The sequence below is a fragment of the Eumetopias jubatus genome, unplaced genomic scaffold, assembly GCF_037043125.1.
Source record: "Eumetopias jubatus isolate StellerSeaLion01/CBP00866 unplaced genomic scaffold, mEumJub1_p1.0 scaffold_1, whole genome shotgun sequence".
Lineage (NCBI taxonomy): Eukaryota > Metazoa > Chordata > Mammalia > Carnivora > Otariidae > Eumetopias > Eumetopias jubatus.
Window position 1 is genome coordinate 95,849,839 of NW_028274807.1, and position 144,179 is coordinate 95,994,017.

General features: G+C 37.4%; 2 protein-coding genes and 1 non-coding gene across 3 annotated transcripts; 2 read left to right on the forward strand and 1 right to left on the reverse strand.

The window, feature by feature from the left end:
• The first annotated feature begins 331 nt into the window (after positions 1-331).
• On the forward strand, positions 332-56,544 carry LOC114209014 (homeobox and leucine zipper protein Homez-like). The gene is given in 8 exon segments (XM_088023007.1): positions 332-889; positions 7,638-7,850; positions 45,996-46,054; positions 54,100-54,222; positions 54,826-54,854; positions 54,951-55,909; positions 55,911-56,051; positions 56,053-56,544. Coding segments are annotated over 8 exon segments (2,574 nt in total).
• Positions 34,740-34,843, forward strand: LOC114209175 (U6 spliceosomal RNA). The gene has a single exon (XR_003609273.2). It is a non-coding gene; the product is annotated as a U6 spliceosomal RNA (small nuclear RNA).
• A 12,217-nt stretch (positions 56,545-68,761) lies between the features above and the next one.
• On the reverse strand, positions 68,762-93,109 carry LOC148165035 (uncharacterized). Its single transcript, XM_088023012.1, has 7 exons — positions 93,099-93,109; positions 85,858-86,068; positions 82,799-82,892; positions 78,338-78,456; positions 75,420-75,562; positions 72,299-72,496; positions 68,762-68,873 (listed from the first exon to the last, which is right to left on the reverse strand). Exons 1-7 carry the CDS (start codon positions 93,107-93,109, stop codon positions 68,762-68,764), a joined length of 888 nt encoding a protein of 295 aa, XP_087879138.1.
• Between the last annotated feature and the right edge of the window lie 51,070 nt (positions 93,110-144,179).

Consider the following 144,179-nt stretch of genomic DNA (forward strand, 5'->3'; position numbering starts at 1 on the left):
TTTCAATCTCTAAGCTGGCTTTTAGATCGCAAAAGCTATGGGAAAGGCTGCTGACCCTGAGAGAAAAAGCAGGTGTTGGTTCACGACCTCAGGAGTGCCCCAGTGAACTCTGTAATTGGCCCCTGCATGCAGGGAGGGCCGGAAGAAAAAGGCAGGCCGTGTTGGTCGGTGGCCGGTTTAATAAGCAAGGGAACTTCCACGGGAGGCTTGTGTTAGGCGCTGCAAGCAGAGGAAAGCTCCACACCTGCCCGCCAAGTCCTAAACGTGTATATAGAGGCCCTCACTGACTCCGGTCACGCACACGGTCCAGGTGATCCCAACAATACATCACATGTCCCCGCGGCGTCCTCTCCAACGGCTTGGGGCGGTGGGAACCGCAGGCAGAAGGAACATTTCCAGGGCAGCGGCGGGGCGAGGAACCTCCGCCTGCCTGGGTCCAGCTCGAGGGTCAACCGTGGTCACCTCCTCTCGACGACTTCCTCCAACAGCAGGTGAAATATGTTATTTGAAGTGCAACAAAATCACTGAGGTGGCTAAAGAGCACAATACATGTTTAATAAGAAACTGGACTGAGAGGAAAATCGGCTATTACCGTACATTTGGAAAGGGAAGAAACCTGCAACCCGTAGGTTTAATCTGCTTGGAGGCATGCAGGAGAGGACTGCAAAATGAAATCTTGGCTTCTCACTTTGAAAATGCATTTGAATTTCATGTGCACCTATACATTAAAGTTTGGACTTGCTCATACTGCCAGTTGGTTACACGGCAAGATAGCCCATGGTCAGGAGCATCTCCGTGTGAATGCCCTGGGAAGCTTTTCCTGGCCTCTCGGAGCCTCACCTGTACATTATCTTCCCAGGGTTGCTGTAACATCAGTGAACCACACCAGGTACTCCCCTGTTGTCTTTTTCCTTCTCGTGGTTGTTTTTCTTCTTCTTTTTGTGCTAATCAGCTTACTAATATTTGAAATGCCTTAACGCTAAGACTTGAAGTTCTCAAGGAGGGTTGAACAATTTGGCCCACGGTTCTGGATGAAGTAGGTTCTCTACCTGCAGAGAATCTCAGGTAACTAAAATGTGTATCACATGTGTATGTGAATCTTGGTGGTGTGGGGTTGGGATGCTGCTGGGGAATGAGCCAAGAGTCTGCTGGCTGCCTCAGGGCTGGGGAAAGAGAAAAGGCACTGCAGACCCATTTGCCTAGAGCCTGCCCGCCTTGTTTGTATTTAGTGGTGATGAAAGTAATGAAAATATTTTTCAAAGATTATGACCCTTTGCAAACTCTAGGAGCAGTTACTTTCACCCAATGGATTGCTGACTTTGATTCCTTCAGTGGTTTAGTAATTCTGTTCTGTACCTCTCTTTGGAATGAGTTTTCAGAGCCCGTGGGAGCCTCTTCTGTGTTCCCTTTTCATAATATCTTGGCTTCCATTAGCTCAGAGCTGTAGGAAGACACACAGGTACCATCAAGGCTAATGGAGTGGAGACCATGATTCCAATTCCTTTTCTCTGCTGTTTCTTCCTTTAGCTTCACGTCTATAAATATTCTTGGTTTTTGAGGACCGACAGCTGAATTAATAAACAGTGCACCTATGCAAATAGCACAACAAGGACGTATCTGGGCTTTAATCCTTCTAGCATTTCCCTGTGCCCTGGTCTCAGCTCTTGAATTCACGTGTGCTCCCCGTTTACAGGCAGGCTTGGCTGTGGGCGCCCACCCGCTCTGTCCCGCTCTCCATTCTCCATTCCCTAGCAGTCTGGTAACGTCAAGATTTTGTGAGTCGGCATTCACTGCAAAAGACCAGCTGGCCACTGGCCAACATCCCGTGGCTTGCTGGCTTATTTTTTGTTTTATTTGATATCATAAGAGTAATAAGTAAGACAAAGTTTACACTAAGCCAAAGAACTGGCTTCTGGAAGGAATCTTAATGTTATACTTTTCTTTTTAGATAGCTTAGAAAAGCAAATATTCTATGGCTGGATATCAGTACTAATTTTTTTTAAAGATTTGTTTGAGAGAGAGTGTGTGCCTTCACACAAATGCATGTGGGGTGTTGGCGGGGTTGGGGGGGGAGAGGAAAAGAAGCAGGCTCCCGGCTGAGCAGGGAGGCAGAAGAAACAGAAGAAGCAGCAGGTCTCCATCAGAGGACCCTGACTGGGATCATGACCTGAGCCGAAATCGAGAGCCAGACACTTAACGAACTGAGCACCGAGGCACTCCTCAGTACTAATTTTTATATAATGTCTATGTTCTAGAGAGTGTCTTCATTTAATATAAAATGCTTCAGCCATTTAAGATAGCCATAGACATTAAATATATTCTATGAAAACTTCAAAATATAGCATTAATTTTATGTATATCCGAGAGCCTGATATAAGCATATGATCTGTTTTAATGAAGAGGTAACTCACTCAACAACCTCATCCATATGTAGAATTGTTGAATTAAGAGGGACTATAATATTGTGTATCTTCCCTAGCCCACAATTTGAGGAGAAATCATTCAATTATTAAACTCCCTCTCTAATACATTTTTTCCACTTCAGAAATTATAATTATGCCTTTACCTTACATATGAAAAATTAATGAACTGTCATTTATATTTTGATGGCTAGGATAAAAAACTAGTCAGCACCTTCATCTCATATTCTTCTCTTGTAGCTTTCTGTTATTTCCCCAGGGATACAGTGCCAGTATATCTTTAAATCTATAGGTGATGCCAACAGCAAGTAAGCTTTTCTGGTGATTCAAACACTCTTAAGTCCCAAATGTAAAATTTGAAAAAAATATCCAACTGTAAATATTTTGTGCCCGCTGAAAATCCTATATGTCTCCCTGTTGCTTAGAAATGTACTTAGCCTCTTAGGTGATGTTTCTTAGAAAGCGAAGAAATTGCTAAAATTAAAAAAAAAATAGTAGTTCTAGGTTCCAATTAATATTATTACTTTTAAGTATATTTGAGTTGTGTTTTCAGAATTTAATGTACTTGCCAAGTGATATCAGAAGCAAAGTCTAAATGAATAATTTTTCTTTGTCCTTATTTCAAACTGAAAATATTCTTAGGATAAAAAGGGAGGGACATGAGTGAGAAAATAAAAGGTTCATGTGTTTTTGTTTAATCACAAATGGCTTCATATATTTAGAACTGACTTTAGCAATTTTTTTCTTTTGTGAACTTAGTAAAATAATTGCCAAATTTATTATTCAACAATTTAACAATGAATGGATTAACTGTAGCTTTTGAAATTATTTCCAAAGCTATTGTATATTTTTATGAACAACCAAGAAGGAAAGGTCATCATTTAGAAAAGATAATGGGAGAAGGTCTGACTTGTCTTTTACTAAAGGTTCTATCAAATTAATTGCACAATATGAGAAACCTAAAGCATCATCTGTCAGGCAGGAATGAAATGGTCTATTGTTAATGGAGAAAATATAGTATTAGTTTCACATCACCATATAGCAACAAATAATTAACTGGCAGAGGTAGGTTATTCAAAAGCTTAAATAAGATACTTACATACTGCTTTGAAAAGTGATCATTTTAGATAAATGAAGATCATGTATGTTTACAAGAGAAAAGAGTGATAGCATAAAAAAACAATAGTTTTCCTGGTTAATGTCAAAACAATTAAGGCATCAGCAAATTTCTACCTAACAATGAACCGTACCCAAATTTGACATTAGTGTCTCCATTTGCTTCCTAGAGCTGCCAATAGCAAATTAGCACAAACTGGGTGCCTTAGAACAACAGAAATGTATTCTCTCACAGTTGTGGAGGCTAGAGGTCCAAAGCCAAGTTGTCCGCAAGCTTTGTTCTTTCTGTTCTGAGGGAGGTTCTGAGGGAGAATGTGTTCCAGGCCTCTCTCAGCTTCTGGTGGTTGCCAGAAATCCTTGGTTTTTCTTAGCTTGTAGGTGCATCACCTTCACATCTGTCTCTGTCATCACGTGGTGTTTTCCCTGTAAGTCTCTGTTGTCACATGACCTTCTTATAAGGGCATGCACTGTTGGGGCCCAGTGTGTTCTAGTATGATTTTGTCTTCACTAATTACTTCTGCAAAGACCCTATTTCCAAATAAGGTCATATTCTGAGGATCTGGGTAGACAGGAATTTTGGAGGGACAATCCAGTAGAGAATCTTAACCATTGGAAAGAAAAAATGAACAGTTTAAAAAAGTGGCTCAGAGTGTTTTTGGTATTCATGGGCTTAAACTGACAGTCAAACAATTTTATTTTGGGAAGTACGTTATTAAATTTTTATTCAATTTTATTAGACTAAAGAACTAGGAAATAATACTATTTGTAGGAAATGTTGGCATAGTCTCTATCCACATTATCAGAAAGAATCAGTAAATATTTATTGAACATTTACTATGCCCCAGGCACATCTTTGTAGAACATTGGTCTTTCATCTATCTGAAACATAACTACTATTGATTAAAATATTTATTATATCCATTCTTGATTGCTTGTAATACATAAAGTAGGGCATGAATTGTTGGAAAAAGGAAAATAAGAAAGACCTAGTACTTGTCCTCAAAAGTTTTCAAATAAAGACCTACTCTATTGTAAAGAAAGGTGCAGTTTGGTAAATGAGGGCATGACAGGCTATTACCTACTAGCCAGATAATCACAGGCAGGTTAGTAAACTTCTCTGCATCACACTTTCTTTATCTGTTAATAGGGATGGTGATATTTGTGTCTCAGAAGATTGTTAGGAGGATTGAATAAATACATGCATCAAAAGTGTTCAGAACCATGCATGGACACAGGAAGCTCTGTATAGGTGTTAGCTACTATTACAAAAGAAAAAAAAAGGCTGGTGCATATCAACATTTAAGGATGATGTGGGACAATATTGTAAAGTCTTTTTGGGACCCAAATATTCTCCAGAAAATGGTTTCCAGAGAACACTGAGTAACTTGGGAGCTATAAATAATTTATTTGAGGCAGCAGTTGACTTTCTTATTGGCAGGAGTCATTTGTCTGTTTTAATGCAATGAGTGGGTTTTCCTTGGATAATGATTTATTCTGGAGGTGAGCTTGCTGTTAAAAGTGAATCAGGTGGAAAACTTAAAGTACTTGAAGAATTTGAGTTCTATTGGTGTGTTTTTGATATCTGTGGGTTTGAATGTTTCCTGCTGTGATGTCCTGGGACAATGGTTGTGACAGAAATCTGTACTCGCCCTCATTCACCCCATCAAAAGAAACACTGGCCCAAGCAAAATAGGACAGTTGCCTTGAGTGCACCCTAGTCATGGGTTCCTGTCTCCAAAGCTGCTATTCCCCTCTCAGACCGACTACACTTCCTGGGACATGTATTGCCACGTACAAAAACATGCCACCCTAGAGCAGATAAATTACTCTGGTTCTGCTGTTTTCTTCCGCCAGCCCGGCTAAGGCTGGTAGGGGAATTGAATGGAGATTCGGTGACCACAAAACTTGTATGAGTGCAGTCCTACCATTGACTACGAGGCAGTGTTTTTTTGTTTTTTGTTTTGTTTTGTTTTGGCATCGACCAGCAACATTCAAGGGGGTTTGTAGGTGGTAAGTAGTGCGAGGAAGTGAATTTAGGTGCTTAAGATAGCGGCAAGCAAAATCTAAGGATTGCAGCTCTAAACCCCGCAGTGCATTCATTAACGTGCAGCTGAGTTGAGAAAGCTATGGTAGACTTGGTCCCACGGCGCCCTGGAGGATGGCAGACTAGATGATCCATAGCTATGGTTCCACAACGTCCATAACCCGGAAAAGAGGCTGTGCAGTGCGTCCTCCTCCCATAGGTTTAAATGTGTCTGCAGTTTCTTCTATTATGCCTACTTCCTGCACGTGATTTTTTATGGTTCCTACGAAGAAAAGGATAAGAATAAATTTTCGCAAAATTAAACTGTCGGATACTGTTTTAAGTATTAATTAGGAAAGCTGTAAAATATCATTTCCTAGGGGGTTGATACATGTTCTGGGTTAAACGGATTTCACGGTAAAGTAAGTTTGGGAAACAGGTTAAACTGTGTTAAACTAAAATTCTTAGGGTGCCCATATAATTTGTCGTCCAGACTAAGATACTTTTGAGAGAGAAGGGGAACGCTGTTGATAATTATGCAGGAACAAAGGCATAAACCAGGACTGTCCCAGGCAAAAATTGATGTATGGTCACCCAACTTATTGTACATCATATTAGAACCTTTAGAGTAATAGTAAACATTTGCTTAGGAAGAAAATAATACAGGATATTTCCCCCAAAATATGTACAGAACATGTTGATGGTCTGGGTGGAATAGTATTTGTGAAATGTCAGTTTTAAATATGTACTTAGAAACAGTGGATTCTGCATCCCATCCTCATTTCAAATTTAAAAAGAAACTACATAAAAACCAAAGGGAATTACCATCTCTATATAAATTTAAATGTCTATGGATGATAAATTCTTTAATGAGGACTTTAATTGTGTAATATAAATCCTTGGGATTAAAGGTTTCTAAGGATGGCTGATATCCTATTAACTTTTTAATAATGTTATAATGCCCCAGGAGGAAGTTAGGTTTGTCCCTAAAGAGCATTAGAACAGTCTGCCTATTTTGCCAACATTTTTATCATGGTGACTTTTGATTCTAAGAGTCTTTTATGGTTGTTTCAGGAAAATGCTTTATTGTAAGTCCCTTTCATTTATGGGCATAAGATCATTTAAGTGCAGATTTTCTTGTTGCTGGAGCTATCCCTCTTATGGTCCTAGCAAATGCTTCCAACTTTATAAAATGATAATGAGAGTTTAATGGCTTTCTTCACCCTCCAGGAAAAATGGTTTCTAGCACATTAGAGATAGAGGACTTTGCTTTCTCTGGGAGGACAAAAAACAAAATTGACCCCAGTTCTCAAGTTTTAATTCTCCAATGGTTATTTGGATACTATTCTTTGCATGTTTCAATCTGTTTTCAAGGAGCCCCAAACTCGCTGATTAAAAACTAGCAAGCGGAAAGGAAGAGCAGAGATTCATGGCCTGATGCATGACGAAAGTAGGACACTGTAGTTCAAAAGAGAATGAACAGTCTTTCAGACATTGGAACAGCATGAGGAGACTTGTGCTATTAGCTATACCTAGAACACTGGCTTAAACCAAGGTAGGCAAAGGAAGGCCACCAGGGTGGTGAGAGGCAGGAGCGTGGGAAAAGTTAGAGGGTACTGGGGCAGAGTAAAATTTACAGGGAAAACTCAGCCTGCCTTAGATTAGCAGCGGGAACATTGCAGGCACTCCACAAACAGGTCAATATTCAGTGAGTGTTGAATGAATGAACGGCTCACAGTAATCAGATCTTCCCTCAGTGTTTTCCTAATGTTAACACGTTGATTAGGAAATGCTGTTTGAATATAGAGATAAAATGATAGTTTCAAACAGTTATTCTGACTTTCTTAAGATCCTGAAATAGAGAAGATAAAACGTGCATACCCTTCTTTTTCTCTTGAGCAAATTACTGAGATTCAGATTCTTTGCAATTTTAGAGATGATAATATTTGCTATATCTTCCTTACCTGTGTGTTTGAGGATCAAATGAGATAGTTGTAAGAACGTGTTATGAAAGCATATTGGATTTTCACTCTGAGGGAATATCAGTGATTTATTTTAAAAAGCCTTTTCTCATCCAGCAAGTGATCAAATCTCTGCGCACACAGGAGAGGCAAGGCAGAGCTTCCTGGTTGGCGCGTGTGTATATGCTGTTAATGGAGCGGCATGAACCAGTGGTTCTGAATTTTCCAGCATGCATTAGATTCACCTGGACAGCTTTTACAGCATACCTGTGTTTGCGTCTTGCTCCAAGAAATTCTGATTTAATTAGTCTGAATAGGGCCCAGGAACGGGTATGTTTCTAAAGCTCCCTAGATAATTCTGTACGTAAGCAGAGTTGAGAACTACTGTTTTAGACTTTTTTTTTTTTTTTGAAGGTAGTGATGAATCTATTTTGACATTTTACTTAAGGGAGAGGGGCTCAAGAGGTAAACAGAAGATCAAAAGGAAGTACAGAGAAGTTGATTACATTCTTAAAATAGTGGATGGTAGCTGGTTTTTAGAGTATGTGTTTCTTAGGTTAACTGCCAACCTTGAGCTGGGTTCTTGCAAAAGGGAGATTGAGAACTACTTCACATTGTTACTGAAGAGTAGGCATGGCTTTCTGAAGCAGTTGAACCATTATGGGATAGACTGGTACAAATTCTTTGCCTTCTCTACTTCTCACTAGAGAAAGGAGAGGGAAATAGAACCGGTTGTTTTTTCCTATATTCAGCAAAAATTTACTGACTATCTGTTATGTGCCAGACATTGTTCTAGGCATTGGGCACATATTAATGATTAACATAGAATCCCTACCTTCCTCTTGAGTTTATATTCTAGCTGGGGAAGGCAGACAATAAATACATATTTCATTCATTTTAAGACACATCTATTTCCCATAATTTAAAATCTCTAAAATAATTACACAGTTCACAGTGGATATGGTGATAAAGCATTGCAACGTATAGTTATAGATCATTTTTTTCTTCGTGGTAAATAGAATAATGGCACCTTTTTTCATTTTTGAGATCTTAGTTCCAATGGAATATAATTATATAATAAAATTTTAGAGTCAAGGAGACAGACCTCTCTATAATCAACAAAACATCATCATATAATCCAAAAGTTGAAAATCTTAATTAACATAAATAAATAATCTTAATTATTAACAAGGCAATCATTAATAAATTATTAACCTAAAAAAAACACTGCGATCTCTTCAACAAGGTTTTACTTCTCCAGATCAGCATTATAATGCTTTCATAAATCTTACAAATTTTACTGAACAAATATTGTGAACCTTTTCAACGTATGTAATCAGTTTTGGGACACAATTATCCATGAGTTTCTCATGTTCTCCACATCTTGAGAAGTGAGGCATTGACTACCTCTTGTTTCAATTATCTTTTAAAGGATGTTTGTATAGCAAACAGCCTTGGAAGATAGAGGTAGTGTTCCTCTCCAAAGCAAAGGGCAGGCATCCTTACTGTCTAGTGTAATAAAGATAATGTCTCTCTAAAACAAGGAATAATTCTCTTATTTTTCACTGTAAAATATTCAAGTTCCCTAAGCTCAGGGTTCCTCTCCTATAGCACATCCTGCTGCATGGTCAGGCTTCATCTTACCTCTTTTGCATTCCCTTTTGGGAGACGGGGCTTAAGGAACCAGCACAAAAGATGCTTATATTCTGGGGCGCCTGGGTGGCTCAGTTGGTTAAGCACCTGCCTTTGGCTCAGGCCATGATCCTGGAGTCCCAAGATCAAGTCCCGCATCGGGCTCCCTGCTCAGCGGGGAGTCTGCTTCTCCCTCTGACCCTCCCCCATCTCATGCTCTCTCTCAAGTAAATGAATAAAATCTTTAAAAAAAAAGATGCTTATATTCTGGCTACTACTACTGTTGCTATGAATAACAAACCATTCTGTGTCTCTGACCAAGAAGTCTTACATCTTCAATAGACACTCTTGAAATTGTGGTTGGCTGATTTGTTAGCATGCAAGGAATAAAAAATTGTAGATTTTCCTAGCTCTTGTCAAGTAGTATCCCTTTTAAATAGCCTTTTTGAATTTTGCTGTTTTAGGATATGGAGATGATTAATAGAATACAGTATCCTATAGGGCAAGATAGAAGGCAGCCAACATAGATACTACAAAATGTACACAGTCAAAAGTAGTCAAAGATAGGAGACTGAGGGCAGTCTCCCCAGTAAAAAGTCATAATATCTTGCCTGATTTCCAGAAATGAGCCAGTTTTCAAACCCAGAGCCCATTTAGTGAAATGAAGGTTGAGTTCCCAGGAGAAAGGGCATTGAAGGGCACGTGGTAACAATGCCCCAGTATTGCCCCAAAGGGACGCACAAAGTGGCAACATATAATTTCCCTGTTACAGTTGAGCTAGTTGGGAGTCAGACAATAAATGGAATCTTGGCCCAGGTCCTACTCATAATAAGTCCCTAGAACCACACGTGGTCATTTTCCCATTCCCAGATGAGTAATTATAAAAGGCGTACTCAGCAGTTGGAAGAACCTCCATATTGATTGCTTGGTCTGTGGAATAAGAGTTGTCAAGGGGAGAAGGCCAGTTGGAACTCTCCTATCCCCTGCCAAAATAGTAAGTCACAATTATTTTAAGTTTCATGGGGGAACAGCTGGGATTATTGCTGCCTTTCAACTAGATGCAGAATTGATGGTCCCCATCATATTCTATTTAAACCAGAAAAATCCTGAAGAATGAGAGTACGTTGTGCCAGATGTGTGATATATTTGCCAAAGCAGGATCCTTGGCATAATGTAGATAATGTGCGGCTTTTGATACGGTGAATTCATCCTTTTTCAATCCTTTAGGAAGAGGGTCAGAAATAGTTTGCATTCACTTGGGATGGATAAGAGTAGACAATTAATGATTTTGTTCCAGATCTATGTTAAATTTTCTCTTCTGTCATAATATAGTCAAAAGGACCTGGGCTGTTGAGATGATCTGCAGAACATCACATTGGTTCATTATATCACTTATTTGTTATTTTGACCAGATATGCAAGAATCAGCAAATGCAGCCAATACCAGAAAGGGAGGAAATAAAACCCTTTAGGGTCTTGTCCTCAACAGTGTAGGATATAAGACTTGTATATTCTGGGGCATGTTGGGATGTCCCCTCAGAAATAAAGAACACATTTTTGTACCTCCCACCATTTAGAAGGAATCACAGTGCCTGGTAGGCCATTTCAGGTCTAAGGACAGAATATTCCAGGGTTGGAAAATAGTTCTAACTTAGCTACCAAGTGACATAAAGGCTGGGAGCATTGAGACTGGCAGAGGAAATACTTCAAGAAAGGAAGGGAAAGGAGGGAAGAGAGGGGAGGAGAGCAGGGGAGAGGGAAGGGAGAGGAGCAGGAGAAAGAGAAAGACCCTGAGGAGGGTAGGATTTTACCCTTAGAAGTTTCTCACAATGTATTTTTTTTCTCTCAAAGTGTCCACTCTCCTCCTCACCACAGCTTTGCCAAGGCTATCCCTTACAAATTAGAACAGGAAAGGTCAGTCTAATATGGGCACATGACAGCATTTCCAGAGAAGTGAAGTGCTTGGCCCTCAGGCATAAATAGTACGTTCAATTTAAATATGGTTGAGAGGAGGAAAGATGAGTTAGAGTAGTTTTATTAAGTAGATTTTTATTTTATTTTAAGTAGATTTTATGAGCTGTATCACAGAATTGTTTCTCACAATATTATTTTTATTATAAAAAATTTAAACTAGCTTAAATGCCAAGGAAAGGAAAAGTGGCTAAGCTGATTGCTTTGACATACCATGTAGTAATTAACAATAGTGTTTAAGAAAAATGCTCATGTTTTAATCTCTCCCTATATACATATATATACACACACATATATGTCACACCATGTATATAGAAGGTACATAATAAATCATCAGCAGTAGCAGCCTCAACATATTCATAACAGTAAAAAAGAAAGATATCAACCATTCACTTATTCTACAAATAGTTTATTGAGAGTACTAATTGTCAGTATAATGCCCATGAAAGCAGAGATTTCTCTTTTTCATTTCCATATTCCCAAACCCTAGAATAGTGCTTGGTCCATTTTTAGGAGCTCAATACTATTTATTAAGTGATTTTTTTGAAAATTTATGGTGGTATATGACATAGTTTCAGTTGTTCATAATCTCTAAAATACTTCGTCATGGGGCTCCTGGATGGCTCAGCCAGTTAAGCTAGTTAAGTAAGCGTCAGACTCTTGACTTTGGCTCAGGTCATGATCTCAGGGTTGTGGGATGGAGTCCTGTGTCTGCTCTGTATTGGGCTTGGAGCCTGCTTGAGATTCTCTCTCTCCATCTGCCCCTCCCTGCTCTCTCTCTCACGCGCTCTCTCTCTCAAAAAACAACAAACAAAAAACTTTGTTGTGGACAATGTGATATAAATGTGTGTATATCAGTTTTTATTTATAACCCATAGACATTTGGTCAACAATTCAAGGATTCTAATACATATTCCAGAGGTGATTGGTAATATTTGAAAGACATTGACCCATACTCCAGGAATATCTACACTGGTGTTTCAGATATCATTTTGTGATTTTTTTATTAGAATTCATTATTTAACATAAGGAATGCTGGAGGTATTTTCTCACTGGTGGAATGAATGATGTTCCAACTATGTTGATCAGATAGAAATACTTTATAGACATATGCAAATTTGCCTGAATGGTGTATTGAATCTTTCTTCAAATTTTTATTTAAATTTTAGTTAACATAAAGTGCAATATTGGTTTCAGGAGTAGAATTCAGTGATTCATCACTTACATACAATACCCAGTGCTCATCATCACAAGTGCCTTCCTTAATACCCATCACCCATTTAACCCATCCCACCACCCGCCTCTGCTTCAGCAACCCTCAGTTTGTTCTCTGCCTTAAAGAGTCTCTTACAGCTTGTTTCCCTCTCTCTTTTTCCCCCCTTCCCCTTTGTTCATCTGTTTTGTTTCTTAAATTCCACATGTGAGTGAGATCATATGGTATTTGTCTTTCTGTGACTTATTTCGTTCAGCATAATACACTCTAGCTCCATCTACATTGTGAAAGGCACGATTTCATTCCTTTTGATGGCTGAGTAATATTGCATTGTGTGTGTGTGTGTGTGTGTGTGTGTGTGTGTGTGTGTGTGTATACCACCTCTTCTTTATCTATTCATCAGTTGATGGACATTTGGGCTCTTTCCATAGTTTGGCTATTGTTGATAATGCTGCTATAAACATTGGAAATCATGTACCCCTTCGAATCTGCATTTTTGTATTCTTTGAGTAAATACCTAGTAGTGCAATTGCTGGGTCCTACGGTGTTTCTATTTTTGACTTTTTGGGGAACCTCCATACTGTTTTCCAGCGTGTCTGCACCAGTTTGCATTCCCTGAATGGTGTATTAAATCTTGAGAGCCCATCAGCCTGATACTTCTGAGGTATCAGAGGGTACAGATCATGAAGGACTTTAGACTTCATGACCTGTTCTAATTAGATCACTGCTCCCCACCTTAGCATAGGGTGGCTATCTCTGCCTTAGAGTGACACTTCCATGAAGATTGCTGTGAGGTTTCCTGGAGATAGAGAACTGATGGTCCTGAAAGTTGTGGAATGTTTTCGTGTCTGGGAGAAATCACTGAGACTTGCTCTCATCGTTACAGATCCCGACAGCAAGGTAGCCTGAGAAGAGTCCTGGTTACTGTAGGTCACCAGTATTCACCAACAAGAACCTGACTGTAGTGAAGACACACACTCACTTGGGTTAGATCATGACAGACAAACATCAGCATCATCCCAATTTTGTAGACAAGCTAACGCTTCGAGAGATAAGTGATTTGTCAAAATGATATAAACTTGTCAGCAGGAGAGGTGGATGGGAATTTGGGTATCATTCTAATATCCTTTTCCTTTTACTTAAAGCCGGTGGGGAAAAGATACCAAATTGTGTTCTTACCATGGGAGAAAAATAACACCAAACCAAAAATTATGCATTAAAAAAAACTAAGAGAAATTATAGCAAAATATTACTAACAGTAGGATGATGGGCAATTGTTTTTCTTTCTACTTTTCTTAATTATACAAAATTTCTGTAGCATTTTTGCATTTATAAAGAGAAAGGAAACCTAAACTTTATCTGATTTCTCTTGAAAACATTTTTGGCTGAAGCAAACTGTTCTATCAATGTTCCTCAAAATAGAATATGTAGAGATAAAAATATATTTATAGGCTAAATAAAGTTCTTGTGTCACAGCCCTAAAATATATTTATGCTGTTGACAGAATTTTTGAAATACACAGAATCCCAGCCAATGTATTACTTTTTCTATGAGTAGAGTATTTTTTGATTTTTCTATAATTCATTTCTTAAAAGAATATTGGTTTTATTGACTAAAATATAGTGTTACTCATTATTTTAGAGTCACATCAGAAGAAATCTTGAAAAGGAATAGAAATAAATCAAACCTCTCTGTTTTGCTTTAAATTTTCTTCTGCATTGTTTATGTGAATATAATAATAAAATGCATTGCAAATGTTGCTAAGGATACCCTGGATGAAAGGAGGTTATATTTATGTTTCCTGTTGTTAATAATGGGAGAACTGTAGTATGTTTCACTCATATGCTGGCTGGGTTTTTTAAGCTGATAAATTGCGACATTGCAAATGTGTATATGCCTGACACCACCGATGAATAACTCCAGTGTAGTGACAATCATTATCCAAAATTTTCATTAGAGCAATCGATTGCTCACTAAGTTTTGTGTTGTTACTTTTCAATGTGCAAGGTATTTTGAAATGCAGGTTTTAAATATGTGAAGAACAAAAATGGAAGCCAATATGATAGTGGGATTTTGTCTGTGAAGGAAGGGGGGATGGGATGACAGCCTTTGATTCTCTGACCCCTCTCTCTCCTTGTCTGTGTTCATCATCATTTTGGTTTATACATGTGTGCTTGAACCACACTTTTGTCTTATTTTGATTAATTTCAGTAAACTTACTGCCTCATGTTTGAGACATGTTCTGATTCTGGTAACAAAAATCAACAACAAAAATGTCATAACCTCAGTTGCTAAGGTTGCATTATGTTCTCACATAGTGGACTATTTCTATTTCTTTTATACAAAAGTAAATTAATACATTGATTATGTTATTAATGTCATATATTGATAGGTGTATGAAGACCTATGTTTTTGGAGGTGATGGTTAGAAGATATGAAAGAGCCCATTTGAGACTGACAGAGATGTAAATAAAATTGCCATTTAGCACTGCTAGGGAAGGAGACTTTAGCTTCAGTAGTGGTCTGGCTGACTGATGAGAAGTGCAGAACTAGCCAAGTGGGCCACTAATACGCCAGGGAAAGGCAGTCGTTTGGCTTGTTAGGGTCAAAAATGTGTACAATGGAATATTATGCAGCCATCAAAAGGAATGAAATCTTGCCATTTGCAACGATGTGGATGGAACTGGAGGGTATTATGCTGAGCGAAATAAGTCAATCAGAGAAAGACATGTATCATATGACCTCACTGATATGAGGAATTCCTAATCTCAGGAAAGAAACTGAGGGTTGCTGGAGTGGTGGGGGGTGGGAGGGATGGGGTGGCTGGGTGAGAGACATTGGGGAAGGTATGTGCTATGGTGAGCACTGTGAATTGTGTTAAGACTGTTGAATCACAGACCTGTACCTCTGAAACAAATAATACGTTATACGTTAAAAAAAAAAAAAAGATAGCAGGAGAGGAAGAATGAAGGGGGGGAAATCAGAGGGGGAGATGAACCATGAGAGAGGATGGACTCTGAGAAACAAACTGAGGGTTCTAGAGGGGAGGGGGGTGGGGGGATGGGTTAGCCTGGTGATGGGTATTAAAGAGGGCACGTACTGCATGGAGCACTGGGTGTTATACGCAAACAATGAATCATGGAACACTACATCAAAAACTAATGTAATGTATGGTGACTAACATAACATAATCAAAAAAAAGATATCCAAAAAAAAATGTGTACTGGACCACTACGTATGCTAGATAACTTCTCGCCATCTCACTGTAGTGTTCCCTTTTCAAATCTCTTCCATATAAGGCAAACATCACCTTATAAATATTGTCATAGAGCACTTGGGGTCTATTAAAATGCTGCATAATACCTATCCAACTTGAAAAAGCAAACCAAAAAAAAAATGAAATTTTATGCTATAAATGAAAGTTAGGTTAATTTTTGCTTAAATAACTATGGAAGAAAGTCACTTTATCTTTTCCATATAAATGTAACTGATTAGTTTTTGAACTGACAATAACAATGGACTTGGTTTTCTATTTCATGAAAGTTGGAAGAACTTTCCATAAATTATAACTCATTTGTATCTTGGGTTCTCTGTTAGTAAAACTAATAATATTTTTTAAATGTTATGTTTCTTTTTTTTTTTTAAGATTTTGTTTATTTATTTGAGAGAGAGACAAGAGAGAGTGAGAGAAAGAGAGAACACGAGCCGGGTTAGGGGCAGAGGGAGAAGCAGACTCCCTGCTGAACAGGGAGCCCGATGTGGGGCTTGATCCCAGGACTCTGGGATCATGACCTGAGTGAGCCCTGGGCAGGCGATTAACTGATTAACCGACTGAGCCACCCAGGTGCCCCAAAATGTTACAAGTTTCTTTAGTTTGTTTTTAAGATAGCTTTTGTGTGTGTGTATTGCATTATTTGTTTCAAGTGAGGATTAATCTCCAGTTCCCCAGGCATATCTTAGTCTGCATTGTGTCATCATTAGTTTTTGCAGATTTCTTTCTGAGTAGATTGCCAATTCCTTGAGGGGAGAGATTGTTCTTAATTTTTTTTTTTTTTAATCCTCTCTCTCTTTTTTAGGATTTTATTTATTTATTTATTTTTGGGAGAGCGAGAGAGACAGCGAGCACAAGCGGGGCAGCTGGGTAGAGGGAGTAGTAGACTCCCCGCTGAGCAGGGAGCCGATGCAGGAGTCCATGCGGGACTCCATCCCAGGCCCATGGGATCATGACGGGAGCTGAAGGTAGACACGTAAACGACTGAGCCACCCAGGCGCTCTTTGTTTTTTTTATCCTCTCTAATGCCAATGTCAAAGTTCTATAGATAGCTGGACTTCAACACAGGGCTAAATTAAACTGAAATTACACATTTAAAAAGAAAGGAAGAGGGAAGAAGAAGAGGAGGAGGAGAGGAAGGAAGTGGAAGAGAAGGAAGAGGGAGAGCAAAAGAAATTGAGCGGGAAAGAAAAGTTGGAGAGAGGCAGAGAAAAACAACCAAGCTATTTAATGGGGGGGTGGGGGGGCGGCGGGAGAAATGCCCTTTTAGGAAAGCTCAAAGGAACCAGGGATTATTTTGCCTGTTAAAGAAATAAACTCATTATAGGCGTCATAAAAAAAGTCAGCTTCCAGTGTAGCAGGCAAAACTGACCTGAGATCTTGAAAAATCTCCTGGCCGGAAAAATAGAAGGATAGCACAAAGTAAATGAAATGGCAGTGATCTCTGTGCTCTCGACTTCCTTTAGCATTTAGGGAAAGAATTAAACAAGACACAGGAAAGAACACGTCCAATAGGGAAGAGGAGAGAACAAGGGAGGAGTCCTAGAGGGGAGGCAATTTAAGTGGGACCTGAAAAATAGTATAGCTTTGGGCTCTCAAAGTAGAAAGGGAAGGAGGACATACTGAAGGCAGAAGGTTCCACATGAGCGAAGGCACAAAGACCGAGGCAGCCGTGGCGGCGGGGTCCACGATGGAACTGATACGAAAGTAGGGCAGCCGGGGGCTGAACCCAGGTCTGGATTTGAACCAGGTCTGGGTTTGAACCTCAGTGAGACAAATGTTCGCTCTCTTCTGGAACTTCAACTCTTGCTCTTAAATGCTCAGAACTCCTTCTCAGTTGTGAGCTATTTTCCCTGAGTCTTGTAGCATCAGAATATAAGGGGGTGAATAGAGATTTCCCCGGATGGAATTTCTAAACCGAGAGAAGGAACGGAGAGGGGCAGTTGGGTGGTAGAAACTCCCAGGGTTGTCAGTGTGTTTAGAGACCATCTGGTTTTCCTCTTTTCTTTACAGGCGTTGCCATGAAAGCTCAGAGAGGTTAGACAATTTGGACAAGACAAACAGCCGGCTAGTGCCAGAGCTGATCCCAGGCCCTGGTGGTCTGCCCTGTGCTTCCAGGGGTCATTCTTTGGGGAGGGGCGCAGTGGTGTCGTGGGAAGGGCCCAGGTTGTAGAAGGCAGATGGGGCTGGATTCAAGCCCTATCTCCATTACTCCTTACTTTGTGAACCAGGGAATTTTTTTTTATTTTTTTTATAAATTTTTTATTATGTTAATCACCATACATTACAAAATTAGTTTGTGATGTAGTGTTCCACGATCCATTGTTTGTGCATAACACCCAGTGCTCCACGCAGAACGTGCCCTCTTTAATACCCATCACCAGGCTAACCCATCCCCCGACCCCCCTCCCCTCTGGAACCCTCAGTTTGTTTCTCAGAGTCCATCCTCTCTCATGGTTCGTTTCCCCCTCCGATTTACCCCCCTTCATTCTTCCCCTCCAATTTCACTGAGCTACTGTCAGCTCTTTAAAGATGGGGATAGGGATGCCTGCGTGGCTGAGTCAGTTAATTATCTGCCTTCCGCTCAGGTCATGATCCCAGGGTCCTGGGAGCAAGCCCTGCATTGGGCTCCCGGCTCAGTGGGAAATAAATGTTGTTAAAGTCACCCAGAATAGGGTATTCTGTTACAGCATCTGGAACTAGGAAAAATACCCTTCTATCTAATGGGGGTATAATAGTACCTACTCATAGAATTTTTGTAAGGATTAAACTGGTCAGTGCCTCAAAAATTAGTTAATCTATGGAAGTGTTTAGGACAGTGCCTGACACATAATTACTGTTCAATAGATATTAGTTAACATCATCATTATTGGAGCAGAATCTAGGGTATGAATCTTCTTTCCATCACTTCTTATGTACATGACTTTGGTGAACTCCTCTGTGCCTCAATTTCCTCACCTGTAAAATGATAATAATAGTACTTGCTTAATAGAATCATTGTGATGATTAAACAACCAACCAAACAATAGCAAAGAGCTTAGAGCAGGTTTCGCATATGGTGAGCACTCCACAAAACTGCTAGAGGCTTTCAGTTGTCTGAGGACCACCAAAAGATTGCTTTGTGCTTGTCATTTTATGTCCAAGTGATATAATTTTATGGAATCTACAAAAACGAATGATAGTTTAGAATGAGTCTTTACAAAAAAAGATTTTATTTGTCAGAAAGAGAGCACAGAAGCGGGGCAAGCAGCAGACAGAGGGAGAAGCAGTCTCCCCACTGAGCAAGGAGCCCGATGCGGGGCTCAATCCCAGGACCCTGGGATCAGGACCTGAGCCGAAGGCAGATGCTTAACTGACTGAGCCACCCAGGTGCCCCTAGAATGAGCCTTAATGCAAATATTGAAATAAGCCAAGGAGAAACACTTAACACACAGAGTTCTGAGTAAAAGATGCTGCACATCCCAACTATTGACCTTATGTAGAGAGATGGCATTTTTAAAACTTTAAACTGATATAGTTAAATGCTAGTTACCAGTAATTGCTTATTCTGAGGAACTACTAATAATTGCTTCTCTGTGCCCTGAGGCTCTTCTTTCATTAAAACTGAAGCAATTGTAGCTTCTGTGGAGGGAAGGCATTTCAAAGAACAAATAAGTAATTGCTCAACTTGGAGCAATTTCTAAAATATAATTATATAGTTTTTTCCGCATACATATTTTTAGGGGAAAAGGTATATTTAAAAAATGAAAGTTTTTTTTTAGTTAAAATGTGTTTATAGGTATTTACAGATTTTACAGTCACATGGTTCAGAATCTAAGAAGTACAAAAGAATTTCTGGTGAAAATTCTCCCTTCCTCTTCTGAAATTTACCCACTGCTTTTCTGCATAATCCATATTACTGATTTTTAGTTTGACACTCCAGATACATCTTAGATATCTTACAGATCAGCACATAAAGAGCCACTTCATTATATTTGGTGTCTTCATAATAGTCCACCGTATGAATTTACCATGATATTTATTTAACCAGTTTCATATTGATGGATATGCAGGTTTCTGATTTTTCACTATTACAAATTATCCCACATGAATAACCTCATTAAAAGGCCATTCTGTGAGAGCGTGATCATACCTGCAGGATAAATTCCTAAAGGCAGAATTGCTATTCAAGGCCATGTGTATTTAAAAGTTGCTAAATATTGCCAAATTATCCTCCATAGCGATGGTACTAAATTACACTCCAACTGGAAACATATGAGAAGTCTTCAAGCTAGATGTCTTAAAGTCTGTACCAAACATCAGATTTTTGGCTTCCCCAGCTTGAGTTGAAATTCTGGAAAGGGACGGGGTGGAGACAATGGAATTATCACTCAACCTGAATATCTAGTTTGATGTGATTATTCACCAGAAAGTTCCTGTTTGACATGGCTCTGCATTCCACATGCCATGGTGGCCATACTTAGCAAGGGCAGGAAGAGGCTCCAGGGCTGTGGGACTGACAGCAGCTTTGAAAGGCCCCCCTCATACCAGTGAATCATGGAAGAACTACCTGAGAGTTTCTGGGTACACACAAGGCATGGACCATGCCATTTGTGGACTCTTTTATGCTTCAGTCTAGAAATGACACAGAGTTGCTCACAGCTAATTGGTCAGATCAAGTCATAGGGCTCCACCTTAGTGCAAAAGGGCTGGGATGCATGGAAGGATATTTGGGGAGTAGCACGATTTCTGCCCAGGATCATGTCAGACGCGAGGGAGGAAATAGCCTTCCTGGTAATGTCTTTCCGTCCCATCCTCCTTCCTTTCACACACCCGTACGAGCGTAGAATCAGAGACCCATACCTTATGAGATTCAGACAGCTCCTCAATTTACAGATGGGGAAATTGAAGCCGGGAGAGGATTGGTGACGGGCTCAGGTTGCACAAGCAGCCCCCTGCGAGGCTGTCTCTGCCAGCCACTTGCCCGCATAGCAGTGACCCTGGAGCACGATTCCTCTTGGTCCCTGCTCATTTGTTCACTTGCTCTTTCTCCTTTGTAATTTTTATTTCATTATTCTGCTTCACCACATGGTTTGGCTGTGACCTTTATGTTGAAGAGTTCCAAATATATATATGTGTATCTGAGTCTCGGATTTGCATTTTCGACTTCCTGCTTCTGAACTTCTCTTGGTGGTTCAGCTGCTCCAGACTAGTTTTTTAAAATACATTTTTATATGTAGAAAGCAGGAAGTGAACACACATTGCAATAAAAGGAATCTTGTGAAATACACTTGTATAGGGAGCTTTGCCCATGGAGCTGGACCATAGATATCTAGTCAGTGTGCCTATGAGCATGATTAGGAGAACCAGCAACGAGGGTATTAATTTAAACAAACATGGAAGTGCCTTCAGATGGGAGTAATGCAGCAGCTTCTATTAGTGGATGCTATGCATAGCTTTGTCTCCTTTTTCATTTTCATTTTTTTTTTCTCTTTTCCCCCTTTTTCATTGTAACAGATACACACTTCCAAGCCACCACATATGGTTAAACTAGAGGCTTGAGGGACACAACCTAAAGGCTAGTGGTGGTTAGGAGATGTTGACTTTCTCCTCTTTGCATTTCATCTTATTTCCATTTAAAGAAAATTTTGTGTATCTTTTCCTGGTTTCCTGCCTGTAGCTTTTGAAAAGCTTATTCTAACAACTCCATTGGCATTTTGCCTGCTTAAGGTCTTCGAGAGAAATAAGACTTTATGAAATGCAGTCCTGTCTCTTGCTTTTATTTTTCTTGGCTAACATCTACTTCAGTCTTGACTATTTAGTAAACTTTGTGAAGAATTGTTCAAGGCTTTGGGCATTAGGAATGGCACATTAATTATTTCATTTTCAAGAAACAAGTGCTTTGAAAAAGTGGAACATGAGTAATTTTAACCTCTCATTATTCTTTTAAAGCTTCTCTAGAAAATGCCCTTTTCTTCCTTAGGCCCAGAAACTCGTTGTTTAAAGCTATAAGGATGAATGATTTTATTTTCACTATGGGATTGCTCCTGCAAAACCCAGATATTGATTCTTTTGTTAGATGTACAGTAAAGTCATTCTTAAAAACTTGTTCCTTCTTTTTCTTTAAAGATGAGCATTTTAAATGCATGTTCCTGCTCTTTCTGATAAATCACTGCCTAACTTAAGTTCTCTACATCATTTCATCCTTTTTTCTGTGGCAATAATGAGATAGAAAAGGAATTTGGAGAAGTAAATACATAAAAGATTTCTCTTGTGTCAAATCCTACGAATTTTTTTCTCTAAGGGTGTGAGGGAAGCCATTTTGCACAAAGCACTCCTAGTGAGAATAAAGAATTCACAGAAGAGATTTTTAGTCAAAGGAGGCTTTTCACTTAATGAAACAATAGCATCCTGTCTCTGTCCTGTATTTATTGAGGAATGATAGAAAACAGTATTTCTCTCAGAGAACAACTTTAGATTGACTATATGATAAGGTGGTTATGCATTTAATTATAAATGTTTACTTCATTTGCCACTGATAGAAGTACAAATAGTAATGTTTATGGAACACGATTTGGCATTCTCCATCAAAATTTAAAATACACATGCCTTTAGATGCAACAATTCTACTTTTAGGAATTTATTTAGCAGATACATTTGCATGTGTGGGAAATGACCAATGCGTAGGTTGACCACTGAACATCCTTCCCAACTTGAAAAACCATGTACCCGCTCATATGTTGGATTAAATAAAAATTGTAGCACATCCATACAGTGGATTACCTTGCATAAAAAATGAATGAGGAAGAAACATCATATGCACCACCACAAAATGATCTCCAAGGTAGTTTGTTAAGTGAACAATCAAAGGGCAGAACAGGGTGTATGAAATGTTACTATTTGTCTCCCAAAGGGAGAAATTAGTAGATATACATTTTTGTTACATTTAATGTGCTGCTGACACATGCCAAAACTATATTTGGAAAGTCATTCCAATAATCCTAAATAATGTTAGTGCAAGTAGGGAGCAAAATTAGGCTGGGCAGAAGAGTGAGGGTGGGGGGCGAATGTTCTCAGTGGTGTTCTGGTGAATGTTCAACAACTCAGTAGGGGTGGCGGGGGGGGACTTGATTTGTAGTATTTGCGAATTTCCATGGTGTCAATACTCCCAACATGTCCTCTTTCAAGATACCAGTGTGGTGTCAGTGGACACAAAGTTGGGAAGAGATGTGTACAATGGCCCTTGTGGGCCAGGGAGAGCCATCTCCAGCACAACCCTGCCTTTCACTATTTACCATGTTGCAGCTTTTGAGTTTTGAACTATATGAATTTATTCAAAAAATAATAGTTTAAAAAATAAGTAAAATTAAAAATCTAAGAGTTCTTGCTGAACCATTTGTTATCTAGTAGCCAGATATTTTTAAACACCAAAACTAAGGCTTTGTAATAGCAAGAACAAGAATAAATTGACCTAAGAAAACATTATGTATCTTTTCACCAAATTTCAAATATCACTATTTGTGCTGGAAAAAAAAAGTAAATCTTATCGTAACTTCAGAAAGGTTGTGAGATTTCTGGTTTTAAAATACTTAACATTATTAAGTTACTTTAGTTTTCATCAGTGTTTTGATGTGAACAATCTCTGCTCAAATGGAAAGAATTATCTTAGTGGGTAGACCACTAAGGAACTCTTTCCTGTGCATTTCCTATTCCATTTCTAGGCCTGAAGATTGACACTTCCTGATACTTGATCATAGTTTCCCCTTTCCAAAGTTATTAATTCTCAGCCCCACAAGCAGGGGAGAAACAGATTTAGAAGACATCTCCTGCACCTCACCCGTAACCAACTCCTCTCCAACCCATATGTTGTAAGCGCTCTTCACTAGCTTAAGGGTACAAGTGTGATCATGGCTCTTTTTTTTTTTTTTTTTAATGAAATTATCTGAATCACTCCTATGATTGACTTTCAAAGGTTTTATTATCCCTTTCTGTTCCCCAAATGAATCCAGAGCACCAAAGGCTTTCTTGATCCAAGGAAGCTAGCCTTGCTTCCAAATGTCTCAAGGAGAGACAACATAGAAACTGATTAATCTAGTTGGCCCCAGTCTGAGGATACCATTGTTTCTGTTCTTGGCCCACTGTGTTAAAAGAAGTTAAAAGTAATTCTGCACAATATAATATATCCTTATTCACTCCTGCAGCAATACTTATGTTAATGAGACCCTTGTCTATACCCAGAGTTGTATCATTTTGGGGCTTCCAAGATTACAACTCTTTGATTTACACCTTGTAGTAGATGCTGTTGGTGTCTCACATAGCCTTTTCAAGGCTGTTGTACCCATCTTACAGATGTTATAAGTTTTGATGGCTAAGAGCTCACAATTGCCACTTCCTCTAAATACTGACTGACCTTGGAGATTTGGAGCATCCTGTCTGGGAGGTGACACTTGTGCCTTCCAACCCTGGGGTAACCCACAGCTAATCACCAACTAATGCTAGAATAAGAAGGCCAGCCCCTTGCCTCAAAATGGATTGACACTGGAGCTAGCACAAAGCCTAGAATGCAGCAGGGATTCAATAAATATGTGTTGATGAATGAATGAATAAGGAGATACTTGAATATATATATTGGATTATATACAAAGCAAGTATTTAATGAACACAAGGTATGAACATTTTTCCTTGGTTTCTAAGTTGCAAATCATGGTAAGAAAGATCTTCCCATTGAAAGCCTAACAAAAGATTGTGTTCATGTTTTTTTCAAGTACTTTTTTAAGATTTCTTTTTTTTTTTTTTATGATCAATGCACACTTGAGTTTTTCACTGTTGTGGCTAACTTGGGTCATTATACTAACATAACTTTACATTTAAGCTGTTGTGTCCTCCAAATTTGAAGCCAGTTTGAGCACAACTTAAACTGAGAGTGCTTTTTCTTTCCTGGAGGCAGAGTGGGGCAGTGGTGGGTGAGTGGGAGTTGACCTATGTTGCCTTGTATGTGGAACTCCTATAGAAGAAGATAGAATTTAAGCAAAAATCAACTTAAACCTAATGCTATCCCACATTTGAAAGGTGGAGAAGGCCAAAATTGGAATTTTTCAGGTAGCAGGAATAGCATTATATAAAGTCTGATTTGGGGAAAAGCCATGAATATTTAAGAAGCCAAAAGAAGGCCAGAGCTGTGATAAGAAGAGATGCTAAGAGGCTACAGAGGAAACTTATGACACAAGCAGGGGTCAAATCATCCAAGGCCATAGCATGGAAGGCTAAATTCCAAAAGTGACATGGCAGCATTATTTACAATAGCCAAGACACAGAAATAACCTAAGTGTCCATCAGTGGATGAATGGATAAAGGAGAGGTGGTATATAGAAATGGTGGAATATTATTTAGCCATTAAAAGAAGGAAATCCTGCCATTTTTGCCAACATGGATGGACCTGGAGGGCATTATGCTAAGTGAAGTAAGTCAGACAGAGAAAGACAAATACTGTATAATACCACTTATATGTGGAATCTAAAAATACCAAACTTACACAGACAACAGATTGGTGGCTGCAAGGGGGTGAGGGGTGGGGGAATGGGTGAAGGTGGTTGAAGGGTACAAACATCTCTTGAAGGGATGTACCCTTCTTTTGGCTTCTCAAATTGGAAAGTGGATTAAGTAGATGTTGAAAGTTCTCAAGACACACACTGTTGTAACCATGTGTAGTGGTAGATGTGTTAACTAACCTTATTGTGGTAATCATTTTGCAATGTATGCATATATCAAATCATGACTGTATATCTCAAACTTACACAGTATTATATGTGAACTATATCTCAATAAAGCTGGCAGGGGGAAGCAACATGGGCCTATTTGAATTTAGCAAATGATCTAGCTGCTTTGTAAGGAATGAACTGGAGTAAGAAGAAAGAAAAGCCGGGACCAGTGAAGGTGCAGGGGGAATAGAGGATGAAGAGAAGATGAACAGCTAGAAAGACGAGTAAAAGGTAACTAAATCTGGAGACTGAGCTGGTTGTAAAAGAATGAGGAAGGAAGAGCAGTATGAGAGGAAAGTGGGTGAGTACATTTGGGGCACATGATGTTTCGGAGGCCTGGGGAATATCTAGGTAACTTGGAATGCGTGGCTGAAATTCAGAAATAAGATAAAGGAGGAGATAGGAATGTGGGAGCCATCTACATAGATCTTATGCTGCCATAGCACTGAGATGGGAGGAATTCTCCCAGACAGAATGAATATAGAGAAAAGAAAGAAAAGGCTTCCAACAGGTTCTTGGGGATCTTCACTATGCAATTATAAATGGGAATGTCTGTGCCTTCCTTTTAATATGAGTAACTGATAAAGTCTGAATATTTCCCAGCTTTCCAGTTTAAACTGGAGAAAATGAAATAATTATTTTAGGGTGCTTGCAAGTTGCAACGTGATTGAAACTGAAATAGTATGTTTATGAGATATGGAGATATGTTTGGAGAAATGCAGAAAGCAGGTCAGACAGAATAAACATTGCTGTAAATAAGCACATACAGTGGGCAGCCCCAAAGCATACTGATTTTGGAAATCGGGCCATCAGCTATCTAATACGTTTGGCAAGAAGATAGGAAGCTGAGGCCAGTTGAGAATTGGAAAGAACAGATTGCTGTCCTCAGGTGACAAATTTTTAACATGAGCTATAAGAGGTATTTTTCAATAGGTTGAAAAGATCTTAATAACCTCAAATGTATTTTAACTTTCCCTGCCTTTAAGGACAAGAACACCCATCTCCACAGGCTCCTCGGACAGTTTATTGTGATAGATAAGCATTTGAAAGATAAAATATCGGCCTGAGCTAAATTGAGAGGGTGGAAGTGGGCTGTGGGCAGAGGTTGCCAGACTTTCTCTGTTCATGGGGCCTCAGTGTCTCTGGGTTTTGTTTTTTCTTTTTTTCTTTATCCTTTTCCACAGCATTCTTAGGACAGAAGAAATACCTGACAGTTCAGTGTATTAAGTAGTTAGATCCAAACCATTTCATAAGTGTTTATGTCCTCACAACTCAGTAGCCCTCTGAAAAAATAATACATGTAAATTAAAATAAAAAATATCCTATATCATTCTTGAAAGTGGACACCACTACCCTTATAGCCTGTTCCCTATAAATTTTTGTGTGGTGCTTGCTTTTTTAAAAATTTTTATTTTATTTTATTATGTTATGTTAATCACCATACATTACATCATTAGTTTTTGATGTAGTGTTCCACGATCCATTGTTTGCATGTAACACCCAGTGCTCCATGCAGAACGTGCCCTCTTTAATACCCATCACCAGGCTAACCCATCCCCCCACCACCCTCCCCTCTAGAACCCTCAGTTTGTTTCTCAGAGTCCATAGTCTCTCCTGGTTCGTCTCCCCTTTTTATCACAGCAACTGCAGAAAACCCAGCTTCTAAAAGATACGTCATTTGAAGGAATGTTACTGGGTCTGAAAATTAACTCAGACTTGTAATTCAGGAGCCATCTGATAGACCCTAAGTATCAGGGTGTTTCCCTTAAAAAATATAGAATATCCATAGCTCCCCTGTGAATTTTCAGCCTTCCCTTGAGGTGACTTGGAACACAGTTGGGGAGCGGCAGCTTTAGGGAATTTGGAGGTAATCAGACATCAGAACGGGATCAGAGAACAGAAGAACATTTAGCAGATCATCTCTGGATGACCAAGTGATTTCTTCACTGTGCAAAACTAAGATTCATTGAGTTGGTAAGACGCCTCATAATTTGTTCGTAGTTACACATCAACATGAGTTTGCCTAACTCTCTTTCTAAATGGAATTAGTTTTCAAGATAAAACAATAACCTCTTATCTTAAGATCCCACCAGGATTCTTGAGTAAAATAAGGTCAAGCTACGTTACTACTTTGGTGGGCAGAATCCAGGAACCATGTAGGTCTGACAGGGTGTGATTTGTTTTCCTCTTGGAGTATACGAAGCTGTTTCTCTGGCACTTTGTTAAAAGGACACTGAGAACTATTATCTATTAGAGGGGCCAGGAAATGACTCTGTGTCTAATCACTACCAAGCCCTGGCGATATTTTATTAGATGAATGAAATATTAGTCTCCTCCATCACCTTAATTGTGTTCCAAATTGGATCCCAAGATTAAATCCTTATTTCTTGTCTCTTATTGCTTAACTTGCTTTTTTAAATTTTATTTTTTTTACTGCTATAACAACATATTCAATGTGTGTTATAATTTATCAACTGTCTAATGTAATCATTAAGTAGAACAAGATTACCTCTAGCTCCTAGGACAATTATGAAAAAAAAAACCAAAAACCTCATTGCCCTTCCCCCATTTTCCTCAGAATTTACCTGATTCTAGAATGTGTCATCTGTGAAAGGAAGAAGAGAAGGAAAAGATTATTTTTTTTTCCTAGTGCCTATTTTGTCCTATTCACTTTATATACCTTGAATAATTTAGAACTCACAAAAAAGTCTTGAAGTATATAGAACAGTCTCTTTTTTACGGGTGAGGAAAACCTTCCTCAGAATTAATAAGGGCTTAAGTGGGAATGCAAACACCAACATCCATGAGGTTTTTCTTTTTGTTTGTTGTGTGTTTGTTTTTTACTGTATACTGTCTCTTTCTCTAGGACACTTGGACAATGCAACTGGATAATTAGAATCTTACATCTGATCTATGTCTCTCCCTTCTAGTATCACAAGTCAAGTTTGAGCCAAGTTAGGGTTAGGGCCACAAGTTGGGAATGTCCCAACAGCCCATGTGCAGAAATCATTCCTGTTGTGTCCCCTCAGGTTCTGGAGTTGAGATCATGAGGGTATCAACATTTAGAACCCCTGCCAAAGAATCCAAAGAGACATGAACCCAAGGAATATTGGCTATGGTGTGGGAGAGCCCTTAAAAAGCAGTTATTTTAGTTCCACGATATTATAGATGAGAAAATGAGGACCAGGGTAGTTAAGCTACTGTCTCAAATTAGTGAGGAGTTGAGTTTAGAACCCAGGTCACCAAACACCAAATCTAGAGTTCTTTCTACTATGTCACCAAGCCTTTTGTCCAGCATGGCTTTCCTTCCCTTTCCTCTCCTTCCTTCCTTCCTTTCTACAACACAATATTATATGTTCATTATAGAAAAATTTAAAAATATAGGTATGTAGTAAGTAATAAAAATAGAATCATCCAAAATCCTGCCACTCAAGATAAACACTTCTGTTAAGACTTTTTCCTATGCATGTATATTTACATATATTTTAAAAATGTAATTCCATTTTGTATGGTGCCTAGTAATTTTTTTTGCCTAGTAATCATTTTTAACTTAATATTTGGTAAGTGCCTTTTTATCTAAATAGATGTATCCATATCATTTTTTTATTGTGGCATAATGTACAGAAACTTTTTTGTGATGTTTAGGCTCTTGCAATTTGTTGCTATTGTAGTAGTCCTATAAACCTCTCATTATAGAAAAAATATAGGCCTATACACCTATCTATCTGTCTATCTATCTATCTATCTATCTGTTGCTGATTAGTTTATCAAGATATATTCCTAGAAGTACAATTCCATTGACAGAGCCTGTGTATTAGAATTCTCCAGAGAAACAGAACCATTAGGATACACATATAGAGAGAAATAAATTGATTCTAAGAAATTGGCTCACAGGATTATGGAGACTGGGAGGTCTCAAGATATGTAGGGTGGCTCAGCAAGCTGGAGACCCAGGAGAGCTAATGGTGTAGTTCCAGTCAGAGAGCCTAAAGGCTTGAGACCCAGGAAGAGTCAATATTTCAGTTAGAGTCCAAAGGCAAGAAAAAAAACGGATACTTTACTTTAAAGACAGTGAGACAGGAGGAATTCTGTCCTACTCAGGGGAGGGTCAGCCTCTCCGTTCTATTCAGGGCTTCAACTGATTGGATGAGCACCATCTTCACACCCAGCCCCCGTTAGAACAATCGGCTTTACTCCGTGTACCAATTTAAATGTTCATCTCCTCCAAAAACACCTTCATAGATACATCCAGAATAATGTTTGACCAAACATTGGGATACCCTGTGGCCCAATTAGGTTGACACATGAAATTGATCATCACATGTGAACAATTTAAAAATGTTTGATTCCTCTTTCCAAGTTGACCTCTGAAAATTCTTTCCCAATTCAGAAGGCACACGCCAGTGGAGTACAGCCCTGTCCTCTGTTCTGGCCACACTGGTCTTGTCCTTCTTTTGAAATCTTGGTCAATATACAGTCAATCCTTATTACTCATGAATTCTGCACTTGTGAATTTGCTTACTCATTAGACTTTATTTGTAACCTCAAAGTCAAACAGCACTTTCCTGGTCATTTGTGGACATGTGCCGAGTAGTGAAAAACCATACCCAGTTGAGGTCAAGCAAGGCAACACCCTGCATTCTTGGTTCAACTCTCAAGTGTTTTTTTCATGGTCAATTTAGTGCCACAAGTTTTGCATTTTGGGGCTTGTTTTGGTAAGTTTGTTGTTCAAAATGGTCCCCAAGCACTGTGCTAAAGTGCTATCTCCTTTTTGTTGTTGTTTTGTTTTTTGGTTTTTTATGTGTATGGAAAGAAATTGTGGTGTGTCTTCTGGAGAAAATATCTGTATTAGATTAATTTCATATAGGCGTGAGTTATAGTGCTACAGGCTGTGAGTTCAATGGTCTATCCAGAGAAAGGGAGAGCCAATTCTCTGATCTGTACATGAGGCTGCAGTGGAAAGTGCTAAAGTAACATCTACAGCTTATGATGAAGTTATGGAAAGGACAGAAGGGCGGCTAAATACGGGGATTCATGAGATGATGACTGGTTAAAAACAAAACAAAACAACAGCAACCCATGGTTGACAGCATTGTTGTGAGGCTGAAAACCAAAGAAACTTATGTTCATGTTACCAGGGTGAGGATCATGGTAAACCCTTCTCAGCTAGTGTTTTATTCTACAGAAATACTGCATATAATTAAACAAATGTTGCATATAATTAAACATTATAAATTTCTCAGTTGAAGAAAAGTTGTAACCAAAAGCTTTCCAAAACATAATCTTATATTTCCCCTTGGAGCAATGGCTCAGTATTCACTAATTCAGTGTTCACAGTTCTTTATGTAGTGTAACTACTGCTGGGGTGTCTGGGGGGCTCAGTCAGTTGAGCATCTGCCTTTGGCTCAGGTCATGAAACCAGGGTCCTGGGATCGAGCCCCATGTCAGGCTCCCTGCTCAGTGGAGAGTCTGCTTCTCCCTCTCCCTCTGCCCCTCGCCCTGCTTGTGCTTGCTTGTCTCTCTCAAATAAATAAAGAAAGAAAATCTTTTTTAAAAATGTAACTACTGGGGCACCTGGGTGGCTCAGTACGTTAAGTGTCTGCCTTCGGCTCAGGTCATGGTCCCAGGGTCCTGGGATCAAGCCCCATGTCAGGCTCCCTGCTCAGGGGGGAGCCTGCTTCTCCCTCTCCCTCTGCCTGCCACTCTCCCTGCTTGTGCTCTCTCTCATTGTCAAATAAATAAATAAAATCTTTAAAAAAATGTAACTACCGCACATAACAAGAATCAACTGAGAACCATAATTTCCTCTTATTTTAATTTACATATCTTTTATTATACTTGCAATTGGACTTCTGATATTTAATAACCACACTTCTCCTTTGTCAAGAGGCAGTATAGGGTAGCAGTTAAGGACATGTATACTCTATGAAATGATATTCTGGCTCAATGTTCAACACCAAGACATCTGTGTTCTAAAATGTTTTCTTCCATTCATATGTGAATTTCTTCATATTGCTTTTACTTTCTGAACTTTTCACTTATAAAAATGAGGGCATACATTTTCCAATTCTAAGATTTTTGGTTTTATAATCTGTAAAATGAGGATGTTATATCCTATATCACCTCTAACTTCATTACCATAATGTACATTTTGGGAATCAATGACTACCGTAATCTTGACTGGAGGCAGAGTGTAACCGGATGGGATGGTCTCTTGAGATGTCTATGTTCTGTGATTCTGTCTTGAAGGGCTAATATATCCCAAGAATTTTAAAGTGATAATATTCTTGGGAGTTGCTACATATATAATTTTGGATTGTTGGGCTAGTCTAAATTCCTGGTATTATGTTGACTTAGTAAATGGAACCTGGACTCTTATTTCATCAAATAACAATTCCAATTCTTATTCTGTATTATTATAACATTATCTATCTCGTTCTTAATGTCTTCACCTGTCTCCAATTGTGCCTAAGTTACCCTGGAGACAAATCAACAGGTTTACTTCCTAATATACTTGACTATCACATAATTGCTGCTAATAAGTGAAGAAATTTATGATAATTTCAGCTAAAGAAAACTATAATCACCAAAACATATACTTGAGATGCTCAAATTCCAACTGCAATAAAAATAAACTTCAGTGCGTAGTATGTAGAAGAGGAAAAGTTAACAGTAGAAAGCCATTCTTGTGACAGAATTTGTAACTCTTCTCCAAGATGTTGAGTTTTTCACTCGGTCTTCTACACCTTTCCATTTAACCAAATGTTTTTCAGATGCTTGTTCACACTTGCTTTCTTATAATCAGGCCGAGAATATATTCACATATTTGTATAAATTGTGCTCTGATATATCTAGCTCCCCACAGTAATGGATAATTAATAAATTCCCAGAAGTTTCCAATCCAGAATTATAACATCTTCTTAGAAATTTTTTTTGTAATTACCAATGATGCTGGTATTTAAATGGTTAGTTATTGATGACAGAAAGCATACATTCTGGAAAGGAATTGATTTATCTATGGGTAGCAAACATTTGTCATTTTTAGCTATCTGGTATCTTTTTTTATAACTTCTCTATATCTTGATAATTTCCCATACTTTTTTTTGCCTCTTTAAAGGAGAATCCAGAAAACTCACTTTTCTAGACTCCTTTGGCCATAGGCTGAAAACAGGGAATCCATATTCTGTCACTCACAATCTGTAAGACTGATCCAAAAGTCAGCAACCTGAGTAGGTAACATCCATTCTTCTGGAATGGGTGGTAGCTGGGATTTGTAGCATTTGGCTTTAGGAGGAATGTCTTTAATGGACCAAATCTTTGTGTGTTGCTGGATACATAGCCTCTCCCCTGTTTTCATTAACCCGTTTAATGAAACTATGATTTCCCTTGTATTCCTTAACAAATTGTTTCTCTACTTAGATTAGGCAGAATGCATTCTGTTGTTTGCAAATTTAAAATATTAAAATATTAATTTAAAATATTCAAAGATTTGGGGGTGCCTGAGTGGCTCAGTCAAATGTCCAAATCTTGGTTTTTGGGTCAGGTCATGATCTTAGGGTTGTGACATAGATCCCCATAGGGGCTCCATTCTGGTTGGAGAGCCTGCTTAAGATTCTCCCTCTGCCCCTCCCCCCTTAGCTTGTGTGTGTGTGTGTGTGTGTGTGTGTGTGTGTGTGTGCGCGCGCGCGTGCACTCTCTTTCTTTAAAAAAAATTCAAAGATTTTTATCAAAATGCTATACACAAAGGTTTTAAAAGTGAAAGAGTTATAATAAATATCAGACACCTCTCTACCTTTGTTCCTTTCTAGTCCATTACCCAGACACATTCACTTTCAACAACTTTAGTTGATTTGTCTGATATTTCCCCCTCCTCCATATACAAATTATACATACATATAACTTTTTCTTTATCACATGTAGATATTACTTATTGATTATATATTTCTCTTTTATATTCACCTCTCTTCCCTTCCTCTATCTTCCCAATATCTTTGTAAAATATTTGCTTAAATCATTGGTCAGTTTTACTGTGTAGATATTGTCTATTAACAAATGAGGTAGATATTATATTTTATCTTTTTTCAGTCTTTTGCTTACTTAGAGTTAATTGCTTTGCTCCCATCTTGTTTTGTTTGATTTTCAATATACCTTTTCAATCTACCTCTGTCGGATCACTCAAATACTCATTACTATCTTTTCAAATGTTCAAATAAATCTGATCATTTGGAGATTTTACCCCTCTGCCTGTTTCAGTCTGTACTAGCTGCTTTCTAGACTAAGCTTAGCATGGCTGTCCTGGTGGGTCTCTACTTTTTGGCTTTCTTGTTTTGGATCCCCTATTTTAGGTACCAGTCTACCTCTTTCTTGTTTTACCACGCACATCCTACAGTGGCTTCCTGAAAATGGACACATGGGATTCAGAGTCCCTGCACTTTTGTACATTTTGTATTCACTCCTCATGCATCAACATTTGAGTATAATATTGAATGTTTTTCCCATAGCATTTTTCTATGAGCAGCACTTCTCTTTTTAATAAGAAATAATTTTTTCTTGTGTTTTAATTCATTTGATGCAAATTAACTATTAACTCATGGCCATTACTAAGTGAATATAACTGGCATATGCATTTTTAGGTGGGCATTTTCATATCTGAATATATTTTGCCACCACTGAAAGAAACTAAATACCTTACAGTGTGAAATTTGTGAAATATCTTATATATCATCAAAATAATGTGAACAATGTGCATATATCACTTTTTGGTTATCTTCTTCAAGACCCAAGAATATTTGGCGAACTGTAAAGAATAATTGGACTTATGACTTGATATCTGTTGCCAGTTGGAAGAATTAGAACTCTGCTTTACATATTATCATTTCTAACACAGTCTACCAGATAAATGCTAAGATTCACAGGTGTATGATGACTTTTTTGTGCTGTTGTTTACTGCCAGAAATCCTGGCTTCTACCATTAATACAAAGACCTTCTGAAACGAAAGTCCAAAAATATGAACTTTAAGATTTTAACATTAAGATAAAAAATGATGTAAAAAGTGTTAACTACAATATAAAAGGTAGTTTCTATGACAGTCAGCTTAGGCCCTCTAGAAAATTCTGGGCCAAGCTATAAAAGCATCTCTATGAAAAATAGCAATCCTGAAGTGTCTAAATATTTTGTTTTTAGATAATACATCACTTCTGTATTCTGACATAACCTTATGCAGTATTGTACACACAGGAGGTGTTCAATAAATAATGGTATGTGGAATAAATGAGAGATGTAGTAAATGTTTAAATAAGAAAATTCAGAGTTTTTTGCAGTGGAACCCATGTAATTATGTAAATTCTGCCTTAATGTCAAATTAGGAAGTTTCAATATCTAAAAATTTCACTTTCCTGCTCTCTCTGGCAGCACATATACTAAATTGGACCCATACAGAGCAGACTAGCATGACCTGCACAAGGATGACACTTAAAAATTTCACTTTCTCCTCTTCCATTTTCTTCTCAATGTTTTACTCGGGCACCAAATTATATGTCTTGTCACCATCTCTGCCACTTGATTGTTAACTTTAGGAGAATTAGGTCTGTGATTAATTTACTTTTGTCTTTACCTCAGCAGCTACTGTTTTACTTTGTACACAGAAGGTGTTCAATCAGTATCTGTAGGATTAACTTATTAAGTGAATCTTTGATTGACTATCTACCAAGTTCAACAGTATGATAGTACCTTCCCAGTAAAGGAATGAGACATTGAATTTGCATGGAAAAAACATATTAAAGTAAACAATGGGACAATAATATACAGGCAACCTGGATAAATAGGAGGACACACCTTTCAAGAAATTCATCTAAAAATTTCACAATAAATTAATGCCTTTGAGATCCTTGGCAGACATCTTTAAGTAATAAAAGGAGAATATTGACTTTAACCAACAAGGGGCTTAATTAGGGCCCTGATCTTGTTAGGATTAAAATAATACTTTGATAATAGCTATTCAAAGAATTTAATTTCACAAAAGCCTTTTTAAAGAAACAGGCCTTTTGAATCCTATCCATGCAAATACTTGAAGTTTAAGAAGCATTAGAAAGTTGGAAAGAGGGGCGACTGGGTAGCTCAGTTGGTTAAGCATCTGCCTACGGCTCAGGTCATGATCCCAGGGTCCTGGGTTTGAGACCCACGTCAGGCTTTCTGCTCAGTGGGGAGTCTGCTTCTCCCTCTCCCTCTGCCCCTGCCACTCTCTCTCTCATATAAGTAAATAAAATCTTAAAAAAAAGAAAGATAACTTTTTCTTCATAACTAGAGAAAAGATGAAAAAATGAATAAAGGAAACTGAGTAAACATAAATATGTTAATTTAAGGGAAAAGTTAAAAACCAGAATGCTGAAGGATGACTTAGGTCTTGAATCCCTATCGGAATTTAATTAATGGGAAACCCCCTTGAAATTTTCCAGTTCTTTCATGATCGCATTGTGTTCGCTCATCTAACGAGTAGTAGCTGTTTATAATTTCTTACAGTAACACTGAAATGAAGGATCACAAAGTTCACCTCTAGATAGAATGCCGACTCAAATTGCCATGTTTTCTTGCTTACCTCTTTCTCTGAATCTCCTTGGCTACTAGGTGATATGCAGATTCCTTGAGGGCAGGGCTTGCTTACTTTGCAGAAGTCTAAAATCATGCCACCGCACCCATGGCATTTAGAAGTATTCTTCAATGTTGATTAAAGTGGGACTTTTTTCTATTCATTACAGATTTTCTATTTCATTACTTACAACTTGCTTTTATATAAATCAGAAGTCCACTGGTTATGAAATTTTATTAGCTTTTGAACTGTTTGGGAGACAATGAATGTTTTCCCTGGATAAGTTAGTCAGAAGACATGAGTCCTCCATCAATGATGGAGGGTCCAGTCCCATTACAGTTACCATTTGCTTTCCCTTCACAAAGGGAATCCTTGTACCCTGACACAAACTCCTCCCTGTGTCTATTTCTATTTAGATGAGATGCAGATATATATGACTGGTTCAGTGCAATTCATCAGAAGGTCTGAATAAGCAGCTCTAGTATCATGACTCCGGGTTAACAGTATAAGTTTTGTAGGACAACACTTTAGCAAAGCCATGGTCACACTTATTGACAATAAGGTCAAATTTAAAAATGTATAACTCCTTTTTTAGTCTACTGGCTGCTTAGAAACATTCCAAACCTGGAAGCTAATATATACTTCATGTACTCTGAAAATTTTAATTTGTTTCTTTCCTCCCTGGACTTTTAACTAAAAGGGCTGAGAGGCAAATACATTTATTTATTAATAACTCATCATTAGTCAAAAATCATTTATTATTAAAAGCATTTCTCTTCATGCTACTCTGCAAATTATAAGGCAACATCAACTTTAGAAAATTAGTTATATCTTTCTAATTTTTCTGCTCCAGTAAGCATGTTGTAAGGCTTACTTTTGATAAGTAAATTGGTAGTAAATTGTTGATAGACATTGAAATAACAATTTTTTAAAATTAAGTACTGGAATAACTTAAATCAGTGAAAAAAGACTACAATAGTCCAAATGATATCTGTTATGTTCAAGCTTTAGACTGTTAAATTAAGTTTCTAGGACGATCAAGAAAATAAAAACTAATTTTTTTTAATCATGGCTCTTCTTCTGATTAAGATAATTAATGTCGGTTATAGGAAATTGGAAAAGCAGAAAGTTATAAGGAATAAAACTAAATGTCTGACTCATATCTTGTATTAAGAATTTAATTTGGTATAACATTTTTGGAGGACAGTTTAGCAATACTATTTTTAAAAGTATATAATCTATAACCTAGGAGTTACCTTCCAGGAATTTAAGAAATAACTGCCTCAGTAAGGGAAGATCGATCCATAGAGACAGTCTTGAAATATTTCTCTTAATAGCAAAGAACACAATCAAAATAAGTTCATTAATAAAAGTATAGCAAAACATGTTATGGGTTTACATTAGTTAAAACTTGATTCATTCAACAATTATTTGTTGAGAACCTGCTATATGGTAGGACTAACCTAAGCACTTGGATATGGCAGTAAATGAAGAACTCTTTATCCAATGAAGCTTATCTGTGGAAGGAAATAGACAATAAACATAATGAAGGACTAAATTATGTAACATGTTTGGAGGCGAGCAGTGTTATACAACCAATAAAAAGAATGATGTAGATATATTCAGATCTGAAAATATGTCCACAGTGTATTTGTAATTAAAAAATAAAAATAAGTTTTGTACATATATATCAGGACTCATTTTTATAAAAAAATACGTATGTGAATGTAATGTAAATATTCATAAATATGTCTGCATAAACTTGGGATAACATGTACAAAGACCATTTCAAATTGTTAATATAACATAACAAGTCCAGTGTGAGATGTGGGAGGGGAGAATACACATCAGTGTATATGCTCATTGTGGTAGATTTACAGGTGATTTCTTTTTATATATTTTTAAAGTATTTTTCAAATTAAATAAAAATAATAAAATTATTTTTATCACTAAGATAAAATAATTTTAACCCTTTGATAGGCATCTACTCAATATTTATTTAAATCTCTGATAACAATGAAATAATCCATGGTTCTTATAATTTTGAGAACTCAGCATCATTTAGTATTGAAGTAAAACTATGGACCCTCTTGCAAAAAGCCTGCACACACCAAAAGGGGATTACAGTGATTGATTATCCAAAGCATATCTGGTTTAGAAATGCTGCTATGAAGTAAAGGGACTAATTTTCTTTTGAAAAACAGACAAACCCCCTAACATTTTTCTTTATGTTCTAGTAATATCATTAAAAGAATGATATTTAATAACTAAAGATGTAGCTCGAACTTATATTATTTTTCTATATTTGGAATTACAGTCTCAAATATCTATTTATGCCTCATAAATTACTAAGTCTTAACTAAACATATTAAAATAGTTCTCAAATAATTTGGGGTACTTTAATGTGGGAAGTTACCTGCCCTCCCCTCCCCCGCGGCCCCGTATATGAAGATGTGCCATACATCATCATTCTGGTATCAGGATTAAGTCTGCCTTTGATTTATTGATATGCCACTCTGTTCAACTAGTGAAGTATTTTGAATGTGATGTGCTAATAAACAAGATACAAATTATATGTATATAAAACATACAACTTTTAAGTCAGCATTCTTTTTAATGATAAGCTAAGGTGTTTTGTAAAAATAATGGATAAACCTTCATTTCAAAAATTAGTAGTGTTTCAAGAATGATTAAAATAAGAATGTTGCTAGGATTCAAAATTTAAAGGGCAACATGAAATGACTCCAGTTAGAATAGATTTATGTGTAAGGTAAGAGTTGAATGAGACTTTAAATAAATTTTAAACTTAATTTTCTTAGCTAGGAATCTCAGCTATCAAAAGTTGTTTATCATAGTCAGGTATTTAATAACTGTTGATTAATGATTTTCTCAAGATTATGTCTTAATTTCAGAAAGTCATATAGCTTAGTGACATTTTCACTTTGCTGAGAAGGTATATTCCAATTTCATTTCTCCATCATTTTTATGTTTTGAAGACGTTTATTGCAGACCATGGATCTATTTGACATTCTCGACTGCTCTGATCATTCAATGGTGCATTCCTTTGAATTCTAGAGATCTTAAAATACTGGTACAGTTTTAAATTTGATGGGAAGGGAGGATATAGGAATGAGTGCCGCCCTTACTCAGTAGCAAGGAGAATGAATCCATGGCAATCTTGGTGATATCATGAAACATAAATGGAAATTATGAAGTGTTTGAGGTAAAGCTAGCTTAATGCCATATGGGTTAGCAATTTTTCTGCTTCACTACTTCACTTATTTATCTTTAGATAAATACCACCTGGGAATAAGTGGTGTTTTGCTTCACATGTGCACAGGTACACATTACGATCAGTCGATTTTAGAGTCTGGCTATCAGCCATGCTGAGTATTAGCCCATAGCAGGGATTAGGTGCCACAAAACTATTCAGTCCATTTTACAAGTGTGATTTTATTCAGGTGGTTTGGCTTGTTTGTTTCATGAGTACCATCTTGGCTCTGTTAGTTGGCAGGAGTATTTCAGTTTTACAGTTAATGGATAAAATTTTAAATGCCATATTCAGGGAACATTTATAAGAATGTTCCCTGCTATCTCCATCATTTTCCACCCATCATCAAAACTTGACAGGTAGCTGTGTGATGAATACTTTAAAGGACTGAGAAAGTTATCTTTCACTAAGATATGCTACCATTGGGATAAATCAGATCTTGAATAAAAGCCAAAGCCTTAATTGTGAATGATATTAGTAATATTACTCATATCCTGGGTGTGACAAAATATCTTGGATAGCATATTAATGAATAAGTTTATTATGGGTTATTGGAGAAGATTCTGATTTTTTTTGAGATTTTGCTTTACCTGATCTCAATAACAAGAGTATAAGTAATGATAATGAGAGCTAACCTAAATTAGGTACGTACTACATGAAAGACTGCTAAATATTTTATATGATTCTTTTATCTGGTAAGGATTCACCTTGCTACGAGGCAGATAGTGCTATTATTCTCATTTTATTTTTTTAAAGATTTTATTTGCTTGAGAGAAAGCAAGCGAGAGAGAGCATGAGTTGGTGGGGGAGGGACAAAGGCAGAGGGAGAAGTAGACTCTTGGCTGAGCAGGGAGCCCAATGCAGGGCTCAATCCCAGGACTCTGGGATCATGACCTGAGCCGAAGGCAGACGCTTAACCGACTGAGTCACCCAGGCATCCTATTCTAATTTTATATGTGAGGAAATGGATACTCTGTGTATCATTTTCTTTTGCTTTGTAATATATCATCACAAACTTCCCAGTTTAAAACAACACATTTATTAGCTCACAGTTCTCTAGGGCAGAAGTCCCAGCACTGCATGACTTGGTTCTCTGCTCAGGATCTCACAATGCCAAAATCAAGGTATCAACGCAGCTGCTTTCCCATCTAGAGCCTATGAAGAAGAATCAACTTCCAACCTCATTCAGACCATTGGCAGAATCGCATTCCTTGAGGCTATAGAACGGAGGTTCCAGTCTCCTTGCTGGGGCTGTCAGTTGGGGGTTGCTCTCAGCTCCCAGAGGCTGCCTACATTTTTGGCCATGTGGCCCCCTATATCTTTAAAGCAGACAATGTGAACATCTCCTGTCAAATCTCTGGCTCCTTTGTCTAATGTCAAGACCCAGATTTAAAAGGGTCATGCGTTTAGATCAGGTCTATTCTTTCTTAAAGTCAACTCTGCCATAAAACATAATCCAGTCATGGGAGGGACTGTACTGTCACCTTCACAGTTCCCGCTCACACTCGAGGAGAGCATTATACTAGGGTTGAGTCATTGCAGGTGATCTTAGAATTCTGCCTACTATACCCTGATAGCATAAATAAGTTACCTACACAGCAGAGCTAAAAACTGGCCAACTCTAGAGGTTTGCCAGATAAGCCCCATACATTGAATTTAAAGCTACAGATTAGTGGGGAATGTCTGGCCATTATATTATTGGATGGTGCCTCTTGGAGTTCTGGAGTCATCCTGACTAGACCATGTTATCTCTTACTTCATTCTAAACCCATATCTGTTCCATAATCTTTAAAATTTTATCACTATGATACATGCATTTTGTTAAAAAGTCAGGGGACACCTGACTTTTTAATTTTTTATTTTGAAATAAATTTAACTTACAGAAAAGCTGCAAAATTTAGAAATTCCATGTACCTACCACCCAGGTACCCTATTTGTTAATATCTTATCACATTTACCTTATTGGCCTCTCTCTGTCTGTGTATATTTTTTATTAACAACTTCATAGAAATGCAATATATCATAAAGGTTGGCTGTTAAAAGTGTACAATTCAAGAAGGGGAAAGGTAGGGGGAAAATATGCAATTCAGTCATTTTTAGAGTTGTGCAACCATCACTCTAATTTTAGAATGCTTCCATTATCCCCCAGAGAAACTTTGTATCCATTATCAATCATTCTCATCCTCCTCGCACTTAGTCCCAGCCAACCACTAATCTACTTTTCGTCTCTAGGGAGTTGCCCGTTCTGGCCATTTCCCAGAGATGGAATGTGTTGCTGCTGACTAATTCATCATGGTATAGGTTCAGGGGTGAAATTATATCCAAAGTTGCCAAAGTCCCAGTTTAACAAGAATGTAATATTTTATAAAGCATATCCTTGGAAATATAATTTCTGGGACATCTAGGTTCCTATTGTTGATATATGAAGAATTTATCTATTGTCCTGACTTCAATAAGTTGTTAAATATCCTTAAAGTTTTTTTTTTTTTTAAAGATTTTATTTATTTATTTGACAGAGAGAGACACAGCGAGAGAGGGAACACAAGCAGGGGGAGTGGGAGAGGGAGAAGCAGGCTTCCCGCCGAGCAGGGAGCCCTATGTGGGGCTCGATCCTGGGACCCTGGGATCATGACCTGAGCCGAAGGCAGATGCTTAACAACTGAGCCACCCAGGCGCCCCATAAATATCCTTAAAGTTTTAATAAATGTATTTGCTTATTCATTTTTAAAAACTTTGTTCTCCTTGGGATTCAAAAGCCTCTATTATTCTTAGGTGTAACTTGATGACAATTTCCTTTTTTTACTGTCTCTTTAAATATACAACATGTAACAATTCTGTATTTTAAATATTTAATCAAAACAAGCTCAAAACAAAATATGTGGTCTTTGGTGACTGGCTTCTTTCATGTAGCATAATGTTTCTGAGTTTATCCATGTTATAACACCTATCCATACTTAATTCCTTCTTATGGCCGATAATATTCCGTTTTATAGAGGTACTACATTTTGTTTAACCATTCTTCAGTCGATAAACATTTGGGTTTTGCTTTTCAGTTATTACGAATAATGCTGCTATGAACATTTATATACAAGTTTTACATGGAGATATGTATTCATTTTGGGGAATAGATATCTAGAATTGAGATTTCTGGGTCATATGGTAACTCTATGTTTAACATTTTGAGGAACTGACCATCTGTTTTCTAAAGCAGCTGTACTATTTATCTTTCCATCGAGCAATGTTTGAGCATTCCAATTTCTCCACATCCTCGTCAACACTTACTACTGCTTGTCTTTTTAATTGTAGTTTCCTTAGAGTATGTGAAGTGTTATTTCACTGTGGTTTATTTGCATTTCCCTAATGACTAATAATAATCTTTTCACGGTCTTTTTGGCAATTTGTATATCTTTTTTGTAGAATTGTCTATACAGAACCTTTTCCCTTTTTTAAATTATGTTGTCTTTGAGCTGTAAGTTATTTTTATATTCAAGAGTTCTTTATGTATCAATGGTGTCCTTTGAAGTACACCATTTAAAATTTTGATGAAGTCCAGTTTATCTATTTTATTTCCTTAATGACTTGTGTTTTAAGTGTCGTATCCAGGAAAACATTACCTAATTCAAAGTCATAAAGATTTACACCTTCAAAGAATATTAAAGTTTAGCTCTTACATTTAGGTCTTTGATTTTGGGTTAATTTTTAACATGTGAGGTAGAAGTCCAACTGTATTCTTTTGGAGGTCGATATCTGGTTGTCCAAGCATTGTACGTCACAAGATTATTCTTTCCCCATTAAATCGTTTGACATCCTTGTCAACAATCAATTGCCCATAAATGTTTGGGTTTATTTCTGGACTCTAAATTCTCTTTCATTGATCTATATGTCTCTCTTTATGTCAGTACCACACATTCTTGACTACTGCAGTTTTGTAATGGAATTGGCAAGCATGTATCCCCCAACTTCATTCTTTTTCAAGATTGTTCTGGCTAATCTGAGTCTCTTGTATTCCCATATGATTTTTAAGATCAGCTTGTCAATTAAAAAAAAAAAAAAAAAAACGCCAGCTGGGATTTTGATTACATTGAATCGCAGATCATTTTGGAAAGTTTTGCCATCTTAACATGAAGTCTTTCCATTCATGAGCATAGATGTCTTTCCATTTATTTAAGTGCTTTTTAATTCCTTTCAACAATATTTTGTAATTTTCAATGTAGAAGTCTTATACTTTTGTTATTTTTATTCTTAAGCATTTTAATTTTTGATGCTATTATAAATGAAATTGTTTTTAATTTCATTTTCAGATTGTTCAAAGCTTGTGCATAGAAGTGCAATTGACTATTGTATGTTGGTCTTGTGTCCTGTAACCTTGCTGAATTCATTTATTAGCTCTAATAGGTTTTTGTGTGGATTCCTTAGGATTTTCTGCATGAAAGATTATTTCATCTGCAAATAGAGGTAGTTTTACTGTTTATTTTCTATCTGGAAAAGCCTAACTTACCTGGCTAGAAACTTCCAATAATGCTTTTTTGTTTAACATTTTTAATTTTGTTATGTTAATCACCATGATTTTATATAAAACATTTTTCATTTCTTCTGATCCAGGATTATGTTCTGCATATACCAATGATAGCTCAATAGGGGGCGTCTGGGTGGCTCAGTCAGTTAAGCATCTGCCTTTGGCTCAGGTCAAGATCCCAGGGTCCTGGGATTGAGAGTTCCACATCGGGCTCCCTGCTCAGCAGGGAGTCTGCTTCTCCCTCTGCCTCTACTCGTGCTCCCTCTCTCAAATAAATAAAGTCTTTAAAAATAATAGTAGTTCAATAGACACCTCCAGTCTGGTAGTTTTCCAAAGCGTTTTCTTGTCTTTTGTGACCTTGATATTTTTGGAGAGTACAGGTTAGTCATTTGCTAGAATTCTTCAACATTAGCTTGTCTGATATTTTCTCATGATCAGATCCAGGTAATGATTTTTGGTAGGAAATCCATAGAAATGGTTCTGTGCTCTCAGTGAGGCATGTGACGGACATTGTTTTGCCCCATTACTCATGATAACTTTGAACATTTTGGTAGAGTGATATCTACCCAGTTTATCGACTGTAAAGCTTACAAATAACTATATATATATATATCCTGTTATTCAACAAACTCATCCACTTGCCTTATCATCCATTGATGATTCATTCCTGAATCAGTTATTATTATGATAATTGCTAAATACTGATTCTTTTCCTCATCATTCCTTCCAATTATGTTATTTGGCCTTCTCTATTAATGTATGACTTTCCTTCTTCACTTAAAAAAAATCACTCATTTTTTATGTCTATGGAATTATGAATTCCCTTTTCATTCAGTAAGTTGTAATTATTACTGTCATTATTTATTTTGATGCTAAAATTATTTAACTTTTGGCTGGTGGGAGCCCCTTCAAGCTAGCTTCTAGGCCCTTTTCGTAATTCCTTCAGCCACTTTATTGAGTACCTTCTGTAACAAAAAGATGTACTAGGCTTGTCATGTACTTTTTCTTTTTAAGCCCTGGAATCAGCCATTTCTCCAAGGAGTACTGGGTTTTTTATTAAAAATTAAGAATATAATTTAAAAACAGAATATTATTTAGAAACAAAGAAACTAGATGTTTTCATTGCTACTGAGATATTATTACTTCTGGGTCTCTCAGAAGGCAGAAATAGGAAAGATATCTTCGCAGACACACTCGTACACGTGTATTTATATCTATATCTATTTCCATATGTGTATTCTTAAAAATGAGCTTACACTAATATGTCCACTTATAATCCAACATTACAGGGTTCATTTCAGCCTTTATTCTTTCCATATTTGGACTTTGTTCCACAGATATTGCTGGCCTGAGACTCCTCAGAAAAACAAAAAGTAAGAGAAGGTAACCACTAAATATTTTTAAAGAGAATAAAAGCGGGGGGGGGGGGGCGGGGAGAAAAGAAAGAAAGAAAAGAGGAGAGAAGGAAGAGCCCATGAGGGCTTTGATGAGAATCGGTAGTTTCTTCCCCTTCACAATGCCTCCAAAGACAATGACTTTCAACTTTTTTCAGCTGTTTCTTCCGGTATTAACTCCATGCTAATACTCTTCATTCTTGATTAAAAACGAGAATTAGATATCAACTATAGCCTTCCCGCTGTAGGGGACTGTTCCTTTTTTATACCACTGATCAACTACACTTTGCTTGAGCAGTTGGTTCTTCTGAGGGTCTTTCTGGATATCGACAGCTGACATTGAGACCTGTGATTTCTGGTATTGCTCCTGTTTCAAATGAATTCCCATATTTTATTGCCACTTGCTTTTCCAGAGGAGTTATATATGGTCAACACTTGCAAAGAAAAAGATATAATTTCTGAAGAAAAACTTACTGAAAAGATAACTTGGTGACAAATTGTATCTTAAGAGGGATAAGACACTCTGAAATAAGGTTTGTCTGAAACTAAACATTAGTCAAGTTTACTCAAAATGTTTCTGGGTGAAATGTAGGTTGAATATGCAGAGAAATAACAATTGGACAGAAGTGGTAATTAAAAAACCACTCATGAGAAATTTTACAAAATAATACCAATAAAGAGCTCTAGTGATAAAAAGCGTTGCTAATACTGCCAGTTTCAAATCTAATTTCCTATTTGAACAATTTTTTGAATACATTTTCCCTAGTGAATTTTTATATTCCTCCTAATCATTGACTTCCTACCTAGTAAATATTAGTTAAGGGTAAACCCTCTGTAATTTAAAAGTTTTGAACATGGCACTTTTCCTTTTTTTACATATTCCAGTATACCTGTAGCAACACTGAATACAAAGTTCAGTATTGTGACGGTGTACCTGAACCAACGTGAGTTCACTCCTTGGTGAGTCACAGAAAGTGCACCAGATGAGTTGTGGTGGCAAAGAAAACCTTATTTGTAGCAAATAAGGAGATCATGGGGAATGGCTGCCAAAGCCATGACTCCCCAACAGAGGGTGAATGGTTTTGTTTAGGGTTAAGATGAATACTTAGATAGGGAAGCCTTATCATTGTATGTAGAGGCGGGCATAAGGTCACTCATGTGCCTTAAGGAAACATGCCCATACATACATTGTATGTTATGTAAATGAGGCTGGTGCTCCTCCTTGGTTAGAGATTTTAGTATTATAATGAGGTAAAGGTAATTGTAGATCATTCCAGAGGTCACTCTGTGGTCCATCTATGCAGGAACAGGTCAGGGGTTTAGCTCAAAAGGTCTGGGTGGTCTGCGCCACGGGAAGGCTTTGTGAGGACAGTGGCCATCACCCAAGGGGTGGTTTCAGGTTTCATTTGCTTGAGTTAAGAGGTAAGCCAGAAAGAACTGCTTCAGAAAAAATATAAGATAAACGTTAGTGAGTACAAGCAGGTGGGCAGCAAAGGTCGGGATCTCAGGTTCTAGCTGGTGTCAACAGCATCTGCATTGCAACATCATCCCTGTTGTTACAAAACATAAATGTATATTTATGATCATATTTAAAATCTGATAACAGGGATGCCTGGGTGGCTCAGTTGGTTAAGTGTCTGCCTTCAGCTCAGGTCATGTTCCCAGGATCCTGGGATCGAGTCCCACATCGGGCTCCTTGCTCAACGGGAAGCCTGCTTCTCCCTCTTTCTGCTGCTCCACCTGCTCTCTCTCTCTCTGACAAATAAATAATTTAAAAATAAAAAATTAAAAAATAAAATCTGATGCCAACCAAGAACAAATAGGGTTGGCTTCAGTTAGAGTTAATATGGGGCAAAATTTCATGTGCAAGTTGTTCTGTGCATATCCAAAGGAGAGAGCTAATAGCACTCTTTCCTCTTTCATGTAGGCCTTTATCAGCAAGAAGAACACAGGAAACTGTGTGGAGGTTGGTTTTCAAAAACTTCTTCCCGGAGCATTAACTAAACCACAAAATTTCAGTCTTTCTTTCTAACCATAGCTGTGTTGTAATGGCGCATTCATTATTAATTATTACTGACAGGGACCATGAGAAATTCAGCAAAATCTTTTTTTATACCTTAATTTATAGTCTCCGGTTGGGTGACCTTGGACAAGTGAGTCAGGTTATTTTTTCAGCACAGTTACCTCCGTGGCTGTATGTGTGAGAAAGAATATTTGCCTTGCAGTTTGTTATGAAGATTAGGGAAAATGTTTTACAACCTTGTCCAGCTCTCAATAAATGGTAGTTGTTGGTAATCTATTCAATACCAAAACAGAGCAAAATAAAATTAAGTATACAGGCACACAAAAACTAGGAGGGGCTAACTCATTTGTAGTGAAGAATTTGAGAAATGTGTTATAGACCTGGAAGAATTGGGTTAACTTCTCACAAGTGGAGCATTTGTAACTGGTGAAAGGGAAGATTTCAGAGTCTTGCTCAAGCCAGAGAGCAGGTTAGCATGTTACACTTTTCCCTGCATCTTTTGTTAGGAGATTCTGTGCTGGGAATGTTGCAAGTCAGATTTTGTACAGTGTGACAGAAAAGGAGATACCAAGTTTAAAACTTTTCTTTTTGTCCTTTAAATATTACCATAGAAATATTTGTATGGCTCATTAGAAGAAGATCAAGCAAATTCTAGGGATATAATTTTTAAATTTTAGTCACATAGGACACAGAGGAGAAACAGGCAAAGGGATTTTTTTCAAATCAAGAACTTTTTGCAATTAAAGTCCTCTAATGGAACCAACTTGTCAGATCTTTTATGACTCACAAGATTGAATTTTCTACTGAGATGGCAAGACGTCGAATGTATTTGTCTTAAAAACTCAGGGAGGGCAAACAAGTCTGTCATTGATTTGTTCGAGGAGGTGGTATTTCAGATTCAAACCATATTATGTGTGTAGTTGGGATGCCAGTTTGATCTGTGGTCGTGTGCACTGCTGGAGCTAAAACATGACTGGACATGTCTGGAGCACAGGTGTCACTCATTCACCAGAAATCTGTATTAGGAATGAAACATCTCTTAAGAGATAAGTCATCCTAAAGAAAGATGAGTCAGATGCATGGGGCGGGTCCAATGGCAAGGACTCCATCACCCAATAGGCAATTCTGAGTATAGCATGGTTGATTTTAGATTCTCAACGTCCCTCCAAATCTTCCTCCAATTTCCTGGGATTCACGTAGGTTTAGGGGACTATACATCTATTTTTTTTTAATCACAAATTTGTTTGTTGTAACAGCTTTTTAAGTTATTTGAGTACAGATGGCCCTTTTTGTTTACCTGTGTATCATAGTGTAACACCAAAGAGTAAGAGGAGTGGCGGAAGTCCTCACACCCCATCCACCCACCTCCATCTCTGCATGAACCTTAGCTATCTTCCCTGAGCTGAAGACTCCAGGGAACTAAGATCCCTTTGGCCTCTTAAGGGTCCTGGACAGCTTTGGGGTACCTGTGAAGGTCATAGTGGTAATCATCAAGAGCTGAGTCAGCTGTGAGCCTCAGATGTTCTCAGATGTGAGGCAATTTCACCTAGCTACACAGAGGAAAAATAGGCCCAGGAGGGAAGAAAGGAAGAAAATGGCTGATGTTCATTCATTCAACAATTATTTGTTGACTAATTGACTAAAAGTCCTAGAATACTTGGATGCTGTGGGATGGAACACATTTGCAAGAGCCTGGAGGTCCTTCAGTAGACAGTGGAGGGACATCTGGGTAGCTCAGTTGGTTAAACGTCTGCCTTCGGCTCGGGTCATTATCCCAGGGTCCTGGGATCGAGTCCCGCATTGGACTCCTTGCTCAGCAAGGGTCCTGCTTCTCCCCTCCCTCTGCCTGCCGCTCCCCCTGCTTGTGTTCTCTCTCTCTCTGACAAATAAATAAATAAAATGTTTATTAAAAAAATAAATAGTGGAAAGCCAGTGCCTGTGAAATATGTAATATACTTCTTAGTGTCAACTCCACGAGGTGGGTTTTGTCTGTTTTAATTACGACTGTATTCCAAAAGCCTACCCTGGGAACCAATGCACAATAGGAGTAATAAATATTTGTCAAATTTGTTGAATGACTATAATTTCATTTACCATCCTGGGCAGATTGTCCAGTAAAACATGGTGTAATTGTTAATTTTATGTGTCAACTTGACTGAGCCATGGAGTGCCCAAATATCTGGTTAAACATTTTTCTGGGTGTGTTTGTGTTTCTGGTTGAGATTAACACTTGAATCAGCAGACTGAGTAAAGCAGGTTGCCCTCCTCAGTGTGGGGGGCCTCATCCAACCCACTGGAGGCCTAAATAGAACAAAAAAAGCCTGAGCAGGAGAGAATTTACTTTCTGCCTGATGGTCCTCAAGCTGGGACATTGGTCTTCTGCCTTTGGGCTTGGACTCGAACTGAACTATACCATTGGCTCTCCTCGGACGTCAGCTTGCCAACTGCAGACTGTGGGATTCTCAGCCTCCATGATCACATGAGCCAATTCATTATAATCTCCATATATAAAGAGACTGGTTTGTTTCTCTGGAGAAACTAGACTAATACAGATTGATTATATGTAGATTATGCACACAGACACTATCGAGAAGCCTCATTTCTTATTGCAGAATTCTCGGAAGTCAAACAGAATCCAAAAAAATTATAGTGTAGTTTCATGGAAATAAACAATTTCAAAAGAGATTCTTAGGTTTTGATGATTATGAGCTATGCTTTGAGATACAGTGACTGCGTTAGCTTACAAGCTTCAAGTCGTATTTAGCATCTCTCTGTTTCAAGAAGTAATTACCGAGTAGACAGGAATCATATCCACCCAGATGATACATTAGTATCTCTGAAGCTTAGGAACCACTTCCAGGACATTGATGAGATCAAAAGGGAGAGGTATTTATATCTTCAGTAGTGATGAGGTCCCTGGGTCAAAATTGAGATGTGAGGAAGTGACTCACCAAGATGGTGACATAGGTTGTTCCTGACTTTGCTCCCCCTTAAAAAAAAAAATTGCAAAAAAAAAAAAGATATCAGTGAGAGGATCCTAGCATGCAGAGGTGAGGCTGAAGTGTGCCCTGCATCGCAGAGACCAAGACAGTCTGCATTAGTAGGGTAAGAGAAGCAGCTGCATGTTGACCGCATCGTTCCTCCCCCAGGCAGCACTGTGAAGACGTCTCCCCTAAGCCTGCGGTTCCTCCAGTGGGAAAAGAGAAACCGGGGCAGGGAGAACCAGCAACCTCCACCCCTACTCACTGTAGGTTTCTTTTTGGGAGCACCAACTCTGATCTTGCACCATGAGGACTGCAGGGGAATCTGTATGGCTCAGCCGTGGGGAATCTGTGATGAAGAACAGGGAAAATAGAAGTTCCATGGGCGCAGTAGTTATTGTCTCTCTTGTTTCTAACTACGACCACAGCACCTAAAACAGTTCCTAGTACACAGAAGGAACTCAATATACTTTTGGGGAATAAACAAGTAATTGAATGAACACTATGAAGATCCGTCTAGGGGTAGAATATATTGAAATTGTTTGTCACAAAGCCAATAGCATTAAAAAGCTTTTATAAATCTCCTGAATATGGAACTTATTTGCTAGCTGTTATTCTCTAGAAATTTGAATGTGTTGTGCATGTTAATTTGTAAATTCTACAGCTCTTCATTTCTCTAAGGCAGATTTCTGTTCCGCATCTCTATCTGGCCAGAATGGTAGGAAACCCATTCATCATTGGGCCTCCCTCTCCATTGCCAGGGTTGTGTAAAGGTCCTGGGAATCTGATGAAATCCAGAAAATTTGGCAAGGGCCATTTGGTTTCTTTCCATTGGGATGATCACTGATATACTTGCCTGTTGCTTTGGAGGCAATCTGCTCTGTGGCATCTCTGCCAAAGTTTGAAAGTAGAGACTTTACCAAGTTTAGAGCCTTGGTATCTTGGATATAGGCTCCCTCGTTTATGATGGCATCATGCCCTCTGTAGTTTTGCTAACATTCACAGTTGCTGCAAGGGAGTGAGGTATGAGCTCCTAATTCTCAAAAAACTTCCAAATATCTTCTTCCCCTTTGAAATCCAGGGGACTAATTTCTCCCAAGGGCTGCTACCATTGTTTTCTCTCCCCTTAAAAGAGTCCTGTGTGATCTCTATTTAAAAGCCTTTAAAAAAGTAGTATCGGTTTTTCTCATGCAGGCTGGGAAAAAGATGCCAAAACAGTCAGATTTTCTATTAAAAATATTTTGTAATAAATGATTTTCCTAGTTTTGCTGAAGGAAATGTCTAAAGTGAGGTTTGGAGCTTTGCTAAGGGCTAGCTGAAAATTATACCAGGACATACTTCCTAAAATAAAAGAGAACATCAAGGTTGGAATAATGACAATGACTAAACAAATCTGATTCATGTAAAGTTTTTTTGAGAAAACATATAATGAGAGGCAATAATACAGATTACAGATTTAAAATACATATTTCTCTTAATCTTTCTCTTTAAATAGATATTGTCAAAGTGAGCTCTGCATTCTGGGCCAGTGTGCAAACTATCAGTTACTGGCTCGCAGCAATAGAATACAAAGAAAGGGGCACCTGGGTGGCTCAATCGTTAAGTGTCTGCCTTCGGCTCAGGTCATGATCCCAGCGTCCTGGGATCCAGCCCCACATCGAGCCCCGCATCGGCTCCCTGCTCAGCGGGGAGTCTGCTTCTCCCTCTGCTACTCTCTCTCTCTGTGTCAAATAAAATCTTAAAAAAAAAAAAAATACAAAGAAAGTACAGAAAGTTGGAGTAAGTATTTGGAAACCATTATAGCAATTGGTACACCATGGTATCCAAGCTTATGATCAGAGAACTCATTTTATTTTATTTATTTATTTTAAAGATTTTATTTATTTGTCAGAGAGAGAGCACGTGCAGGAGATGGCACAAGCAGGGGGAGCTGCAGGCAGAGGGGGAAACAGGTTCCCTGCTAAGCAAGGAGCCTGATGCAACGTGGGAACTCGATCCCAGGACCCAGGGATCGTGACCTGACCAAAGGCAGATTCTTAACCGACTGAGCCACCCAGGCATCCCAGAACTCATATTGTTTAATAGGATATAGATCAGTTCAAATGCTGAACACATGTGGTGATTTGCTTGTGGTTTAATTGTATACTGGTTATGTGTAATATTTTAAAATCAGTTTGTGAACTATAACCCAAAAGTGTATAAAAATCTGAGAACATATAAGCATTATTCACAGTTTATTTTTAGTTATTTTGTTTTTAATTCTGAACATAAAAAAAATTCTGAATTTTTAAATTTACATTTAAATTTACAAAATAACATTGTTAGCTATGTTTGATAGTAAAATTTATATTATATTTAATCCTAATTTACAGATGGACTTTTTCTAAGTTTAGTTCACTGGATTTTTTTTTTTCTTTTGCCAAGAGAAAGATATTTTTTTCTGAATGTGATGACAAAACATGAGTTATTACTAAGAAAGGAAGACCATAAGAACCCATACTAGTTTTAATTGGAAAAATAATGCTTCATGTATTTGGAGTTTAGTTTTGTGGCCACTATTGATGGAGAAGTGCTAAAAGCTCAATGTGTTACTTGTGAAATCTATTGGCTAATGAAGTAACAAAATTATAAAAATTTAAGCAGAATTTGAACTTATAGCATAAAGAAATATGTGTGACTCTAAAAAAATTCTTCAAAAGAAAAAATATTGAAATGAGAACCTGACAGAAGTACATGTTCACTATTTCACACATAAACATTATATTTCATGTATAAACATTCATGCTTTATGGGTTACCTATAATGTAACACTATATGCAATGGCTGAGGCTTAGGCAAACAACTATATGGAAGATTTTTGCTCAGAAATATTGGGTGACTCTGCCACAAAGAAGGTGACAGAAGTACTCTCCGATGACACCACAACTTGGCATATTCAGGATTGGGAGAATGCTATGGAAAACCAAGTCAGAACAAATAAAGCTAGCAAAATATTTTCCACTAATAATAGATATTGCTAACGGGGCAATTCTTTTACATATATATCATTTGAACATGATGGTGATTATTCTGTCAGCAAATGTGATTCAGAGTTTAAATTTAATTTAGGAATAAATTCTGATGGCATATTTGTAATGACAGGAAAATAATCTGGAGTACTTGCCCAGATTAAGGAGTTCGTTCCAGAAAAGCTCTTACTGCTTCCAACCTTAATAAATTCTTGCCTCAAGGGGAAGAAAGGTCAAATGAACTAAGCAGGGGGCTAAGCAGTGAAAATTGTGAATTACATAAAAACAAATATGTTAAATTCAGGATTATTTCCTTTATTATATGATAAGGAAGCTAATCACAAACAACAACTATATGTGGTGACAGATGGTTGTTGAGGGGGAAGGTTCTGTCAAGATGCTTGAGTTATGGAAGGAACTCTTAATGTTTCTACAATGTAAGAAACCAGTTTGATCTCAAATTTTTAAAGATCTTTAATAAGATGCCAGGCTTGTTTCTTTGTCTTCCAACTGAGTTGGTTTTTATAAGAACTAACACTTTTCATGATACTTAATTTTTCTGTGCAAGGAAGGAAGGCAACTGTTTTCCAAAGGAAGATGAGATCAAAGGCTCACATGGACATGAGAAGCTTGGAGGAATCGAGTTTCTGTAGACTGTTATGACATGTCTCTTAACTGAACAATTTTCTATGATTTAGGTGATGATTTTGATGGAGCAATCAACTAAATGAAATTTCCATAGGTTATTTTTAGAAGTGGAAAATGAGGAATGGGGCCTGTTTGTTTTAGGATATGGATATACTATTGCTATTAATAATTACTATTATTCTATTCACCTTGCCTTTTTTTCTGTCTTACATGGCTCTCTTCTGTTTAATTTCTAGAAAGATTAGATAGCATAAATTTTTAAAATGTGTCATTTAGTATTTTCCTTTGTTAAAAGAATTCCTCATTTGGCATTCTTCTTTTACTGATAGATCCAGATTTTCTTTTCAGTTCTGCCATATGTGCCTAATCCTTGATGTTGATGATGATGGTGGTGGTGGTGGTGGTGATGTTGATGATCCTGCTACAGATGATTATATATTTAAAAATCTAAAGTATGTGTCTCTTTTGTTCTCCTGGAATAGCAAATTATAATTCAAGTGTACCATTTGACTGTCTCCCACCAAAAGTGACAAATTTAGTCTCGACATATCTTGGTAGAATACCATAAAAGCTTTTAAAATGGGATTTCAGTGGAGGAAGATGTTCTACCAAAAACTATAGTTAGATACAGTATTGCCCCAACGTACCACTTTGTACTTTTCTTATCCTCTAACCTGAGACCTGCAGTTAAAAAAAAAGTCTGATTCATTTACTCATTTAACAAATCTTTAGGAACCTAGGAAGTTTTATACGGCCAGCATACATCCTTCTCTCTAATCCTCACTCTCCTGAAAAAAGGAGCAGTCACCCTGTTCTGATGATTAGTGCAGGTATATGGTGCCAGATCCTAGCTCAGTAGTCTGGATTAGAGCAGAAGCTGATATTCAAAGGTATTGAAACCATAATTCTAAATTTTTGTTCCATCTTGTCGATTAGAGAATAAGGTCTGTCTCCTATATCTCATTTTGAGTCAACCCTTTTCTCCCTTCTCTCTCTAGTCAGCCACCTGTCACCCTAATGTGAAATGCGTCTCTCCAGATACTGTGCTTTTGTAGGTTAAAAAGACTGCTGCTGCTCCATGCGGGTGGGCTTGGAGCAGGCCGCACTGGGCGGGAACCCCACTCCCACCCCGGAGGCCCCCTGCCCTTTCTCCCCTTTCCCCCCCGGCCCATGGTGTGAGGCTGGGAGCCACCACTCGGGCCGGACTGCGCTATCTCTGAAGGGCACAAATCAGAAAGCACCATGCCTCCTAATAAAGAGGCCAGCAGTCTTAATAGCTCCCCGGCGGGGCTCCTCTGCCTCCCTCCAATCTCCGAGGAGCTACAGCTTGTGTGGACCCAGGCAGCCCAGACCAGTGAGCTGGATGGCAATGAACACTTGCTACAAACCTTCAGCTACTTTCCCTATCCCAGTCTAGCAGACATTGCCCTTCTCTGCTTACGCTATGGGCTGCAGATGGAGACAGTCAAGACTTGGTTCATGGCCCAGCGCCTCCGCTGTGGCATTAGCTGGTCATCTGAAGAAACAGAAGAGACCCGAGCCCGAGTGGTCTACCATCGGGACCAGCTCCATTTCAAATCCCTTCTCTCTTTTACTCATCATGCAGGGCGGCCCCCAGAGGAGGTGCCTCCTTCTCTGATGCCACCTCCAGAACAAGTGGGTCTTGGAATAGTGCCCCTGACTCTTAGTAAGCCCACCCAGATGAAAGGATTGAAGGTGGAGCCTGAGGAGTCCTCAGAGCTGCTGAGTCACCAGAAAGCAAAGGAACCCCTGATGGCACCTGGCAGTGGGACATTCCCCCACCAATCTGATTATTGGCAGAATCTTCAAAGCAGTGGCTTCTCTAAGGAGCAGGCAGGCAGGGGTCCCAACCAGTCCCATGGCCTAGGTTCTGCTTCATGGAATCACTCCACAGCTGTCCACCAGCCACATGCTCGGGATAAGCCCCCACCAATCTCACTACTTGCTAGTAGTTGTAAGCAGGAGTCAGCATCTAATATGACTCCTCCTTCTTCCTCTCCCTCTTCTTCCACTTTCCTGGAACTGGCAAACGGAGCTACTACCACCTCTAAACTCCTCCAGTCCCTGGGCTGTATCTCACAGCCACTGTCACCCAATGAACAGGCACTGCCCCCAGTGCCTGGAGCCAGCCTGGCCCCAAGGGCTAAGACATAACTCAGTATCAAGTAGGGTTGGCCCTGCAGAGTACCTTTCCCCAGATATGCAATGCCAGCGAAAGACCAAGCGAAAAACCAAAGAGCAGCTGGCTATTCTCAAATCTTTTTTTTTTTTTTTTTTTTTTTTTACAGTGCCAATGGGCATGGCGTGAGGATTACCATAAATTAGAACAGATCACTGGTTTACCTCGACCTGAGATCATTCAGTGGTTTGGTGACACATGCTATGCCTTGAAGCATGGGCAACTAAAATGGTTTCGGGACAATGCCGTACCTGGTGCCCCTAGTTTCCAGGACCCAGAAATTCCCACACCCCCACCTTCAACCCGCTCCTTGAGTGAATGGGCTGAGACACCACCTCTGCCGAACACCCCGGCCCCACCAGATATACGACCCTTGGAGAGGTCCTGGGCGGCCCATCGACAGCTACGGGAAAGTGATATCCCTTGACTGAGTCAGGCATCAAGGCTTAGCACCCAGCAGGTGCTGGATTGGCTTGACTCTCGAATCCCTGAGCCGGCTGAGGTGGTGGTTTGTCTGGAGGAAGAGGAGGAGGAAGATGAAGATGAAGATGACGATGTGATCATACAGGACTGAGTCGGGGGGACTAGGGGAGGGAAGGTCTGTTACTAAAAGATGAACCAACTTAGTAACTGTTTAAACAGAGAGACCACATTTTTTTAAATTACCTTATGGTGAAGAAAAAAACAAAAAGACTTCTGCTGCTGAGACTCCAGTAAGGAATGGCAGGGTCTGGGCTTTACAAATACGTGGATGAAGATGATGAGTGGCCGGCGAAGGCCCAAGGTGAAAGTAATCTTGCCTTCTGGGCAGCACGTGACTAGTTTTCTACTAGGCCTATTGAGAAGTCCACTCTGACTGATGAAAACGCATGCTGGGCTCCTGCAGACCGTGCATAAAGGGGGCATGGTCGATTCATCCTGGAAGCTGTGAGATTGCCCATGATGGAGTGGGCCCACTGCTGTGGCCGTCACAAGGTCTGCGACTGAGCCAGCAACACCTAGTAGCTGGGCATCTCCGGGAGGTCACTCTAAACTCTCTGAATTTCAGTTTCCTGAACCATGTAATGGGCAAGTGATGAAGATCACGTACAATAATATGAGAAATGTTTTACACAGTATACGCAAATATATTGCTTCATAGTAATAAGTATTCTACAGTCCACTCATGGGTTTATTTTGCAGTTTATCCCTAAGGCTGCTGCATCAATCAGTACCTCTCAATGAGAAATGGCCTTTCTTGAACTTTGTATAATTTTCTAGATTTTTCTTGACATTTTTAGAGTCTTTTTGAATCTTTTGTTTTTGGGTTCCCCAGGGAGAATCATTTCAAATTTAATTTGAATGCTTTCTAGTGTATCTGCCTTTCCTCTGCTCAGAATTTGCTCTTGCTGTGAGGCTAGTTGCTTATGCACACAGCTCCAGGCTGCCCAGTTCAGATTTTACTCAGGTCTCCCATCATGGCCTTGATCCTTACTGGATCGCTGGAACCCCCTTGGGAATCTGCTCTCTCCTCCATCTCCCCACCCTAGGTTTAATTTACCTTTTAGAACTCTTCATTTTCTTCCGTCAGGGAAGAGGGAGAAGGTCTCCAAGTGGAGGAGTAGATGTTTCTACTGGAGAGCTCTCACAGACTTCCCCCCATAGTCACACCTCCCAGCCACTCCCTCCTCACTTACCTGGCACAGACTGCACAGCTGAAGCTGCTCTCTCATGCCGGGCTCTTTCCTCATATACAGGGATTCTTCCTTCAGGGCCCCCCCCCCGAGACTCTCTTCAGGCTAGCACTCTTGTCCCTCAGTACCAATGAGATGCAGGTTGTCCTCCGTGAGCCTCTTGGGCAGTATGCAAATCAGAGGTTGTGCCTGGATACCAGTGGGTGTGCCCATAAATTCCTTATGTCAAAGTACCAGAACCTCACCTAAGATCCCCGTCCACTATAAATAATTTAAGTGAAAATAACAGACTTGTTTGGAAAATAAACATTACATGTAACTAGGCAGTATCAGAACATGTAACTCCTCAAAAAAAAAAAAAAAAAACCACAAAACCCTCTTTAATATTAACACAAGTCCTGACGGATTGACCCTGTTATTATTATAAAATGTCATGCTTTCTCTCTAACAGCTTTTGTCCTAATGTCTATTTTTTTTCTTATATTTCATCTCTCTTTTGTTTACTGCTTTCATATTACGTCTTTTTTAAAAATTTTGTTTTAATTCATGTGACAGAGAGAGAGGGGGGGGGGAATATGAGTAGCGGGGAGAGGCTGAGGGAGAGGGAGAAGCAGACTCCTCGCTGAGCCAGGAACCCGATATGGGGCTCGATCCCAGGACCCTGAGATCATGCCCTGAGCTGAAGGCAGACGCTTAACCATCTGAGCCACCCAGGTGCCCCCATATTATGTCTTTTTTTATGCTTTTATTTTCCACCTATTTGTGTCTTTGCCTCTAAAATGTGTTTTGTCTAGACACAAATAGTTGAATCCTTTTTAAAAAATTATTGGCCTTTTGACTGAAGTGTTTAATTCATTTATAATTAATGTATTTACTGATAAGATAGTATAGTAACATCTGTCCAGTCAACATCTCCTGTTCATCCAATTGAAAAAAAAAAAGCTGCTGTCATCCCTACCTTTACATGCAGATCCAGCCAATGACAAAATAAAATATTTCAACCCCCAAATAGTATGACCTTAGTAATTTCCTTTTTCCTTTTTAAACACTTGTAATTTTTATTCAGTCAGTCTGTCTAGTTGAAGTTTGACTCTCACGTACCCTTTCCCAAAGAAATGTTTTCTCAATAATTTCATCTGAATCTTCACTTGACAGTTTCTTCCTTATTTAAATAAAACTATCTTAAAAGGAGGCCTTATATCCATTTGGATAGAAATGCATCTGCTGTTTATATAACATATCTTAAAGAGAATGAGAATCAAACATTGCTATTAAATATTAGCTAAATACTATTGTCTACTTCAGACTTTGAGACTGCAATTTACTATCTCATTCTTAAAATACATTAGCAAGTATTAGCAATGTGATAAAGATATCCCAGTGCTAAACTGGGATTTTTTTTTCTTGACTAACTGAGAGAAATAAAACAGAATTAAAAAGGAGAAAGCTTCTACCCCTGTGATTCGGTGTTCTTTAAAGCAACCACTTGAAATCCCTTGTACACAGTCCACATTTTACAAAATGCTCTACTAAGAAGAGCCGGTCAGTCACTTTTTACACGTTTAGACACATGCTTTCAACATAAAAATACTTGAGGCTTAATCTCATTGAATTTAGCTGAGGAACTGAGGGTGTAGAGCTGCATATAGAGGTACTTCTAAATTGATGTTGATGCCTAAACAATTCAACAGAGACAACAGCAGAAGACCATTGTAGTGAAAAGAGCACTGGGTTTTTTAGTTGCTGTATATTACTTCAAAGCGAAATAGAAACATTATTTGTGTGACTATACCAACTCTTCTTTTGTTACTATAATCACTCACTGAACAAAGTCACCCTTTTAGTTCCCACCGTGAGGAATTCACAGAATGTTAGTGTTAGTTCAATGAAGACCTTGAAACTCAATGCCACATTTTTCACAGGAGCAAGTTGGACCCAGATAGGTGATGTTCCTCCTCCAGGGATCTTCTAGCTAGTTCATAGCAAAACCATGCACTAGAGCCCAGTCCCATGCCTTTCCTCTACACCAGCAATTTCTACCCCTGGTTGCACATTAGAACACCCGAAGAGGTTAACAAAAATAGTGACATCTGAACCTCACCCAAATCAATTAAATCAGAATCTCTGGGTGGCGGGGGTGGGGGGGGTGGGGGGTGGGGGTGGGGTGCGGGGGGTGGAGCTGGAGCTAGGACATTGATAGTTTTGAAAAGCTTCCAGACAATTCCAATGTGAAGCCAGGGCTGAGAATCTCATTTTATGCCACTCTCTTGCAAAGTAAAAGTATTTGCAAATATTAGCTGATGAATTAAAAAAATTTTTTTCATGATTCATTTTCCTTTTGTTCCCTAAGCATAGACGATGAAGCATCTATAGCTTTAGAATGGGGCAGATAAAAACAGAAGGACAGAAAAGTCAGTGTTCAGCTTTGATTGTCAAGATAAGCTTCAAAAAGTATATAGCAGAAAGGATAGTTTTTAAAGCTAGACTTTGAATGGCAAGGACTAGGCACTTGAGAGAGAAAAGGTTTTTCTAGATTCCAAAATCTTTAAGTATCAAAAGTCAGATAGTGATGGACCCAGGCCTGGAATATAAGAAGTGAACCACAGAAGAGGACGGATTAAAGATATGTTGAGAGAGTCATTTCCAACTATACAGAAATAAGGGTAAAAACAACGAGCACTTTCGGGGGGGAAGGGTGGAGAGGTGAAGATGGGAGGGGGTGCTGGTCGAGGGCTCAGAGAGAACTGGAAGCAAATAAGAGATGCACATCTTAGGCTGATTACCTGGTGTACTAGTCGGTGTTCTCCAGAGAAATAGAACCAGTAGGATGTGTATGTGTATTTGTGTGTGTGTGTGTGTGTGTGTGTGTGTGTGTGTGTGTGTTTATTTATTATTAAGAAATTGGCTCACACAATTATGGAGGCTGGCAAGTCCAAAATCTGCAGAGAGAGCCAGAGAAGAGCCAATGTTACAGTTTCAATCTGAAAGCTGTCTGCTGGCAGAATTTTGGTAGGTGAGTGGATGGGGGGGCGGGGTGGAGAGGTGAGGGAGGGGTGGTCTTTTGTCCCATTTAGGCCTTCAACAGATTGAATGAGGCTTCCCTCATTATGGATAGCAATCTGCTTCACTCAAAGTCTACTGATTTTTTTATTGTTATGTTAATCACCCTCCATTACCTCATTAGTTTTTGACGTAGTGTTCCATGAGTCATTGTTTGCGTATAACACCCAGTGCTCCATGCAGAACGTGCCCTCTTTAATACCCATCACCAGGCTAAACCATCCCCCCACCCCCTCCCCTCTAGAACCCTCAGTTTGTTTCTCAGAGTCCATAGTCTCTCAGCGTTCGTCTCCCCCTTCTATTTCCCCCCTTCATTCTTCCCTTCCTGCTATCTTCTTCTTTTATTTTTTTGAACATATAATGTATTATTTGTTTCAGGGGTACAGGTCTGTGATTCAACAGTCTTACACAATTCACAGCGCTCACCACAGCACATACTCTCCCCAATGTCCATCACCCAGCCACCCCTTCCCTCCCACCCCCCACCGCTCCAGTAACCCTCTCAAAGTCTACTGATTTAAATGTTAATTTCATCCAAAACAAAAACCTTCGCAGAAACCTCCAGAATAATGTTTGACCAACTATCTGGGCATCGTGGTCGTAAAATTAACCATCACACCTATATACACCCAATTGTGCATATATTATACCTCCCTCCTTCTGTCTCCTTTCTGCTCTGTCCCATTCAAAACTCAAGAGAGAAGAATATCTGCTGCCTGATGGATTTGAGGGCCCAAATGGAAAAGGAATCCAGGAGACCATTCAGTAGACTGGAGGGCCCGGGTGAGGATCCTCATATCCCAAAGCCTTACTTACTGCTAGAATCACATTTTTTAAAAAGGATGGTATAGAGGTTACATATTTGATAGCATGGAATCTAAAAATGGTAGCACAGGGTCTTAAATGTTGTGGCTGCTAAATAAATGTTAGTTGCCCTAGAAATATTATAAAGTATCGGATTCATATCCAGTGACTAGCTTGCTGTTAACAACTCAAATCAGAACTAGATCGCAGGTGCTCTTTTGTATAGATGAAGGAGCTGAGGAGTGTGAAGTATGTGTATTAAGTGTTAAGAGCAGGGGTAGGGTTGGGTATAAACCTTACCCTAAAGTTTAAAGTATTGGAACAACAATCCATGATAAAACTCATTTGCTTTTTATAAATTTATTTCCTTTCATCAGTGGGCCATTTTCTATGTTAACCCATAATAATTTATGGAGGGAAAAAAAGACACCAAACTTTTTTAAAATGTGTTTTAGACAGATAATGGTTTTAAAAGCAGGAAAAATATATCTAGTCATTGAACAGGTATGGGCTTGCAAAAGGGAAGTAAATGAACCTTTTAAAACACAATTTTTCATCAAAATGAGCTTTACTTTTAAAAAATGATGGCAATACACCCTGTGGATACTTAATATAAATTCATTTGAAAGGCATCCTAGATCTTGTTACCCAGTGATCAATTGCTTTGTCTTTATTTTTATTTTAGAAAGCCAAAGAGAGAGGCCATAATTCTTCTGTATAATATAGACCAATATTCAGCTATTTGCTTGAATTTCACAGCTCTGTGTGAGAATAAGTATACATTCATATCTGTTCCTTACTTTGTTTAATATTTGTTCCTTATTTTAATCCTTTTTACAGCAAAGGTTTGCTGTATAATTAGCTTTCTGTGCTATGTAATAGAGGGAATATCATTAACTAACTCTGACCATATTGGGAATAGATTGAGAAACTGTACGAGTGGGATCTATAGAATTTAATCAAGATATTGTTTTAATTGTTTATAGCAGATTTTTATTTAGGTGAAATTCAGCTTAATGTTTAACATGAAATCTATCAGTATATTTGTAGGTGTGTACGCAAACACATACTCTAATGTTGAGAATAAAGTGAGACCCACATGCTTTGTAAAGGGCACTTTTGGACTCAAGAATACCAGAATCCTCCCTCAGAAAAAAAAAATTTTTCGTATAATTTTCTGGAAGGAGATTAGTGAAGAGAGCAATGACTAGTTAAACAAAATAACATTTTATTACAAGTTAGGTCTCTGCCCCCAAAGCCACTGACAAAGTCTAGTAAATCGTACTGGGATCTAGTAGACCTTACACCCAAGCTAGATATATGTATAGGCACCATCCTACTGAGCTCAGATTTGACATTTAGAAATGACTACTATAAAGCAAACAGCTACACCTGGCAGCTCAGGAAAACATGGAAACAAGCAAGCAGAAAAGAGGCTTAGCTTCCCTGGTCTAGCACTAAGTTGGTCTGTACCACTTGACATGCATACCTCCCAGACCTGGGTGAAGTCTTTTGCTGAGTGAGAGAGTGGGGGAGGCAAAATTTGTGTGTGTGTGTGTGTGTGCGCGCGCGCGCGTGTGTGCGTGCGCATGTGTAGGGGAGAGGGAGGAAGGATGGGAGAGGATGGAGGAGACTTGGAGAGGTGGGGGAAGGAAAAGGGAATGGGAAGGGAAGAGGTGGAGAGAGAAAGCTGTCAAGTGTGGAAGGAAGAGAATGAAGAACAAGAAAATCAAAGCCTCCTTGAAAGTTCCACCCACAGAAAACTCATCATCGTCCGTACTCTAGATGGAAGCAGTTCAGCCCTCCCTCCTTGGGTGGAGGCACGGGGAGAGTAGACCTGCTGGCCTGTGGTCTAACTGGTCAGGGGAAGGAGTGAGGCGATAGGTAAGAAAAAAGCCCAGAGCAACCCCAAAGCTAACCTCCACCTCAGAGGGAAGTTCAAGTCTCAGATTTTTGGTTTCCACAAAATATTTTTTCAGTCCTATAATCTTATTTCTTTAGACTCCTGAGACACAATTTAAAATTTTTTTTCCAGCATTAGAGATTTAACCTCAAGGAGGATATACTCAGATTTCACTCATTCTCTCAATACTCATTGATGTTTAGTTTTTGAGGAGTATAAAGAGGAATTAAGATGACTCCTGCCCTTGAAGGAACTTGTATTTTAGACCTTGTCAAAAATAACTAGAATATAAACTCTAAAGTGAAAAGTACCTTAAAATGCTTATAGTTCAAGGATGCTGCAAGTTTGTAGGAAATATATATTATATATATATATTTTAACAGATTTCACTCTGAATTTTATAAAGTAATATAAGTTTTGGAGCGACCTTTTAGAAACTCCAAACAGAACTCAGAATACTTATTCTTTTGAAGAGGAAAAGAAATTCAAATAAGCAAATACACACCTGCATGATTCCAATATTGATGCGTCTGCTCCCAAGCTCTAAAACTAATTAGAAATTTGTTTCCTATCTGCAGTTAGCCTTTAAGAAGATGGGCATCCATTAACACAGTTTGGTAGTATAATGACCAGCAATTAGTGATAAATTGTTCTATTCTGGAAGGAAGTAATACTTGAGAGTGGATGATTTCTAAAGGAATTAAAACATAACTTATTTTTTTTTTAACTTGCTAACTTAATTTTTTAAATTTGGTACAAAGAATGCAGTTTAGGAATCTTCCTCTCTTGGTGTGTGTAGAACTTGAAGAAAATAAAGTCCTTTTTCTTACTTTTGCTCTTTCTAGTTACCTTTTCCCTATCCTTCCTCCTTCCTCCATCCTCCTCATCCCACAAACCCTACATTTCCTCCGTAAATAAAAATAGAAAAGAAGGATAGGGGAGAGGTAACCGGGTGATGGGCTTTAAGGAGGGCAGGTGATGTGATGAGCACTGGGTGTTACACACAACTAATGAATCATTGAAACTCATATCAAAAACTAATGATGTACTATATATTGGCTAATTGAATTTAAATTAAAAAAAGAGAAAATAGGGTACTTTCAAGAATGTGGAAGTTGAGAAAAATTCCCTACAAGATGGAATTAATAATACTTATCTGAGATTTAATCGATTAGAAGCTGTGGAAGGCAGATATCATCAGTTCAATATAAGGTAGAACTTCCTACAGATTAGGATGGATGAAACATAATTTTCTCAAATGTTTATAATTCCTCAATTTTACCAAATGTGAACTGGAATATCCTTTACTGGATGTTGTAGAGTTGTTATGAGCATTCGCTGGGGTCTGGTGAGGAGGTGGATTAGTTGATGTGTAAGGTTTCTTCATGCACTGAATGAGCTTCTCTCACTGAGATTATTTTCTTAACAGAGGAGTTATCTGCATTGTGCTCTCTGTCAGAAAGTTGTCCTGGCTACACACTTTAATCCCTGCCACTGTTTTGAACTGAGCCATACAGATAATCATGAACCTGCATACACATGCCATTTAGGAAAAGAATGAAGTTGAGGCACAAAATTAGATGTGAGATGCTAAGTGGCATTAGGTCATTCCTTTTATGTCTTTTGCCTCCAGTGTATTAGAGAAGAACTATTTTGGAAGGATGGATGTATCGAGAAGTTTTAGAATGGGAATTTGTTGTGGTTCTGTTCAGTTAAATAGGATATGGCTAGAAGTCAGCCATCTTTTGTGCCTATGCACAAAATTCCCACAAATACACTCTTGCTGATAATAATCCCTGTATATTTCCCAACATAGTATTTCCCAAGACCGTATGTCTGCCAGTCTGTTTAGGCCTTGGGAGAAAGTAACTCAGATCTCTAGATATTATAGAAGGTGCAAGGAAGTATTACACAGGTCAAATGAGCAGATTTATTTGAAATAATAGCAATACCATTGTTGGGCAAAGCTGCTGTCACTACAATGAATGATAAACTCAATTTTAGGTGGAATGTTATTCAGTTCATTGACCTCCCTCCAATCAATTCCCCTCTGGCATAGGTAGGCATCACCAACTGAAGTCAACTCCCTCTAGTCACCCTGCCCATAAAATATGTATAGCTCTTATGACCAGAACATGAGATTGCAACCCTACACAGGCTATCCCTTGGGAGTAATGTGATATACATCTTGATACTCTTACTTACGAGTGAGTCTAGTCATTCTTCCTCATAACTACCCAGCACCTAGGACCTCTTAACTTCCACATATGAAACCCATGATTTTCTTTGTCAGTTAGAATGTTTTTGCTGAAATAAACACGTCAACTCAAATCAGCTTAAACAATAAAACAATTTGTTGGCTGCCATCCTCAATGTGTCATGCCCTCATTTTTTGTCTCTATTCTCACTACTATTACCCTCACTAAAGTTTTTAATACATTTCACCTAAACTACTGTAGTTGTGTCCTACCTGGTCATTCTGCCACCCCATTCATGGTTTCCTATAATAGACTTCATTCATTCAACATTTTGAGTACCTACTATGCTATTTGGGGAGGGGGGGCAGGCACATGATTGAATAAATTTCAGTCCTTAAATTTAAGGCAATCTATTTGTTGGGAAAGTCTAGGTTGTGGTACAGCATCAAATGGAATTACAGGGGTTGATAGCATAGGTCTACTTTTTCTTGCTATACATCCTATAAGATGACTGTTGTTCTGCCCCATATCATCTTCACCACAGAACCTAGGCTAATGGAGCAGTCTTTATCTGGAAATTGGTCAGCTGGCATGGCACAAAAAAAGAAAGTGTCACAAAACACAATCTGGTTCTCAAAATTTCTGCCTACAAGTGACCTATATTGTACTTATATTTCACTGGTCAAATCAGGTTGCTTGACACATCTGAATTCAAAGAGTAGGGAAATATACACCTCATCTAGGCCTAGAGGACAATGGATATTGTTTAAGAGCAAAGCAATCAATCACATGACCTTAACATTTAGAGCAGGAGTCAGCAAACTACAGCCCGCCACACACTTTTGTAAATAAAGCTTTATTAGGACACAACCACACCCAGTCATTACATATGATCAATGGCTGCTTTTGCACTATAATGGCAGAGTTGAGGGGATATGACAGAGACCGTATGACCAACAAAGCCTAAAATATTTATTCTCTAGTTCTTTACAGAAGGTGTTTTCCTACCTTGATTTAGAGAAGCAGAAGGATACATGCATAAACCTCTAAAATGCAATGTATCCACGTTCTTATTTCATGATTACAGCCCTTTAGGGGGAAGGAGGCAAAGTATACATGTAAATAAAATCAAGTGGAGGCATTATTAAGAAAATGTGCCCTAAGACCAAGATTTTTTTAAAGTACTTTGGAACTGCAGAGGAAACATCTGATTGAAAGGATGAGGGAAGATTTTTTGGAGGAAATAGTATTTGGAATAGGCATTGAAAGGAGGAAGGATTTTCTTAGGGGTACCCTCCAGGGCAAAGTATTGCAGAAGGAAGGAAAGACTTGAACAAGGAAGGTTTAGGGTATGTTCAAGGAACGGAGAATACATGATTATGGTTAAATGCTGGTATTTATGATGGATTATGAGAGATGGTACTGTTCCCGGAGACAAAAAATATCATCTTGAATTTCTAAATTAGAACTATATTATTAGAAGATGCAGCAAGGGTGTTGAAAAGTGTTCAGGCTTTGAATCTTGCCTTTGCCATATAACAGTTGTGTGACCTACCTGTGTCACCTTAACCAAACTATTTCACCTCTCAGAGCCTCAGCTATCCCTACTAATGAAATGAGAACAATTGGATACTCATAGATTTTTGAGGATATAAATAATGAATGTACAGTGTCTGTCCTGTGCCTGATACATTGTAGATGCTCAAAAATTATAGCTGTTATTATTACTATTAGTCTTTTTAAGCCACTGTCAATCTGCTTTGACTTTTGCAGCCTGCCTATTCCTAACTGACATACACTTTCTGGTCTTTGTGCCCCTTTTCTCTCTCTTTCTCTAGCTCTCTCTCTCTTTATATATACAGAGGTTGAGAGAGAGAGGGAGAGAACACATGCACATGGGTGGGGGGAAGGACAGAGGGAGAGAATCTATTGCAGACTTCTCGCTGAGCCCACAGGCTGATGCAGGACTGGATCCCACAGCCCACGAGATCATGACCTGAGCTGAAATCAAGAGTTAGACACTTAACTGACTGAGCCACCAAGGTGCCCTTTTGTGCCCCTTTTCATGTCATGTTTTCTGACTGATACAACCCACCACTATCTGCTATCTGTGGAAGTCTGTTACTATTTAACATACACCTCAAATTATCTTCTTTCTATAAAGTCCTCAAAGGTGCTTCCCATAACTTAAATCTTCTCACTTCCTCCCATAATATTTATAACATATTTTATTATATTTTAGGTCTTATGTGGGTGCTGTCTACTTTAGTCATTCATAAGATTCTTGAGGGAAGGAACTATATCTTGGTCTTGTTAGAATCTTTGTTATATAATTTTATAAGCAGTTTTCATTCATGGCAGGATGATCCAGAAAATATTTTATTTCATGCTAGGAAGCATCTAATTGACGAATCACCTTGGGAAAGTCTTAGTTCTGCAACTAAGTTGATCTCTATAAATAAGGAAAAATATAAGATCAGAAGTTGATCTAATTGTTGACCTTTCTCTAAATTTTGAAAGCATTTAAATTGAATTGTATTCTTTATAGGGAAAGCAGCTTTAAAATTGCATTTTAAAATTCTCTGAACATAAAGAAGCTTTACCGTTATTATTTTCTAAATGTTTAATGAATGGCATGGGACCTTCCTAAATTTCTGTTGTATCAAAGTCACTAGTGACTGACAGAATGTTCAAAATGGAGAATCCAATGCATGTGGCTTAAAATCACACAGTTGTCCCCCTTCCTTTTAATAGGTTCTTCAGATATTTGAAGCAGTACTGTCAAAGTAAAAGACTCATAGCCTTGAGGCTGGAAAGATGAGTCCCTGGAGTATGGAGGAAGACTTAGAGCCTTTATTCATGTTAAATTTTTATGCCATTACTTAAAGATCTCTCTTTTTTAAGTTTAAAATATACATTATATATTTCTCCAGTGTTTTATGTATAAGATTTCTTAATAAAAATTATATGTGTATGCTCAAAATTTATTTACTGTTGGGGTATAGAATTAAAAAACTGGAGATCACTAATTTAAAGGAAAACTATATAAACATATATTATATATATATGGTAAGCAACAATATTTAGTCATGCATCTCCTGTATTTATTAGCTTTTAGAGACTGGTGATTGCTTTCTTTCTATACAAATTGCATTATGATATAATACACATTTTTGAAAAAACATTGGTTTCTGGTGGTGAAGAATCTTCTGGTAGCTTCAGGATTCCATCCAGCATTTTTAAGTTTGGCAAACAGGAGAACACTCTAGAACAAAAGTTAAAAATAAAAAAAGTAACTGTACAGAACAAAAGCATTGTCTTTCACTTACTCTCCTTATGAATGAGTGGAGTTTGCCTATTATTACAAGAAAGATGAATGGCTATCATTTTATTCTTTTTTTTAATCTTTACAATAGGGTTATAATAAAATACTATTTATGTTCATTGAGCTGATCACCTTGCTGTAGCTTGCCCTCTCCAGGAGCTACTATATAGTTCTACAGATCATAAGTATAGGTCAGAGAAGTGGGACTGTGTACAGTCTGTTTTTATAAGAGAATTTCAGTGCAGTTTTTACAAAGCTCTATAAAGGGAAAAAATGAAGGAATTTAGCCAAATAACCATGAGAGAAAGAATGAGATAATGATATAAGTGCACATTAGAAAGTAAAAAGTTTTTTTAAAAAGGAAGAAGTAAAAAAAACACATGTTGTTTAATGATAGTTAAGGAAGAATTCTGGCTGTGAAGTATAAGAGAAGGAGTGGGAAATATTCTTGTGCTGAGTTATTTTCTCTTGACAGAGAGAATTTCTGAAGATCACATTTCAGATTTACACAGTCACTTCAGGTTCAGGAAGGGGTCCTGCTCATCAACCCAGGTGAAAGTAGTCAAATGCCTAGCAGTGTTATAAAGCAGTGTTTTCTTTCAAGTGGAGAGTTTTTCTAGATCTGGGAGTTCTGTGGGCTCATACCAGAGGAAATGAATGGTCCTGGGATTTGCCCAGGATGAAAGATACTGAAACCTGTCAGTAGACATGCCATGACAACTAATGGTTGGTATTAACCTCGTTGGGTGCTCTCTTTGGCCACATAATTTTCTTAGCACTAAATATTTCCTGTATATCATCTTATTTAATCCTCACACCAATTCCGTCAGCTTTTTATCCCCCATTTTAAGTTACTTATCCAAGATCATAAAGCCTGTGGGAGACCGTGCAAAGATTAAAATCTAAGTCTTCCGGCCCTAATGTTCAGACTTAACTGACAGGAAACCCTAGCTACTACTTCTTTTCAAAAAGTAAAACTATGGTGAACTCAGATCACACTGACTTCTGAAGAAGAGTAAAAGGGTTTGCCTCTGGGTGTCCCCGGACATGGGGCTGACTTCTACCTACTGGGACTTATACTATGAGCTTTATCAGTAAGTTTTTTTCTCTTTTGAACTGTGCTTTATTCTTATTGGAGGATCTGAAACAAAGGAGGAAGGGAAAGACAGTCACAATTGTAGGTGACAATGACCAAGAAAGTCTTATACTTAAATAATTCTGATTATGTTCTAAAGGGACACTGAAGGTCTGGCACAGATCCTGGACACAGGGATACCCAGGGACAGAATGAATGCTGTTATAATCCTCAAAATGTGGATTTTGGCTAGGTGACCGAACCCAAATTTGGATGAACTTGGGACTTCAGTTTAGTTCCTCAGCAGAAGTGGATACTTAAATCCTTTCCTCATACTTTGAAATGACCAGATCTTTCTGTTTAAAGTCACCCTGTACTACCCAAGTCAATATAACCTGGCTTTTTATAGCTTGAATGCCCGTCTGTATCCACCTTGGACTCAATCCAACAGAGTTAACGTTAGAAAATAGAAGAACCTCATTATATCCTTCATTCTCACATAATTCTATACCACATCATAAATTTTGAAGACAGATTTATAGTGAGACCTCAGGGCATATCAGATTTCAGACAGTTTAATCTTAATTCTATTGTTGTAAGGCATCCTCTGAAGGGAGGCAAGTAACTGAATTGGGATCAAAATAAAATCCCACATATAAATTAACAAAACTAAAATGTAATACTAATAAATTGCCTTTATGACTAGAAATGTGCCTTTTTATGAATGATGTTGAAATGTCCAGCTGAACCTTCTCTGACTGTAGGAAATATAATTTTAAACTTCAAAATGTTATTATGGTTAAATATTAGTTCAATTTTAAAGCAACTATGTTGCTAGTTTTCACTTATGTAAAAGCAATTTGAGAATTTATGATCACAGAACATGAATTTTGCCTTCAGTCTATAGTCATGGGGGTGACAATGGCAGTAATAAGATTTATGTAGGAATAACAGACTAGAATTCTTATTTTGATAATTTTTTGTTGTACATCAGAGTTTGAAGAGTCATATTATCTAGGCCTTGGAATATGGTTGTTGTCATGGGCAAATGGCAGTTTGAGAAAGGAAGGCAGTGAGAGCTATGTCTTTTATTGAAGTTGAATGTAGATGAAAGACATAATCATAGATCAGGTATGAACCTAGAAATGATCTAATCCTTTGTATGATAGATTCAAACTGAGACATGAGTTTACTTGTTATCTGGGGGCAAATACAAGTTCTAGAACTCAGTGGCTTGTTTTTACCCTTTAAATTCCCACAAGCTGTGCTTGGAATTAGCTAGGGAGAGAGAGAATTTTCTGCATACCCCAAGGTACACATTGCATTATTACCATTAGGAATGTTCCAGTAGTGACAAAAGAATAAAATTTATTCTTCACAGGTTTTCAAGGACTTTCAACCACTGGGTTAGATTGAATCAGTTACTTCTTTGTATCTATTTAATGGTACTCTTGTGACCCAAAGGAGTGAAAATAAAACCAGAGAATAGGGGTGCGTGGGTGGCTTAGCTGGCTGAGTGTCCAACTCTTGATTTCAGCTCAGATCATGATCTCAGGGTCATGAGATCAAGCCCTGCATCGGGCTCTGTGCTGGGTATGGAACCTACTTGGGATTCTCTCTCTCCCTTTTTCTCTTCCCCTCCCCTGCTCACTCTTGCTCTCTCTCTACCAAAAAACAAAACAAACAAAAAACAGAATAAACAATTTATAAAACTATCACATGGACATTGATAGAAATCTGTACATAGAAATCTTTAAAAAGACATAGTATCTATTAAACATTATGAGAGAAAACGCATAGGATTTGAAAGTCCAAAATGAAGCACCTTTGTATATGTAAAGTCACATTATAAGAGAAGCCTAAAATTTTAAAGCAATCATAAGTTAACTCAGAGAAGAGTGAATTATAGATTTTTTAAAAAAAGATCACTTCAAAGGGGCGCCTGGGTGGCTCAGTCGTTAAGCGTCTGCCTTCGGCTTGGGTCATGATCCCAGGGTCCTGGGATCGAGCCCCGCATTGGGCTCCCTGCTCGGCTGGAAGCCTGCTTCTCCCTCTCCCACTCTCCCTGCTCATGTTTCCTCTCTCACTGTCTCTCTCTGTCAAATAAATAAATAAAATCTTTAAAAAAAATTACTTCAAAGTTCTTTAGGTGAGATCAGAAGCATGCAACGTTCAACATGTAATATTTAGGATAAATATTTGCCAAGTGAATTTAAGCTCCAGGGGAACAGCTAGTCAAAGTATAACATTCAAAGAAGAACACAGATGACAAAGGTGTTTGGGGCCTTACCGTCTCCGGTAATTTGTGTGAAACTCACAAGGGTTCCTCTTGAGAGTAAGGGATTCTAGTGGAGTGCACCATAAACTGGAGAGCCCGGTCAGAGATTCAATGTGGTTTTCAGCCACAGATAAATGCTGTATCTGAGGTATCTTTGGCAATTGTTTGAAAGATGTGAGATGGTTTTTGTTCATATTTAAAACTCTGCATCTGGATAAAAAAAATAAACACCCTGTCATTTGTCTCCTGAAGAAGATGGTTAACTACCAAATCTTGCATAGAACTAGCATGCTTCATCTAGACCATAGCCCCTCAAAGGAGTGACAGTGATATTTTCCAAAACTGTGGTTTGTAAAAGAAGAGAAATATTTATATCAAAATATGAAGAGAAAATAAGCTAAATATATGTGACTATAAGCTTGCTGAATACAGAAATCTGTTTTCTTTTCCAATGTATACACTCAGTACTTGGCATAATAGTTGGTCCATGGTGTATTCGTAATATGTCTCAAATGAAAGTGTGAATGGCTGCAATGAATGAGTGAATCTCAGCAATCTCGTTGTTCACACAGATGCATAACAACTTGTGAAGAGTATTGCCTCCAAGTAGTGAGATCAGTTTTTTTTTCTATTTTTCCATACTTAAATTCTATATTGAAAAAATAGCATTTTGAATTAGAAAAAAAATCTTTCATATATAAAAGAAAACTAAAAGGTATCCTTAGGAGAAGAAATGTGTGTTGGGCACTTAGGTTGAATACATTTTCCTGACATATCATGCTTCTCAATATTTTTGCCTTAAAGCTGTAATTGTTTAAAACCATGCAAATAGAGGAAATAATTCAAATCTATCACTGACACCTTGCCTTAAGGAAAAATTCCTTTATGTATAAGTTGGGATTAAATACCATGAAAGAAACACACGGAACTTATTTATGAACTTGTACCCCACTTAGTAAATAATTATTGCTAATGGTAAAAATGTTGCTAAACAGAGAGAGAGTTTCCACACAACCATATTGGAAAAATCCAGTTTGAACTCCCTGACCCCAATTGAATTGTAATTTTTTCACATCTGTTCTTATCATTTCCTTGTTTTCTTCCACTCTCTCTCCGTATGGACATTTTACACAGTCCTAATCATACATTTGATAACTTTGGGTTTTTACTCTTTTCTAGGTTACACATAATATTTTAGAAGCACTTTGGTGCTATGACGATTTCTAATTGAAAACCCAGCCTAAGCAGTTCCTGTGTCTCTGCTTCTCTCTCTGTCCTCCTATGAAATCTATTCTTTTATTGCCTGCCAGTCACTCTCTCATTTTCAATGGTACATCCATCTCAGGCTCTAAGATTCACCCCATCACACATCCCCAGTCAGCAAGATGTTAGGGGTGAAAAGCAGCAAACCAAGTGTGGTGTTTTTCCTTGGGGCAGAAGGAAGGAGACGATGAATTACATACATCAACTTTTTTCTCCTTTGACACATTGATTTGGCAGTTGTAAAATTTGAATTGCAATTACATAATTTAATATTATATATTATATTTCTAAAGAAAGAAAAGCCAAAAGAGAGAACTCTAAATCTGGGGCAAGTCTTTTCTTTTCTTTTCTTTTTTTTTTTTTTAAAGATTTTTTATTTATTTGAGAGACAGAGAGAATGAGAGAGAAAGCACATGAGATGGGGGGAGGGTCAGAGGGAGAAGCAGACTCCCCGCTGAGCAGGGAGCCCAATGCAGGACTCGATCCAGGGACTCCAGGGTCATGACCTGGGCCGAAGGCAGTCGCTTAACCAACTGAGCCACCCAGGCGCCCGGCAAGTCTTTTCTTTAATGATTATGGTTTCTCTCTCTCTTTTATGTAAGATAGCAAAGATTTGGAGGCTTATTGATCTGGATCAGGTCAAGTTCAGGTATTTCAAGTACATGATCTTCTAGTTCAGTATTTAAAGTATGCCATGTGATTATTAAACATGTTTTCGTTGCATATGTATTTAAATATGTATTAAAAATATAACTGATGTTATCACTATTATATTCCTAGAAGGGAGTCTGGTAAAACAAAAACAGTAACAAAAACCTGAATAAACCAATATCAACTGCCAGTGATTTTGATTTATAGTAGTGATATTAAGCTTCTTTTGAGAATTTTTATTTAGGTATTTAAAATTTTGTTATTTAAAAAGAACATAAGTAGGGGCGCCTGGGTCGCTCAGTTGCTAGATCATGCGACTCTTAATCTTAAGCCCCATATTGGGTGTAGCAATTACTTAAAAAGAACATAAGTAAAATCAAATGCAATGCAAGTCTAGAGTTTTGAAGGGGCTTTGGAAAGGACTGAAGATACCCAGGCGCACTGCATATTCCTCCATTTCCTGACTGCTTCCCTCTCCTGTGTGACTGGGATGGTCTTTTTTTTTAATCCATGCTCAGAGATGTACCTTAACCAGCTCTAGGATTTACCCTTCCTTCTTGTGGCTGCTTGGTTTCCTTTATCTCCCACTTCTCGTCACTCCACCTACCCAGTGGGCCTGGTGAGGCAGACAGCAGCTCTCTACAAAAGGAGTTCTCAAGCGATCCTGAGCAAAAAGGCAGATTATCTTTAATGTCAGGAGTTTGGGATCTTTGGAAAACCGAAGAGTCCATATATTTTTAAAAAACTTTTAGTTTGTTTCTGTTGTTATTCTGATTGGCTACCCTCACCCTTCCATTAGAATGTGACCTTGAAACCAAGACTCTTGTTAACTACCTGTAGAGCCTGTCCTCATAGGTGCTCAACAAATATTAAAAATGTCTACGTTACAACAGTAGTATTTATATAATGTAATTGCATTTCCAGTGTACAATACAAGGGATACGGCAAGTTTTTCTGCCAGTATGATTCTCTGATTACAAATTACTCCTCTAAAAATTGATGATAATATTAATTTGGAAAGGAATAGATTTTTTTTCCCTCTAAAGTGTGACATTATGATGTATAAATTTCCCTTTTTGCCTTGCTCAGGTATCATTTAGCACTATTACCTTTAAGACCTGACCATATGGCCACAGTAGGTACAGACAGTGATCCCATATGCCCAAATAGCAAATATTTGACTTTAACTTAGTAACTAGACAGGCTAAAGAGCAGGTACCTTGGCAATCTTACGGTACTTAAGTCCACCAGTGAATTATCCACTAACCAGAGGGTTTCAACTCGAATTAGTCTTCTAAGAATCCTGTTAAAATTTGCAACTTGATAAGGGTCCCCCAAATCCTGAAATGAAAGGTTCAAATTCTGAAGGGAAAAATAAATAAAAAGTAAAAGCAAGTTATTTTATCAACTTTTAAAAATAGTTATTACTTAAAAATGTGTTGTATATGTTATTTAAACCAGTAGTTTTTTGGTGTGCACACTAAAACACACATCCAAACACTCACAATTATGTGGCAGAAATTCATTGTTAAGGTAGGGGAGGTGAAGATCCTGACCTGATCCTGATTAGAATTACATACAAGGTTGGAGGTGGGGAGGGCAGGATCTTGAAACTGATTCTGAAATTTTCTAAGGGTAAAGAGTGGAAGGGATAAAATTCTGTTTTGGAATTACTGATTTAAATGATTAGTTATTCTTAGCCTCCTTGGAAATACTCAAAAATCACATTTGAAAAAATTTCATCCCATCCTACCCCTGTGCTAACTTGTCTTCCGTGTATTATGAAAATTAGTGTTGTCCCCCCTTTTCTTCTTAAAGAAAAAATGACACCTAAAAATAATAATTAAAAGATTTCAAAAAGATACCATCATTCAAAAGATGGAGCTATTATTTTGTTTTAAAGTAGCTAGGGATACATACGTAAAAATGACTTTACCACATTTAACAGATACTAGATATTTTATTTTTGCTTTTAACATCAGTCAGCTTTGATATAAAGAAAATTAAAGCCACTTTTGGTGGCAGCATTGCCCTTGTAAACTTTATTCCTAAAAGTCAACTTATTTTATTTCCACATTTTTGCCATCAATTTCTTTCTTTTTTACATTTTTTAAAATTTTGTTTTATTATGTTAGTCATCATACATTACATCATTAGTTTTTGATGTAGTGTTCCATGACTCATTGTTTGTGTATAACACCCAGTGCTCCATGCAGAACGTGCCCTCTTTAATACCCATCACCAGGCTAACCCAATGCCCCACCCCCTCCCCTCTAGAACCCTCAGTTTGTTTCTCAGAGTCCGTAGTCTCTCATGGTTCGTCTCCCCCTCCGATTCCCCGCCCTTCATTTTCACCTTCCTACTTCTTTCAATAAAATTATTGAATAAAATGGCAATCCCCTTTTAAAAAAATTTGAATCAAAATAATTTACTATTTTTTTAAAGATTTTATTTATTTATTTGACAGAGAGAGAGAGAGAGAACACAAGCAGGGGGAGCGGGAGAGGGAGAAGCAGGCTCTCGCTGAGCAGGGAGCCCAATGCTGGGCTCAATCCCAGGACTCTGGGATCACGAAGGCAGACGCTTAACCGACTGAGCCACCCAGGTGCCCCAATAATTTACTATTTTAAAGAAATATAGATATCTCTATCTTTAAAAAGATCATTAAGGTCTTAAAATTTTTACACATTAAACATAAACTTTGATACTTTAAGTTCCATTTTCCAAAAGTATAAAAGGTCTTAATTCTGAAATAAAACTTAAGAAATGATAAGTGATTATATCTATCTCTATATTGAATGTCACCTCCTCAGAAAGGCTTTTTTTGGACCACTATGTTCCAATTAAGTTTTCTATGGTAGTTAGAATTTATTTAGCCCTTCTCTTAGAGTACAGTTATCTGAAGGCCAATTAAATTTTCTATGATAATTTATTAGGAAGGCTCCACTGGCCTTTACAATATATCCATAGTTTAAATGGCAGCTATAAAGAATGAATGCATATATATACTGAAATGATTACCTCTAATGGTAGTTCTGGGAATGGAGGTCAAAGTTTCAGGTATATCGTTTAAATTTTTTAAACAAATAAATAGGTGTACGGTTTAATTTTTAAGAGTAGAATATATCTACCCATTATATATGAAAATTTTAAATTCTAAAAGGAAAAGGAAGCACCATGCAGGGGAAACAATATTCTACTTTTATATCTTCCACTACCAAGATGTACAACCTTGGGCAAATCATGCCTTTCTGGACTTCCCTTTCCTTTTTGAAAGGAAGGGATTTAGAACAGACCCTCTCTGAAGCTCCTTCCCGCCCTGTAATGCCATAATGCTACAACATCTAAGGTCAAACTGTGAAGCAAAAGAGGCATCAAGAGGCCCCAGTGAGCAGGTTTTAAACTGAGTCTTATTTCTGGAAGACTTCCTAAATTCTTCACGTACACTTTGATCACTCCAAAAGACAAAAATATTGGCATCCCACTCTGTTGCCAAGAAGTTGACTTACTCTTTTATTGCTCGCAACACATCCTTCCCAGTTACACCCCCAGTTCTCTGCCTACCATGACTGGAGCCAGCCGGAATTAGAGGCTTGAGGAACCTCAGTCCCATAGCTTTGTAGCACCCCGGCTGACGTAAGGCAGGGGCGGTTTCAATGTTAGCAGCTCTGCCAGCTGGGTCCATTTCAGCACCAACAAATCACAGCTCCTGTTTTTCACTGGTAAAAAGCTTTATTTGTTCCTGGATAGTTCTGTTCAGACCAGGCTGGCTGCTCCAGCTGTTCAAACTTTTTGGCTTACTGCATTGTTCAAGGGATTCCAGATTGCATCATAAACTCTTTGATGAGGAATATTGTCCAACATTTGACACTTATTATTATCAAAAGGAACAATTTCATTCTCAAGTATTTTAAACTTTTCCGAAGTTCAGCAATATTAGGATAAGATACAGGTTAGAAAATAAGAAACATGTTATGATGAAGAAGAGGTGAACAAAGAGGTGGAGAAGCCCAAACACCACTAGTTTTAGAGAAAATGGCGAACGAATGCTTAGAGTTTTGATACTGCCCTTGGGGGGGGGGTCATAACTGAATCAATGCTGAAAAGAGACTTTTTTCCTGTCTTTTAAGTTCTCACCGTGCAGTCTTCCCAGTTTTCTTGTAGCCATGTTTCCCATTTGTTTTTTTCAAGGACTCTTTTCCGAGCAGGCAAAGTACACTCCTCCTGTCTGAAGAGCAACTCTTCTGTGGAGGGTCCTGGGCAAAAATCACAAGGTGAGATCTTGGAAGTAGGTTAATGGTGGCAGGACTGATACCTTTGCTTGATATTTGGCCAGTTGTTTTAAACTTCTACTCGATATCAGGATTGAGGAAAACATGAGTTGGCCCACATTGTGCCCCAAGAGTGTGAGCAGTAACAAAATAAGTTAACTTTTACCCCTACGGAAAGTATTTTGAACGCAGGTAGGTAAGAAAATCACCAGTAGAATGATTTTAGTCTTCATATAATTTTCTCTTTGGGGATGTGACTCATGACTTTCCCTCTCTTGTCTCTCGACTCAATTAGCCACTTGGTTCCGTCACTTCCCCCTTGAGAATCCGCCCTGCTTCTCTTCAGTGTCTAGACCCTCGTATCTCCCTACCTGAACTATAGCTCCTTTCTCCTGGAACACCTTGTTGGCAATCATCTCTCCTTCAATATAAATGACACACATGGCCACCCAGCTTTCCTAAAACAGAGCTTTTGCCACACTCATGTGTTTAAAACATTTCAGAATTTTTCACTGCCTACCAGTTAGAGATGGAAAATTCCAGCTTGCCAAGCAAGGTTTTCCACGATCTTATCTCAGTCTCCATTTCCAAATTCATTTCCCACTATTTCCTAATTCTGCTGTCCTCCAAATCAGGCTTGCACAAGATTTCCATGGTTAGAGAAAGGAGATCCTGTCTACCGTCTGAGGTTGGGTGCTAGGTGATTGTGTGACTCCAGATGACTAATTTTAATTTTCTGCACTTTAGTTTTCCATAGCTGCCAAAATACAGGGAAGACTAGCATCAAGAGCCCAACATCAGCTGAGTACGATGAGAAATTATGTTTGTTTGAAGTTCATAATGCTTTATAAAAATACTGATAAGATGTATTTCTCTCTGAGAAATTACAGCTCTATTGTGTTACCCAGGCAAACTTCGGTCTGTTGTGATATTAACTGGACCCCTGACAGCAATCCTAAGCTCAGTGATTTCAATTGCCTCCCAGTTCCAGCATCTGTGTTTCCATGAGTCCTACCTGTACCATTTGCGCACCCTTCCCCGTCTACATTTTTCTGGAATGTGTGATTCTCAGTTCAGAGGTGAAAAGAAAGAGTTATACTAAAGAGGTTACTACAGGCATCAGGAACAAACTTTGCTTTTGTGACAGTCTTGTCTGGGCTCTGATGGGAGATAATGAGTCCATTTGTGAAGGATTTATGGAAGGCAATAAAAGAGTCCAATGTTTTGTTATTTTGACACAAATATCAGTTCTTTCCTCAGACGCAGGTGGAAGCCGAGGTGCAACCTGACCTTTCAGGCATTTCTCTCATAATGAACTGTACTGTTGCCACCTAGGAAATCACATAACCCTGAAGTATCCTAACAATAAAACATCCTTGTGTTAAGAAATGTTCTTCTAGGTTGATTAGGCTGATTGGAATTAAAAGTCATAGAATTGGAAAACTGGACGATTATCTGATTGACTGGGTAGACCTCAGGCTCTACTGTCTGCAATACGACTGCCCCCAAATTTGGTAGCTTACTTTGTGCAACAGATACCCCCAGAGTTATTAAACTCTGCCCTATATTGTTTGTTTGAGTTCTATCGATCTTCTGCTCTTTCAGTTATTTTTTTAAAGCAGCTTTCAAAGATTTCTTTGAAGTTGGAAGCCAAAGGTCACTTCCACTGTGAGGAGTTATATTAAATTGGATTCTTTCTTTTTAAAACTCAGACATGGTTGATAATTGAAGATATATCTTAGCAGTTTAGAACTATAGTCTGGAATCTCTGACAGCCCTGGAATGTTGGCTTTCTCCTGCTATCTCTGAATTTGTTCTTTGTCCCCTCACTGGATTTGTAACTCAGCAGAAATGACTGAATTAACTTGCTGAGGGATTTTCAAGTAGAAAGCGTCTATAGTTTAAAAGAATTCTGCCAACAGTTGGCTCGTTTGCTTCATTTAATTGGGAGGAGTTAAGTCAGTCTTGATCTGGCCATCAAAGCCTTGGGAAATTGCTGTTTCTCACACACCAGATAACTTTCTTCTCTTAAGAACTCTTCCCAGATGTACAACTGAGATGAACTGAAGTAGTTTTGATGGGTGTTTCAGGATCTAATCTAGGAGGAGGGTAATTGTTATTAGAATGCTTTTGAGAACACTTGTTCTCCATCTCACACATGCACAAACAAAACTTAAACAAAATGAAAGGCAATGAACAAGGGACATCTATGTTCTTCACAGTTCAAGGTGGTGGGATGTTCCAATGTTTTCCATCCCCTAGATCATGCTCCATTCCTTTTACAACTAGTCACTTGCGAGAGATTGGGTTTTATTAATGGTCTATGGAAGGAAAATGTGCCTTATCTGCAGAGCAATGGTGTCCTCTGCATGACTGGCCACCGTGGTCCTCATGTGGGATTGGCTTTGTTGACTGATGGCCTCAGCACATGACCTGGCACTTAAATCAGGGAAGCGGGGAGGCCATTGGATTCTCTTTACACATACTCATTTTCAGTTTACTCCTATGTTTTATTCCCAATGTCTTCAGTTTGGCAGTTCCCTCTAAACGTCAACTCTCCACCCACGCTCAGAATACAATTTCTTTTTGCCTCATTAGAGCACAACCATCAACCATCAACCACCATACCACCACCACCACCACCACCACACATGCGCGCGTACACACACACAGAAATGCCAAAACCCTTATTGTATCAATCTTTTCACTTTCAGTTCCAATTTCTTCCCTTCAAACTTCCTAAACTAGCGTTTCTCATACTGTGGCCCTCAGATCATCTGTAACAGAATTTCTTGATAATTTTACAATTATCAAATTTCTGGGCCCCCTTCATACTAATTACATCAGATTCTTTGAGAGAAGGTTTTGGAAAACTGCATTTTCTACAAGCCTCTGGGTGATCTGTCCTGACACTAGAGTTTAAGAACCAGCTGAACCCTGCCCACCGTGGTCCCTGGTATAGCCATCTCTTCCTTTTTGCCTGTAGACTTCTTACTCATGTGACATACATGGTCTCCACTTTTTTGGTCTCCTTTCTTCCTAATTCCCCGTAATTTCTGGCTCTTTGAAAAATATTCTCTCTCAGGTCCCCACAGGACAACTTGAGTTTACCTCTAGTAGTACTATCTACTAATATTTTAAAAATAGGAGTCAATACTTAGCTGCAAACTGAGCTGACAGAGTTGAAACATAAGAACATATTTTATTCAATGTTTCAGAAAATGATGCTCTTGTAACCTGCCTTTGTCAACTGAGTTTGAGTGAAAGAAGAAAGGCATTGTATGGTAAAGTAATGCCATTGAGAGAGGGAAATGAGCAGGTGAATATTTAAAGCAACTTGTTCTAAATCAATACTACAATTGTACAATATACAATATAATGGCAAATCTGCAAATACGGATGGAAGATAGCCAAGATATTTGATGTTTTATAAAGACTAAATACTGGAGCCAGAATTATGTCTAATATTATCTCATCAGCTTATAGGATATGCAAAAGAGACATGAGAAATGCATAGTGCCTGTTCTTACATAATATAGAATCTATTGAAAGCTAATTATAAAAAAATCAAACATTATGTATTAGGGTCTACAGATAACAATTCTTCATACTGTCACACTAGTACACTTATAAAATCTGATAGAATGAAAAGGAAGAGTAAAATATTGGTTTGTTCTACCAAACTTAAAATGCTTAGTGAAAATATAAAATGAAACTATCCGGTTTATTTAGATTCCCACTTGGTGTTTTAAAAACCAATGGGTAGAATTAAATCAGGTTAAAGTTATTCATTGAAGTGACAGTGTCATTCATGATCATGAAATATTGTAAATAAATGAAAATTCCAACAAAGATCATTGGTTAAATATATTTAATAATATCCATATGATGGAGAAATATGCAACCTTTAAAAACCACATTTTGGGTAATGTTTAATAACATAGAAGAAATGCTCACAATAACAACATAAGTGGAAAAACTCAAGAAACAAAATTGTATAATTTTGTAAGGAAGTATGTGTATATATTTTTCAAAAAAGATTAAATGGAAATAAAAGTCACAGTGGTTATTTCTGGATAGTGGAATTACAGATTCTTTTTTATCTTTCTATTTTTCCAGGATTTAATACTGAACATTTATTATTTATATAATCAGATATATGAATGTGCTTTAAAGTGGCTTCACTAGCTATATTAGTAATTCTATGGTCTTGAAAAAGGAAATTTTTCTCTCTAAGTAATATCTTTTTCCCCCAAGCAATGTTTTTCATCCACAAATAAAATCTACTTAGAGCACACACACAAAGATACACATATTTGTTCTTTACCTTCTCTTACTCTTGGGCAACGCAGTTGACTTCCTTGAATGTCATGTTGTTCTACCTTGTGCCAAGTGAGGTACTTAAAAGAGTCTGATGGAAGCTTTAAAATACGAAAGAAGAGAAATAGCATCTGGCAATATGTGATTCATTTACTTTTATGTGTAAAAGTAACACAAATCATTGCCAAACATTCAGCCAAATTGAACTCCAAGTACCTAACAGTGTCCTTATAGAAGTCACTTTAGTTCATTCTAAATTATATTTAATGGTAAATGACAACAGAAATACATATGTGTACCCATTCATGGATCCACTTTATACCACCTCTGATAAATCATCCTTTAATATTTATTGAATGTATATTAGGGGCTACAGATAACAATGCTTCATACTGGTAACACTAGTACATTTATAAAATCTGATAGAATATAAAGGAGTAATACAACATTGGTTTATTCTACCAAATTTAAAATGCTTAATAAAATTATAAAATTTATAAAATTACCTGGTTTATTTAGATTGAGAAATCTCATTCCATTTCCCACTTTATAACAGTTCTAATTGTTGAAGTTACTTTATTGTATGGGGCCCATAGCCTCTTTAACTTGCTCCAGTTGTGAAAGTTCTGCCTTTTGAGGCTACACAGAAGCCACACATGTCTACTATATTAAGTGTTTGTAACAGTCGTCATCTTCTTCCTAAGTCATACAATTCTTACAGATCATGGTTTATAGATTATTAACTATCCAACAAGAACATATGATTCTCCTTGGGAAGAGTTCCAATTTATTGACATTCCTCTTAAAATGTGTAGCCAGTAGTGAATGAAATATTTCAGGTCTAGTCATCTTCCTCATTCCGGACAGTATATTACTGACCAGAATATGTGCCAAGACCATATTTGGGGCAATTTTATATTGTTTACTATTATTGAAGTTGTAGTCAATCACAATTCCCTGTATCTTATATAGCTTATGATAGTTTCAAATTTAACACAAACAAAAGGCATATTACTCAGAAAAGAGCATTGTGTTAAATACACCACAGATTCGATCTCCAGTTAGCCAGTTTTGTACACATAGACAAACAGCCCCAGAATTTTTGACATAAAGAAAGGTCATTAGGGTATTTGGAACAACTCCTTTCATCTCACAGAGCAGCATTTCACATAGCTTATATTTTGCTTGAGCTGTAAATTTGTGTGTCTAATACCAACAAAAAATATTTCCACCACTGAATAAGCTTATGAGGCTCTGGATTAAACTGAGTTAAGCGTTTCTCTTTGTTACAGGACTCCACAGAGCCTTTCTATGCTAATATACATTGTGAGTCTATATTCACAAAGTGTTCCCCTGGACTTTTAAATCATAGAACCTTTTATTCTTGGAGCCGCACACGGGTCTCATGCATTTTGTGAAGCAGAATTTGGAACATGCTGACTCAAAATAAATTGAAAGGAGGTGGCTTTCTAATAAGCATTTATTTTTGATTTTTGATCTTTATTGCTTACTCACTGAATGACCATGGTGGTGCCAGTATTTCAATGTCTTCATTTAAAGAATAAAACTAATAACAAAAGCTCTCTACCTTATTTATAGCAACATGAAAAAGCTAATTAATGCTTGAGCAATTCTTTGAGAAAATCTGAGGATTTGCTAACATGCTTTCAAGGAATTCACTCATTCTTTAGAAATAGTCTTTAAAAAACCAAGAAGCACAAATTTAAGGTTATAGAGGAATGTGGTCCCTGGACTATTCTTGGTCATTCAGTTCACAAGTTTATGGAAGATTTTCCCCAGCTTCCAATGTGCTTTTGGATTTTTTTTTCCTTCTATCATAGAATAAAAATTTCTTAGAAGTTAAACTCCCTGGAGTTGCCACACCCCATTGCCTTTTTGTACTATTTCATGATGATCTTACTGGGAAAAAAAAGAACCTAACCTAAAGCTGTGTTTGAGAAGAAAGTTTCCATTTTTCAACTGTCATCCAATTTTGTACAAAACTGTTTGCTTTTTAAAGGAGGTATGTGGTTGATTTCACAATTTCTGACCTTGTAGGAAAATGAGCCATTGCATTTTTTTGTTTCTATTTCTGTAAGGTTGTCAATGTGCTGCAGTTGAGTGACTGTTGCTTCTTCCTAAAGGAATAGTGAATATTTGTGTCTTTTTGTTTTTCCTTTTTTTTAAGAAGATTTTATTTATTCATTTGAGACACAGAGATACAGAGAGAGACAGAGCATGAGCAGGGGGAGAGACAGAGGGAGAGGGAGAAGCAGGCTCCCTGCTGAGCCAGGAGCCCAATGTGGGGCTCAATTCCAGGATCCTGGGATCATGACCTGAGCTGAAGGCAGACACTTAACCATCTGAGCCACCCAGGCGCCCCTGTTTTTCCTTTTTTAATTCTGATGGACCAAGTGATTAATCCATTGGTTCAATAAAAATTTTCAAAGTTGGTATGCTTCATTTTATTTCATTCATTTATTCAAAAATATATACTGTGCCCTGCTGTGTATCAGGCACCAGGGATTTAAAGTTAAATAAAATTTGGCATTTGTGCTTGAAAAACTCATTTTCTATAATTTGGGAGGCAGATATTTGAGTGACTCATCTGGATCCAATGTTGGATAGATGGAACAATGATAAATAAAGGAAAGGAGGGAAAGTCACACATGGTTCCACTGAGATGGGTTAGGAAAAAGTCTTGGAAGTGGTGAGTTTGGAAGGAAAAAAATGTATTTTGTGGACAAAGGACATTCCAGAAGGAAAGGAGATAAATCTTAGACTAGAGACAGAATTTGAATGCAGAGGTGGGGAGAGGAAGGCATGCCATTTCTGTTTTTGTGGTCATTACCTTTTCTATTCATCTCCACCTTTGTCTTCCTTCCTTCATTCCAGCTTCTTTCCATCTCCTCTCAGAGTTGGGACTGAGGGTATCAAACTTTCATTCCTCCCCAGTTACATGGGTAGATTTAAGAAGCTTATACACTTAATAAAAAATGTTCAATATAAGATAAAGTACATTTTATAAACATAGCCCTATGTAAAGAGCTAATTAAGCATATTTACCAGGGATGATATTCCAGAATCCGAATGTGGATGAAATGTTCTGTTCCTTGTCAGAGCTGACCAGGTGTGTGACTTACTCGGATCAGAGCAGGACGATGAACTAGACAGGCAAATCTGACTGCTTGTGTTTCGACCTGAGGAGCTGAGCGAAAGAAAATGTTCAGAGCGTTTGTGCATCTCTTTTAAAATCTTTAACTGTAAATACCTTTGTCTATAACAGCAGTAGCAACACATAATAAGCAGCAACTTTTCCACCTAGAGGATAATTGATGTCCTAGAAATTTACCTAGATCTCAGAAGGACTTTGACATCTTGTCTCAGCCCTAAGCACATTTTTATGGCTAATAATCATTTAAGGCAGATTCTCCCCCAAAAGGCAAGAGGGCCTAGTGGACTGCCTGTGCTAGAAAAGCAAATCTAATGGTACACACAAATGCACATGCATGCTTCTAAGATATGAATGAGGAAGTCAGCCCTCATAGGAAGACATCTTTCTTAGTGGAGCTCCAGCAGCTGATCTGGTACAGCACCCTTCAACTCTCGATTGGTTTCCTCATTAATCTGGCCCTTACAAATTTTCCCCAAACCTCTTACATTTCTACAGATTGGTGGGAAACAAATTAAAAAGTCAGGTTCTCTAATCAATTTTACTCACTTTGGAAGACTATTCAAGCATTTTGCTTAGCAACAGTCCAGCGCTCTCTGTATCCCCATTTTTATGCCCCTGAGACATAAAATGTCTTTTCTGCTCTCCTAGTAATTCTCTGGTTTATTATTCATTGTTTTTCTTACAGTTTTCCATATCTCTTCAGTAATAGTTACAAGTTTCTCTTTCTGTAATTGGTGCTGTACATTATTTTAAGCCAATTTTAAAATAATTTCTAAATATTGCTTTTTCATGTTAAGTAAAACTAGAAATCATATCTGTTTTTATTTCTGGCCTCTTTTTACTCTTGGTACATCATTTTTCAGGCTCCAAGAATCTTAAGAGATGACCTTCTATATTTTATTGCACAATTATTATGCCTCCATAGCAATTTTGCTTGTAAGAAACCACATGTCTCTTGTATATGAGGTTGCCTTCATAAAGTACAACATAGAAATATCTTTTATTTTTCATGTATTAACTAAGCTGATACAGTAGAAAAGCATAGCCACTACATCATATTCCAAAAATAACACTACTGTGGCATTAAAAAAATAAAACAACTGTGCCCTATTATCAAAGAGAAAATTATTCCTCCATCTGCAACTAAAGAGCAAATCAAGAATTTGGTCTTAATAATGTGCAAAAGCCAAAAAAATGTATGTTTCTCATATTTTTCCCACTTGAGCAATTCATTAATAGTTTGGATATTGTTTCTTGAAATTCCCAATGTGTGTCTTGCCACTTAAACAAATTAACAAACATTAGAAGAACAACAGCAAATTATGCGAAATTTATTATTCCCTGAGGCAGGTATATCCCATGATCGATAACTGGAGTTTTGGCCAACAATCAGGGAGAAAAAATTGGGAGAAAATGGAATAATATATCGGGATAAACAGAGGGTGAAAGTTTAGTTGAGTTTTTGGTTCATTTGTCTTCATTAAAATATGCTGGGTGATTTTCTGCCAAAATGAAATCAGGAAACTAGATAGTGGACATGGCTGAATCTTTCATCAGTGACTATTGTCTTGTTACTCCAAACTCCAGTGACGGTTACACAGTGGTAATAAAATAATCTAGACGTTTCCTTCTCTCTTGTTTTTTTTTTAATTTGAAGTATGAGAAATGGTCATAGTTTGCTTATACAGTCTCTCCAAAGAAAGCACAGAGGAAACACAGTAAAGTCATATAATTAAAGAATCTGACAAGAGAGATCCAGTTGATTGGGTTTTTACTGTCCTTTTCTTGTGCAGTGCTACAGGCTAAGTACAACCATTTCAAGGTGAAATTCAGTTTAAAAATAACTGAAAATTATATCATCTTAGTTTACATTAGATGATTTTGGGATTTAAACTAGAAGACCTCTTCATGCCATTATCCTGATGACTACTAGACATTTATTAATAATAGAAGGCAATTAAACCTTGGTAACACAAGTAAATAGGCTGATAACATCCCCAGTGTGTATGTGTGTGTGTGTGTATGTGTGTGTGTGTGTGTGTTTTCTTCCCCAGAATGAGCTGAAGTATGGTCCAGAGTTTCATCCATGGGCAGGTTATCTGAGAAGATTCTAACCAATAGATGACTAGCCTGAGTGTCTTTCAGTGTGAAATCTTTCCTTAGGCTCCAAAGTCTAGTTGCTATCCCTCACATCCTCATATTGCTCTGGGCACCACACCAGGGTGCAGTGTCTGAAGGGCAGTGTGCTGGAATCTTGTGGTGGAAACCATAGGGGCATTCTCTAAATCTTGTTTGTTCTGTTTCTTCAGAAGTAAATGCTAGAAGAAAATTGCCATGGACTCTAGAGCATTAATTCTGGATGAAAGGAGATATTATTCTAGCCTTTCTTATTTCTTTGACCATTCTTTATTTTCATTTTTTAATTGGTTTAAATCCAGAATCCTTGTGTTCTGTCTATATTTTACCCATTTGTATTATGGGAATAATTGTACATCTCTACATAGTAGAGATGTTAATTAGAGATGTTAATGAGATAATAGAAATATTCTGGGGGCACCTGGGTGGGATTTGGGAGAAGTGACCTTGGCTAACTGAAAAATAACACTGAGCTTCTTTCCTTCCTTCCTAAACACAAACTTTTCGTGATGCAGCAATGAATATAAATGGAATGCTTAGAAGCTGAGTCATACAAATACAATTCGGACATCCCTAGGTGTCTGAAAGGAGTCCCCTGGCCTTTTGTATGTGGGTGCCCAACAATCTTTCAACTCAGGAGCTCAGCTTCTCCTCAGAAATTAGACCATCTGCCACTTCCTCCTTCACTCTCCTTACAAAGTTACATAATCACCAACTTGACACTTTAATTAGACAGCACCCATTGTGGCTGACAATTTATGAGGCATATAAATTCGTGACTGTAAAGGACGTTACAGTCTTCTGATGGAAGGTGCTCATGAATTGATAAGTTACATTATTGTTGCTTTTTATCCAACAGTCTCAGCTCACCTGATTCCTTCTCGTTGGTCATTCTACATTTTTTAAAACCAAGAATAGATGGCCAATTCAGATAATGCCATCTATTTTAAAGACACCATAAATCACGGTTGACAAATGCTGTACAGTTTTAGCCATGGCACCTCCTCTGTGGCAGCTTTATATTGGAGCATTAATAAAATTAATTTCTTTCATAAGGGTTTAGATTTGTAATTTATGATAACTGTTTGCTGCAGGCAGAAAGATTAAAAGTGAGTAAACCAATATACCAACTAAACCACATGTGTCTGGTTTTATTTTCTTTTGTGGAGGGGAGATAAGAGAGGGTTTTAAAAACAGCTTGATGTTACCTGAAACGCTATTCTCATAGGTTCTACTACGCGAGGCTTAACTTTTGTTTTCAGTAAATAATAGCTGCTCAGATTTACATGTTCTATTAACTAGTGCAATTATTTATATGTGGTTAAGCGGAGCAATCAGAATAAGAAAATCGGTATTAATGATTTCCCTTCATAAAAACTGCACCCTAATAATGACAGAGCTTTGCCGTTATTTAAAGAATTATAATAGCTTATATGAATCTAATTTGAATCCTAGTGGTTAAGAGCTCTTGGTCATTTACTCATGTGCCTTGAGCAAGTTATGCCACCTTTCTGTGCCTCAGCTTCTTCATCTATAAAATAAGAATGTTTATTATGTTATAATAATATAAGCAAAATAATAATGTTTATCAAAATCATCACCACTTCATTTGGTGACTGTGATGCGTAATAAAGCCATTGGTACAGTGCCTAGAACATAGTAAGTGCTTTTATTTAAAGACTTTATTTATTTATTTGAGAAGGAGAGACAGAGACAGAACAGGAGGAGGGGCAGAGGGAGAGACAGAATCCCAAGCAGACTCCTGCTGAGCCCAGAGCTTGACACAGGGCTCTATCTCACGACCCTGAGACCATGACCTGAGCCAAAACCAAGAGTCGGGCGCTCAACTGACTGAGCCACCCAGGCATCCTTAGCAAGTGTTTAATAAATGTGAACTACAAAATCATTATATCTGTAGTAGTGATAGTCGTCATGACAGCAGTAATGTTACAAAACAACCCTATTAGTCAGAGTCTCCATCATTTTCTGAATATTAAAGGTAAGGAACTGTCCATTAGAGATGTGAAGTGCCTTGCCCAAGGTACTTGGATTCCCAGCACTTACAGCTCTTGCAGGGGTGACTTCAGTGATGTGCACATTAAGACAGTCTCGGATGAAGTGGAAGTCTGAGTTAGTTACATAACCTGTAAGATGCCCCATTTTTTTTAAAGACTCAGAAATTATCTTATTTTGCTGAGATTTCTCCCAAAAAAGCAGACCAAAGAAAATTTTTATTTGAAATTGAAGACAGAGGGGCACCTGCGTGGCTCAGTCATTAAGCGTCTGCCTTCGGCTCAGGTCATGATCCCAGCATCCTGGGATCGAGCTCAGACGGGAGCCTGCTTCTCCCTCTCCCTCTGCCTCTCCCCTTGCTTCTGCTCGCTCTATCTCTCTCTCTCAAATGAATAAATAAAATCTTAAAAAAAAAATACTCTGAATGGAATTCTCATAAAGTCAGAGGAAATCTGATATGAGTTCATTTCTAAAATGGCAAATCGGGTATACCAGGTTTTTAAATTTCTGATGGGCTGAAATGAAGTTCCTGACTAAACCCATAATTGAGTAAATAATAATATACCAATAAAATGTAGGGGTGGGAAACTTTCCCCTTCTTCTTTTCTAGGTTCTTTGTCTGGTCTTATAGTTAAGTTGACATAACAGAAATTAACAGGAGAAAGCAAATTTAATTTCACATGTGCGGGAGCCCAATGAAAATATGAGACTCAAAGAAATGACCAAATTAGGCAACTTTATACCTTCTAGACTAAGAAATAATAAATTTTTGAAGAATTGACAAGTCAAGTTTGAGCTTGGTGTAGTAAATATTTGTTTGTACACCCTTCTTGGCCTTAAATTCTCTGTCTCTGGTGATAACAATGCCTTCCACCCTCCTGATCCAGGGAGGATACCCTCGCATGGGAGATTTATTTCCTGCTTTCAGGAAGACAAAAGAGGATCAGAGTGTCCTTCTTGCACCAGCTATTTCTTAACTAACTTTATTTAAAATAATCATTATGCCAAAATAGCATATTTTGGGTGGCATATTCTTCTCCCCTTCAGTGTTGCTCCAAAAAACTACGTGTTTTACAGATATTCCAAAAGTATCTCAGTACCCTCAACCTGGAATTTTAGCAGGTATATCTTAAATTTAGATTGTAAAACCATATAACAATATATTTGGAAAAAGCACAACTAGAATTGTCATTTCTCGTCTTCTGTCTGAATGAGTCAGATTTAAATTTTATGTGAACTTAAAATCTTTAAATTTTGCAGTTTGATACAGGATACATTTTCATCCTGTTCTTCAGCTCCGTGAACATTCTTATAAACACAAATAGGCCCCCCAAATTAAGGTACAACAAAAGTAAAAGAACAAACTTCACCAGGGGGAAAGCTTGTAAACTTCAATAACCAGTAGTGGGTTCACTGACATTTACAGAAGCATAGATATATTTAAATGCCAGAAGCAATGAAGAGAAAGAGATTGAGGTACCTCAGTGTTCCCTCTGCAAGATAATATTTAGAAATTTTGAGAACTTTATTGTAAACATATGTAGCTGCTACTTAGAAGGTTTTCAATGCTTGAAGAATGTTTTACTGTGCTATATGCTGTTATAATAGAAAATTCAACCACTACACACTACAAGAGAGAAGAGTGGACCCACTACGGGATAATAAGGGATTGAGGTGGATCTTGTGAACAGGGATAAAACAATAAAATCCCAGATGAAACCGACTGTATATGAGGACGGTAGTATGAACAAGACTCTTGTTTCATGATGTGCAGAAATGTGATTGAACAAATAATAGCACTGATAAATGTTTTTTTCTTTTGCTTTCTTTTTTCCTTCTCTTCCAACCTACCTTCCCTCCCTCCTTCCTTCCTTCTTTCAAAATTTAAAGGTTAAAGTTTAAAGTGGACATCACTTTTTACACTGTATCTAAAATAATTCTATGGATATTTACTCATTTAAAAGTAATAATATTGATCATAAATACCATTTTATACAGAGCTCACAAATAAGTCTCCTCTGGTATTGTGTATTAAATGGTATTAGCAAGTGGGGGAAAATAAAGTATATGAGGTTTCGCAGAACTTCTTACCCATTTAAAAACTATTATTTCACATGTACATTTCTCCAAATTATGACACAGTTTCAATATTAAAGTCAACAACATCGAGGCACTGTTTGAGATATACGCAGCTTGTTAACAAAAAAGAACTTTGGTAAGGGAACTGCTTCGGTCTCTAAACCCCACACCTGAGCATGATTCCTCTCTTAGCTGTAGACAGTAAGTGGCTGCTATCATTAAGTTCCATGTACTCATATGAAACCACAGTGTACCTAATCCTGAAAATTCAATGGCAAATGTCATTTTTTGAAAGATGAGAGCCAAGTTACACATCAACATAAAGACAAAAAAATTTCAAGAAACTTGCAAACCCTTTAATTGTATATTGTCTAATAATTGGCATGTTTTGAGAAACATTTATGAAACAGCTATGCAATTTAAAAGTGAGGAAACAAGGATTGGGTTTTGGTCTCTTAATCTGATTTTTGGCTTTATTGAGCTAGTAAAAGTCCGGTTTTTGTGGTAATAACTTCATTTAAATTTGATTAGTTAGTAGACATTAACTAATATTAACTAATAACTAATAGATGTTAACTAACAACTGTTTACTTTTGATTTTCTTGCCTATCTTTCTCCTGCAGTTCTTGCATGCTCTCCCAAAGAGCCCTGTGTATTTATAGACATACCATTGGCTAAAACAGTTACGGCCGCCTCTCTCTGCCTCAATGACCAACTGGATTGCATTTGTAAATAGTTGCATGGTGTTAGGAGAGAGGGTGGCAGTAGGGTTTGCCTCTGGCTCAAAGCAGTCCTCATCAGTAATACATGGTGCATGACTTTATATTTTTAAATGAAATTTAAAACCCTTTCTAGGTTTGTTTTCTCTCAAGTAATGTTCCTTTTAACGTTTTGTTTTTCTTACCTTTCGGACATGTCTTGCTCTGGCCCTCATAAAGCTATTTTTCCAAAGACATTTTTCATCATGTTCCCAGGAGGGGATATGAGAGCTGTCCACCAAGAATCTGCTGCCTCTTTTGAGGGTCTTCCATGTATTCACTGTGACCGAGGAAACAAGCTGTTACCTAGCAACCTGGCCTTTCAGAAGGTATTGTTACCAATCTCTTAGAGCTCATCAAAGGAATTCTTGTGTTACTGGAGCAGCATAGCAGTGAGCATTGTTTCCAGGGAGTTGTCTACCTTGTGGTATAACTGAACCTTGACTATAGAAGCATAAATGAAAGCAGAGGGAACAAACCTCTATGGATCCCTGAAAACTTTGCCGTCTTCAGTTCCAGTATTTCATGAATTGTTTGCATCCAGCTTGGGTTTAGCCGAAGTGGCACTTGTGCACTATACCCCTCAGTATTTGGTTTTTTGCTTCTCTTCCGTAGTTTCAGAACTAGCAGAAGGAGCAAAAGGGAAATTACCTAACTCCTGCTTGAAACTTGCTCAGATAAAATGCCTTTGAATCGAAGACACAAAGTTGTGCACAAAAAAGAATAATAGATTAATAATAGATTTTTATTTCAAAGCAAATATTTGCAACTTTTCATAGAAAAAAAGAATATTACATTATATTGTATATTCATTGATTGGTCCAACCAGTTTGTTTAGAGTGCCAACTATGTGTGTAGTAGAGAACACCGTGAATTTTTAACTTCATGGGCTGATAAAATAAAAGTTTTCTAAATCTTTCCCCAAAATAGAAAAATGTTAGCTGTGTTTTTGAAGACTGAGAATTTGTTGTTTGCCAAAAGCACGGTAAACACTTCCATAGTCTTTCCTGCTTCAGAGAACAAGACATTTAGGGAATGATTTTATTCAAAACCTTGTTTCAAAAGAAGATATTTGGCATGTCTTGGAAAAAGCATCATGTTTATCTTTTCATTCCCTTTTCTCATGGGCAGTAATCCATCCATAGACTGAAAACGTTTCAGTAATCTTATGAATGTGTTTCATATCAAAAGAGTGAAAACATATTCTCCTCCGCATTAAGTTTCTGTTAGAACTTCAATTTTACATTCCAAATGCTTTAGGCTCAAAGCTAGCATAAGAACCTTCCAAGTTAAAAAATATATATGTAATTTAACATATTTGATAAAGATCCAGAAATTGATTTATTTCTATCCAGGTTAGTATAGTTTTTAAGGAACTATCAAATATCTAAAATAGTATAGCTCTCTTTTTTTTTTTTTCCATGAGAGGGGCAGAGATGCCAAATATCAGGCATCTCTTTTACCCTTGACTTTTCTAAGCATCCTTGGAATTTCCCCAAGTCAACAATGTAGACCAATATTATCCCGAAATGAATTAATTAAGGTAAGTAAATCACAACCTGTCTTGATTTATCTTTTTAGCTTTTTAGCCCATAGTAACTACTCTGTTCTTCCACTGCCTCAGGCAAAAGCTCTGTAGTACCCTAGGGGTTCATTTCTGACTTTGTCAGAATCCCTGGATCCTTTCTCTCCTCTAGTCTCCCAGATGATTCTCATACCGTCTCCTCTCTCTCTTCTACCTCATGATCTCCAACTCATCCTTATTCTCACCAGAACAATCAGAAAAGAATTTCCACTGGCACCATCATCCATTCATCCACCAGTTCTCATTTACCTGCCCATTTGCTCTGCTTTTCCCACATTAACAGTTATGACTTATTAATGCTTCTGTCTCCCTTCATGGACTAGATCCTATCCCTTCATCTTTCCTCAAGGCCATTGATCCAGACATTCTTCTACATCACTAATTTGTCCTCTCTACTGAATAATTCCCACAAAGATACAAACATGCTGTAATTTTTTCCCATTTAAAACAGAAACAAAACAAAACGAAAAACATTCTTTGGCCCACTTCTCCCTTCAGCTTCCATCCCATTGCTTTACATCCATCACAGTATGTGGGAAAAGTGTTGAAAGTACTATGCCTGCTGTATCCAGTTCTCTTCCTGGTCTCTCCTGAGCTCATTCAAGTAATCTTTTCACTCCACTACTGCACTGAAACTACATTTGGCAAGGTCACTAATGACTTCAAGTAGCTAAATTCGATGGCCAGCTCCTAGTCCTCATTCCCTTGATCCAGTCACTGCATTTGAAACAATGAATTTCTCTCTCTTCTCTGAAGCTTTCTCTTCACTTGGCTTCTAGGACTCCACCCTCCACCAGTTTTCTTTCTACTTTATAATCTCCTTTGCTATTCCCTAATCCTCCCCCCACCAGTCTCTTGACATCAGCATGCCCAGACCTCAGTCCTTAGACTACTCACTCCATTAATGATCTTATCCAGGCTCATGGCTTTGAAAACCATCTATATGCTAATGACTGCAAAATTTATAACTCTATCCTAAACCCCTCTCTCTGTCCTGAATCCCAAGCTCATATATTCACCTGTTTACTTTAAGTTCCTCTTGGATATTTTATAGTCCTCTCAATCTTAGCATTTCAAAAACAAACTTCTAAATCTCCTATTTTAATCAGCCCTTTTCATATCCTCCACTTATTCAAACCAAAAATTATGGAATCATCCTCAACTACTCTCTTTTCCTTCAATGTCACATCCAATCCCAGATGAAATCCTACAAGCTCTACCTTTAAAATGTATCTAGAATCGGACCACCTCTCACCTATTTCACAACCACTACCCTCATGTGAGACCCCATATTTCTTAACAGTATCATTACAACAGACCCTCTATAGGTCTTCTGCTTCAGGCAATACCTCCATGCATTCTATTCTCAAACACAGCACCCAGAGTCACTCTGTTAGTGTACAAGTCATTCTTTTCATCAAAATACTTCAGTGGTTGCCCATTTCACAAAGACAAGATTAGCATCCTCACAATGAGTTACATGGCTCTGATGTATCTGATTTTAAAAAAGAAAAAAAGTAATATTTCAAAATTGAAAGTAGCTTTGATATGTCCCCTAAACAATCAAGGTTTAAACTAAAGTTCTTTGGCAACTCCGAGTGGTTTATGTCAGTTAAGGACAGCTAAGCAGTTGGTACATGCTGTTAGAAAACTAACAGCACAGTAGTTTCCCTGTACACTACTTGATTTTTCTCATGCCAAACACAGTGACAGAATATCATAGGCATGAAATAAGTATTTGCTAAATCAACAAGGGCAAGTACAAGGTCTAAAGCCATCCTGATGACACGGAAGAGGGAGACAGTTCACAGCTGAGAAGTGGTCATTAAGCTGGAGAGTACTTCACAGTAATTATGGGGAAATGTGTGTGTGTTTACATATACATTGCTTCTGGAAAACATTTCAAGAGGCTTCTTTCAGTAGAAAATCACTTTCATTCCCAACAAATTGACCTGGCAGCTTTTAAAAAAAAGAAGTATGTATTTTCCAATAATAGTATGAAGAATAGCTGATGGGGAAACCAGGCAAAATCTGAAAAAAAAAAAATTCCATGGCCATGTTTATAATGTAGATGTATGGGTCTTGCCTCAAATTCCATTGTTTGGGGAAAAAATAATCATATAAAACACTTTCGTTGGGGTGCCTGGGTGGCTCAGTAGGTTAAGTGTCTGCCTTTGGCTCAGGTCATGATCTCAGGGTGCTGGAATCGAGCCCCGCGTGGTCCTCTGTGCTTAGCAGCGGGGGGGGGGGGGGGGGCGTCTGCTTCTCCCTCTGCTCCTCCCCCCCACTTCTTTTTTTTAAATTTAATTTTATTATGTTATGTTAATCACCATACATTACATCATTAGTTTTTGATGTAGTGTTCTATGATTCATTGTTTGCATATAACACCCAGTGCTCCATTCAATACGTGCCCTCTTTAATACCCATCACCAGGCTAACCCATCCCCCCACCCCCTCCCCTCTATAACCCTCAGTTTGTTTCTCAGAGTCCATAATCTCTCATGGTTCCTCTCCCCCTCTGATTTCCCCCCCTTCATTTTTCCCTTCCTATCTTCTTTCTCTCTCTCTCTCTTTTTTTTAAACATATAATGTATTATTTGTTTCAGAGGTACAGGTCTGTGATTCAACAGTCTTACACAATTCACAGCGCTCACCATAGCACATACCCTCCCCAATGTCTATCACTCAGCCACCCCATCCCTCCCACCCCCCACCACTCCAGCAACCCTCAGTTTGTTTCCTGAGATTAAGAATTCCTCATATCAGTGAGATCATATGATACATGTCTTTCTCTGATTGACTTATTTCACTTTGCATAATACCCTCTTGAGGGTATTATGCTCCCCCCCTTCTCTCTCTCTCTCTCAAATACATAAAATCTTAAAATAAAATTTTGTTTTCTTTCTGTAGGATTAAATTGAAGACAAATTAAAGTTTTGTCCTTTCTTTTTGCTGTGGGGTGAGCAGTTATATGCTTGGTCTAACAGAGTTTTGAATACCTGGCCCAGATCTGACATTATTAATAGATACTCAGCAGCAGAATGGAATCAATGAATTAGAAGTACTTTGAGAGATTAGAGGTGAGAACTTGTTCTCGCCTAGAAAAGTCAAAGAAAATTAGACAAACCAAAGACTTTAGCAGCATGCACTAAAAAGGAGACAAAGAGAGTTATAAACTTAAACTGGAAGAAATTGTTTTTAGGCAACTGATAGAAATTGTTTTAGAACAACTGATAGAAAATATGAGATGGGTCAAGTTCCTGTAATTTTAGATCTTTTTTTTAAAAATCCTTGCTTAACATGGAATCTCCTCACATAATTATATAAACATATATATTTGCATGTGTATGTATATATATATATAAAATTTAGATTTTTTTCATGTAAAATTTAACTTATTTGAGTAGCTCCTTTACAAAGTCATATTGTAAAATAGTAGTTTCCAATTTGCACATTTTATAAATATGCAAGCAAATTTGAAATTAATTAACTGACATTGAATTGACAATTTTTTATTTTTCAAATAAAGTAACTAAAAACAACAAGAATATTATATATTTTTGTCATTATTTCTAAAATGAAAAGATATATTAGGTAACCCGAATAGGAAAAACAGTATTTTAAAATAAAGAATATTCCTTTAAATTAACAAAATATCTCTTTATAAAACTCTACTATGTTTTTTGTTTTGTTTTGTTTTGTTTCCTCATTTGCCCTTGGCTTAGCTGACACTAATTTGTGGACCAGTCTGTGGATCTTTGGGAGTCAATCTCTGAAATCCATTTTAGAGAAGGAAACAAGCTGCTTGAGTGTGCACAACAGAGTATAAACATCCTATTTATTTAGCAGATTTATCATCCTGAAACTCACAGTGGGCCATAGGGCATGTCATACTAATGTAACTCATGTGTTATGGTATGATAACATCATGTGTACATGGGGATTTATATGAAGTATGAAGAAGGATTTCTTGCTTTCAGATAAATAATGGGATGAGTTAACAGCTCAACTCTGGAGAAAAATACGAGTATAGAGTCGTTCTGCTAAAAGGTGCAAGAGATCAAACTAAATGATATTTGGGGTTGCCCCAAATCTGATGTTACAGTGCTACTGATTCTTGGCATATTAAAATTTTTCTCGTATAGATATTATCTTTTTAGCCTAACACAAGTTAACTCATGAGTTCTAAAGATTTTTCTTTCTACAGTGTAAATGGCAGCTAGCCAAATGCCAATGAAAATTCACATTTTTGAATTTTCATTTGCAAAAAAATATATGTGTCAAGAGTTCTGCTTCATTTTGCCGGAGCCTGTTAAAATTATCAGTGTTTCCTAGTCATAATAAGTTGCTTCTTTTGGTGAAAGGAGATTAAGAAATATTCAACATTTAATGAAGCCACTGTATACTCTGTACTTCTTTTATTGCACTCTAGTTTTTATCTCCAAATTTTGGTTAGTATACTCATGTTGGCATATATCACATCAACTTTCAAAAATAGCTTATTCCTAGAAAGTTTTAATGTTTATGTTACATTCCTGTTTGAAGTCAATTAACCTGTTTTTGTTACTTTCCTGTTTGAAGTCAATTAATTATCAATGAAATCATTGTTAAGTGCTTATTGACAATCCTTAATAATAAGACTCAATTCTGATTTTATTGTGTTGGATACCTTTTAGACTGCTACCTTGCTTTATGTTTTAATGTGAGATATCTACTCTGGTTCTAGAAATAACTCTAAAAGCACGGAGGAATTTCACTGAATCTGAAATCATCTTAATTAACCAAAACTACCACGTAGCTTGACAGCTCTGAGAGAAGTGATTAAAAAGAATTATTATGACAAATACCAAATAAAAATCAAATTATATTTATATTTTAGATCATCTATTCTTGTTTTCATTAAGGAACAGGATTCATTGTTCACTCTATTTTCCAATGGCAAAATTTGATAACATAAATATGGTGAACAAGGCAAAAATGCTGAATGGTCCTTGCTTATTGAATCATAGGCTAAATCAATTTTTATGAAGAGCTTTCATCTAAACTTAAACTATTTTTTGGATTGGTTACAAATTCCATCCTAGTTCATTAAAAGGCATTTTAGCCCCTACTGTGTATGCTAGGCACTATGCTAGTTGACAGAAATACAAAGTAAACAAGTCAGATTTCTTTCAGGAAGAAACTTAGATTGTGAAGGTAAAAGAAGTAGTAGGAAATTATTAGCAAGAAAAGTACTGCAATAAAAGTAACTGTAGAATACTGTGGAATCACTTAGAAGGGACACTTTATGCTTTAGGGTGAAGGAGTGTTAGAGAAGGCCTTCTGGATTGGCATCTAGGCTGACACTTGGAGTTTAAACAAGAGTCAGGTAGGCAAAGAAAAGGAGAGGAATGTTTCTGAAGAAGGGACAGCATGAGCAGAAGGCTGGAGGTGAAAGAGTGTTGTGGTTTGGGCATCACTGATAGTTTAATGTGGCTAAGATTTAAATGGGAAGAAAAGATTAACAAGTGAAACGATGAACTGAAGGCTCTATCAGAAATGAACAGAATCAGCAAGCAGAAAATCAGTAAAAACATAGTTGAACTTAACAACACCATCAATCAACTGGATGTAATGGACATCTATGAACTACTTCATCTAACAATAGAATGACATTCTTCTTGAGCTCACATGGAACATTCACCAAAGATAGACCATATTCTGGACCATAAGACACACCTTAAAAATTTAAAAGAATAGAAGTCATATAATGTCTGTGCTCAGACCACAGTAGAATTAAACTAGAAATCAATAACAGAAAGGTAGCTGAAAAATTAAAATACTTGGAGATTAAACAACATACTTTTAAATTGTATGTGGCTCAAAAGGGAAATATCAAAAGAAATTTTAAAATGTTTTGAACTAAATGAAAAACGAAAACACAACTTATTGAGATTTGTAGGATACAGCAAAAGCAATGCTTATGGGGAAATGTATAGCATTGAGTCATATTAAAAAAGAAGAAAGATCTAAAATCAATCACCTAAGCTTCCACCTTAAGGAAGTAGAAAAAGAAGAGAAAAATAATCCAAAGTAAGTAGAAGAAAAGAAACAATAAAAATTAGAGCAGAAATCACTGAAATTGAAAACAGGAAATCAAGAAAGTCAATAAAGCCAAAAATTTCTTCTTTGTGTTTTTTTTTATTATATTAGTCACCATACAGTACATCATTAGTTTTTGATGTAGTGTTCCATGATTCATTCTTTGCATATAAAAACCAGTATTCCATGCAATATGTGCCTGCCTTAATACCCATCACGGGGTGAACCCATCCCCCCACACCTCTCCCCTCTAAAACCCTCAGTTTGTTTCTTGGAGTCCATAGTCTCTCATGGTTTGTCTCCCCCTCTGATGTCCCCCCCTTCATTTTTCCCTTCCTTTTCCTAATGTCCTCCATGCTCTTCCTTATGTTCTACAAATAAGTGAAACCATATGATAATTGACTCTCTCTGCTTGACTTATTTCACTTAGCATAATCTCCTCCAGTCCCATCCATATTGACGCTAAAGTTGGGTATTCATCCTTTCTGATGGCTGAGTAATATTCCATTGTATATATGGACCACATCTTCTTTATCCATTCGTCTGTTGAAGGGCATCTCGGCTCTTTCCATTTGGCTATTGTGGACATTGCTGCTATGAACATTGGGGTGCATGTGGCCCTTCTTTTCACTACATCTGTGTCTTTGGGGTAAATACCCAGGAGTGCAATTGCTGGGTCATAGGGTAGCTCTATTTTTAACTTTTTGAGGAACCTCCACACTGTTTTCCAAAGTGGCTGTACCAACTTGCATTCCCACCAACAGTGTAAGAGGGTTCCCCTTTCTCCACAACCTCTCCAACATTTGTTGTTTCTTGCCTTGTCAATTTTTGCCATTCTAACTGGTGTAAGGTGGTATCTCAATGTGGTTTTGATTTGAATTTCCCTGATGGCTAATGATGATGAATATTTTTTCATGTGTCTCTTAGCCATTTGTATGTCTTCTTTAGAGAAGTGTCTGTTCATGTCTTCTGCCCATTTTTTGACTTATTTGTTTTCTGGGTGTTGAGTTTAAGAAGTTCTTTATAGATCTTGGATACCAGCCCTTTATCTGTAGTGTCATTTGCAAATATCTTCTCCCATTCCGTGGGTTGCCTCTTTGTTTTGTTGACTGTTTCCTTTGCTGTGCAGAAGCTTTTTATCTTGATGAAGTCCCAGAAGTTCATGTTCGCTTTTGTTTCCCTTGCCTTTGGAGATGTGTCTTGAAAGAAGTTGCTGTGGCCGATGTTGAAAGGTTACTATGTATGATCTCCTATAGGATTTTGATGGATTCCTGTCTCACACTGAGGTCTTTCATCCATTTTGAGTTTATCTTTGTGTATGGTGTAAGAGAATGGTTGAGTTTCATTCTTCTGTAAAAACTTGTTCTTTGAAAAATCAACAAAATAAAAAATCTCTATCCAAGCTAACTGAGAAAAAAAGAGAGGAAACAATTTACTAATATCAGAAATTAAAGAAGGGACATCACTACAGATCCCACAGACATTAAAAGGATAATTAAAATAATAAGTACTATGAACAACCCTATGCCCTCAAATTTGATAAGCTAGATGAAATGGACCAATTCTTTGAAAGACACAATCTGCCAAAAGTCAAACAAGAAGAAATAGACCCAAAAAAAGAAAGTGAAAAAAAAAAAAGACCATTTGCCTAGGCCAAAATCTATTATTCAAGAAATTTAATCAGTAATTAATAATCTTCCAAGACAGAAAGTACCAGATCCAGGTGGCTTCTGGTGAATTCTACCAAATATTTTAGGAAAAAGTTATGCTAATTCACTACAATCTCTTTCAGAATCTAGAAGCAGGGGGAATGCTTCCTAATTTATTCTGTGAAGCCAGCATTACCCTAATGCCACATGAGACATAAATTATCTGAAAAGAAAACTACAGACCAATATCTCTCACAAACATAGATCCAGAAAGTCTCAACAAAATATAGTTGACCCTGGGGGAATGTAGGAACGGGGTGCTGACTACCCCACATGCCCTGCATAGTTGAATATCCATGTATAACTTTTGACTCCCCAGAAACTTAACCATTAATAGCTTACTATCAACCAGAAGCCTTACTGATAATATAAACAGTTAACACATATCTTATATATGTATTATATACTGTATTCTTACAATAAAGTAAGCTAGAGAAAAAAATCATAAGATAAAAAACATTTACAGTAAAGTACTATATTTATTGAAAAAAAATGCATGTATAAGTAGATCCATGTAGTTCAAATCCATGTTGTTCAGGGGTCAACTGTATTAGCAAATCTAATCCAACAATGAAATGTATAAAAAGAATTATACACCACAACTAAGTGAAATTTATCCCAGGTAGGCAAAGCTAGTTCAATATTCAAAAATCAATTAAAGTAATCCATCACATCTACAAGATAAAGGATAAAAATCACATAATCAAATCAATAGATACAGAGAAAGCATTTGACAATATCCAACATCATTCATGATTTAAAAAATGCTCAGTAAACTAAAAAAAGGACTGTGAAGCATTTCTTCTGGCTGTAATTTAAATTTTAAAATCACTTTAAATAGTAGTATACTTTTATGGCAAGTTTGGTATTATACTTTTATGGCAAGTTACATACTTAGTTATTGTTTTTCAGTTTAAGACAGTAGATCTTCAGATTTTTCAGCAAAACAAATATATAAGCAATGATTAGGTAGATTTTTTTAAGTCAGGTTTACTGAGGCATAATTTATACACAATAACTTCATATTGTTTGGCTGTTTGGTTCTATGAATTTGAAAAACACGTATAATCATATAATCACTACTATACTCAAGGGGAAAGCAGTTCCATTATTCCCCAAATTCCCCTTGTGTCCCATTCTAGTGTGTCCCTTCCCTCACCTCCATTGCTGGCAACTATTAATTTGTTTTCTGTCCCTAGCGTTTTCCATTTTCCAGAACACCATGAAAATATAACCATACAGTATGTAGCCTTTTGAATCTGAATTCTTTCTTTTGTTAAAATGCATTTGGGGTTTCCTGATATTACTGCATGTAGCAGCACTTGTTCCTTTTCATTTCTGAATAATAGTCCATAAGCAAATGGACATTTAAGTCATTACATAGACCCAGGATTGGGATTATTCACTTTTTAGGTCAAAGTGGGCTTTTAAGTTCATTTTATTTCCTTGCCATGATTTTTGAAAATTGGCTCAATAATCTTTTCCAATTCTTCCCAAAGTTAAAATTTATGAATAAGATTATGTATGTAAATGAAACAAAAGCCCACATTAAATTGAAGGTTAGAGGGAGATGGTTTTTCAGACAAATAATTTGGATCAAGGAGGGTTGTGGACAGTGGCCAGGCAGTAGTCAGGGAAGAAGGTGTCAGGGAATGGATGGGACTGTAAAAGATCAAGTCCGACCTTTTAGGTAGCTGGGAGAGTCCACTCCATTATCAAGGTCTCCAGGGGAAACCTGGTAGGTATTGTGGAAAATAAGGATCATGACAGCATTCAAAGAATGATTAAAAAAAAAAAAAGGCAAAATCATGATTCTCATACAGATTTTTTTTATTATATTAATCACCATACATTACATCATTAGTTTTTGATCTCATACAGATTTTAAAAGGATCATATGTCAAGTATTTTTAACTCATTAATGATGAAATTGGTAAGAGGCTATAATCAGATCAAAGGGAAATCTAAAAAAAAGATATATTTATAAATTGGGGATATTAACATGAACGTGCAAATAGAGGCACAACTAGTTTCTTCCACAGTGATTAAGGGAAGTCAACTGGATCTCCATGGAACAGAATTCACATGCCATTTTATAGACAACAATGATTCTGCTTTCTATGAGTTATTTATAGTTTACGGAGTTGCAAAATACTTTTGCATTGTATTAGAATCAGATAACACAGAAAGGTATACACAGGCCAGGCAAACTACTGCCCACTGGCCAAATCTGGCCCACAGTTACTTTTTATAGAGCCTGTAGCTAAGAATGGCTTTTATGTTTTCAAAGGGTTGTTAAGAAAAAAAAAACAACAACAGCAACAAAGAAGAAAGAGCAGAGATATATGTGGCCCTTATCAGAGAAGTTTGCTGTTCTCATTTGTTGACCCTTGTCAACAAAAGATGCCAGTGGGCCAATCAGGTGACTGCCCGATCTTTACAAGGTTTCACTAAAACAAAGCCATGTGCATTGTTCTACATGCTGTCTTTTTTGTGCTACAATGACAGAATTAAGTAGTTGTGATAGAGGAAAAACAAAAATCTTGACTATATGGCCCTTGATAGGAAAAGTTTGACTATACCTCTCTACATAATATGTGGTTCTTCAGTGAAACACAGATTTATTCCTCATGTGAAGATCATTTTTTCCTGTTTCCATGTTTTCCCTCTGGTTCTTTTGCTGGATTTATCTCACTTTTTCCTTCCTGTCATCCATGATTCTTTCCCATATGTTTCCCCTCCTTAAGTCTTTCTTTCTTCTTTAAATAGCCATATTGTGAAATTAAACTACAATATTTAAAAATAATTTATTGAAGGAATTTTTAGGTTCCTTCTTGAATCTTTAGGAAAACTATCTTCTTTAGTCTCACAACCTCCAATGCCCTAAGGGTCTAAGTTCCTTGGAAATGCCTTTTCACTGTGTTGTAAATATGTGCCTGTGGTTCAGCGGGCAGTGAGTCACTGTCCCTTGAGGGCAAAAGAAGGAATATTTGTTTACATTTCAGTCAGTGAGCTCTGAGAGAGTGACTTAGTATAATCTTCTTTGAATAGCTGTTTACTCCCACTGGTATGGCGATAAAGCAAAGGGTGAAGTTGGGAATTGCTACTCAATGTGTAACATCAGCACTTTTAAACATAAATGTTTAAATGTAATCTCATGTATAGTGCATCATAAATATAAAGTGTCAGCATTCTGAAAACCACAAATTCCCAGGCAGTGAAGAGTTTTGCAAGGCTGTTTTCTGACACTCTTCACTCGGCTGATTCTCTTTTGCTTCCCTAATTTCTTCTTACTGTACATGTCTTCAGTGTCATTTTTCTCAGGATACAGTCCTTTATTCTCTCCTCTTCTCTTTCCCTTTTTTGTTTTTAAATATATTAAAGATTTTATTTATTTATTTGACAGAGAGAGAGAGACAGTGAGAGAGGAGACACAAGCAGGGGGCAGTGGGAGAGGGAGAAGTAGGCTTCCTGCCAAGCAGGGAGCCCAATGCGGGGCTCGATCCCAGGACCCTGGGATCATGACCTGAGCCGAAAGCAGATGCTTAACGACTGAGCCAACCAGGCGCCCCTCTCTTTCCTTTCTATAGTCTCTGCCTGAGCAGAGACTCCTTTTATTATAACTACCAGCTGATGGTTCCCAGTCTGTATCTCTAACTGAAATATAACTAACGCTATACATGCATAACTCATATTAAATTGCTATCTAGAAGCAGTGTTGTTGGGTCAAACCCAGCATAGCATCTCCCAGTCCACCCCATATACTTTTATTTCTACATTCTTCATTATTAAGCATAAACTTGAGAAACAACCCACACTCCTTTACCCCCATTTTCAACCAAACTTACATTTTTTGTTGTTGTTGCCAAGAAGTATACTGATATTTGCAACTCACATTGAAATGTATAAAAAAATGGATAGATGAATGAATTGAGGGATGAATAGAGGCATATATATATATGATAAAGCAAGTATAATAAAATGTTAATCGTAGAGGTAGGTGATGGAGCTATGGGAGTTCACTGTAAAAAAAAAACTAAACTTCTTGTATGTTTCATTTTTTTTTATTAAAAGTGTTAGAAAAGAAATTCCTTCAATTTGCCCTCAAAATATCTTCAGTGACTGCCAATGCTTTGGCCTAGGCCTCATCATCTGTCATCTAAACTGTGGTAGTAGTCCCTTTGCTATTCTTGACATGATGTTTGTCCCTGTTAGATACTCCAAAAGAAAAGTTTCCTAAAACATTGCTACTCAAAGTGTGATCCATAGACCTGTAAGCAGCTAGCATATCACCTGGCAACTTGGAAATGTAAGCCCTCACCAGACATACTGAACCAGAATTCAAAGATAAGAAGATCCCCCACTAATTTGTATGAACTTTTACATATGAGGAGCACAGCTCTATATGGCGTCTCTATCCTATATTATTCCTTTGCCTCAAACCCTTTTGCGGCTCTCCATTCCTTATAGGGTTATGTCTAAGATCTTTTAGCATGGTACCCAAAGGTCTCTGTGGCTTGGCTAATGTCTACCTCAAAAGCATCATCTCTTACTGCTACCCCTATTCTTCTTCCACCCTCCAGTGATATACCTAACTATCATGCTTGCCTATTTTGAACATTTTGAATATTTCCAAGGCACATATGTCTTGTCTTGTTCTGTTTCCCCTTTCTGTAACACTCCCCAGGCCTTAAAGCTTTGCCTAATTATATCCTTATGCCTTTCAAGATAAGTTAGTCCACGTTGCTCCCTTAATATTCTGTGTCCATCTTTGTTATATTCCTGTATTGTAATTTTTTTTGAAATAAGAATATATTGGTTAGTTTTCCCACTAGGCTCGGAGCCTCAGAAAGCAGGCAATACAACTTATTCATGATTATATTCTCAAGTCTTGGCATAATTCTTTTTTTTTTTAAGATTTTATTTATTTATTTGACAGAGAGAGAGAGAGACAGTGAGAGCAGGAACACAAGCAGGGGGAGTAGGAGAGGGAGAAGAAGCCTCCCCACCCAGCAGGGAGCCTGCCATGGGGCTTGATCCCAGGACCCCGGGATCATGACCTGAGCTGAAGGCAGACGCTTAACCACTGAGCCACCCAGGTGCCCCTCTTAGCATAATTCTTGCTACAGAAGTCAACTATTTAATGAGTATTTATTAAACCTAACCCAAAAAGAAATGACCATTGCTGAAAGTGTCTAATTCAATAAGGATTGGTGGTTCAGAAAGACATTGCTATAAGATGAGCAAACAATTAAAATGAATATTGCTATAACTATATTCATTTAGCTATATCTGCCAATTTACCTACCTTGAGGTCTTAAGTCTACCTTCCAGCTCTCTGAATGTATTCATAATAAAACAGCTACTTCATTAATAATTGTGTGTATTCTGAATTACAAATATAAAAGACATAGAAATTTCCTGAGCATATATATTTACCAAGCAGCTATTAGAACAGGGCTAGTCTGAGATGTAACACTGCCTTTGTTGCATTTAAAGAGATCTAGGCACTTGTTTTCCAAAAGTTATAACAATTATATTTTATAACTTTTCATGTGTGATGGATGAAAGTACAATGTCATATTTATCACAAAGGTAATGAAATGTCATTTAGATGTTCATCAGCAATCAGTCATCTGTCAACAAAGCATAATTGAATTTTGATTTTTGCCTGTGAGATTATTACAATTAAAGAAAATTAAATATTTTGTTTATGTACATTTTTAGTTAGGGTAAATCAGAGGTGAAAGCAACAGAGCCAAAAGATAAAAAATTCTTGCAGTTTAAGCCTTGATCTCATTCACTACTAAATAAAAAGTTTTTAGCCATATTAGTTAAATAACAAGATAGTATTTTATTTTTTAATTTTATTTAAATTCAATTAATTAACATATAGTATATTACTAGTTTCAGTGGTAGAGTTCAGTGACTCATCAATTGTATGTAACACCCAGTGCTCATTACATCACATGCCCTCCTTAATGCCTATCACCCAGTTACCCTATCCACCTTCCCCTCCAGCAACCCTCAGTTTTTTCCCTATGATTAAGAGCCTCTTATGGTTTGTCTCCCTTTCTGATTTCATCTTGTTTTTTCCCTCCCTTCCCTTATGATCCTCTGTTTTGTTTCTTAAATTCCACATGTAAGTGAGATCATATGATAATTGTCTTTCTCTGATTAACTTATTCTAGTTCCATCCATGTCATTGCAAAAGGCAAGATTTCATTTTTTTGATGGCTGCATAATATTCCATTGTATATATATACCACATCTTCTTTATCCATTCATCTGTCGAAGGACAACTGGGCTCCTTCCATAGTTTGTCTATTGTGGACATTGCTGCTGTAAACGTTGGGGTGCAGGTGCCCATTCATATCACTACATTTGTATCTTTGGGGTAAATATCTAATAGTGCAATTGCTGAGTCATAGGTAGCTCTAATTTCAACTTCTTGAGGACCCTCCATACTGTTTTCCAGAGTGGTTGCACCAGCTTGCATTCCCACCAACAGTGTAAGAGGGTTCCCCTTTCTCTGCATCCTTGCCAACATGTCATTTCCTGACTTGTTCATTTTAGCCATTCTGACTGGTATAAAATGGTATGTCAATTGTGGTTGATTTGTATTTCCCTGATGCCTAGTGATGGGGAGCATTTTTTCATGTGTCTGTTGGCCATTTGTATGTCTTCTTTGAAGAAATGTCTGTTCATGTCTTTTGCCCATTTTTTGACTGGATTATTTGTTTTTTTGGGTGTTGAATTAGGTAAGTTCTTTATAGATTTTGGATACTAGACCTTTATCTGATAAGACATTTGCAAATATCTTCTCCCATTCTGTCAGTTGCCTTTTAGTTTTGTTGACTTTACTTTGTTGTGGAAAAGCTTTTTATCCTGATGAAGTCCCAATAGTTCATTTTTTGCTTTTGTTTCCCTTGCCTTTGGAGACTTGTCTAGCAAGAAGTTGCTGTGGCCGAGATCACAGATGTTGCTGCCTGTGTTCTCCTCTAGAATTTTGATGGAATCCTGTCTCACCTTTAGGTTCATCCATTTTGAGTCTATTGTGTATGGTGTAAGGAAATGGTCCAGTTTCATTCTTCTGCACGTGGTTATTCAATTTTCCCAACACCATTTATTGAGGAGACTGTCCTTTTTCCATTGGATATTCTTTCCTGCTTTGATGAAGATTAGTTGACCATTGAGTAAAGGGTCCATTTCTGGGTTCACTCTTCTGCCATTGACCTATGTGTTGGTTTTTGTGCCAGTACCATACTGTGTTGATGATTACAGTTTTGTAATAGATCTTGAAGTGTGGCTCTGTGAAGAATGTTGATGGTATTTTGATAGGGATTGCATTGCTCTGTAGATTTCTCTGGGTAGCATAGATATTTTAACAATATTTATTCTTCCAATCCATGAGCATGGAACATTTGTCCACTTCTTTGTGTCTTTCTCAATTTCTTATGTAAGTGTTCTATAATTTTTAGAGTACAGATCCTTTACCTCTTTGGTTAGCTTTATTCCTAGGTATCTTATGGTTTTTTGTCCAATTGTAAAATGGGATCGATTCCTTAATTTCTCTCTCTTTTTTTTTTTGTCTTATTGTTAGTGTATAGAAATGCAACTGATTTCTGTGCATTGATTTTATATCCTGCCATGTTGCTGAATTCCTTTATGAGTTCTAGCAATTTTGGGTTGGAGCCTTTTGGGTTTTCCACATAAAGTATCATGCTATCTGTGAAGAGTGAGAGTTTGACTTCTCTTTGCCAATTTGAATGCCTTTTATTTCTTTTTGTTGTCTGATTGCTGAAGCTAGGGCTTCTAGTATGATGTTGAACAACAGTGGTAAGAGTGAGCATCCCTGTTGTATTCCTGACCTTAGGGGAAAAGCTCTCAGTTTTTCCCCATTGAGAATGATATTTGCTGTGGGCTTTTTGAATATGGCTTTTATGATACTGAGGTATGTTCCCTCTATCCCTGCACTGTGGAGAATTTTAATCAAGAGAGGATGCTGTACTTTGTCAAATGCTTTTTCTGCATCTATTGAGAGGATTATATGGTTCTTATCCTTTCTTTTATTAATGTGATGTATCACAATGATTGATTTGCAAGTTGAACCAACCTTGCAGCCCAGGAATAAATCCCACTTGGTCGTGGTGAATAATCCTTTCAATGTACTGTTGGATTCTACTGGCTAGTATCTTGGTAAGAATTTTTGAATTCATGTTCATCAGGGATATAGGTCTGTAATTCTCCTTATTGGTGGGGTCTTTGTCTGGTTTGGGGATCAAAGTAATGTTGACCTCATAGAAAGAGTTTGGAAGTTTTCCTTCCATTTCTATTTTTTGAAACAGCTTCAGAAGAATAGGTATTAATTCTTCTTTAAATGTTTGGTAGAATTCCCCTGGAAGGCCATCTGGTGCTAGATTCTTATTTGTTGGGAGATTTTTGATTACTGCTTCAATTTCCTTGCTGGTTATGGGTCTGTTCAGATTTTCTATTTCTTCCTGTTTCAGTTTTGGTAGTTTATGCATTTCTAGGAATGCATCCATTTCTTCCAGATTGTCTAATTTGTTGGCATATAGTTGCTTATAATATGTTCTTATATTTGTTTGTATTTCTTCAGTGTTGGTTGTGATCTCTCCTCTTTCATTCATGATTTTATTTATTTGGGTCATTTCTCTTTTCTTTTTGATAAGTCTGGTCAGAGGTTTATCAATCTTATTAATTCTTTCAATGAATCAGCTCCTAGTTTTGTTGATCTGTTCTACTGTTCTTTGGTTTCTATTTCATTGATTTCTGCTCTAATCTTTATTAATTCTCTTCTCTTCCTGGGTTTAGGCTTTATTTGCTGTTCTTTTTCCAGCTTCTTTAGGTGTAGGGTTAGGTTGTATATTTGAGACCTTTCTTGTTTCTTGAGAAAGGTTTGTATTGCTATCTACTTCCCTCTTAGGACCACCTTTGCTGCATCCCAAAGGTTTTGAACAGTTGTGTTTTCATTTTCATTTGTTTCCATGAATTTTTAAAATTATTCTTTAATTTCCTGGTTGACTCATTCGTTCTTTAGTAGGATTCTCTTTAATTTCCACGTATTTGAGTTCTTTCCAAATTTCCTCTTGTGATTGAGTTCCAGTTTCAAAGCACTGTGGTCTGAAAATATGCAGGAAATGATCCCAGTCTTTGGTACTGGTTGAGACATGATTTGTGGCCCAGTATGTGATCTATGCTGGAGAATGTTCCATGTGCACTCAAGAAGAATGTGTATTCTGTTGCTTTAGGATGGAATACACGAATATATCTGTGAAGTCCATCTGGTGCAGTGTGTCATTCAAAGCCCTTGTTTCCTTGTTGATCTTTTGCTTAGATGATATGTCCATTGCAGTGAGTGGGGTGTTAATGTCCCCTACTATTATCATATTATTATCGATATGTTTCTTTAATTTTGTTATTAATTGGTTTATATAATTGGCTGTTCCCATGTTAGGGGCATAAATATTTCCAGTTGTTAGATCTTCTTGTCAGATCGACCCTTTAATCATAATATAGTGTCCTTCCTCATCTCTTATTACAGCCTTTGGTTTAAAATCTAATTTGGGGCGCCTGGGTGGCTCAGTCGTTAAGCGTTTGCCTTCGGCTCAGGTCATGATCCCAGGGTCCTGGGATTGAGTCCCACATCAGGCTCACTCCTCGGCGGGAAGCCTGCTCTCCCACTCCCACTGCTTGTGTTCCTGCTCTTGCTATCTCTGTCTCTGTCAGATAAATAAATAAAATCTTTAAAAAAATAAAATAAAATTTGTCTGATAAAAGTATTGCTACCCCAGCTTTCTTTTGATGTCCATTAGCATGATAAGTGGTTTTCCACTCCCTCACTTTCAAACTGGAGGTGTCTTTGGGTCTAAAATGAGTCTCTTGCAGACAGCATATCAATGGGTCTTTCTTCTTTATCCAATCTGATACCCTCTGTCTTTTAATTAGTGCAGTTAGTCCATTTACATTCAGAGTAACTATTGAAAGATATAATTTAGTGCCATTGTATATCCTATAAAGTCCCTATTTCTATAGATTGTCTCTGTTCCTTTTTGGTACATGTTATTTTTGGGCTCTCTCTTTGCTTAAAGGATCCCCCCTTAATATTTCTTGCAGGGCTGGTTTAGTGATCACAAATTCTTTTAGTTTCTGTTTGTCCTAGAAGCTTTTTATCCCTCCTTCTATTTTGAATAACAACCTTGCTGGATAACGTATTCTTGGCTGCGTATTTTTCTCATTTAGCACGTTAACTATATCATGCCAGTCCTTTCTGGCCTGCCAGTATCTGTGGATAGGTCTGCTGCCAATCTAATGTTTCTACCTTTATAGTTTATGGACCTCTTGTCCTGAGCTGCTTTCAGGATTTTCTCTTTGTCTCTGAGATTTGCATACTTCACTATTACATGTCAAGGTGTTGACCTATTTTTATTGATTTTGAGGGGGGTTCTCTATGTCTCCTGGGCTTAAATGACTGTTTCCTTACCCTGATTAGGGAAGTTCTCAGTTATAATTTGCTTCAATATACCTTCTGCCCTTCTCTCTCCTCTTATTCTGGGATCCCACTTATTCTAATATTATTTCACTTTATGGTACCATTTATCTCTCAGATTTTCCCCTGGTCATCCAGCAGTTGTTTATTTCTCTTTTTCTCAGCTTCTTTATTGTCCATCATTTTGTCTTCTATATCACTAATTCTCTCTTCTGCCTCATTTATCCTAGTAGTTAGAGCCTCCATTTTTGATTTTACCTCATTAATAGGCTTTTTTATTTCAACTTGATTATAGATTTTAGTTCTTTTATTTCTCCATAAAGGGATTCTCTAGCGTCTTCTATGCTTTTTTCAAGTCCAGCTAGTATCTTTATAATTGTTATTCTGAACTCTAGTTCGACATCTTACTTATATCCATACTGATTAGGTCCCTGGCAGTCAGTACTGCCTCTTGTTCTCTTTTTTTGAGGTGAATTTTTCCATCTTGTCATTCTGTCCAGAGAACAAAATACTAAAATAGCAAAAACGACCCCAGAGAAATATACGCTAATCAGATCAGAAGAGACCCAAAACCAAAAAAAATAAAAATAATTAAAAAAGAGAGAATATAATCTGACAGGTTAACAGAACAGAGCAATACACTGGATCCTGGGTGTATTTTGGTCTGTTTGTTAGAAAACTAGATCCCAAAATTGCAAAGGAAGAAAAATTTATTTATGTATGAAAATAAAATTAAATACAATGAAAGGATAGAATGTAACTGTAAAAATGAAAATTAAAAAACAAAAAACAAACAAAAAAAATGTAAACAGACCAGACAGTGAACAGAATAGAGCAATACATTATATCCTGGGTGTATTTTGGTCTGTTTGTTAGAAGAAACTATGTCCTCAAATTGTAAAGAAAGTAAAACATATATATACAAAAACAAAATTAAATACAATGAAAGGATAGAATATAATGGTAAAGATGAAAATTAAAAAAGATTTTTTTAAAAAGAGAATATATTCAGATAGGTGAAAAGAACAGAGCAATACAATAGATTCTGGGTATATTTTGGTCTGTTTTTTAGAACAAACTACATCCCCAAATTGTAAATAAATAAATTATATATATATTTATTTATATATATACGTTTCCAAGGATATGAAGATAAATCATCCCTTTACTCATTCCACAGATATTCAGCATCTTCTATGTGCTAGGCACTGTTTTAAGCCTTGGAGATACAGCAGTTAATGGACAAAGCTCCTGTGCTTATAGAGTTTATATTCTGGTGGTGAGTCAGACAGCAGGTAAAGGAAGGGGTAAGGAGTACATATAGAGACAGGTGCTCTGAGAAACATAAAGCAGGGTAATGGTACAGAGTATACTAGCTTGGGGAGCATGTAAAAGATGCTATTTTAGGTAGAGTAGCCAGGGAAGTCCTCTCTGAGAAGACAATATTTGAATAGAGAATGGAAAGGTCTGAAAAAGTGAGCAATTAAAAAGTTTGAGTAGTGGGGAGAGGTATTCCAGGCTGGGGAAACACCAACTATAGAGACTAAGATATGACTGAGATTGGCAAGTTTTCATCAAAGAAAAGGCAAAACTGGTTGAAATGCAGAGTACCAGGTTGAGTGTGGTAGGATAATAGGTCAGGAAGATAGAAATCTCAGATAATTTGATGAGTTGGAGTTTATTCAAAATGTGCTAGGAAGCCATTACAGAGATTTAGACAGTGAAAATTTGTGAAATGATTCTCCAACTGCTGTGTAGAGAAAGAAGCATGTAGAAACAGATGGAAGAAAGGAGTTAGGCTCTGAGGTCTTTACAGGAAATAAGTAGTAGTGTCTTAGATTTCTCCCCACATAGGTAGAGAGAAGTGGTTGAGTTGGAGATGTATTGTAAAGGCAAAGCTGACAGGGTTTGTGTTTACTTTAGTTTTGGGGGAATTGAAGAAGAATCATCACAGCAGACTTCTGTGCTCACATGGTGAAGTGAATAGTGAGGGAAGACAGCTAGAGGAGACAGAAGTTTGTGAGGAAAAGTGAGATTAGCTATAAGATACCCCTTATATATCAAAGTGGAAAGCCCCAGCGAGCCATGTCATATGTATGACTGGAGCTCAGAGAACAAGTCAGGGCTGGAAGTACAAAGTTGGGAGTAATCCGCATATAGATGATATTTAAAGCCCAGGGACTGGATGACGTCATCTAAGGAAGAAATAAATAAGAGATGAAGGCTTAAGGGTGACCCAGGTCATACACCATCTAGATCCAATGAGGAAGATTGAGAACATGCAGCCAATGATGTAGCAGGAAACCCAGAAAGCAGATCAGGCTTCATGGGCATGTAACCTGTGTGGCCACACAGGGCCTTGCGCCCAGAAGGGCCCATACTTGGCTGCTCACCTGCCACCAATTCTTCATAATTTTATCTGTGAACTTATGTTTTGTAAAGTGAAGTCTGATGAGACAATGGAGCATGCAAGCTGCGGAGGGAAGATAGTGCAATATGTATGTTCATAATTTCTTAACGCCCCATTCATGTTGATGATGCCGCATGAGCACATAAGTCCAGTGGACCCGCAATGCTTGGGTGTTCAGTAAGACTCAAGTACAAGTAAGCATATTATACTGACAACAGAGCTAGTGATGGTGTTGGTGCCAACAGACTCAAGATGCCATGGTTTCTTTCAAACCAGCATATGCTTTTAGAGCAGAAAAAAGGCATAGTTATCTAAGAACCATGAATAACCAAAGAACCCTATCATATCCTTTTTTACTTCCATTACTTCCCTGTATTAGCCAACCACTTACACTGAAACAATGACACAGAAGTAAAGGGAAAGGTAGAGCAACCCATAGATGTTTTTCCTTTCAGTCCTTCTTTACCTATCTCTAAGCCGGAGGTAGAGAATATTGGTAGGCTATGTGAGGATCAAGAATCAAAATAAAAACAGTTGCATTAGTTTTGTGCAACATTTCCACTGTTCTGGGAAGAATGAAATATATACACATGTATGAGCTCATGTGTAATTATTACGACTTAAATGTTCTTATATTTTCATTTAAATCTGGCATTGCAGAATATTAAGATGAATGGCAAAATTCATGCTGATAATTCTAATTGTTAAATTTCTCTATAGTCATGAACAACATTGAAAGCAAATAAAAAACTCCACGACAAGTTCAGAGACAGTGAAGGAAAGGAAAAAGCTTTATAATTTAGTATCTTTTGGACATTTTTTTTGGAACAGGGAACCCTCAATTTCATCTCGCTTTGGACCCACAAATTATGTAGCTGGCTGTCAGGAGAATATGATGTCCTGGAAGCCAAGTGAAGAAAGTGCTTCCAGAAGGAGGGAGGGGTCTGTCAATTGTGTCTAATGCTGCTGAGAACTAAGTAAGGTAGGGACAGAAAATTGATCATTGTCTTTGTCATGGAGACTACCTAATTAAAGTGAATTCTGTCAGTTCAGATGGTGACATATATGTATATAATGGTTTAGTAATAGGAAAAATAAGCAGAGCGGTTTATACATTCTTATCTGTGATGTTTCCATTTAAATATATTAGTTTTATTTATTCTAATCGTATGTTAAAAACCAATTAGCATTTGCTCAATGATAAAATGGAATCGTCCTAGAACAGAAATAATTTTAGAAATATAATTAAATTATATACTTTTCATATCTTCTGTTGAAGATTTTTGTATCTTTTTTTCTGTTTTTATTTTTCCCCTTTACTTTGAAGATGCCTATGTTTAAAGGGTGTGAACTATTATTAGATCGAATTTGGTACTAAAAAATAGTCTTTTAAATAAATATCTACATCTCCTACTTTGTTATAATCATAAAAAAGTAGACTGTATACAATGACCAGAACTTTGCCATCTCAATATTATTTCCCTAAAAATAAATTTTCTAGTTCATGATATAATAGCGTAAGTCAGCCACTAGATGGCAGATGTTACCATGGGCAACAAATCCTTTCACGAAATGAAACTGGTTATAAGATTATGCAGAATTATGGTTTGCAGAAAAATAAAATTCTATTGATCCATCCTCTCCATCCACCCTGTTTTTAAAGAATTCATTATGGGGACCTGATTTGTATGACAGTTTTCCTTGCATAGAGATGTAAGGACTAAAGCTTTTCCCTATATAGGTATTCCCTGCTTTCTGAAAGTTCATGTTATGCTGCTTTGCTTTTATAAAAACACCTCCATTAGCACCTGTTTTTGCTAACTAAAAGAAACCCAAAGATTTTCACTTTTAAGGGAAAAAAAGCATGTTACCCTACTCTTCATTTTACACCGTTTCAGCTTATGAAAGTTTTCTTAGGAATGCTCTACTTTCGGATAACGGGAAATGTGTACAAGATGGATGATTTTGAAAGCAATTTTGGAATCTTATCAACTACATAAAATATAAAGTAGAATCACAAAACTGGGTAACAAATTGCATTTAGATGACTATGAAGATGAATGGCAATGCACTGGAATGTTTTCAAGCAAGGCCAAATGGATAACCTCATTGATCTTATAACTTGTGTCTTACAAAGAAGGACATGATGTAAAGATCACAAAACAAAGCTAATATATTTACTGTTATGTTAAACTAATTGTATCACATTAAAAAAACTTTGATATAGTGTTTGTTCATTTGATCATTATGTTAGTTAGATTCTATATTTGGCAATTCGAATCGAAAAGTATGGTAAGAAGGAAGAAACATGAGCTGGTAGAATAATGTTACATCAAAGTGTTTAATGTTATCCCCCAAATATAAAAGTTGAATTTCAGAATCTGCTAGCAATTGTAATTCTAATTAAACAAATTCCTTTTGTGGAGTTACATGTTACTTGTATTTTGACTGAGGACTTGAAATATATTTAATTTTTGTAAGTTTTTTATTTTCCTAAGTTAACAATCTGATCTTTCCTTACGATAAAGAGATTTCTTTTCCATTTGATAATATTGTGAATATTTCATTTCATTAAGATAGTGGTGGATATCCTGTAATTTTTCACACCAGATACATTTTTTTGTTGCTTTTGCAGGGTTTTTTTGGTAAGCATTAAAAGAACAGGAATTGATTAACATGATGGGAAATTTTGGAATTTAAAAATAAAGAATCAAGGTCAGAAAATAAACCAAATTCCCTACTGGAATTCTCCAAGACTCCTGAGACTCTCTCCCCCACTGCTTCCTTGACCTGCTCTCTCCTTGTTTTCCCTCCTCTCTCTGCCTGCCCCTTCTTTGTCTCTTCCCTGGGTTCCTCTTCTGCCTATTTCTCTAATTCTTTTGCTCTCAGCTTTTTCTTATCACTCCTCACTGTTGTTCTATATACTCTTGAACTTTTAATTATTCCCCCTATTTCAACCACAATGAAAATAGGGTTCTGTCCAAATCCTAGGAGTCAGCATCATGTGGGAGTTATATTTAGGCTCTGGAATTAGGCTACCTAAGTTGAAATGCTGGTTTGACCATTTAATGTGTAGGTGATCTTGATAAATTCCCTATGCTCACTGTCTTTGTTTTCTATCCTGGAATTTGAGGATGATAATAATCCTAATATCTTGTTGTTAGGTTAAAATGAAGCAATTTTTGGGGTGCCTGGGTGACTCCGTCAGTTAGGTGTCTGACTTTGGTGCAGGTCACAATCTCAGGGTCCTGAAATGGGCCCCACATCAGGAACTCCATGCCCAGTGCGGAGTGGAGTCTGCTTCTCCCTCTCCCTTTGCCTCTCCCCCCGCTCATGCTCTCCCTCTCTCTCTCTCTGAGATAAATAAATAAAATCTTAAAGAAAAAAAAAAGAATGAAGCAATTTGTGTAATGCACTTAGCACAGTATCTGGCAAAAATAAGGACCTAATAAACATTTTATCTAGGGCTTTTTCTTAGAAAATAGAGCCACTGGATGTCTCCACTCAGATATCTTACAGAAACCTTAAGATGATTTATCCAAATCTTAAAAATCAATATCTTACCCATCCCCTAAATCAGTTCTCTTTCTTAAATTCCTTATCTAACTTAATGGCAACAATATTACCTAATTTTTACCTAATCTCTCACATTTATTCAGTCCCTATATCCTGTTGACTATTTGTAAATATTACCTGGGTTTACTCCCTGTAGTTAATTTCTTATTTATTTATTTATTTGAGAGAGATTGCAAGAGAGAGAGCATGAACAGAGAGGAGAGGGAGAAGCAGGCTCCCTGCTGAGCTGGGAACGACATGGGGCTTGATCCTAGAACCCTGGGATCATGACCTGAGCCGAAGACAGACGCCCAACCAACTGAGGCCCCCAGGTGCCCCCCTCTGGTTAATTTCTATTCATATATGTTTTTAAATTCTTTCATTCATTGAAGAAATATATTGTCAACTGTAATGGGATTTAAAGACATGCCCATGAACAAGACAGATAGTACAGAATAGGGAAGGCTGACATGAAACAGAAATTACAAGTAACTCCTTTCTGAGTTTGTCTCATCAGTAATTCCTCACCTAGATTTTCACTAATATCCTCCAATCTCTCCACATTCTGCAACTGGTGTCAAAATTTGCTGGATGTTTCTCTTTAAAGCACAAATCTAAATCTTAAAATAATAGCCAAGATAATCCAACAGCACAGTTTTTAAAAAATGGATATGACCCCATTGGTTTTGTTTAAATATTGTAAGGGTGGTCCAATATTATTAAATCCATTATTGTAATTCATTATATTATGAACTGAGAAGAAAAATCATGTGATTGTCTCCATAAATGCAGTAGATACGCAGGAGAAAATGTAACACCCATTCATATTAAAAATACTCAGTAAACTTTCTTAGCATGTTATGGTGCATTTGTCTCATCCCAAAACCTGGGGAAAGTGTAATTCAGTGTTTAAGGTTTAATATTTAGTGTTATAGTGTTTTTCCTCTGAAGTCAAGAACAAAGGTACCTAGTACATCCATAGCATTTAGTATTATGTTGCAGATACTAACAAATGCAATTAGACATGAGAAAGCAATTACTGGAATATGAATAGGAAATGAAGAGGTAAAACTGTATTTATTAAGAGAAGATGTCATTATAATCTGAAAATTCAAAAGAATTCATGGAAAAATACAGCAATCAATAAGAGAATTTAGTAAAGCAATGGATTATAAAATGAGGATATAAATATCAATAGTATTCATATGTATGTATATAGATACATACTTATACGTGTGTATGTGTATAGACATACACACATGTACATATATGTATAAACAGAAACAGAATGTAGACTTGAAGATAGGACCATTTATTACAGAAAATGGAGAAAAGATAAGAAAACACTTGGACATAAACTTGACAAGAAGTGTTCAGTACTTATAGAAGCAAAACTGTAAATTGCTTTTGAAAGAACTAGATCCTAATGAATAGACATATCAATTCTGTGAGAGAGAGAGAGAGAGAGGCCAACATCATAAAGTTGTCATTTCTTCTTAACTTAAGGGCCAGGAGAAAAGCCATATCAGATTTTTTTAAAGTACTATACAGCCTGTATAATTCAAACAGTTTGATATTAGCACATGAAAAGGAAGATGGACTAATGGAAAAAAATAGAAAATCCAGAAATAGAGGCAATTGCATAGGGACATTTAGTATACAATATGGGTAGCATCTCAAATCGCTGGGTAAAAGACAAACTTTTAAATATGTTGTTGTTGTGATTACTGGATAGCCATATGGAGAAAAATTAAATTGGATCCATTTCTTACACCATAAGCCAGGATAAATTCCCAACAGATCAGATATTTAAATCAAGAGTAGGAAAAAGAAAGATGCGTGTATTTGAAAAAGCACTTGTGAATTCATAAATATGACTCAAAGTCTAGAAGCAATGAGAGAAAAGATTGATAAATTGCATTATATAAAAATTAAAAATTTTTTTCACAGTAAAAATATACTATCAGGAAAATTTTAAAAATGCAAATGATGGCCTAAGAAAAAATTTTTGCAAAGTATACCATAAAAGGTATACCAGTGCATAATACAAAGGTCTTCCTAAGGCATAAAGAGTACTTCTAAAAATTAAGATAAAAAGGGCCATGAAACTGATCAGCAGAAAATTCACAGAGAAAGAAATGCAGGGGCACCGGGGTGGCTCAGTCAGTTCAGTGTCTGCCTTCGGCTCAGGTGGGATTGAGCCCCGCATCAGGCTCCCTGCCTGTTGCCCAATCTCACCGCACAACAAAATGGTAATTGTTGACTGGGTGATGGGTACATGGGTGCTCACTGCATACATGTGTATAAAAATCTGATCGTGTCACTAATCTGGTTGAGCACTTCAGATGGTTTCCCATGGCCTATAGGATGAGGTCCTAACTTCTTAGCATGCCATTTAAGATGTTTTTTACAATCCAAGTTCTGCCTAGTTGTAGAGCCTAGTCCCTCACTACTACCTAGCTCCACAACACTAAGCTGTGATCAGACCAACAGTTTTATTATTCCCCAAACCAGCCATGTATTTGTTCATGTCCATGCCCCTGCAACATCCTATTTCCTTTGTCCATAGTGCCCTTTTCTGTTCTCTGCTTGGCAAAATCTGGCCATTCTTCAAGACACACGGAAAGTTCGGTGAACTTTCCTTTGGAGCACTTTGCTTACTCCTTTGAGTTCCCACTATTTTCTGTAGGTGTCTCTTGAAGCACTTCTGCAGTATTGACCCTTCTGTGCGACTCTGCTGTGAAGATAAGGCACTTTCTTGCCCCAGTTGCCCTGTGCTTAGCACAATGCCTGGCCCCAAAAGGCATGCAATACCTTGTTGAATAATGTAATTATAATATAATTTTTATGCACTTGTCAAAGAGACTTCAACATTTCCTATATAAATCTTCTTTCAGGACAGATATCAAGGAATAGAAGCAGGGAAATAAATGTCTTATAGATCTTGTTTACTTAGCACCCTGAGTTTTGGCTATTAGGACTCTTTTAGTTAAGTGACAAAGATTCAATTTGAACTAGCGCTGCATATGGGCAAGTTATTTGCTCCTAATAAAAAACTTTAGAAAGTAAATTTGGCTTCAGAGACTGTGGATTTCTCTCCATCTCTCTGTCTGACTTTCTCAAACACGACACGAACACACATATGCACACGTACATACTTCTGCCTAACTCTGATTTTTGCCATCACCACCTTAAGCCTGTGATATCCATGAGGTGGGAATTAGTAGCCCAGTTGGCTCTGGGCTTATACTCATATAGCCTTGTAACTAGCAAAGAACAGAGCTATTTCCTGCCTCTAGTTAGAAAAATTCCATGAAAGTAGTCCAATTGGCCTGAGTCCCACATGTATCCCTAGACTAATTTCTGTGACTAAAAACGCAGAGGATGTGATCTGGCACTGTGCCCCATCCTGGGGGTAATACAGTGTGATTGTCAGACCTCATCAGGACAGTATTTGGAATGTGAGAGGAGCAGCTCCCCAGGACAAAGATCTTGTCTGGGCATTCAAAGGAATAATTCTATGCCATACGTGTGAAGAAAAAAAACAAGATCAAATATTGGAAGGAATGTTGTATAATTTTTATGATTAAGACCTTCTTATGCTGGATAAATAAATAGTGTAACTCAAATGCATGATAAAAAATATCGAGGGGCACTGGGATGGCTCAGTTCATTAAGCATCTGAGGACAACTCAAGTTATGATCTCAGGGTCCTGGGATCCAGCCCTGAGTTGGTCTCTGCACTCAGCAGGGGGTCTGCTTCTCCCTCTCCATTTCCTTCTGCCCCTCCCCCTGCTCATGCTCTCTCTCTCTCTCTCTCAAATAAATAAATAAAATCTTAAAACATATATATTGATCAAAAGCAGCAGCTGATCATGAATCTTATTTGGACACTTTCATTTTTTCTTTTTTCTCCTTTCTAATTATTTTTTAGAATAAGGATACATCTAAAGAGTCAAATTCTCTAACCTAAACTTTCTAAGTTTGATACATTTTACTCTTTATCAACCATATTCTCTTTGTTTTCTCTTTCACTGAGCCTATTTCCCCTAAAACCAAGTATAGTATTCCAAAAAAAGGGGAAAGAAATGGAAGAGAAAAAAAATTTTCTTATGCATGGGTAAGTTACTGCTGAAAGATGTTTTCAGAGTAAAAAAAAAAAAAAAATGGAGTGAGCAATTCCTTGATATTCACTCTTAACCGAATTTTCACTAGCAACTGGGATGCTATTATAACATCACAACGTGCAATATTAGATAATTGGGCTGGCTGGGCAAGATTACCACTAAACTGGGAATAACTCTGGGAACTGCAATTAGGAAGCATCACCGTGAGATGTTTCCTGCTGGCATGGTAGCCCGAACAAACAGCTTTCTCTTGGTCATAGGTGGTCTGCATACATTTGAGTGCTCATTACGTGCAAAGAACTGTCCCAGGAACCATGGATGGACAAGAGAAAGTCCTCAGGAAGTTAGCCCTCTGTAGGAAGAGAAGTGTGCAAAACTGCTAAGGAGGATTTCGAAATAAACATTTCTTAAGCAAATTAAATTCTTTAGAGGTATATTTATTTTGCTTATCTGTATTTTCTGCTTTGTCTCTCACAATGAACATACATTTCAAGGATAATAAAACAAAATGAAATGAAAAGTTATTGCAAAATGTAGGAGGGTTCTGTTCACTTGGCATCAAATAGATACAAATCCCATTTGTGCCAGTCACCAGCTGTGTGAATTTGGGCAAGTTGATTAAACTCTCTAAACTTTGGTTTCTTGGCCAGGAAAATGGAGCTAATAATTTTACCTATCCAGTCAGGTTGAGAGTATCACGTAAGGTAAAATGTAATAAAGTGGTTAACACTATGCCTGGAATATAGAAGGTGCACAAAACAGATTACGTTCATTTTTGTTATTAATATGAAAGAAAATCTCATTTGAGGGTTGGGCAAACATAAAATCTAGGGACAAAATGTACCTAACCCAGTTTATTCTTTCTCAATATTTACTTAATTATGAATTCCCTAAACTCTTCCTCTTCCAATTTAACACTGAACACTCTCAGAAGCTACGCTCAGGTTCACTGTCAGAGTCTCTGGGGTTTAGGCTGCTATTGCCTCATGTTTCTTTCTAGCAACAGGAACTGGCTAGAACTTCTGCCCTGTTTCATGAAAGCCTTAGAACTGAGGGAAACTCACCATCTTGTGAGCCCAACCTTGGGATTAGGGCAGTCTGCACGTTTTCCTCTAACTGAATCTCAAGAGGGGAATAAATGTGACCTTTCTCTTTCTCCACGTTCCTACAACTCTGTATTTCAAAGGTATTCGGGGCAAAAGTGGTGAATAGTGACAGCCTCTTATTAGACTCTTCTCTGTTCTTTCCTCCACCCCCTACTCTTGCCCACCAGCTCTGGATGGGCTTTTAGTGTTTCTTCCACATAATGAGGAAGTTAGTTGCTGACTCTCCTTCTACTCAGCTGTCCCCAAAGTTTGCTTACTGCCAAAATGGGCTGTCTTTTGAGAGCTTCATTGCTTTCACTTGACTAAAATCTATTTAAACAACAACAAAAATACATTTAGTTTCATCTACCTCAGAGGTTCTCTGTTCAGACAAACTCTTGACTTAAGTGTTTCTTCTGACTCACTAATTTTAAAGTTTTAAAGATGGATGTTACCTCCTTGGATATACATCCTCGTATCCTTGTATAGAAATGTGACTGAAAAAGATAACAGAACAATTTTCATTAACAGAATTCTTGGAAAACCGAGTTGCTGGTCTTCTAAAATATTGGTAGCTACCACTACTAGTACTTCTATTAATGAACATTTGGTGAACACTTGCTATGTATCAGGCAGGGTACAGGCATCACTTATTAATAGCCTATGAATTGGTATGATTTCATTTCCCATTTTGTACTTGAGGACACTATGGCTTAGAGTGGTGACTACTTGGACCAAGGCCACCCACCTAGAGAGTGATGGAGTCTGGAACATACTAATTAAATTGTGAGGCTAAACAGATTTTATAATTTACTCACATCAGACAGGAATGAAACCACTGAATTAAATATTTCCAGTGTGTACTGAAGTCCCTTCACAAAAGCATGAATTTGTCCCTAAAATCTATTTGTATTAAATGAGCAACTTATTTATGTAAGTGGATTATTAATGAACTAAAGTATGATATTCTTTAAGCATAATCTCTGTTATCTACCATTCCGAGTTTGTGATCTTCTCAGATCACTATAGCATCTTAGCACTGAAAAGAATTTAGAATCTGTCTACTTCAGTGTTTTTCCAACAATGCCTGAGATGGGCTAGTCCACCAGAAACTATCTTTGAGGAAGGGGTGGAGTTAGCTGGCACGCCTGGCATTGTCTGACTGCATAATTACTTGATCTTCCATGCGATAATAATGTTGAGATTATTTTAAACTGTGACTGTTCTGTAACTGGTTGGTAACAGTTCAGCAAATTTGTTGAAGCATCCACCAAACTGTCTGAGTGCTTAAATTTTCAAACAGTTTTAATGGTAGCATAACTTTGGCTGTATGACTTGCTCAAGGAAGGAAAATATGTCACTGTTGATGAGATTTATGTCCAGGAGGTACAGACACCGTGGATTTTCTCCGGTACTCCCAATTTCAAATATTCTGTTTTGTTTTTTTTTTCAAGGTCTGTTGAAATGTCTCCCACATTCTAGTTTATAGAAAAAATAATAACTGACTGAATTAATTCAGCAAACATTATGAAATGAACTCGTCACAAAAGGTGATACCATGTAAAAGATGGAGAATCACAAACCAGGGGCTATCTGGCTGCATAAAAAAATCATGATTATTCATGAGAATGCCTGAATGTCTAGCATATATGAGGCACAACTCATTATGAATGTGGTACATTTCCAGTCATAAAGTTTTGTAAAACCATGATAATAAAAAAGCAATATAATTGAGGTTGCAAAGAAAACTGAGGCAGTACAAGTTGTATGACGGGATAATCATTATGTCCATTATGGGCAATTACTTTGTCTATGGTCAGAAGAAGTCTGGATTATATTGGAAGGGATGTAGTTAAAATTTCATATATTATGTGCCCAGGCAGAAAGCCTTTTTCCCTTATTTGTGCAATGAATATATATACATATGAATAGATACCTAACTCCTAGAGGAGTTGGAGTGTGAGTGGTAGAGACTGACTGCCTGGGTTCCAATCCTGGTTCTGCCACTTACTAGCATCTAAAGCTGGGCAACTCACTCCACTTTTCTATTCCTTAATTTACTCCTCTGTAAAATGGGAAAGATAATCAATCCTAGATCATATCGTTGATGTGGGGATTAAAGGACTTAAAATAGCACCTGGTACATTTAGTAGTACAAATACTGATTGAGTGCCTCTTCCAGGCACTGTTCTTCGTTCTAGGGATATCAAGGTGAACAAAACAGAGAAGGCCCCTGTCCCAGTCTATAATTACATTCCAGTGCAGGAGAGAGACAACCGGGAAGCATATATTATAAATAAATCAGATAATTGAAGATTATAATCAAGTGCTAAGAAAACAATTTTTTTTAAATGATTGAACTCACAACATAGCTTGAGAATGATACTTTTGTTTTACTGTAAGTAATAGCCTGCATCCATACAAGTATATGCGACTGACAGTTGGGTTTTGGTGCCCCTTCACAAAAGAACTAGTGAAAATATTTTTCTAGATATATCCAATTAATACATTGACCTCTGTTCAACACAGTCTGGGCTCCTCTTCCTTCATATGTTCTCCAAATCCCATGACACCTTTTCTCTATAGACACTCTATTTATTTTCAGGGCCATGACCTTCCTGCCATCTTTGTCTGCACAGTGAGTTGCCACACAGTAACTGCCAAGAAGGCAGCAGAGTACTGCTAAGGAAGTTCTGCTTTACTCCCGATCTGTTTTTGCAAAACAGGCCTCGGGGTAAGAGCTTTGGCTAACAGGACAAGTCTTTTCTCTGTGCATGCCTGACGCTGCCACTCTGACAGTCTCTCCCTGCAGGTCATATTGCCTTTCTCTTGCCAGCTTCCTCTTGGTCTTTGCCCATTGTCTTCTGTGCGGCTGTGATGGGTTATTTAGCTTAGTCGGTCCGGAAGAATAGCTTTTTTACTGGGGTTTGAATTGAAAGTGATATGGGAAACAAAGGCAGAAGAAAAATTATTAAATTTCCTTACTACTTACAGCCCACTAGCAGGTCTTTGAAACAGGTGGAGTGACATTCCCCTAGGGACTCAGCTACCTAAGTGTTGACACTGTGCTAAGGGCAAAAGGCAATCTTGGCCTGACCCCCAGGATCCTAAGTCTACTTTAACTTATACAAATTCCCTTGGAAACTTCCTTTATCTCTACCCCCGCCAAGATACATGTTGGCAATCATCCCCCAAGCCTATGACCCACCGATACATATCTGAAGGGTCTCATTGAGTAAGGGACAGGTGGAGCTAGGTAGGGAGTACGGGCTACGTCATCAGGCTCACAGAAATCCCAAAGATGCAGGGGTGTAAGGAAACCAGAGACAAGGGAACAAACCAGACCCCCCTTGCCCTGGGCATCCAAGGTGGGGTCTTTTAATGGCAGTTGCATTGTAACCAGACCCCAAAGAAGAAGTAAGCCATTGAAGGTGTTATCCAGTAGTCCTTGCTCAAACCAAGACATCACAAGAATGATAAGACCACAAATTCCCTGGTCAACTCTAAATAAAAACTGTCAGTGGAGGCCCACATTGGCAACCCCTTCGGGACCCCTCTCACTCCTGAGAGCTTTTCCTGTATCCTTGCTTAAAAAAAAAAAAAAAAAAAAAAAAAAAACTCTTAATTGATTTACTCTCCTTTGTCCGTGAGATTCATTCTTCCATTCCATGAGACAAGATCCTTGCTCTCCCACTTCAAAAGCAGATTTCCCTCATTGAACAGAAAAGAGAATGCCATGACCCTTCACATGTAACATCATTAGCCTCTCCTTGGCTGGCATGTCTCAGGACTTTACTGTTCAACCTTCTTGTGCCCCCAGATGATATAGACAACAATAAAATATAGTGCAGTTGCTAGTGCAAAAGTGGGGGCAAAGGATCATACCATAGTGTCTATTATTGAAAAAGTAATTCTTTGTTAGACCATTTACACTGGATTTCGGGTTGAAAATATTTTCTCATGTAGTAGAGGTCTCTGATATCGAAGTATTGTTGTGTATGTAGCACTTATAAGAAGAACTGTCTGCTAAAACAATTTCGAAGTACATGTCTAGAATCTGTGGTGAATTGTAAAGACTGGGTTAATGAAAATGGAAGTCAATTTGATAGTCCTATTTTCACGTCAACACTATTGAAGTATTAGCAGCAGACATTCAGGAATGTGCTCTCTCTGGGCATCCCCTCTCAACAGGACAGATGATCACTGCTTCCTCATCAGTGTAAACTGGATCTTCAGAGGGAGTATTGCTTGAAGTTTGTTTTCCCAATTTTAACACATTTGTATAAAGACCGCTGTCTATGAGACTGAAGCATGCGAGCTCTATCTCAAAAAGCAGTCCCAAGTACCTAACTGTCTATGCAGAAAACTTTGAGTACTCAAGGTGTGTTTCCCAGCAAATAAAATATTTTCCAATTATTTATAACAAAGTAACACAAATCACACCTTCAAATTATGATTAAAAACTTAGCTAAGATTTATTTTGCCACTCTCTGTTGTAAGCATGTTAGCTGTATGATTTTATTCCCACAATCCCTGTGAACTAAGTATTAGCATCCTATGAGTTCTTGTGATGGTTAAAGTGGAGCATGGAAAGCCATCACCAACAGAATTCTTAATCATTATGTTCACCACTAGCATCATATGGATGTCTAAAAGTGTGAAATTCAGGAAAAAATGCAGATTGAACGAACAATTATATAAATAAGAGGTTTCATTGTAATTTGCTTTCTCTTCAATGTCAAGCAATTCAAAGTCTCTAAAATAGTCTCCTAATTTTGGAAGGACATGATTTAGTGGGAAAGGTATTTGTCATTTGGATAAGAGAATACTGCAGCTCTTTTTGGGTTTGAATGAATAGTTGTTATAAAAACATCTTTATTGACAACCCTCTGTCTACTATAATGTATTCTTTTTCATTTTGGCCTGGTTGTGTTAGTAAAGGATGTTTGTTCTACTTCAAAGACAGATGATGTATTGTAGGTCCTGCCTGCACTGACAAGGAGGTTTTCAGCTCTGACTGGTAAGTGAGAAACCACTGGCTGACAGGACCAACAAGACTGAGGCAAAAAACACAGTTGAAACTTTAAAAAACATTTGTTTTGAACCAAGTCTCAAGAATATCTTTATTTTGCATTAGGGATTCAACTCTTAAGTTAGATTTGTTGCTCTCCCCGCCCCCATTGGCTCATTGTATTCATCCTTACTGAAATAATGGCAAAGAAATGGTAGAATCCATGTCAGAAAGGCAAAGATGCTTGAGACGAGTCCGTCATTACTATAGTTTTCCAAAGAAAATAATAATAAAATGTAGGCTTAGGGAAAAAGGTACTTAAAAATTTAAATAAGTCTTTTTAACCTAGAATAACTAATTAAGTTACTTTTAATTGCCTTTATTACAATATTTTTTGTGTTTATGAATTCAAAATCTCTTAAATTCCAAATTTTTAAAGCTTTACCATAATTGAGCATCATCTGTTTTACCCTGACTATATTGAAAAATAATGTAGGAAAGCATGCATGATTCAGAAAATTTGTTCAAGTTTAATATGGGTGGATACATTCAATATCGCGTTGCTACAGGCACCAGAAATATTTCTGTCCTCTCGTGACAAGAAATCCTATATCAAATTGCCTTGTCTTGATTGCTAAAATAATGTGTTTGAGTAATTCTACGCTGTACAATCACCACAGACCAGAACTCAAAACACAGCTTTGTCATTTACTAAATATTTGCTTTTAAGAACACAGTGAGGGTGAGATCTAGAGCTTGGCTACCACCTTGTTCAGTTCCTTCAAATGGCCAAATGACCAACAACTGTCTCCTGACCTCAGGGAAGAGGCGGACTTTGTGAGATTCTGCGGGGGCTCGTGAGACTCTGGTTGGGGAGAGGAGACTCTCTGCTATGAAGCAGGAAGGGGGAGGAGGACCTTATATCCATAAAACAACAAACTTCCAAAATGCTAGTTGAAATATATGCTGAGAGAATACATTTGAAAGAGGTTCCATTTTTTTGGCCCCATGAATTTTTTATTTATTTATTTATTTATTTATTCATGAGAGACAGAGAGAGAGAGAGAGAGAGAGAGAGGCAGAGGGAGAAGCAGGCTCCCAAGGAGCAGGGAGCCTGATGTGGGACTCGATCCCAGGACCCTGGGATCATGACCTGAGCCGAAGGCGGACACCTAACCATCCGAGCCACCCAGGCGCCCGGCCCCATGAATTTTTTAAGGATCTATCATATTATTGAGAGCCTAGCACTTTTTCTCAAACTAGCTGGTTATATGAAGCATTTTTTTTTCCATTTAATATTTGGTGTCCTCATCATTAACCTGTTCTATGGCTGAAGAGACGGTGTTTAATCAATGAAGCTAAAAAAAAGTTTGTTTTTTAACTAATATTTTAATTTATTAATCTCAAAAATAAAACTTTTTTTTTTTACATTTCCTTAGCCAAATTTGATTTTTTTTAAGTTTCTGTTTAAATTCCAGTTAGTTAAGATACAGTGTAATATTAGTTTCAGGTGTACGATTTAGTGATTCAACACTTCCATACAGCGCCCAGTGCCCAGCTCCTTAATCCCCATCACCTATTTCACCCATCTGCCCACCCACTTCCCCTCTAGTAACCATCAGCTTGTTCTCTATAGTTAAGAGTCTGTTTTTTGGTTTGCCTCTCTCTCTTTTTTTCCCCTATGCTCATTTGTTCTGTTTCTTAAATTTCAAAGATGAGTGAAATCATGCGGTATTCTCTTTCTCTGACTTACTTATTTTGCTTAGCATAATACTCTCTAGCTCCATCCATGTTGTTGCAAATGGCAAAATTTCATTCATTTTTTTTAGAAGTGGGGGGGACAGGCAGAGGGAAAGAAAGAGATAGAGAGAATCTTAAGTAGGATCCACACCAGCATGGAGCCTGAGGGAGGGCTTGATCTCATGACCTTGAGATAATGACCTGAGCCAAAATCAAGAGTTGGACACTCAACCGACTGAGCCACCCAGGTGCCCCAAAATTTCATTCTTATGGCTAATATTCCACTGTGTGTGTGTGTGTGTGTGTGTGTGTGTGTGAGATATATATCATCTTCTTTATCCCTTCATCAGTTGATGGACATTTGGGCTCTTTCCATAATTTGGCTACTGTAGATAATGTTGCTATAAACATCGGGGAACATGTATCCCTTCGAATTAGTATTTTTGTATTCTTTGGGCAAACACCTAGTAGTGCAATTGCTGGATCCTAGGGTGGTTCTATTTTTAACTTTTGAGAAATCTCCATACTGTTTCTTAGAGTGGCTACATCAGTTTGCTTTCCCACCAACAGTACAAGGGGGTTCCCCTTACTCCACATTCTCACCAACACCTTGTGAGTTGTGAGGTGATATCTCATTGTAGTTTTGATTTGTAGTTCCCTCACAATGAGTGATGTTGAGCATCTTTTCATGTGTCTGTTAGCCATCTGGTTGTCTTCTTTGGAAAAATGTCTATTCATGTCTTCTGCCCATTTTTAAAAATTGCTTTATTTGTTTTTTGGGTGTTGAGTTTTATAAGTTGTTTATAGATTTTGGATACTAACCCTTTACCAGATATGTCATTTGCAAATATCTTCTCCCATTCCGTAGGTTGCCTTTTAGTTTTGTTGTTTCATTCGCTGTGCAGAAGCTTTTTATTTTGATTAAGTCCCAATAGTTCATTTTTGCATTTGTTTCCCTTGCCTCAGGAGACACATCTAGTAAAAAGTTGCTATGGCTGATGTCAAAGGGGTTACTGCCTGTGTTCTCTAGGATTTTGATGGTTTCCTGCCTCACATTTAGATATTACATGTCTTTCATCCATTTTGAATTTATTTTTGTGTATGATGTAAGAAAATGATCCAGTTTCATTCTGCTGCATGTTGCTGATCAGTTTTCCCAACACCATTTGTTGAAGAGATGGTATTTTTCCCATTGGATAGTCTTTCCTGTTTTGTCAAAGATTAATTGACCATATAGTTATGGGTTCCTTTCTGGGTTTTCTATTCTGTTCTATTGATCTATGTGTATATTTTTGTGCTAGTACAAATTTCTTGAGTTCTACAGCTTTGTAATATAACTTGAAGTCTGGAATTGTGATACCTCCAGCTTTGCTTTTCTTTTTCAAGATTGCTTTGGCTATTCAGGGCCTTTTGTGGTTCCATACAAAATTTAGGATTGTTTGTTCTAGCTCTTTGAAAAATGCTGGTGTTATTTTGATAGGGATTGCATTAAATGTGTACATTGCTTTGGGTAGTATAGACATTTTAACAATGTTTGTTCTTTCATTCCATGAGCATGGAATGTTTTTCCATTTCTTTGTGTCATCTTCAATTCCTTTCATCAGTGTTTTATAGTTTTCAGAGTACAGATCTTTTTTTTTTTAAGATTTTTATTTATTTCTTTGTCAGAGAGAGAGGGGAAGAGAGAGAGAGAGCACAAGCAGGGGGAGCACCAGGCAGAGGGAGAAGCAGGCTCCCCGCTGAGCATGGAGCCCGATGCAGGACTCGATCCCTGCACCCCGGGATCACAACCCAAACCAAAGAGAAATACCTAACTGACTGAGCCACCCAGGAATCCCCAGAATACAGGTCTTTTACCTCTTTAGTAATAGATTCATTCCTAGGTTATCTTATGGTTTTTGGTGCCATTGTAAATGGGATTGATTCCTTGATTTCTCTTTCTGCTGCTTCATTATTAGTGTATAGAACTGCAACGGATTTCTGTATGTTGATTTTGTATCCTACAAATTTACTGAATTCATGTGTCAGTTCTAGCGATTTTGGGGGGAAGTCTTTTGGGTTTTCTACGTAGAGTATCATGTCATCTGCAGATGATGAAAGTTTGACTTCTTCCTTGCTGATTTGGATGCCTTTTATTTCTTTTTGTTGTCTGATTGCTGAGGCTAAGACTTCCAGTACTATGTTAAATAACAGTGGTGAGAGTGGACATCCCTGTCGTGTTCCTGACTGTAGAGGAAATGCTCAGTTTTTCCCACTGAGGATGATATTAGCTGTGGAGTTTTTATATATGGCCTTTATGATTTTGGGGTATATTCTCTCTCCCTACTTTGGTGAGTGTCCTTATCAAGAATGGATGCTGTACTTTTTCTGCATCTATTGAGAGGATCACATGGCTCTTATCCTTTCTTTTATTAATGTGCTATATCATGTTGATTGATTTGCAAATATTGAACCACCCCTGCAGCCCAGGAATAAATCCCACGTGTTCCTGGTGAATGATTCTTTTAATGTACTATTGGATTCAGTTTGCTAGTATTTTATTGAGAATTTTTGCATCCATGTTCATTAGGGATACTAGCCTGTAGTTGCCTTTTTTTTAGTGGAGTCTTTCTCTGGTTTTGGTATCAGGGTAATGTTGGCCTTATAGAATAAATTTGAAAGTTTCCAGGGCGCCTGGGTGGCTCAGATGGTTAAGCGTCTGCCTTCGGCTCAGGTCATGATCCCAGAGTCCTGGGATCGAGTCCCGCATCGGGCTCCCTGCTCCTTGGGAGCCTGCTTCTCCCTCTGCCTCTCTCTCTCTCTCTCTCTCTGTGTGTGTGTGTCTCATGAATAAATAAATAAAATCTTTAAAAAAACAAAAAAAACCAAAAAAACACAAAATTTGAAAGTTTCCCTCTCTTTTCTCTTTAAAAAAAACAAAACAAAACAAAAAAACACAAACGAAAAAAAGCAGCACTTGATCTTACCTCCTGAATGTTAGTTTAGTAGAAAGGAAGATACAAGTAAAATGAAGAATTTACATATAAATGGATAAGAACAAATGCAGACAGAGATTTGGGAAAGTGCCAGAAGTTTTACTCTGAGCACCACACTTTACTTTGTGTGTGCCTAAATCATATGTGCAGCTAGAAAAGTGAAGGAAGAGAGATTACACTTAAAATGTGTAAAAATATTTACAGTAAGTTTAATGCAGCTTTCTGCTTCTAGGAGCTCCCCCCCACCCCACCCCTGCCCCACCATTACTAGAGTTAAATGTTCCTACTAAATATAGCACTGTTTAATAATTTGTCATTTATATCATTTTATTTTTTGAGGATTTTAGAAATGAAATGTATTTAAAATGTGAACCACATCAATATAAAATCTAGTTTTGAATATAATATGTTGGCTTAAAATCTTACTGGATTATTGATTATTTATTTATTTATTTGTCAGAGAGAGAGAGAGAGAGTACAAACTGGGGGAGCAGCAGAGGGAGAGGGAGAAGCAGGCTCTCTGCTAACCAAGGAGCCCCATGTGGGGCTCGATCCCAGAACCTTGAGCTGAAGGCAGATGCTTAACTGACTTGAGCCACCTAGTCATCCCTTGGATTTTATTTTTCAATACAAAAAAATACATAATATCACCAGAAAGTGTTGCATAATTGGTAGAGATAGCAGACATGCCTGTCTTTTTGCTACTTCAAATAGAAATTAATTTAAAACTTTAGCATTCAATACAGTCAGTGACTTTTTTCTTTTCTTTCTCTTTTATTTCTAAAAGAATAAGTTGATGGTATCCACATTTTTATAAACTATAAGATGCCTTTCCCATCTTTTCCTGTTTGTTTTTATCCCTTCTCTCTTTCATTGGAATATGAATGTCTTATTCATTTCAAATGAGTTCATTGACCAACCTCAGTCAAAGGGGAAAAATGAGAAGATGGAAGTAATGAAGAAGAAAAGCAGCAGGAGGAAGAAATACTGGCAGCCATTCATATGGAAATATCCACAGAATAGCTGATATGATCAACATATTTTCCACTACTGCAAATAAACACCACCAATAAAGTTTTAGACCATTGCTTTCCAGGTATTTTTCCAAGTAGTCTTCATAAGCAGATATGCAAATATTCTTTATTTAGACATAGGCATATTTCTCTATATGTCTATACTTTTCGATTAATGTATCATGGGCATTATTCAATGTCAATATATAAGTGACCATTTCTAATTGCTGAATGTATGGGTGTACAGTAAATTATTTAATGAGGCCCTTAATAGATGTTTATGGGATTTTTTTCAGTCTTTTTCTATGAGAAAAATGAATGAAGCCACTTTTACTCATATAGGTTTGCACAATTGCTTAAATGTTTTAAGATAAATTTTAAAGAAATTAGGTTATAAAAAGTATATGTACTTAAAAAAAACAAGCATATACATTCAAAATGTCTTCCTGAAAATCTGTACCAATCTACATCCTTACCATTAATGAAGAAATTTATTTGTACACCTTTAGCATCGCTAAAATCTATTCATCTTTTTATTCTTCCTAGCAAATCTGTAGAAGTCTGGGAAAGTAAAAAGAGAAGAAAGGGAAAATGTCCACAAAATTGCTGCAGTCCATCTGTCTAAGTAGGACTGAGCTCACGACTTACATCAAATTTCAGTTTTTATATTTAATTTATCCTGGGGAAATTCTTCAACCTCTTCTGCAAAATTCAATTTTCATTTATATTTGTCCACATTCTTTCATATGTGATTTGGACAGATGCAGGCTAATGAAAGCAACTTTCTCAGGGCTTCCCTTGAGCTATTTTATAGTCCTGCTTTAACTAGCAGGAGATAGTCAAGAAATAATGAGTCAGCTATTTCTTAAAGATTTCACAGTTCTACATTCAATAAAGAAAATGAATTCCTGGAAGGTATAGTGTTTGTGAAGTATTTAATGTCAACCCCGATGGAGGGCTTGGACAAATGCACTTCCCAAATCTCATAGGATTTCATGTTGTAGAATCTGCTCGCTTGTTGAATTCCCGAATGGGATTTGAGCATCACCATGTGACTCGCAGGTTACCTTAGCAGGAAAGGGTATCAAAATATTTTGTAGTAAAGTTTAACTGTTGGCTTAAATGGCAACAATGTTTTTTTCAGTTTGGAAGAGCAATGAGGGGAAGGCCTTGGTGCATAAAATCCTGTTTATCTCGGTATCTGGATTATGAATGTGGAAGGATATTACTAAAACCAAAAGCATAAAAAGGCAATATGATGTTCCATCTTTAATTTATTTACTTAATGAATCATAATGATGGATATCCTAATGTTGAACCGTGAGATGCCATGGATTTTAAAATACAGAGATAAAATAAATGAATAAGATGATATGACTAGAATATATTTAAATTTTAAGTACTTATTCCTAAACAGAAGAAAATCCTGTCTCAGAAAAGTTAGCCAGGATATGAAACATTAAAAATATAAAACTATTGCCGCAAAACCCAAGAATGGCTGTTGGCAAGGATGGGGAGTTTGCTCAGGATGAAGGGACAGGAGCAAGTGAAAATGTCTCCTCTCCAAAGGGGTGGGAGGGGATGGGAGGGGACAGGAGGTGATGGCAAATTAAATATCTTGGTGGCTGCAGCTACTTATTTTTATGTATTAATAAAGACACAGAGATTATAATTTTATTAGAATAGTAAGTAAATGTTTAGGGGCATCATAAAATAATAATTTAAAGGTGAGACAATAGAAGAGAAACTTAACAGGACTAGTAAAAAGCTTACTATGATGAGCAAGAACATAGGGAGAGGTAAAAATAAAAAACTACGGGTACCTGGGTGGCTCAGTTGGTTAAGCGCCAGCCTTTGGCTCAGGTCATGATCCCGGGGTCTTGGGATGGAGCCCATTGCTCAGCGGGGAGCCTGCTTCTCCCTCACCCTCTGCTGCTCCCCCTGCTTGTGCTCTCTCTTTTGCTATCTCTCTCTGTCAAATAAATAAATAAAATATTTTTTTTAAAAAAAGAAAAACTAATAAATAGTAAATATTACATACGATGAGAACAAAACCTAAATATTAATCTTCACAATAAATTCAAATGAACTACATCTCCCTATCGTGGAACAATGAATATCAAATTGGATTACAAAATACTTACAATGTGTATTGTCTATAAGAAACCCACCTGAAATAAAATGAAGATGAAGGTTGAAAAGGATGTGCCAGAATCATAATGCAAATGCAAATAAAGAAGTAAGAAGGACTGACAATATTGATATATCAGATAAAGCGAAGTATGCAACAAATGCATTAAATGAGACAAAGGGGTTATTATATCATGATAAAAGCAGTCCAAAATAAGGTCAATATCTTTATTCATCAGACACACAGCATCAAAATATGTAAAACAAAATCCTCTGGAAAAATAAAGATAATTTAATCAAGTAAAGATGCAATGCATTAAAAATAAGTTCAGCAGACTCCTTTTTAAATATTTACACACACACACACACATATATACATATTTGAAGCATTTGTATTTGAGAATGTGCATTATTGTCTTATGTTATCAGAGCGTGTACAACTGTGAAATATATATTTCATCTCATAGAGAGCCACTGGGGCCATAGTCTCCAGGCAATCCAATAAAATAGGAGTCAACAGCAAAATCATGAATAAATAACCAAAAGGACTCTTTGAAATAACTATTACACCAGAGTAGTACTCAGATGGCTATTAATAGCAAATTAATTCTATGAGCATTTCACTTCAAAATCTATGGAATTTTGGCCTTGATCTTTTTTTTTATCAACAAAGAAAACCTGAAACTTACCAGTTAAGAATTCAACTCAAAGAGAAGACCGAATTCTAAGAGATGAACTATTTTAGGCTTCTGGCTTGCCTAGTATATTTAAGGTCATACTACACAGAATTCATGAGGAGCCCTGGTAAGAATTCAGGCTGTTTTTGACAATTTCCCTGTCCCAGGCAGGAGCATGAGTCAAGGCCGCTCTGGTCCTGTTTGGGTCGGGGGGGGTGGGTCCTAGCCAGGAATAGGGAGGAGGCATCTCAGTCAAGTGTGGGAACTCTTAGGACAACACCCCACGTTGGCTACTCCTGAACAACTGGCAGCCTCAGCCTCCTTCCCAGTTCTCCTTGAGACTTTCTGTCCTGTCAGCCTTGCAGGTTGGTCGGCAAGAATCTGAGAGAAGGCTCACCTGAAGGTGGAGCCTCAGGTGAGTCAAGAAGGGCCAGATGCTACAGGGATTTGGCTATCAGGTCATTTAGGAAGAGCTCCAAGCACTTTCATTCTTGGGGATCATCTACTCACTGACAGCTGGATGCACCCTTAGGGGTCTGGATGGTTCTCAGCAGGCTGACAGAGATGGGGACAGGAGGAAAGAACACAATGTTTTCAGGAATGTCTGGGAAGCCATAAAACAAGGGGTAGCATTTCCTCCTGCTTTCTCCCTTGCTCTCCCTGAATGAAGACAAAGTCTTTTAGGGTCACAGTGCCATGTGGGCAGGTATGACATTGGCCTCCACTCTCTGAGCTGTGGTCCTGAAAGCTCTGAGCCTCCAGCCACAGAAGGAATAGGGCTACCCCGTCTTTGCGCATCACATGCATCAAATGGGGCCTGAGCAAATGCCAGGTATCTACCAACAGGGCAGAGCCCTAGGTCAGGTCTGGAGCTTACCGTCACCTCAGAGGCTGTGCATACCCCACCTGGTGCCACCTTCCACTAGTTTAAACAACCAACTCTGAGGTGGGACAGAGGTTTCCCAACCCTTTGAAACTCAACAGATTCAGTGTATCATTCAGGGCTCTGCGGTAATCCAGGAACCTGCTACTTGGTTTCAAGTCCTGCAGTATTAACATGCCCTGGGAGACAAGACCCCCCAGGGGACTTGCGGGGGGGGGGGGGGGCATGCAGATTTGAGAAGCAACGCCCTACCAGACCATCTCCTTTCTGCCAAAGTTAGAATCAGGCCAAGGAAAACTATGAAATTGTTTTAAAGCTGAGATCTTTGAGTGGTGTGTGGTTGCCAGATCTTTTTTGCTGGTTTACTTCCTGAAAAACTCTTTAATGCTGGCTCTGTATGCATGAATGAGAATCACTGTTGGCACACATGGCTTGTTTCTCCCCCCCACCCCCCTGGAGCCTGGAGTCTGACTCTCACTTCATAGTCCTCAAGGTTCTCTGGGGCTCTGCTGTTTAAAGAATGTAATGTGAATGCTACTCAATTGGACAGCAAAGGGCTTGCTCCTGGTGAGTGTATCCTTTTCAGAGCCCTGAACTAGTTAGTGCTCACCTTAGAAAAGTGTTTTGGCATCATATTTTAAATTCATTAGGAAGTACCACCTTCCACTCCATACTCGTGTTTGCTACAAGACGATGACCTGTCAGATATGCGATGTGTCCCTCTCTCTTCTTCCAAAGGAAATAATCCTTTGTAAGCAAGCCAGGATTTATGGGTTTCTTGATTAAGAAATTAACTGATCAAGAAGAGGCAATTTTGTTTGTTTTCTTACGTTCCTATGTTCGATTGAGACACAGTCTATCACATTTCTATGAATGATTTCAACAATAATAGCATATACTTTCATCATTTTGTTTGTAATGAAGTATAGATTGATAAATAGTATATTCATCATAAGCAATGTTTCTAAATACCTATTATATATGCATGTTTCCTGAGGCAATTTTTAAAAAGAATTTGAAAAGTGTCTTTTTAAATGTGGCATTTTTTAATTCCCCAGGGCACTCAGCTTTCTTACCAAGATACTGAAGAAATGAATAGGGTGTTCTGTTTAACCAGCTGTGGTCTCATCTCTGGAGAATTACAAAAGGGAAAAACATGGCTTCTCTCCAAGGATGTTACAGTCTAGAATAACATCCACAAAATAGAGGAAACTAAATATTGTATAATGGCTGTACTAGGTAGCTTGAAGGTCCAAGAAGAAAAAAATGTGCTTGCTTTAGGAGTCTGAGAACACTACACACAGCATATGTGACTTGGACATTCCACATAGACAAAGCCAAGCTTTTCAGTGTGTATGAACCCTGACATAAAGACGATATCAGCCAGCGCTTGTGTGCAAATAAACTACATAATGCCTTTCCCAGCATTTCTGATTTCATGTATCCTTTTCCTATTCTAGCTTAAATTTGTCATGAGGATATCCTACTCATGACAAATACACTGGTTAGAGACCAGGGTCCAAGTCATGGGGCTGGGAATAGAGAGAACCTGTAGGCCATACCAGGACACACATCACACACACAGAGAATGAGGAAAGCTGAGGTGAGGATTTTGATAGCACAGTAGATCTGATGATCGATGTCATCCACATCCATTAAAAAAAAGAAAGAAAAAGAAAATATAGACAAGTAATAAAGAAGCTTTTTGATTCTACTATATTAATCAGAAATCATTGCTATAGCCATAATTTACCAGAATTGTGTGTATGTGTGCGCATGTGCGTGCATTTGTACTCAAATACAAATACATGTGTTGGCATCCTTCTGTGAATTTTGGGACTTACCGAGGAGGTGAGAGCAGAGGGATAAGGAAGATACAGTTTAATCAGTCTCTTTGGGTTGAAATTGCTTTGTCTTGCATCAATTTTCAGTGCTATCATTTTGATATATGGTATGAAAAGTTACCCTCTTTAGCACCCTTAAGTATTCGCTTATATTGTCTACCCTGTTCTGATGTGAGGTTTGACAAAAGTGCATGCTGAACAAAATGGAAATGACTCCCTTAGGGTTACCTCATGCTCTTTGATGCAGTAAGCAAATGAAAATTGGGAGTTACTCAGTTATTTCTTAAAAGGCTTCAAATATCTATATCTGCTTCAATATGAGAAAAATGTTAGGTCCTGCAAGATGTATTTCTGATGTAATTAATATAAACCTTTTCCCTGGGCTTATACCTCTCTTAATCCCAAATCACCTATGTATTGCAGAATAGGACTGCTTGACTGAGAGTTTATGTCTCACATTATTCTAGACCCTGTGTGAGAGAGAAATTTGTGCCAGATATGGGTCTTGATTTATAGAACTCACTATATAGAGTGGGAGATATGAAGCATATGGAATATACGAATGAGTTTCATGATGAGTATAAATTTCAGGAAAGAACAGAGGCAACTTGCCTACATGTTTCACTAAGGAATCCCAATCACTTTCAGATTCTCTCGAGCATCGTGTTCACCAGGAAACCTTCCCACTGAGTCCTTAGTCTAGGCTAGAGATCCTTTCATGATACTTTCATTAAAGTATGCATATCTCTATCACTTCACTTAACTCCATTTTTTTCTCGTATTTCTCTTTTCTAGACTGTGAATAAATTGAGAGCAGATAATATGACATTCATTTTTGCATCCCTGTGAAATAGTACCTGGCAGAGAAAACAATTTAATAAATGCTATTGGAATGTATGAAATCAAAAATTCAGAAAGGCAACTGGAAGGCATCATTTTGATTTTGAGATACCAACAAATTTTTTAAGAAATAAAAAATTCAGAAATCGGTTATTATATGGAGTAGAATTAAGAAAATCCAGGGGCTCAGAATGTTGTGGTATTGAGAGTACCCTTTCATTTGCAAGTGGGATGCCTTGATTTTCCTCAGTCAGCAAAACTTGATTGGTGATTTAAGAGATAACAGATTTATTTAATTTTTTTAAAACTGTGATACAACATTCAAAGAAAAATTTTAGAAACTAGCCTTTATTTAAATAAGACAGTCAATCTGCAACAACATTTCTCTTAGAATTTTTAAAACTAGTGATTTTCTAAATAATTGAATGGTCTCTAATTATTTAAGAGATTGCCTCTCCCAAAACTCTTTTTTGTCTCCTACATCGCCTTCCCTCTCTACCACCTTTTAAGCTAAACTTTTAAGACACAAATATATTTGTAATAAGCATTCAAGAGCAGTGTAAAGCAGTTTGACTGTGGGAGGCTTTCGGGGGAAGAGAGAAAGTCATATTATTTGAGGAGGTCAAAAGGAATTCATAATATGCACATATATGATTCATAGGCAGATAATCAAATCTTAGCCCGAGAAACACATTTCAGAACAATCCTGGAAGAGTAGAGGCTAATATATTTGAATATAAAATGGAATGGTTCCAGTGTACAATATAATTTCTATCACCTTAATCAGATCTATAAGGACATGATTATACTGCATTTTTATGCTCAAGTTTTTCATAAGCTTTCCTTGGAAGAATTCTTTAGGAATGGGCTGTATTTTCAGTATTATTTTTAGCCTTATTATCTTCATTTTCAAATTGAAACCTGATTTTCTTGAGATTTATTTGGATTACAATATTCTATTACAGAACCTAGTGGGGGAAATGTCTTAGAGTTGTAAGAGACCTTGCAGCATTCCTAACCTAATCCTGGACAAGTTGAATAGAAAGACAAGTACTTGTCACAGTTTTGTGAAAAGAACATAAAATTTTGTATCAAATAATCTTGACTGTTGTCCTACCACCTACCTTGTGGATTTTCTGTTAAGTGGGAATGAATTAAAATCGTTAATTACATGAATTAAATAAAACTATTGGATTAGATTAAATGTTTTAAGTATTTTGATTGAGCACCTATTGAGTTAAATATCCCAATAGAATACACACTCCAGTAAAGCAGGATTTTTTTATGTTTTTCAGAGCCTGGAAACAATGCCTGGAGCATAATAGGTGTTCTATAAAATGCTTTAAAATCAATGAGTTTAAAAAATTAGTTGCTCTGAAGAAATAAAATATTTTTTGCATTAAAACTGTGCTGAATATAATTCAATTTTGAATAATTTGGAGTCAATATTATGACTTCCATATATCCTGATATCATTAAAATGTTTTGATTTTGAGGTGCCAGAAGGTCATTTTGGAGGTTCTGGTTTTATGAGTTGATGGAAATGGATTTTATTGGGCTTTAACCTCTGCTTTAAATTTTTCAGAGACAGAGAGCTTACTATATATTTGTTCAAATTTAGGCTTTGTATTAATGTGAGACTGTTTTTGTGATTCATGGGAGAAGACCAAGAAATATGATTTCATTATAGGTAGCAAAATTTTGGCAGCAAATTATCAAATAAATTTACTTATGAACCTATCCAGCCACCCATCTATCCATAATGTTTCTGTACTGGAGGCTGGTACAATGGATGAACTGGGAAGTGTATGGTGTAGAGTGATTCAATAAAGTCGTCCTGTTTAATATTTATTGTACCCCCCCAATGTACTAAGCAACACACGGAATACAGATTAGATCACAGTTCTCACCTTCAAAAGTTAGACATAAGCACCTCGTAAAGTCTCTGTAGAATGAGGCAACTTGCCAAACCAACAACAACAAAAATAAATAAAAAAGTTTAAAAGGTAATGACTGCAGTTTTACTCTTGATTCTTGACTCTTTTCTTGCTCAGTCTGAAGAAATAAATCGGAAACAGAGCAGATGGGGCATATCTAGCCTGTGTTCAGATACCAGGCCATTGGAAGTAGACCCGTCCATCTGTGAAGGATGACACTGAGCTGTCTTTGTGGAAGAAAAGCTTGATTTGTGTTTTAAGAGATAACAAATTTCATCGATTTTTGTAAAAGTTGTGATACGAAGTTTAAAGAGAAGTTATTCTGAAAATTTGCCTCTAATTAGGCAGTAACCTGAGTTAGAAAAAATAGTCCTTTCAGAATTTTTTTTTTTTTTTGAGAGAGAGAGAGAGAGAGAGTGAGAGAGAGAAAAAAAGCAGGGAGAGCAGCAGGCAGAAAGAGAGGGAGAAACAGGCTTCCCACTGAGCAGAGAGCCCGATACAGGGCTTGATCCCAGGACCCCTGGATAATGACCTGAGCTGAAGGCAGATGCTTAACTGACTGAGCCACTCAGGCACCCCAGATATTTTAAAACAACTGAGTTTCTAAATAATTGTTTAGTAAGTAAGGACATATTAGGAGGTGGTATTTCCAAGCCTGTAGAGAAAGAAGGAGACTTGCGTTAGGCATCTTCCTTTTCACTCAATTGTCTAAGCCACAAATATATGTATAATAGGAAGTTGGATTTATTCTATTCATGTTGTAAAGAACCCTTGTTAGCTTTTGTCACAAGATAATCTATATTAACATAAATCACTTTGTCTAAAATGGCTTCTAGGCACTTGGCATGAGTCTAGATCAAATTGAGATATTCTGTAATTATAAAATAAATACTAGATTTTGAAGACAGTATGAAGAAAGGAATGAAAATGACCTCATTAATAATTTTTTGTATTGATCACATGTTGAGATATATTTTCAAATACATTGGTTTGAAGTATATTATAAAATTAACTTCAATTATTTCATTTTATCTTTTTTAATATGGCTACTAGGAAAATTTAGAATTGCATATGTGGCTTACATTATATTCCTATTGGGAACCAGTGTTGAA

Coding starts and splice junctions, on each gene's coding strand:
- LOC148165035 (XM_088023012.1), bottom strand. Junction 78,457..82,798: donor TTGCCCAAGAGTAAGAGAAG/GTAAAGAACAAA, acceptor ATTTTTGCCCAG/GACCCTCCACAGAAGAGTTG. Junction 68,874..72,298: donor CACACAAATTACCGGAGACG/GTAAGGCCCCAA, acceptor CTTTTGTTCTAG/AGTGTTCTCCTGTTTGCCAA.